Source organism: Coregonus lavaretus (assembly GCF_964263955.1).
Source record: "Coregonus lavaretus genome assembly, chromosome: 3".
Taxonomy (NCBI): domain Eukaryota; kingdom Metazoa; phylum Chordata; class Actinopteri; order Salmoniformes; family Salmonidae; genus Coregonus; species Coregonus lavaretus.
In genome coordinates this window covers 47,449,603-47,593,081 of record NC_139990.1, presented here as the reverse complement: position 1 = coordinate 47,593,081, position 143,479 = coordinate 47,449,603, and the positions used below count along the sequence as shown (strand labels likewise).

The following is a 143,479-nucleotide window of genomic DNA, read 5'->3' as shown; positions in this document are numbered from 1 at the left end:
TGCAATGTCCTGAATTACATCCTGCTATGCTGCTCTGAGACTGAGAGCTCCATAGGCTTCTGACATGATTAACCAAAGCACATGGCCCTAACTATGACACATGTTGCAGTTGGGTTGGCATCATGGTGAGATGTGTTACATCTGGTGGTGCGTCTTCTCAGCTCTCTTCACAGGTTCCCAGTGGCAGCTGGCAAGACATTCAAGACCTAACTTCCACTTTCTTCCTTCCTGCCGGAAAACATATTTTACACCCTCTTCTGTTGGCTCTCTGCAATGAGTCATGTTCAAGCTTGGCTGTGTCTGATAGTCGGTCAGATTATTTGTCTTCCTGGAATGAAATGATGGTCTGCAGATTGAGAGAAGGCGTTCCTTGACCTCTTGTTAATGTCAGCGTAGGTGTCGGCTTACTGTTGTTCTGACCTAGCCAGTGATCCCAGGATGAAGTAACTTCTGGGTCACTACCACATCAGTGGGCAGGGCTGAGAGGTCATCCAGGAGACAGTGGACGGGATGGGATCATTCATGACCAAGCTGTGGTTTGATGTACTACATGGACAACACTGTCTAAGACTGCTGTTTGAGGAGATTTCCAACACTGTCTAAGACAGCTGCTTGTGGTGATTTCCAACACTAAGACAGCTGCTTGTGGAGATTTTCAACACTGTCTAAGACTGCTGCTTGTGGAGTCTTTTTCCAACACTGTCTAAGACTGCTGCTTGTGGAGATTTCCAACACTGTTGAAGTCAGCTGGTTGCGGAGATGTTGGTAGAACACTGATAAATGTGTCGTTCAACGTCACCCTCCATATACTGTGTTTCATTAGATATCATGCCATCACCTTTCCCATGTTCTCATGCATAGAGTACATTATGATACGATAAATGGTTTGCAGTTTAGTGACCTTGTCCTTGGTGGTAGAGATTGATGTAGAGCAGGGTCTGGACCCAAAGTGGGCCCTGGGCATGTGGGTCGCGAGTTATCAGAATGCGTCTATAATCCCACACTATTTCTTCTTAATTTGGATCGTTGGAGGACGATTTGGGTCACGGGAGAACGGTCCATTTCTTAACTAAAAGTTTAAGAACCCCTGACGTAGAGGACCAGAGAATGGCACAGAAGGGCTCACATCTGTTAGTGTGACATGGAGCCTCTAGAATAGATGACTCCTTCTAGCCCGAGGCAGGCTGGCAGGGGCACCGTTCACGGGCACATTGGTTACGTAACAAACAAACCGTCGGCTTCACCATGCCTTTGCACTTCTACACATTTAGCATATTATATCACAGAAGGTAATTGAGCAGAACGATAAATACGATGGCGAATTAAAAATAACTGAGAATATGGATTCAGTATATAAAAATGTGACTATGTGACTCAGTGCTTTAGTTTTTTAGCTTTTTGTTTTATGCAACTGTTCTGTCTCCCTCATAATATCACATTGCAGCGGAGGGCATTCAGAATTCAGAGAAAGTCCTCCATTCAATCTCACAGGACAGGGGTTATCACCATGAGGCATGAACATGACAGCAATCATCGAGCCGTTCCTGCAGGGAATAACTTAGCATGTAGCGTGTCCAGATTCTCTTATGGTCTCTGTTAGTTGGATCACATTGGTATGATCCTGGAATAGTGGGGAGGGAAGCCCCATTACGGTACACACACATGCACACGCACACACCATGCAGAGAGAGGGGGGAGGGGGGAGGGAGGGTTGGAGGGAGGGAGGGAGGGGAAGATAAAAGCAAAAGGGATACAGTATGGAACTAAATGGGGAGAGAAACTAGGCAGAGGAACATAACAGTGAAATGAAGAGGGGAGAAGGGACAGGGGACAGGGGACAGGGGAGGAAATAAAGAGAGAAGATAAAATAAAGAGAAAGAAAGACAGGGGAGAACAAAGCACCAATGGAATGGAGGGAGGGAGGAAAAGAGAGTGAAAAGAGAGTGAGTTAGAGGATTGATGATGGATGGATGGATGAATAGGGATGGATGAATAGGGAGGGAGGGAGGGAGGATAATAGGGGACATGCAGTCAGATGAGAACCAATCTGGCTTCAAAGAGGTTGGGAGGTTTCCTAAATCTGACAGAGGTATGGGGGCTGGAGACTGAGAGGAGTGGAGAAGGTGTGTGTGTGCGTGTGTGTGTGTGTGTGTGTGTGTGTGTGTGTGTGCGCGTGTGTATATACAGTATATATAATGATGTGTATGTAATGATGTGAGTGTGTGTGTGTAATGATCTGTATGTGTATACAGATATAAAATCAATAATATGGTAATAAATACTAACTTGCAAGCTGGTAACCATAAGTCTATGAAATAGGTTATACAAGTACTGGTGAACAGGAGTCCACTATTGGCATGGAAACCCCTCCAGCAGGCCTTGCATAGCAATAGGCCAGGCAAGACCTGCTCCACGTAAAGAACACCGGCATCACCCCTCTCTATCCATGTACAGTAAAGGTCTGAGACCTGAGAATCTCTGATCCAGTGGCCACACCACCACAGATCCACCTGGAAACAGTAAGTCAGTCCCCAATTTGCAACCAGGGCTTATTTTTACTGATTTGATTTCTAATTCAATTTAATTTGTTGAGCCTTTAAAACTTTCTATACGCATCAGTACCGTCCGTTTATTGCTCTTCTCCAAGTGAAAGACCTTGTATTGCAGGCAAATGAGTCGCAGGGACATTGCTAAATCGATGTGTGGTGGCAGGCGAGGTTAGGGAGAGTTTGAGAGGCGAGAGGCATGGGTGCTGCCAACCCCATCTATCCACAGCCCAGAAGGAAATATTACCAAGCTGTTTGTCCTCACCTCTGTAATTCTTCCCAAAAGGTACAGGAGCAATTATTGGGCTAGGGGGTATACACAACTCACATATGCAAGGGCAGCAATGTCAACTGGTCGTCATTTAATTAGTGTGCTTGCTTCAGCAATGTCAGCTGGTCGTCATTTAATTAGTGTGCTTGCTTCAGCAATGTCAGCTGGTTGTCATTTAATTAGTGTGCTTGCTTCAGCAATATCAGCTGGTCGTCAATTAATTAGTGTGCTTGCTTCAGCAATGTCAGCTGGTCGTCATTTAATTAGTGTGCTTGCTTCAGCAATGTCAGCTGGTTGTCATTTAATTAGTGTGCTTGCTTCAGCAAGAACTCTCCTGTTATTGGCTGCTACTTATTTACACATTAAAGAAGGACTCAAAAAGCCTGCTGGTAGGTGCTGGTAATGAATTAGATATGTGTGCATGATACAATAATTGCTCGGTACTGATTGCATGTCAATCCATAGTTGTTGAGTAATCAGCTGCGACTTTGTAATTAGCATAGAACGCACACAATAAAACATCTAAAAAAGATCAGCATTGTTAGTAATTACTGTGTTTACAAACACTGAATACACAAGTTTTGGATGGGGAACATTTACAGTGTCGACAGCAAAGCTAACCGAAGGAGCAATCATTCCTTTTCCAGAATGCTGCACACACTAAGTGAAGGGATGGGGAGAACTAAATAAATAAATAAAAGGGGGAAACTATTTCTGCCTATCTTGGCTGCCTGTCACTTTTGTTTATGAAACAGGCAGAAGAACACGTCGCTTATCATTCTGAGTTAATCATTTTAACATTGGAATTAAACGATAAGGAGGGGATTCTTAATAAAGAGGAAGAAGAGGAGGCCATTTGTCTTGGGCTGACATGAAACAGCTGTCTCCCTGAGGCAGCTCTCTCTGTTGTAGCCTTGAAGTCTGCTCTTTTTAAAGTCCAGTTTCTTCTTGTTCAGAGCAATCTACTGTATGTGATTAAACAGTGGTGTAGAGGTCAGATTGATGGACTTGTTGACCAGAATAAGTCAATAAGGTCACGTAGCACACTGTATGAATGTGCATGACTCATGTACACTCTTAGAAAAAAAGGCGCTATCTACAACCAAAAAGGGTTCTTCTGCTGTTTCCATAGGAGAACCCTTTGAAGAATCCCTTTTGGTTCCAGTTAGAACCCTTTCCACAGAGGGTTCTACATGGAACCCAAAAGAGTTCTACCTGGAACCAAGAAGGGTTAAAGTACCTACTCTACTGTGCTCAACAAAACATGTCATACAAAAAAGAACATCAATTTAAAAATATTTTCTTGCTATATGTATAGCTATCGGCTTGAGTGCCAAGAAGGGTAGCAAAAACCAGAGGTCATGAGTGACTGGTTTCAGCAAGTGCAGGAGGAATTCTGGCTGGACATAATACATTCATTCAGAACCCCACACGCACGAGTCATCATTGCATGTGATAGACAGTAGCCTGATTGACACTGGCCTCATGTGAAGAGGAAAGGAAAGCTATCAATCATCTCTCAGTGTGGATGTGGCTGTCTGATGGACAGTCCAGGTAACAGAATCAATCCCCCAGGGCACACATGTCGAACTCATTCCACGGAGGGCCGAGTGTAAGGAACTCCCCTCACCTGGTTGTCTAGGTCTTAATGGAAAGGAAAAAACAAAAAAACAAAAACCCGCAGCCCTCCATGGAATGGGTTTGACACCCCTGCCCCAGGGAAACAGACATCAGACATTCAGAAACTCCTCTTACTCTGTAGCTCAGCTGGTAGAGCACGGCGCTTGTAACGCCAAGGTAGTGGGTTCGATCCCCGGGACCACCCATACACAAAAATGTATGCACGCATGACTGTAAGTCGCTTTGGATAAAAGCGTCTGCTAAATGGCATATTAAATTAAATTAATATTAATCCATGAGCAGAGTGATAACATTGATCATCATAGCAGATGACGATTTGATATGTATTTTTAGTGCAGAGGGGCTGGTGACGCCTGACGTCTTCAGTAAGGGAAAGGACATGGCTTCAACACCAACCCACAATCTGCAGTCATATGATCTGAGAAAAATGTCCTGTCATAGTGCAGTCTGTCACTCCAAAGTGGGAGTGTGCTTGTGCGGGTGTGAGAAAGATAGGGAATGAATGTATGTGTGTACTGTATGTGAATGCACTGCTTTAAATGCATCCTTGGCACATACAGTGGGGGAAAATGTATTTAGTCAGCCACCAATTGTGCAAGTTCTCCCACTTAAAAAGATGAGAGAGGCCTGTAATTTTCATCATAGGTACACGTCAACTATGGCAGACAAATTGAGAAAAAAAATCCGGAAAATCACATTGTAGGATTTTTTATGAATTTATTTGCAAATTATGGTGGAAAATAAGTATTTGGTCACCTACAAACTAGCAAGATTTCTGGCTCTCACAGACCTGTAACTTCCTCTGTCCTCCACTCGTTACCTGTATTAATGGCACCTGTTTGAACTTGTTATCAGTATAAAAGACACCTGTCCACAACCTCAAACAGTCACACTCCAAACTCCACTATGGCCAAGACCAAAGAGCTGTCAAAGGACACGAGAAACAAAATTGTAGAACTGCACCAGGCTGGGAAGGCTGAATCTGCAATAGGTAAGCAGCTTGGTTTGATGAAATCAACTGTGGGAGCAATTATTAGGAAATGGAAGAGCAATCTCCCTCGATCTGGGGCTCCACGCAAGATCTCACCCCGTGGGGTCAAAATGATCACAAGAACGGTGAGCAAAAATCCCAGAACCACACAGGGGGACCTAGTGAATGACCTGCAGAGAGCTGGGACCAAAGTAACAAAGCCTACCATCAGTAACACACTACGCCGCCAGGGACTCAAATCATGCAGTGCCAGACGTGTCCCCCTGCTTAAGCCAGTACATGTCCAGGCCCGTCTGAAGTTTGCTAGAGTGCATTTGGATGATCCAGAAGAGGATTGGGATAATGTCATATGGTCAGATGAAACCAAAATAGAACTTTTTGGTAAAAACTCAACTCGTCGTGTTTGGAGGACAAAGAATGCTGAGTTGCATCCAAAGAACACCATACCTACTGCGAAGCATGGGGGTGGAAACATCATGCTTTGGGGCTGTTTTTCTGCAAAGGGACCAGGACGACTGATCTGTGTAAAGGAAAGAATGAATGGGGCCATGTATCGTGAGATTTTGAGTGTAAACCTCCTTCCATCAGCAAGGGCATTGAAGATGAAACGTGGCTGGGTCTTTCAGCATGACAATGATCCCAAACACACCGCCCGGGCAACGAAGGAGTGGCTTCGTAAGAACCATTTCAAGGTCCTGGAGTGGCCTAGCCAGTCTCCAGATCTCAACCCCATAGAAAATCTTTGGAGGGAGTTCAAAGTCCGTGTTGCCCAGCGACAGACCCAAAACATCACTGCTCTAGAGGAGATCTGCATGGAGGAATGGGCCAAAATAACAGCAACAGTGTGTGAAAACGTTTGTTATTGACAAAATACTTATTTTCCACCATAATTTGCAAATAAATTCATAAAAAATCCTACAATGTGATTTTCTGGATTTTTTTTCTCATTTTGTCTGTCATAGTTGACGTGTACCTATGATGAAAATTACAGGCCTCTCTCATCTTTTTAAGTGGGAGAACTTGCACAATTGGTGGCTGACTAAATACATTTTTTCACCACTGTATACACTACCAACACCAAAAAAGTGTTAAACAAATCAAAATATATTTTTTTATTTTTTATTTTTGTTTAACACGTTTTTGGTTACTACATGATTCCATATGTGTTCTTTCATAGTTTTGATGTCTTCACTATTATTCTACAATGTAGAAAATAGTAAAAATAAAGAAAAACCCTTGAATGAGTAGGTGTGTCCAAACTTTTGACTGGTACTGTATATCTATATCTCCCAAACATAGCTTGAATACAGCTAACTGACAATCAGTTGGACTGCTGTATAGTGGAGTCGGTAATGAGTGTGGAATTCTGGGTGAACAGAATAGAAATACCACAGCACCTGGTAAGCTGGAGCCATATTCTACAATAGGCAGAACAAAGCCAATTCAGGCAGTGACTCAGAAGATCAAACTGCATAAGAATACCTGCTGCACAAACACACACACACACACACACACAGGAAGGAACTGTAACAAGCAGATGCTCTATGAGTGGTCTATTAACTATACAGATTTCCTATCTAAAATAGAGCCCCTTGGCTAGCACTCTTCATACATTTGGCTATAAAATAGTTATCCTATTGTAATGATTCTCCCAAAAAGATTCAGGGATTTCATTTCAGATGTTTAGTGGATTTCATCTGGACTACCAAAACCATTTAGAGAACTCTCCCTCCCTCCCTGGTAGTAGCTAACTTGCTCATGTGTGCTGTGAGTGAGGTGAGCTGTCCTGCTCTGTGCATGGCGGTGGTTTTGAGTGCCAGTGCTGTGCCAGTGTGTGGTGGGTCAGGGGGTCAGTGGGCACCGCTGGGCTGTGGTAACAAGTTAAAAGCCTTGCCCTGTGAGTGGGTATAATAACCCGTGGCATGACGTCTCTTGCCTCTGGGTGCCAGCTCTAATTGGTGCTGCATTCTCTGAAAAGGGCATGTCTCCCTCTCTCCCTTTCTTAATTCGCTCTCTCCCTCCATTTCTTTCTTTCTTTACTCCCTCTCTCTCACTCCCTCCCTCTCTTTACTCTCTGGGTGGATGGATGGTTGTCCCTCTCTCGCCATTTCTTTGAAACCTAAAAGATGTGATGCGATGATGCGTGGGAAGGAGGGTATGTGTGTGTGTGTGTGTGTGTGTGTGTGTGGGAGAGAGACAGAGAAAGAAAGTGAGGACTTTTTCCAATTCAAATCTGCTATCTGCAACAATTGGATTCCGGCCCATGATTAAAGATGGCCTACTGTCACGCTCTCCTTAATGACTGAGACCCTATGGAGGCAGCACACTGCATGATATGCCAAAGGAGCCTCAGATTCTACTGTCTGGCACAGGGCTGTGGCTTGATACTTGCCCAGGAGCCAAGCGAACCTCCTGTGGCATCTGTGTGCTCAAAGAGACATGGGACATTGGGCCCGGCTCGCTGGACTGTGCCAGCAGGCATCATGCGTCAATGTTGGCTAGGCAAGACCCAGTTTCATCGTGTATGCCCTTTGTAGTGAGACCATTGTGTGCTTGCAGTGCCCATTTAGGTTTAGGCTTAGGCTTATAGGTATATGTGTATTTGTAGATATAGTAGATTAACTCCTGGTGCTGTTTTGATTTGGGCGGACAGTATTTGAGCAGTGAGCCAGGAGTTTGTTATGTCAAGGTCAGGAGGTAAGCATGACTGGCACACAGACACACACACACACACACTCTCTCCTCCCTCCTCTATCCCTCCTGTGAAATATATTCTCACTGCTACATGTATGTATAGACTTGTGTGGGAAAAGCAGTCCATCAAAGCCTATTGGATTTACTAGACATACACTGATGTTGTAACTCTACAGTATATGTTTCAGACAGCGGATTAATATACTCATACTGGATTCAATTAAACTCAGTCCAGAGTGCCAACTCTCTTCATGTTGTCTCCAGTCCCTCCAGATAATGCCTTGGGTTCTGCAATGTATTTTATAAGTCTGTCATGTCTACGTCAATGTTTTTAAATTGTAAAGTATTTTAGTCTGTAATGTCTTTTTCCGTTATGTGTCAGACCCCAGGAAGACTAGCAGTCGCCATTGGCGTCAGCTAATGGGGATCCTAATAAAATCAAAAATGTGTTTGATTAGTACAGAGCCAGCTGCTCAGAGCAAACATTCTCTCCCCCATACATGGGGATATGATGAGGGAGAGAGTGAGGAGAGAAGAGAGAGGGGAAGAGAAGAAAGGTGCTCTCAGGCATCTGTATACCCAGGCTAATGCTACCACCAAGAGGATGATCACAGAACTGCTGTTTTGATTGAGCACCAAAGGTAGAGGAACCAGCCCCTACACTCCTAGTCATTGGTCTCGACCCCCAACACACTTATGATTGGAGAGGTGTAAGCAATATGGAAGATTTTACCCATTTCTAATAGACGGCAAGGTGGGCACTGGGCAGTTCATATGTGAAGAGCAGCACAGGACAACAGCAGGAGGCATACTCACAGTTTCTCCCCATCCCTTGCTCTGGTGTCGTGTACGAGGTAAACAGTGCCAAAACTCCCTCTGCCCAATCTCTGTAGGATGCTGTATCTCTTGGCAATCAGGTTGCTGGGGTCAGGAGTTATCGGAGTGGAGGGGGAGTGGACATGGCAGGATGAATGGGCCTCCAGCTCCTCAAACTTGGGCATCTTGTTGCGGGATTACAGGAGTATTGACTGCAAAATTCAGCAAAACACAAACATGTTGTTTTTACTTATTTTACATTTGTTATGCATGTTTGCCCAATACAGATAAAACGTAAATAGATATTTTACAGGGGAGACTGTAAAAAAGAGTCAGATAGCAGCATGTCGCACTTGTTGTTACAGTGCAGGATAATTGAAAGCAGAGTCCTGACTAGCTTATGCTATTTCACTATTGCCACTTTGTCTAACAAACTCACCTGTTTGCAGTTAGGTGTTGGCTATTTCCACCAGTTTAAAACATCCATAGCCTACTGTATTAACTTCCGTGTTTACGCTTGTTCCTATGGTAATAGGAAACCTCTTGTCTCCCTTTTCTTATACCGCTTTATTCCACCAGGTGTCAGTGAAGAATCGTCTGTTGTGAAGGCCTGTTTGGGATTGGGAGTTTTATTCTCAATTCTCATGACAATGCATTTGCCCAGAAGACTACATGTATCCTCTATCCTCTTCCAACGTGGAACAGTTGTATGAGATATTTGTAGGCTGGCTACCTAACCATATTCTAAAGTAATATTTTTCAAGAATATAGTCAATGAGTTTTTTCACATTTTGTTATGTTACAGCCTTATTCTAAAATGGATTAAATTGTTTTTTCCCCCTCAAATCTACACACAATACCCCATAATGACAAAGCAAAAACGGGTTTAGAGTTGTAGCAATTACTATTATTATTATTATTTATTTTAAACTTAAATATCACATTTACATAAGTATTCAGACCCTTTACCTCAGTACTTTGTCGAAGCACCTTTGGCAGCGATTACAGCCTTGAGTCTTCTTGGGTATGACGCTACAAGCTTGGCACACCTGTATTTGGGGAGTTTCTCCCATTCTTCTCTGCAGAGCCTCTCAAGCTCTGTCAGGTTGGATGGGGAGCATCAAGGCACAGCTATTTTCAGGTCTCTCCAGAGATGTTCGATCGGGTTCAAGTCTGGTCTCTGGCTGGGCCACTCAAGGATATTCAGAGATTTGCCCCGAAGCACTCCTGTGTTTTCTTGGCTGTGTGCTTAGGATTGTTGTCCTGTTGAAAGGTGAACCTTTGCCCCAGTCTGAGGTCCTGAGTGCTCTGGAGCAGGTTTTCATCAAGAATCTCTCTGTACTTTGCTACGTTCATCTTTCCCTCGATCCTGACTAGTCTCCCAGTCCCTGCCGCTGCAAAACATCCCCACAGCATGATGCTGCCACCACCATGCTTCACCGTAGGGATGGTGCCAGGTTTCCTCCAGACGTGACACTTGGCATTCAGGCCAAAGAGTTCAATCTTGGTTTCATCAGACCAGAGAATCTTGTTTATCATGGTCTGAGAGTCCTTTAGGTGCCTTTTGGAAAACTCCAAGCGGGCTGTCATGTGTCTTTTGCTGAGGCTTCTGTCTGGCCACTCTGCCATAAAGGCCTGATTGGTGGAGTGCTGCAGAGATGGTTGTCCTTCTGGAAGGTTCTCCCATCTCCACAGAGGAACTCTGGAGCTCTGTCAGAGTGACCATCGGGTTCTTGGTCACCTCCCTGACAAAGGCCCTTCTCCCCCGATTACTCAGTCTTGGTTGTTCCAAACTTCTTCCATTTAAGAATGATGGAGGCCACTGTGTTCTTGGGGACCTTCAATGCTGAAGAAATGTTTTGGTACCCTTCCCTAGATCTGTGCCTCGACACAATCCTGTCTCGGAGCTCTACGGACAATTCCTTCGACCTCATGGCTTGGTTTTGCTCTGACATGCACTGTCAACTGTGGGACCTTATATAGACAGGTGTGTGCCTTTCCAAATCATGTCCAATCAATTGAATTTACCACAGGTGGACTCCAATCAAGTTGTAGAAACATCTCAAGGATGATCAATGGAAACAGGATGCACCTGAGCTCAATTTCAAGTCTCATAGCAAAGGGTCTGAATACTTAAGTAAATAAGGTATATATATATTTTTATATACATTTGCAAAACATTCTAAAAACCAATTTTTTTTCGCTTTGTCATTGTGGGGTATTGTGTGTAGATTGATGAGGGGTAAAATTAATTGAATCCATTCTAGAATAAGGCTGTAACATAACAAAATGTGGAAAAAGTCAAGGGGTCTGAATACTTTCCAAATGCACTGTAGATAGACCTACTATTTTTGAAACGAGCCTTGCATAGCAGCCTGGTCTCATAGACTAGACGTAACATAGTAAAAGTAAAATCGGGACGATCAGATTAGTATGATATGTTACGTTTGGTATGGTTACATAAGACATGGTTATTTAAAGTATGGTGGCTGGTCGAGCTGGATGGATGGGTGTGTGTATAACGTGAACGTCTAGCAACCCAAAGGTTGCGAGTTTGAATCTCATCACGGACAACTTTAGCATTTTAGGTAATTAGCTAATTGTAAACTACTAGCAACTACACTATATATACAAAGGTATGTGGACACCCCTTCAAATTAGTGGATTCGGCTATTTCAGCCACACCCGTTGCTGACAGGTGTATAAAATCGAGCACACATCAATGCAATCTCCATAGACAAACATTTGCAGTAGAATGGCCTTACTGAAGAGCTCAGTGACTTTCAACGTGGCACTGTCAAAGGATGCCACCTTTCCAACAAGTCAGTTCGTCAAATTTCTGCCACGCTAGAGCTTCCCCGGTCAACTGTAAGTGCTGTTATTGTGAAGCGGAAACGTCTAGGAGCAACAATGGCTCATCCACAAAGTGGTAGGCCACACAAACTCACAGAACAGGACTGCCGAGTGCTGAAGCGCGTAGAGTTTAAAAATCGTCTGTCCTTGGTTGCAACACTCACTACTGAGTTCCAAACTGCCTCTGGAAGCAACGTCAGCACAAGAACTGTTCGTCAGGTGCTTCATGAAATGGGTTTCCATGGCTGAGCAGCCGCACACAAGCCTAAAATCACCATGCGCAATGCCAAGCGTTGGCTGGAGTGGTGTAAAGCTCAGCGCCATTGGACTCTGGAGCAGTGGAAACGCGTTCTCTGGAGTGATGAATCACGTTTCACCATCTGGCAGTCCGACAGACAAATCTGGGTTTGGCTGATGCCAGGAGAACGCTACCTTCCCAATGCATAGTGACAACTGTAAAGTTTGGTGGAGGAGGAATAATGGTCTGGGGCTGTTTCTCATGGTTCGGGCTAGACCCCTTAGTTCCAGTGAAGGGAAATCTTAACGCTACATTATACAATGGCATTCTAGATGATTCTGTGCTTCCAACTTTGTGGCAACAGTTTGGGGAAGGCCCTTTTCTATTTGAGCATGACAATGCCCCCAATACAAAGGGAGGTCCATACAGAAATGGTTTGTCGAGATCGGTGTGGAAGAACTTGACCATCGAACACCTTTGGGATGAATTGGAACGCCGATTGCGAGCCAGGCCTAATTGCCCAACATCAGTGCCCGACCTCACTAAGTCCCCGCAGCAATGTTCGAACATCTAGCGGAAAGCCTTCCCAGAAGAGTGGAGGCTGTTATAGCAGCAAAGGGGGGGCCGACTCCATATTAATGTCCAGGATTTGGAATGAGATGTTCGACAAACAGGTGTCAACATAATTTTGGTCATGTAGTGTACTTAGCATGTTAGCTAACCCTTCCCCTTCCCCTAACCTTAACCTTTTTATCTAACTCTTATCCTAACCCTAACCTTAACCCGTTATCTAACTCCTAAACTTAACCCTAACCCCTAACTCCTAGCCTAGCTAACGTTAGCCAGCTAGAATTTATAACATATCATACGTCTTGCTAATTCGTAACATTTAGTTCATTTTGCGAATTCGTAAGATATAATATGAATTGTAATTCGTAACATATCATACGAAATGGGTGATGGACATCCACCAATTAATACATACCATACGAAACATAACATATCATACCAAATGGAGTGTCTCTGATTTATTTACAGAATAATACGAAATGCTCTGAATGCTCTGAGACCAGGTTGCAGCATAGCAGAAAATATCCCAGATTGTGCAATGTAATGCCTGTTGATTTTCTTCCACTTGTGGCGCTATAGTTCTGCCACCGTAAAAGCCTGAGAAGGAGGAGTATTGCCTACTGCAGAACATAGGAGACGTTTTACTTTACCACATCTCGACTCGTGAGCTGACCGTTTTACAGATATCATGTTCGTTTGAGGGAGAAAACGGATTCCACACTGCTTTTACGGTAAAGACAAATTGGTTGGTATTGGTTGTTAAATTGTGGTACGGCTCTAGTTGTAAGTGTATTCCTATGCTAATTTCCGAGTGACTGTATTCAGTGAACGGTTTTGGTGTTGGGAACTCGCGACAGTGTTTGTCATTAGTAAAATGTTAAATGCAGATGTTACTTACATTGTTGCCTTACAGATGTTTCCGCCGAGACGGTGGCGTACAGGCAGACAAAGATAATGCCTCAATACAAAATATTGCGAATGTTCATTTGAGAATTAGGCTACATTCAATGTCCCTACTCTTTAAAAATCACACTAATCAAAATTGGATATTGGACACATTAATACACATTGAATGAACACCTCTTTTCAGGAAATTCAATTGGATAGTCACTCAATATTATTTAACATGGCTGTTGCCCTGTTGTATAGAGGCTACAACAGAACACTGTAAATCAATGGCCGGTGTTGTTCTCAGGCCAGGCATCTTTAAGTAGACCTACAGTTAAAAAACTGGAGATACACATATGCTACACATATTCACCCCTCACACTCTCTCTCACACACACACACACTCTTTACCTTGACCTCCTGGTTCAAAGTCGAGTTCAGTTTGTATAGTGATACAGTATACCCAGTCCTCTTTCTTTGACCTCTACATTTTTTTTGGTTTTACAAAGATTCAAGGGGGTAGGTACTCGTTTGGGAAAGAATGTGCTTGTCTGGTTATTTACCAGTATTTTATAAGACTGTGAACTAATATGACTACAGGTATATCAAAGATCAAAGCATAGTTGAGATCTTACTAAACCTAGTTCAATTCAGTGCTAAAACTGATGACTTTAATCAAAACAAAAGTTTAATTATTAATCAATCTCCTATTGAAACCACTTGATTTTACAGAGTATTAGGCCTATGTTGTACAGGGCTCTTAGGTCTTGCATGTCACAGTCCTAAATGTCTATCTTTCAATCCTGAATCAAATCCATTTGTAAGACCGACTGGTCAATGAAGCTTACATCACATAATGATTTGGTCCCAGTTTAATAGAGTTTACTGTGACGGATGGAGAAGAGAAGCCCTGTAGTATATCTGCAGCCCTTTTCTGAGGGACAGTTGACCCGGGTCCTGATCTTTCAGTGGGTGTTTCCATTATGACAGGAAGTCCCTTGTCTTGCATGAGTGTCACAGACAGGAAGAGTGATAAGCACATGTGTGGGGGACCCACATTGACTGACAGCAAATAGGCCTGTGGAGATGTAGGCCTATTTGGCATGGGGATGCTGAAATGTAGAAATGAACATGCCCACAGTACCGTATCTGGATTGATTGATGTGCTATTCCAGCAGGTGGAGATTGTTTCACTTCCTGTACCTTGTCAGCCTTCAACTAATGGAATCTGGTTTTGACTCGACAGGCCCTACAGTACCTGAGGCAGTGGAAATCTGGGGAGACGAGCATCCACAGGAGATGAAGAGGTGACATTCTAAACGTTCAGAGAAAGTAATAGAACCGGACTTGGCACTGAGCCTTGGGGGACACCCATCCTTTTTGTTGGTACTGAACTAGTTGCTGCAACGCCCTCACCATTGCCCCCCAAGCGGCGTTCTTGTTCTCCACTACATTCTCCGCTGCCTGCAGGGCATCCAGAGAGAACCAGGGCCTCCGGACCCGTTCCGAGCTCAGCAGCAGCACAGCAGGGATGAGCGAGTTCTGGCACAAGATTGGCTGCTGCGTGGTGGCCAAACCTCCACCGGTGAGTTTGTCCCCTCTGAGAAATCATTGGAACACACAGTAACTTTTTAGCTGCCCTGCTTTTACAGCTCCAAGGTCAGTGGGTGGAGATTAAGGGCTTGCCTGGTTTAAGATGTTTACCTCCAAGAGTTTGGATATTAGATTGACCACACCACCATATCTACACCTTCACTAGTCAGAAGAGAGCCCTCTGCTAGCGTCAGTGGTGTGAGAAATAGGTCAGGTAGATGGTGAGGGAGTGGAAGGAGGAATGACTGGCCTTTTCTGTTGTTTTGAAGTGGGTGACCCACATAGTCCCGAAGGTCTGCCTGTCTGGAGGGCTACACCTCAGCCCAGACACGAGACATGCACAGACAACGACTGCTCTGTCATTAGACATGACCTCTTATTAAAGAGATGGTGAATCAGGATTAAGAAGACGTAGATAAGGCTGGGTTAGGATGGGTTCAACCTTAGTCTAGCTCATAGAAATATGGAACTTCATATAAAAAGAAAAGCGAAACAAGAAACACTCAGCTATTACCAGATTAGAAAAATATCAAGGCTAATGGCCCAAGCACCCATACACTTTCACCTTGTGTTTAACCTTAAGGGTACTGTAAAATGTAGTAGAAGAATAATAATAATAATAATTATTGGTATTATGTCAAATATGGAGATTGTCTCCCTCCACAGCATGTCTCTATGGTAACTCCAGAACCCTCCTCTAACAACTAATGGGGTCTCTGAGGGGAAGTGGGCTTCTGGCATGTGCTGCTATTGAGCTCATTCTTTTTCCTCCTTCCTCCTCCCGCTCCTTTATTTTTAGGTCCTTGTTTATTCTATTGTTGGTACGAGAGAAGGCCAGACTAGAATGGGTGTATAGTGTGTGGTGGCATACTAACAAGTGTTACTTCCCAGAAAGGCTTGCTTTGTAAATTGTGTTTATTTCTGATAACAGTGCAATGACTACATGTCGTTGGGCCTGTGCATAATGTAATTAACTTTTTTTTGTTTTTATAAATCCCTAATTATTCAAATTAATACTAGCCTATTTAATAATTGCTATGTGGCAATTGCACTATACAGTCAGAATATTGATACAGTCAGTGTGGTCTTGTTCCATAATGTGAAATGGCTCATTAATTCCTGTCAGTTCTGGGTTGTCTCTGTCTGCACCCAGTGTAGCCTGTTGTAATAAGTGGGGCTTATTCACACCACTGCTGGCAAGTGATGACACGCCTACACACTCACAGAACTGAACATGCTCTAATAAAGCAAGTATTAGAGAAGGTCAACATTCCCATTACATTTATATAATTTAGCAGACTCTCTTATCCAGAGCAACTTACAGAAGCAATTAGGGTTAAGTGCCTTGCTCAAGGGCACATCGGCAGATTTTTCACCTAGTCGGCTTGGGGGATTCGAACCAGCGAGCTTTCAGTTACTGGCCCAAATCTCTTAACCGCAAGGCTACCTGCTGCCATTGATTTTTAAATAACAAATAGATGATGGACAGAACAACTCTTATCAAAGATCATCCAATTCAGGTCACAAAATGCATACTGGACTCTCTCTCTCTATATATATATATATATATATATATATATATATATATACAGTGAGGAGAACAAGTATTTGATACACTGCCGATTTTGCAGGTTTTCCTACTTACAAAGCATGTAGAGGTCTGTAATTTTTATCATAGGTACTCTTCAACTGTGAGATACGGAATCTAAAACAAAAATCCAGAAAATCACATTGTATGATTTTTAAGTAATTAATTTTCATTTTATTGCATGACATAAGTATTTGATACATCAGAAAAGCAGAACTTAATATTTGGTACAGAAACCTTTGTTTGCAATTACAGAGATCATACGTTTCCTGTAGGTCTTGACCAGGTTTGCACACAATGCAGCAGGGATTTTGGCCCACTCCTCCATACAGACCTTCTCCAGATCCTTCAGGTTTCGGGGCTGTCGCTGGGCAATACAGACTTTCAGCTCCCTCCAAAGATTTTCTATTGGGTTCAGGTCTGGAGACTGGCAAGGCCACTCCAGGACCTTGAGATGCTTCTTACGGAGCCACTCCTTAGTTGCCCTAGCTGTGTGTTTTGGGTCGTTGTCATGCTGGAAGACCCAGCCACGACCCATCTTCAATGCTCTTACTGAGGGAAGGAGGTTGTTGGCCAAGATCTCGCGATACATGGCCCCATCCATCCTCCCCTCAATACGGTGCAGTCGTCCTGTCCCCTTTGCAGAAAAGCATCCCCAAAGAATGATGTTTCCACCTCCATGCTTCACGGTTGGGATGGTGTTCTTGGGGTTGTACTCATCCTTCTTCTTCCTCCAAACACGGCGAGTGGAGTTTAGACCAAAAAGCTCTATTTTTGTCTCATCAGACCACATGACCTTCTCCCATTCCTCCTCTGGATCATCCAGATGGTCATTGGCAAACTTCAGACGGGCCTGGACATGCGCTGGCTTGAGCAGGGGGACCTTGCGTGCGCTGCAGGATTTTAATCCATGACGGCGTAGTGTGTTACTAATGGTTTTCTTTGAGACTGTGGTCCCAGCTTTCTTCAGGTCATTGACCAGGTCCTGCCATGTAGTTCTGGGCTGATCCCTCACCTTCCTCATGATCATTGATGCCCCACGAGGTGAGATCTTGCATGGAGCCCCAGACCGAGGGTGATTGACCGTCATCTTGAACTTCTTCCATTTCTAAACAGTTGTTGCCTTCTCACCAAGCTGCTTGCCTATTGTCCTGTAGCCCATCCCAGCCTTGTGCAGGTCTACAATTTTATCCCTGATGTCCTTACACAGCTCTCTGGTCTTGGCCATTGTGGAGAGGTTGGAGTCTGTTTGATTGAGTGTGTGGACAGGTGTCTTTTATACAGGTAACGAGTTCAAACAGGTGCAGTTAATACCGGTAATGAGTGAAGAACAGGAGGGCTTCTTAAGGAAAAACTAACAGGTCTGTGAGAGCCGGAATTATTACTGGTTGGTAGGTGATCAAATACTTATGTCATGCAATAAAATGCAAATTAATTACTTAAAAATCATACAATGTGATTTTCTGGATTTTTGTCTCTCACAGTTGAAGTGTACCTATGATAAAAATTACAGACCTCTACATGCTTTGTAAGTAGGAAAACCTGCAAAATCGGCAGTGTATCAAATACTTGTTCTCCCCACTGTGTATGTATATGTATATATATATATATGCTCTCTGCACACTGTAAAGTTTGTAAGGCTTTTCTTCCACCGGGATTGATTGCGTAAAATTGCATAAGTCCCCCTTTTCTATTTCCAGAGAAAGAGGCGGAGGAAAATCGACCGCAGCATGATCGGCGAGCCCACAAACTTTGTCCACCTGACACACATTGGCTCTGGGGAGATGGCAGCGGGCCGGGCCCCGGTAAGAGAGATACATAGACTGACTGGGGGTGGCGTGTCTTAAAATGTGTTGAGATATTGTCTAGATATATTGTGTAGTGAAGATGGTGTAGTGTGTGTGTTGCAAGTGCACCTTATGTTACTCCTCAGTACATGGGCTGGGCTTTGCAGCTTCCAACCTGCCGCTAGGAATGTTGGCCTGGTTTCCCACGGAATACAGTCACGTTGGACAGGGAATGAGAGGAGGAATTGTAGAAACGCTGGGAAATGTTTCTCAATTCATTCACCTATTGGTAGGATATGGATGGTAACTGTAGTTTGAAACCTGTTACGCTATGACGGATAGAGCTGCATACTATCAGAATACTAGCCAATCACTAATCTGGTCACTGTTTATGAAGGATAGAGCAGAAATACTATCAGAATACTAGCCAATCACTAATCTGGTTACTGTTTATGATGGATAGAGCTGCATACTATCAGAATACTAGCCAATCACTAATCTGGTTACTGTTTATATAGTATGGAAAGTGGTAGGTTGAATTGAGTGATGGTCCATTTCTCAATTTACTACATGATGTTGACGCTATCAGTACGCAAATGGTGTACTACTGTATGTCACTCTGCTAAATGACTAAAATGTAAATGTAAAATGTCTATCACTGGTAAACGACTGAATGTTCCGTTGCTGTTTATTATCTATGCATAGTCAGTTTAACTCTACCCACATGTACATATTACCTAAATTACCTTGACTAACCGGTGCCCCCGCACATTGACTCTGTACCGGTACCCCCTGTATATAGCCTCCCAACTGTTCTTTTATTTTACTGCTGCTCTTTAATTATTTTTTATTTATCTATTTTTTACTTAACACTTATTTTTCTTAACTGCATTGTTGGTTAAGGGCTTGTAAGTAAGCATTTCACTGTAAGGTCTACACCTGTTGTATTCAGCACGTGGCAAATAAAATGTGATTTGATTTGATCATGACCTCCATTGCGAAAGTCAACTGATTTTAAATGACACATTTACACATTCTGTCATGATGCGGGCTGAGAACAGTCAGGTGGAGGAGTAGGTTGCTGAAACATAATGTTACTGCCCTCCGTGTTACATCATTCCATTTCCTCAACTGCTGTTGCGTAACCCTCTAATGTCCATTGTTCTGTTATGACCCATACCATAGCTGTCAGACTGTAGTTCTTCTAGTGTTCATCAAGCACATTCCATTTCTGCAACGCTTGACGTCAGAATGATTGATCCACACCTGTGCGTTCATCCAATTCTGACAAACAGAGAGACACACTCTTTGCTTGAACTGCGTCGTTAAAAAGTCAAGGAAAAAAACCACAGGCTAAAGCAAATCCCATTCCTCCTCACTCCATCCCCATCATATGGTCATAATCATGCTTATGTAAAGACATAGGTTATGAGTAATGCTGCTGGCCATATGGATCAAATGTAGATGGTAAATGTTGTCAGCAGTCCAAATGGGATCATGTTTCATATGAACCCCACATAAACAGATGGTTAAATATGTTACATAAAATGATACAGTATAGAAACAACACATTAAATCATAGTCCTAATTCTGGCTTCGGATCCTGCCTCTCCATCCGTATCTTATCATGAAGAGGTTATGCCTTTTGATAGGAAAATGACTAAGTGTCTGTAGAAACTCTAACAGTCGTTATCTTCCTGTCCTGCAGTCAGGGCCGGTTCAGGAACAGATGAGGTCAAAGGGACCCAGTGCCAACGGCTGCAAGAGCATGTTATAGCTGCTGCCTACCAAGTAAGTACCCAGTCAATGAAGCTATCGCCATATCTGCAATGCAATATCTTGTCTGGAACTAACCTTCTTTATTTCTCTGGAACTAAACTTCTTTATTTCTCCGGAACTAACTTTCTTCACTTCTCCGGAACTAACCTTCTTCACTTCTCTGGAACTAACCTTCTTCACTTCTCTGGAACTAACCACCTTCACTTCTCTGGAACTAACCTTCTTCACTTCTCTGGACTTGTAGAACTAACCACCTTCACTTCTCTCTGTAGGCATGGAGGACCATTTCCATCACCCTCTATGCGCCCCCTCTCATCCCATCCCAAATCAAAAGCAGCCACTGCAGCGCAACCTGTTTCCAATGAAGCACTTGGCAAACCTGAGACCGTTCCCTAATATAGAGCAGAGAGGCTCTTCGTGACGTCTGCAGGATCCATTTAGCCAAACAGGACCATGCCCTTTCTGTGGTTACCACAATAATCACCCTGCTCAGAGGAGGATAGACAGACATGTTTTTTATGCTTTTTTAAAAGAAAAGTATTTGTCTTTGATGGACTTTGGACTTCCACTGTATTTCAGCCAACAACGTTTCTGTGTCCATGCCAGCAAGCGTGTGTGAGAGTGCCGGTGAGAGTGCTTAGCAAAATGTGTTGACTAACATGGCTGATTCCATTTCAGGAAGTGAAGATTATGTTCTCAACGGATCACCTGAATGTTGCAAACTATTGACCTACTGCCAAACAATTAGTATACAAAATATTTTGCGTATCTGTCTACTGAATGAGGATGCACCTTTATTTTTCTACAGTGCATAGTTAAAGATGTGTGTGTGTGCAAAATGCTATGTGATTTTATTGCTGTTTAGATGCCAGTACTGAGTAGTGTTATTCTGATTGTGCCATTTGCCATAGAACCCCATTTGGACTGCTATCCAGTTGCAAGCATACAGGTAACTGCCAAAATAAAGGAAACCCCAACATAAAGCATCTTAATAGGGCGTTGGGCCACCACGAGCCAGAACAGCATCAATGCACCTTGGCATAGATTCTACAAGTGTCTGGAACTCTATTGGAGGGATGCGACACCATTCTTCCACAAGAAATTCCATCATTTGGTGTTTTGTTGATAGTGGTGGAAAACGCTGTCTCAGGCTCCGCTCCAGATCTCCCATAAGTGTTCAATTGGGTTGAGATCTGGTGACTGAGACGGCCATGGCATGTGGTTTACATGGTTTTCATGCTCATCAAACCATTGTGTATTGTCATCCTGGAAGAGACCACTCCCATCAGGATATAAATGCTTCACCCTAGGTTGAAGGTGATCACTCAGAATGTCTGTGTACTTATTGGCGTTTACCTTGCCCTCTAAGGGGTTGAGTGGACCTAAACCATGCCAGGAAAATGCACCCCACACCATAACAGAGCCGCCAGAACCCTCATTTACTCAAGTGTTTCCTTTATTATAGCAGTTACCTGTAGCTGGTCACTGTGATACACAATTTACTGGCACCTACTCTGAAAAACCCAAACTATTAGTCAGCGGGGAGAGTCTGTTAGTAACAGGGGTTGTTGTTGAAATTAGAAACACCCTGACAGTTACGGGGCTTTCCAGTGATCTATCCTGGAATTACTCGGGAATGCCACTCATTAAATCAACTGCATCGAAGGAACATTCCATAAGGTTGTTTTTTCTCTTGTCTGGGGCAGGGGAGATGTCCACCCCCTTGATCAGAATGGAAAATTCCAACCATTTCACTGTGCATTCCCCTTGTAATTTCTATATGGCCTCCCACTTGAGCTTGTTGTAGGCGATGTGCACTCCAAGCTGGCTTGTGTCCCACATGACATACATACGATAGTGACATACATTCTGAAACCAGGCGGGGTTTAAAAAAAATCTGATTTAAATCATACAGTAGAATTGCAAGTTTGTTTCCTGTACACAACTGTATTTCTGACCTGCTTAGTATACGCAATCTATTGTGAATAACTCATCACTCTGTAGTTTGTTGCTAATATTGGATATTAAGTGTGTCCACAGGGGGGAAAACTGTCACTGTTTGAATTGTAATGTTTTTAATATTGTATCTTATGTGATTTTGCTACGCCATTATCTTATGCCAGAGCATATGGATAGTGCCGTACATGTACAGTATGTTGTCCCTTTCACTAATACCTTATCTATTTTATACACTGGGCCTAATGTTTACTTAATGCTGAAGATAGCTGAAGGGGTGACTTTGCATATTGCTTTGTGACTTTCCTATCTTTGTTAGAGCATGTAATACTGAGTAAATTCTCAGCCCAACAGAATGACTGCTGCCTTGAAGTTTCTTGTACAATGTACATTGGTAACGTCAGTAATTTGAGTCTGTCTGTTGGCATTTTAAGTTTCTTTCCTATCTTTATCATGATTGTTATTAGACCAAAGCTTAAGTTCAAAAGAAATTATTTGTGCAACCTCTCGGTTTTTTACTGAAAATACAGTTCACATTCTGAATATAATTCTGTGTGAGTAATCTCATCTGTTGCTGACGGTGAATCTGAATGTTATCACCAAATGTGTTACTCAATTTTCACTGCCTGGTACAGAAATAATATCATTAAAACCAACTGGTTTCAGTGGCCCCTATGGGCTCTGCTGTGAACATTTCTGGGAGATGATTGTATCATTTTCATTTAAGTTAAATCTATAGTTGCTACATCCATTTTGGGATGTATAAATACATGATATATACCCATTGATTCTTGAATATCTTATAAATGCCTCACAAGCTTAGTTCAACTATATTTTTTATATCATGGATGGTTAGCCCTTGCATCCATAGCTCTGTCTATGAATTTGAGAGTGGTTAAATTTTTCCAGGCCCATCCCTCAACTTTCTACCAAAACACAGGCATGGCGGCCGCTTTGTTATTGTTTCAATTAAGGATTCAAGCTTTAATCTCAAACTACTTCAACAAACTCATATCTCACTGACATCCATCTGGTATAGCACAAATATTGCAGTCTAAACGAATGCACTAAAATAAATGGAACGTATGCTATAGTCTGTGTAAATCTCGCTTTTAAAAAACATACATTATAACAAAGATGTTAACATAAATGATGCAACTAACAATGCAAATAGTTGGTATGGAAATCTTGTTCTAAGAGCAGCCCAGGGTTGAGTGAGTAGACAGGTGCAAGGGCCATGTTCCAGCAGCAAAGCCCACTGGAACAGAAGATTACAACATAAACGGGAGTAGACTCCATGAACTATCTAACAATGTGAAATACATTCCTAAGTAGAGGATGTGTGAAGGCTACAGTATGTTAGTGGAGGATGTGTGAAGGCTACAGTATGTCTAGTAGAGGATGTGTGAAGGCTACAGTATGTCTAGTAGAGGATGTGTGAAGGCTACAGTATATTAGTAGAGGATGTGTGAAGGCTACATTATGTTAGTAGAGGATGTGTGAAGGCTACAGTATGTCTAGTAGAGGATGTGTGAAGGCTACAGTATGTTAGTGGAGGATGTGTGAAGGCTACAGTATGTCTAGTAGAGGATGTGTGAAGGCTACAGTATGTCTAGTAGAGGATGTGTGAAGGCTACAGTATATTAGTAGAGGATGTGTGAAGGCTACATTATGTTAGTAGAGGATGTGTGAAGGCTACAGTATGTTAGTAGAGGATGTGTGAAGGCTACAGTATGTTAGTAGAGGATGTGTGAAGGCTACATTATGTTAGTAGAGGATGTGTGAAGGCTACAGTATGTTAGTGGAGGATGTGTGAAGGCTACAGTATGTCTAGTAGAGGATGTGTGAAGGCTACAGTATATTAGTAGAGGATGTGTGAAGGCTACATTATGTTAGTAGAGGATGTGTGAAGGCTACAGTATGTTAGTAGAGGATGTGTGAAGGCTACAGTATGTTAGTAGAGGATGTGTGAAGGCTACAGTATGTTAGTAGAGGATGTGTGAAGGCTACAGTATGTCTAGTAGAGGATGTGTGAAGTCTACAGTATGTTAGTAGAGGATGTGTGAAGGCTACAGTATGTCTAGTAGAGGATGTGTGAAGTCTACAGTATGTTAGTAGAGGATGTGTGAAGGCTACAGTATATTAGTAGAGGATGTGTGAAGGCTACATTATGTTAGTAGAGGATGTGTGAAGGCTACAGTATGTTAGTAGAGGATGTGTGAAGGCTACAGTATGTCTAGTAGAGGATGTGTGAAGTCTACAGTATGTTAGTAGAGGATGTGTGAAGGCTACAGTATGTTAGTGGAGGATGTGTGAAGGCTACAGTATGTCTAGTAGAGGATGTGTGAAGTCTACAGTATGTTAGTAGAGGATGTGTGAAGGCTACAGTATGTTAGTGGAGGATGTGTGAAGGCTACAGTATGTCTAGTAGAGGATGTGTGAAGGCTACAGTATGTTAGTAGAGGATGTGTGAAGGCTACATTATGTTAGTAGAGGATGTGTGAAGGCTACAGTATGTTAGTGGAGGATGTGTGAAGGCTACAGTATGTCTAGTAGAGGATGTGTGAAGGCTACATTATGTTAGTAGAGGATGTGTGAAGGCTACAGTATATTAGTAGAGGATGTGTGAAGACCACAGTATGTCTAGTAGAGGATGTGTGAAGGCTACAGTATGTCTAGTAGAGGATGTGTGAAGTCTACAGTATGTTAGTGGAGGATGTGTGAAGGCTACAGTATGTCTAGTAGAGGATGTGTGAAGGCTACATTATGTTAGTAGAGGATGTGTGAAGGCTACATTATGTTAGTAGAGGATGTGTGAAGGCTACAGTATGTTAGTGGAGGATATGTGAAGGCTACAGTATGTCTAGTAGAGGATGTGTGAAGGCTACATTATGTTAGTAGAGGATGTGTGAAGGCTACAGTATGTTAGTAGAGGATGTGTGAAGGCTACAGTATGTCTAGTATAGGATGTGTGAAGGCTACATTATGTTAGTAGAGGATGTGTGAAGGCTACATTGTGTTAGTAGAGGATGTGTGAAGGCTACAGTGTGTTAGTAGAGGATGTGTGAAGGCTACAGTATGTCTAGTAGAGGATGTGTGAAGGATACAGTATGTTAGTAGAGGATGTGTGAAGGCTACAGTATGTTAGTAGAGGATGTGTGAAGGCTACATTATGTTAGTAGATGATGTGTGAAGGCTACAGTATGTTAGATGTGTGAAGGCTACAGTATGTTAGTAGAGGATGTGTGAAGGCTACAGTATGTCTAGTAGAGGATGTGTGAAGTCTACAGTATGTTAGTAGAGGATGTGTGAAGGCTACAGTATGTCTAGTAGAGGATGTGTGAAGTCTACAGTATGTTAGTAGAGGATGTGTGAAGGCTACAGTATATTAGTAGAGGATGTGTGAAGGCTACATTATGTTAGTAGAGGATGTGTGAAGGCTACAGTATGTTAGTAGAGGATGTGTGAAGGCTACAGTATGTCTAGTAGAGGATGTGTGAAGTCTACAGTATGTTAGTAGAGGATGTGTGAAGGCTACAGTATATTAGTAGAGGATGTGTGAAGGCTACATTATGTTAGTAGAGGATGTGTGAAGGCTACAGTATGTTAGTAGAGGATGTGTGAAGGCTACAGTATGTCTAGTAGAGGATGTGTGAAGTCTACAGTATGTTAGTAGAGGATGTGTGAAGGCTACAGTATGTTAGTGGAGGATGTGTGAAGGCTACAGTATGTCTAGTAGAGGATGTGTGAAGTCTACAGTATGTTAGTAGAGGATGTGTGAAGGCTACAGTATGTTAGTGGAGGATGTGTGAAGGCTACAGTATGTCTAGTAGAGGATGTGTGAAGGCTACAGTATGTTAGTAGAGGATGTGTGAAGGCTACATTATGTTAGTAGAGGATGTGTGAAGGCTACAGTATGTTAGTGGAGGATGTGTGAAGGCTACAGTATGTCTAGTAGAGGATGTGTGAAGGCTACATTATGTTAGTAGAGGATGTGTGAAGGCTACAGTATATTAGTAGAGGATGTGTGAAGACCACAGTATGTCTAGTAGAGGATGTGTGAAGGCTACAGTATGTCTAGTAGAGGATGTGTGAAGTCTACAGTATGTTAGTGGAGGATGTGTGAAGGCTACAGTATGTCTAGTAGAGGATGTGTGAAGGCTACATTATGTTAGTAGAGGATGTGTGAAGGCTACATTATGTTAGTAGAGGATGTGTGAAGGCTACAGTATGTTAGTGGAGGATATGTGAAGGCTACAGTATGTCTAGTAGAGGATGTGTGAAGGCTACATTATGTTAGTAGAGGATGTGTGAAGGCTACAGTATGTTAGTAGAGGATGTGTGAAGGCTACAGTATGTCTAGTATAGGATGTGTGAAGGCTACATTATGTTAGTAGAGGATGTGTGAAGGCTACATTGTGTTAGTAGAGGATGTGTGAAGGCTACAGTGTGTTAGTAGAGGATGTGTGAAGGCTACAGTATGTCTAGTAGAGGATGTGTGAAGGATACAGTATGTTAGTAGAGGATGTGTGAAGGCTACAGTATGTTAGTAGAGGATGTGTGAAGGCTACATTATGTTAGTAGATGATGTGTGAAGGCTACAGTATGTTAGATGTGTGAAGGCTACAGTATGTTAGTAGAGGATGTGTGAAGGCTACAGTATGTCTAGTAGAGGATGTGTGAAGTCTACAGTATGTTAGTAGAGGATGTGTGAAGGCTACAGTATGTCTAGTAGAGGATGTGTGAAGTCTACAGTATGTTAGTAGAGGATGTGTGAAGGCTACAGTATATTAGTAGAGGATGTGTGAAGGCTACATTATGTTAGTAGAGGATGTGTGAAGGCTACAGTATGTTAGTAGAGGATGTGTGAAGGCTACAGTATGTCTAGTAGAGGATGTGTGAAGTCTACAGTATGTTAGTAGAGGATGTGTGAAGGCTACAGTATGTTAGTGGAGGATGTGTGAAGGCTACAGTATGTCTAGTAGAGGATGTGTGAAGTCTACAGTATGTTAGTAGAGGATGTGTGAAGGCTACAGTATGTTAGTGGAGGATGTGTGAAGGCTACAGTATGTCTAGTAGAGGATGTGTGAAGGCTACAGTATGTTAGTAGAGGATGTGTGAAGGCTACATTATGTTAGTAGAGGATGTGTGAAGGCTACAGTATGTTAGTGGAGGATGTGTGAAGGCTACAGTATGTCTAGTAGAGGATGTGTGAAGGCTACATTATGTTAGTAGAGGATGTGTGAAGGCTACAGTATATTAGTAGAGGATGTGTGAAGACCACAGTATGTCTAGTAGAGGATGTGTGAAGGCTACAGTATGTCTAGTAGAGGATGTGTGAAGTCTACAGTATGTTAGTGGAGGATGTGTGAAGGCTACAGTATGTCTAGTAGAGGATGTGTGAAGGCTACATTATGTTAGTAGAGGATGTGTGAAGGCTACATTATGTTAGTAGAGGATGTGTGAAGGCTACAGTATGTTAGTGGAGGATATGTGAAGGCTACAGTATGTCTAGTAGAGGATGTGTGAAGGCTACATTATGTTAGTAGAGGATGTGTGAAGGCTACAGTATGTTAGTAGAGGATGTGTGAAGGCTACAGTATGTCTAGTATAGGATGTGTGAAGGCTACATTATGTTAGTAGAGGATGTGTGAAGGCTACATTGTGTTAGTAGAGGATGTGTGAAGGCTACAGTGTGTTAGTAGAGGATGTGTGAAGGCTACAGTATGTCTAGTAGAGGATGTGTGAAGGATACAGTATGTTAGTAGAGGATGTGTGAAGGCTACAGTATGTTAGTAGAGGATGTGTGAAGGCTACATTATGTTAGTAGATGATGTGTGAAGGCTACAGTATGTTAGATGTGTGAAGGCTACAGTATGTTAGTAGAGGATGTGTGAAGGCTACAGTATGTTAGTAGAGGATGTGTGAAGGCTACAGTATGTCTAGTAGAGGATGTGTGAAGGCTACAGTATGTTAGTAGAGGATGTGTGAAGGCTACAGTATGTCTAGTAGAGGATGTATGAAGGCTACAATATGTTAGTGGAGGATGTGTGAAGGCTACAGTATGTTAGTAGAGGATGTGTGAAGCCTACAATATGTCTAGTAGAGGATGTGTGAAGGCTACAGTATGTCTAGTAGAGGATGTGTGAAGGCTACATTATGTTAGTAGAGGATGTGTGAAGGCTACAGTATGTTAGTAGAGGATGTGTGAAGGCTACAGTTTATTAGTAGAGGATGTGTGAAGTCTACAGTATGTCTAGTAGAGGATTTGTGAAGACTACAGTATGTCTAGTAGAGGATGTGTGAAGGCTACAGTATGTCTAGTAGAGGATGTGTGAAGTCTACAGTATGTTAGTGGAGGATGTGTGAAGGCTACAGTATGTCTAGTAGAGGATATGTGAAGGCTACATTATGTTAGTAGAGGATGTGTGAAGGCTACATTATGTTAGTAGAGGATGTGTGAAGGCTACAGTATGTTAGTGGAGGATGTGTGAAGACTACAGTATGTCTAGTAGAGGATGTGTGAAGGCTACATTATGTTAGTAGAGGATGTGTGAAGGCTACAGTATGTCTAGTAGAGGATGTGTGAAGGCTACAGTATGTTAGTAGAGGATGTGTGAAGGCTACATTATGTTAGTAGAGGATGTGTGAAGGCTACAGTATGTTAGTAGATGATGTGTGAAGGCTACAGTATGTCTAGTAGAGGATGTGTGAAGGCTACAGTGTGTCTAGTAGAGGATGTGTGAAGGCTACAGTATGTCTAGTAGAGGATGTGTGAAGGCTACAGTATGTCTAGTAGAGGATGTGTGAAGGCTACATTATGTCTAGTAGTGGATGTGTGAAGGCTACAGTATGTTAGTAGAGGACGTGTGAAGGCTACAGTATGTGTAGTTAACTCAGTTCCTAGGTCTTATCTTAGAATAACCATCAGTCTTTATTTGACACCTGAAAACCTGAAGATGAATGATTCCATCTTCACTTATTTACTTAATTTCCTTCAACAACAACAAAAACACGATAGCCCAAAGACGAATCCCGTGATAACAACTTTATTTACATGAACAACTGATGACCAGACAGACCACCGGGACAAAGATGTGAATACAGAGGGGTACAAAAGAATCCCTGAAAAACAAGCAGCCAGACTCTAGTCATGTGTTAACAAATGACCCCATATCCATCTCTGGTGACCAGAGGCCATTCGGTTTCCTCTCCTCCACAATGCAACACAATTCTGCCAAAACAGGCTCACGTGGAGCACTATAAGGAGTATTAATTTCAGAACACCCAGCTGACATGAGCGATACCAACCACCATATAATCTGACTGAATACTAATCTGATTTAATACTGAATGCATCATCGTCTCATGTATTTAAGATCTGTTGTTGTGTCCATAAATGTTAACTACCAGCAGTTTTTAAATGAGTCTTTTGAAGATTTAAAAACATCCCCAATATGGTGTTGTTATAATTCAGTAGCAGTAACATTGAAAATGTTTTTTTGCAGTGGTAGCATAAAGGACTGTAACATAAAACTATAAAAACAATACATTCAATAGCTCCCTTTTTCAGAAACATTTTCTTCATTTTCAGAATAATATTTTTCATCATCCCTTATTAATGGATATGTCACTGTTCCTGTGTATGAGTTACAGTAAACGCAGGCAGCAGTATTCTTCTTCCATAGCTACCTCACTTCCTGTGGCTGTCAAAGCCCATTTCCTGAATGCCTGCAGCATTGCCATGGTGACACCCCTTCCTTTAAAATTGTGTAAAAGCCCTTACCCATGTGGTAAGCAGTGCTCTAAAACAAATCTCTTAGAAAGTGAGAAGATCATTCAGCTATAGAAAGTATGGTTAGAAAATTACAATTAGAAAAGTACAGGTTGTTCAAGAGTTCTCTTACATAAATATTTGCTCTGAGGGTAGGCTATAAAAAGGCTTAGGTTTACAACCAAGGTCAGAATAATACAGTAAAATATGTCAGAATTTATGTAATGATGTAAATTCAGATTTTTAAAATTAAATGCACTTTATATAAGTGTCTCCATCTTAACCTCTGGTATTTGTTGCGCATCAATCACATTCTAGTAAACATTAAAAGGTGACATCCCATCTACCTGACAGTCAAAAGTGTTGTACTTGGCACTAGAGTGCAGTAAGCCCTTACAAATAATGTAGCAGTAAATGTTGTGTTCAAACGGACTGTAGGTTGCCCCTTGATGACAGGTCTCACAAATCACTCTGGCATCAATACATATGACAGGGTTGCATTCAAGTACCACAAAATAGGGGTAGTTATGAAACTGTTGCAAAGCCATTGGCTTGGGGTAGTGAACTTCTTTAGTGACATTACATTCAACGATGAATAAATAAAAGGTGTGTCTGTACAAACTGAAAGTTTTTCATTTTCTGTACAACAAAAGTGCTGCACGTCCAAGCATACCTGCAGGGTGACATTTAGACTAGTTAACCTTTGAACTTCCATGGTTCCTGATCGTCCGCTGTCGTCCCCTCCTTCGCCTTTCCACTCAAAATGTCCGCTCTTTGGCTTCCCACGATATGTGCCTCACCTCATCCGTTCATCCTCGCATCATACCTAGAGAAAACAAAGCACTTTTAATATGGGAATAGTGTATCCTACAACATAAAAGTAAAATTGTAATAACTTCTAGGCTATATAGCTCTCGAGAACCCAGTCACTCACTCTCGGATGCTGTCGGGAATCTGCAGGCGTTCCATGGGGATGTACTCGGACAGCTCCTGCAGGCTGTGAATGAAGCGGATCTTCCGGCTGAACTTCTCACTGTGGAGGGCACAGAGGTCAGAGGTTAGAGTGAACATCAGCACGGTCAAGGAACAGGCATATGCTGTAGCTAGATCTTCACAACAGATGGAGTGGGACTCGTTGAATCAGTGGGACTCGTTGAATCAGTGTGACTCGTTGAATCAGTGGGACTCGTTGAATCAGTGGGACTCGTTGAATCATCTTCTGAGGACTGACGTGCTTAAAATGAAATATGACTTGAATGGTTCTGCTCACCTGATGAAAGGCTTGACGACAGTGATGAGTGCTTTGATGTACCAGGCAGGGTGGACTACAAAGAGTCCCTTCAGATCCTTCCTCAACCTGCGAGGAGAACCATCACCATGACTCCACAGACATTACATTTACATGACTCATTTAGTCCGCATTTTTCAGAGTGAGTTACAACACGTGTCAAATCCGTAGGCTGAAACAACCACATGATATGAGTAACACCGTTGCTGAGGCAGATTCTCTGGATGGGACACGGTGAACGTCTGTGATTTCGTAAACAAACCCCTAGGGATGGGCAGAAACCTGACGTCAAGGTCTGTTTCTCTGAGTCACATGAACAAAATCATTCACTTAGACTCCTCAGTAAACACCAACCTTATTTGAGTTCAATACAAGAAGAATGTTCATCCTATCTGTAGTTCTCCTCTTAATGCCTTGGGAAGAGTGCCATGATATACAGCTTTGAGACCTGACTCTTATGATATGATTCAAAAGCTCACGGTCGCATAGCAACAGCATTTTCCTTCCTCCAAATTGAGCATGTGAGGTAACGTCTGAGGGCTGGTTTTCTCAAAGACACCAGTGTCTGGAAATAGGTCTGGTTTCGTCCAAGTTCTTAAAGAAGACATGCTACAGATGGAGGATCTAAATTGGATCACCCTGTTGCAGTATAACATTCCAGCAATGCAGGACATTTTTAACGTAGTGTATTTGAGGTATAAAAAGGCTTTTAAAGTTTGGAATTTCCACTTTAAAATACCGACTTGATTTTCCCTTACGAAAAATGTATCAACCCCTACACAAATGTCCATTAATTCTAATCCACATAATAATTCACATTTCCTGTTGCTTCAAGATAATTTTCCAATGTAGCAAACTGGCTCAAATTAAGATCCTACATCTGTACCTTTGGCACTATAATTCCCTAAAGCAGGGTTTCCCAAACTCGGTCCTGGAACCCCCCCCCCCCGGGTGCAACTTTTGTTTTTTGACCTAGCACTACACAGCTGATTCAAATAATCAAAGCTTGATGATGAGTTGGTTATTTGAATCAGCTGTGTAGTGCTAGGGCAAAAAACAAAACGTGCACCCAAGTTTGGGAAACCCCGCCCTAACATATACCAAGAGCAAGATGATGGTCAACCTGAAGTTTTTCATGAATATTGTCTTCCATTGGGAGGCCACTGTGGTGCTTTATGTATGGGAATGTTATGTTGTGGAGTGTGGCCACTGGCCAGGCATGCAGAGACTGAACACTGAGCTGCCTTTATATGGACTATGGAAACATCTCAGTGATAAGGAGGACTACATCACAGTAGAACCAACAGAACAGATACAGTATGTGACAACTGGCAGAAACACCGACACTCTCTGATATACTTTTGTAAACGCACACACGTATTTGTATTATTGATATTGATTATTGTACTGCAATGTTGAGGGAGCCAGCAAACAAGCATTTCACTGCACCTTTTATACCTGCTGGAAACTGTACGTGAAGAATACTATTTGATTTTGATTTGGCACATGCACAACCTGCAGGGGTCAGAGGTTATCTGAGGAATGTCCAGAGGGGGCACTTCCCTGTGGTAGAGCTCCTCACAGCCCTGAATCATTACACTACCCTGTTGGAGAGATCCTCATAGCCCTGAATCATTACACTACCCTGTTGGAGAGATCCTCACAGCCCTGAATCATTACACTATCCTGTTGGAGAGATCCTCATAGCCCTGAATCATTACACTACCCTGTTGGAGAGATCCTCACAGCCTTGAGTCACTACAGCATTCCTGTGATATTTCATACGAGGGGCGGAGAAGCAGAGCTAGGACAGGAATAAGAGCCCTCCCATTACGTCCTCCCATTCTGTCCAATACCTGGAACACAGCAGTGCTATACAGAGAACCATAGGGACACTTGGCCCCTCCTCTGGACTCTTTCAGTACAACAAGAGAGGGAACCTTGTGAGAGAAAGAGCAAGAGGAACGTACTGTACCTTCTGTCAATGGAGGTGTAACACTGTCGCAGCCATTTGATGGCGGGCATCTTATTCCTGGGTGCCATGCTGCACAGGTACACCATGACATAGCCTTCTGACACCATCAGGTCCAGCGTCCCCACTATGTACCTGCACCGTACACACACACAAACCCAAATAATAAACAATAAAGTACTTTGATTGTCATCTTGAATTGAGTCCTCAACACCATTTGGTGTTTGTCCGTCTACACTGACCTGAAGAGATTGTCCATGACGTACTCATAGTTCTCCACCGTGTTCTCTGGTAGGTAACAGGAGGAGAACATGATGATGGCATTCATAGCCTGCCCGTAGTAACCTAGGAAACCCATAGGCATACCTAATGAGATACAGCATATAGAATTACATAGTGAAGAATGACAAGTTCCAACTGTGGAAGTATAGACAGAGTACATGTTGAATGTCCTCTACTAGTATAGTGTTAAGTACTGCTTAAGCAGTAGCTAATGGGGATCCTAATAAAATAAGGCAAATGGATTTCTGTTTGAACTCTCTGTTGTTGTTTGACATCATGATGAGGTAACTTGATTGGGCCCAGTAAAGCTATTCATAAAAGAGATACAATCTCATAGTCAAAGGAAGCCATCCTCCTCAACCTAACATACAATTATTTTAGGGGTATATACAGTAATATATAGATGGATTCACACTGAGTATACCAAACATTAGGAACACCTTCCTAATATTGAGTTGCACCCCCACCCCATTTTACCCTCAGAACAGCCTCAATTTGTCGGGGCATGGACTCTACAAGGTGTCGAACGCGTTCCAGAGGGATGCTGGCCCATGTTGACTCCAATGCTTCCTACAGTTGTGTCAAGTTGGCTGGATGTCCTTTGTGTGGTGGACCATTTTTGATACACACAGGAAACTGTTGAGCATGAAAAACCCAACAGCATTGCAATTGTTGACACAAACCGGTGCGCCTGGCACCTACTACCATACCCTGTTCAAAGGCACTTAAATATTTTGTCTTGCCCATTCACACTCTGAATGGCACAAATACACAATCTATGTCTCAATTGTTCCAAGACTTCTTAAACCTGTCTCCTCCCCTTCATCTTCACTGATTGAAGGTGATTTAACAAGTGACATCAATAAGGGATCATAGCTTTTACCTGGATTCACCTGGTCAGTCTATGTCATGGAAAGAACAGTTCTTAATGTTTTGTATATCAGATAGAATTACATAGTGCAACTGAAAATCATTCCCTTTCACTGAGGCCTGTCATTTTCAGCAAATGCATATAGTGGGAGCTACACAACAGATGCTGTGCCATATGGACTCAGCTGGATTTAGTTATGGAAGCGTTGATTTTACAGGCTGATCAAAGTAGCTACTTGACAGTCAGCTTCAGCTGTCTCACCTCCGTGGGACAGCACCTGGAGGTATGGCTCCAGGACACTCATGTTGACGTGGTACTCCTGTCCTGCCACGCAGAACCTTCTCCAGCGGCGCCCCCTGTTGTCCACCTGGTCTAGCTCCATGGAGCCCATCTCTGCCTGCTCCATCACCGTGGTGCCTGAGACACCATCCTCCCCCCGGCCCAGCCGCGGCAGGTCATCTGGGGGGGTCATCAGAGGTCAGATGAAGGTCAAGAATAGCGGGATTAGATTGTGCAAGCATCATACCATTCCATTTCAGAACGGAATTCAGAATTATAAAATGGAATGGAAGAATACTATGTTCCAAATTGGAATTTCTCTCTCTTGCTCTCTTGCTCTCTCGCTCTCTCACACTCACTCTTTTTCTCTCTCTTTCTCTCTCTCTGTTTTCTGACCTCCCACTCCAGTTCATGCTACCCCCACACCGCTTCTGTCTCTCTCCCCACCCCCATACCACCCCCTCTCGCTTTCACCCTCCCACTCCAGTTCGTGCATGCAGTCTCTCTCCCACACCCCTCTCCCCACTGTCCCCATCCCCTCTTCTCTCACCCTCCCACTCCAGTTCGTGTCCCCTCTCTCACCCTCCCACTCCAGTTCGTGCATGCTGTCAGGGAAGTTGCAGGACTCGCTGTCTGAGGGCGTCTCCAGGGCCTCCAGGTTGATGTCCAGGTCCGTGTCGTCTTCGTCGGGTGAGAGAGCGGCGGCGGAGTACCCGGTGTCCCCCGACTTCACACTGCGGTCTGCTGAGTCGGTGCGGGACAGGGTCAGGCTGAGGGTGGGCGCCACCAGACGCTTCTTCCTTATGGGGTTTCCTGAAAGGGCCAGGCTGGTGGGTGGAGCTGGGGGAGTGGCACACACAGGTATTGTGGGATATGGTACAGTACTTTAGGAATAAGGCCTTTGCAGACATATGGGTATTAGGGATTTACCTGGTCTCTCTGCATTTTCTCCTGGGGTCTCAGGACTATGGGCATCTTCAGGAAGCGGTCTAGGGGGAAAATACAAAATACCTGAAAAAGCATAGAACTGCTTTCTTACCTGGTCATAACCAAAAATCATTCTTTGCAGGGACCTAAAATATTGTTTAAGATTTTCATGGTGAACAGGCTGGGGTTTACAGGTCATGTGGTCAGGGGGGTAAGGTTAAAGGTCAGGGTTAGGTTTGTCTCTGACCTGGGGAACTCCTCATCCTGCCATTCCTCCCTCAGCTCCATGTCCTGGATGTAGGGAGCAGCCTTCGCCCCCTCTGGACTCCTAAACAACAGACAGCATATCACAGTACATTCAATAGTCTTCAAATGCTTTGCTGTACATGCTGTAATAATCAAAAGGTTCAACAACAGTCTATAGTCCTAAAGAGCTCAAATAAGACAAAGTCTGACACTGATGAAGGCCACTGCCCAAACGCGTGTACCATGTTTTTAACGTGATGATGCCAAATTAATAAAGTCTTATTTGTAAAGTGTCTGTCAAACATTACGCACGAATCGCAAGGTCGAATCATTGAAATATGTTCATTGGTCACCAGGGGAGAACGACTGCCCCCTCTCATTGAAGCCACAGAAGTTCAAGGAGGATTGTGGTACTGCAGGCATTGTTAGCAGAAAACAGGATTATAGGAATGGGCATTTGACATTTTTTGACTGTTCTAGTACTCGCACAATTTATTTTCAAGTACTTCAATGGAGAAATATATTATTTTTTTTTAGAGCACAAGGCTCTCAGTGGAAAAAAAGATGTGTGCATTTATCTATATGCCAACAGTGCGCAACAATACCTAATTTATCAAAACCATTAGTGCTATTTAAGATTCATTTATTGAAACCGTAATATCAACTGGTTATATAATATTGTGGAACACAATCTTCAAATAGGCAGTAACCTCAGCAGTGCATAGAATGGCATAGCCTTGTTTAGTTAATTTAGCAGACAAGACACTCTTACTTCCCAAGCCCTTATCATGGTCAAGACACACCTATTTTATAGTTTTTTTTTAAAACATGATGTAATATAATAAATAGAATAGAATATTTTTCCAAATGAAAAAAGCTGCCAATGCGAAGTGATGCGCATCTCGCGTCAAGGGCAGTTATTCTCAAAGAGTGATCATTTGAAACGGGGCTCAATTTGGCAAGTTGAACGACTATTTTTTTCAGGGTTACAAACTAAAATCAGTCTTCTTTTCGATATACAGATGTTCATTTTAGTTTATTCTGACTGTTCTTTGTAATTTTCCAAATGGATTAACAATTCCACATTGAACACTAAATGGTGATGATATTTTTGGTGAGTAGGCCTATGTTTAATGATTCTGATGAAAATACGCTCTTTGTCTTTATCAAACTAATGTTTTTGTATATTTTCAGTGTGGAACCTGTCTATGTTTAGGGGGGTTATGGCCTAGGCTAACCAATTCTAAATGGCACTAGCAGTTCACAAAGTAGCCTAAGCCGAAAATAGACGGAAGGCAATCATTCAAAAACTGCAGCTCATTGTTGGAACACATATTTTCGTACCTCAATCAACCAGTCCATTTTGAATTTGTGATAAAACTGTCGTCATTTGGCAAGGAATGTAGATTGTGTTAGATACGTTTTTATATACATTTCTGTAGGTTTAACTGGAGCTTGTGTGGGCACTCAGCACGTGTGTGTGGAGGGAATGTTCGGAATGCAATTGAGTAAATGAAACACAGAGGGGAAAGGGAATTTAGGGAGAAGAACTGTGTGATGCTTGGCTTGGTTTCTTTTTTGTCAAAGCAAATTTTTCACTTGCCATTTCAGGCTGGCACAAAGCACATTCCATAATTTTTTTTACATCTCTGGTTAAGATCGAGTTTTGACATCCATTCGAGTACTTGAGTACTCGATTACTCATGCCCAAGCCCTACCCTATTATAGTCAATAGAAAAATTGCAATCTTCGTGGTCAATCTTTGTGTAAAAAATTATAATAATTGCTTCTAATAGGCTACACCAGATGTATGTCCTTAAACAGATTATTTTAAAATCACACACAGAAGAAGTTATCAGGATGATGTAGTTGTTAATGGCAGCATGCAGTACCCCGGTCGGCCTTCAACTTGAGTGACTCAATGAGAGGTGGCAGCACAGACATCAATGAGCTATCAAGTCTTCACATAGGAATGAATGGTGTCACGTAATTGATGGCTTTGTCCATTCATATATACTGAAACTAAAGCCAATAGACAGACCCAGGGGATTTCTGCTGCGTGTGCAAACATGACCAAAATCTATTTGACACTAGACCCCATGCTCATACAGCTACATTGGTCCTCTAAGAGAAACAAGGGAGACATGCCAAGTTGACACAAAGACAAATCCCTATACTGTTCAGCTTCAAAGAGCAGCTTCTTCAGCTGTTGGGACAGTGCACCTGTTGCATTGCTCTATGTCAGAGCCGCTTCCGCATACACTCCTGCAAGCTAGCACCCCCCCCCCCCACACACACACACACACACACACGCACACACTGAGAAGGGTCCTCCAGTTCTCCCTCACCTCACTCCAGTGCTCAGAGAGTACACGGACAGACTCACACAACCAACCCAGTCTGACACAATCACGTCCAAGTGCAGCAGAGAGAGAGAGAGAAAAACTCACAATGCAGAAGCTTGCAACTTGTCTTACTCCAAATGTGTCCTCTGGCTGTCATTGGTCTAGAGACTGCCTCTGCCAGTGGACACACTTGACAAGGTTTCAGGACCACTACAAGAGTCAAACAGCACCCTCTGTGACTGTGCTTCCAGTACTCCATGGAAGAGTGGTTCACAAAGTGGCCAAACCCTTAGACCCACCAGCTGCCTGCATAGTGCATGTCCCCTATGCACATAAGTATGTCTGCTGACCACTTCCCTATATTACTTTTACGTTTCATTAGTGCTCACCTGTCATATGAATTATACTTTACAGACAGTAAAGGAACTTGGGCTTTAAAGTAATGATGTTCATATAGAATCACACTGTAAAGACATACAGATAAAGAATAGAGACTCATTTGCAAACTGTCATAAAGGGGGATAGTCTTTGTTTAGAAGACCACCAGCTGTCACTTTAAAATTAAAACAGAGTGATAAGCAAATGCTACATGCACCTCATAAGTTGACAAAGATAAAATATTATAATATTTCCAATTGTAGGCCCAACATAGAAAGAAATTAAGAATCGTGAAACTACAGTAAGTTTATCCATATATCTTAAGCACTTTTAGTGTCATTACACAGTATTAACATGTAGTAAACTAACTTTGTGCACCTGTATTCAAGCCGTTAACTGGATTATACAGTGCTTTCACATCAGCTTTCCGTCTCCAACAACCTAGTTCTACTGTAGTTACACAATGCCTTTGTAAATAAAGATAAAGACACAGAGATACACAAAGCAACGGAGCATAGCCTACCTTTCGCACTTTCCTTTGTATAAACGCGCACTCATCCAGACATCATTATTAAAAGATGAGCTAAAAAAAACGTTCAATGATCAAGACGATAAGTAATTTAAAAGTCGTCAATTGTAAACACTCCGACGTTCGCACAAGTGCGGTGTTCTGACGACCTACCCACACAGCAAACAATATATTAGCTTAGCCAATCAGAGGGCTTTGTACGTGCTCGGCTGGTGACACGGTCACCACACCTGAGTGAGTGAGGACTTCCTGATCTATAACTCAATGCAACTTGTAAACATATCAAAATGAGCAGATCCATATGAGATAAATATTACACGTAAATGGATTATCTCAATACAGCAAAGTGTCTCAAACTCTTACCACACTGAAAGGAAACACATTTGGGCAGCAATAACAGTTCCTGTTACTCAACTATCATAAAAAATGGTATTGCCTTCTCCTGATTTTTTTTTTTTAAGAGAATGACACATCAATAGATCTCTCAAGAGCCTGTATGTCTATGGCTTGATGAGTCAACCCAGCTGAACTCATGACAGTAAGGTTTAGCTGCGTTGGATGGTGAGATGTGCTCTGAGTATAAACTCATTATCTATTTAATCCTTTAAAATTTGGGCGTCTCATTATGACGTGCTCATTGTGGCACTGAATACCCTGAAAATCTTGTTTGGGTTCTAATCTTCAAGGAGTATGTTGGCTACTGTCCTATATATTGAGCATGTGTGATGCATTTATAATCTATTGTAATACTTTCAAAGAAAATGTACTTTAATGCATAATGATTCAAATGTATGATAAGAGGGGCTCGAATTAGACCACAGAGTTGAGTGATACATTTAATCACTTTGAAAATCCCAGACTTGGTTACACCCTGCATCCAATTCGACATCATGTTGTAATACTCAAAACCTTGGCCTATACCACAAGCATTACCATGTCAAGATCACATGCGGGCTATCTGAAAACGCAACAATAACATAACATTGACTTAACATATTACTTAGCATTTAAGCTTCTTTACCTTCTTTATGAGTTTGTCATCATAGACATTGACTGATGTGATTGGAGCATAGGGGGTTTAAAGGGTGTGTGTCTGTGTTGTAACCAACCAGTGAACAGATCTCAACCCATTTGAACACGAGGGAGACTGTGAGCGGCGCCTGAGACAGCGTTTTCCACCACCATCTCACCAAATGATGGAATTTCTCGTGGAAGAATGGTGTCGCATCACTCCAATAGCGTTCCAGACACTTGTACAACTATGCCAAGGCGCGTTGAAGCTGTTCTGGCTGCTCGTGGTGGCCCAACGCACTATTAAGACACTTTTGGTGTTTCCTTTATTTTTGGCAGTTACCTGTAGATGCGTGTAACAAAGCTGAAAAGGGTGGGAAGGGAAGACACAACCTCTGTGTTTTTGCATTGTTCTTGTTGAAGCATGCCTAGGGTGTATACTCTATCTTCCATTGTCCTCTATGTTAAGGAAACCTGATCTTGTAATGGCCACGGCCTGTTGAGGCAGTTGTTGTTGCCTCTGCCTATTGTCACGATCGTCTGAAGGAGCGGACCAATGCGCAGCGTTGCGAGTGAACATGACTTTTATTAAATAAAGTACTCACACGAGAAAACAAAACAACAGACGATACGTGAAGTCCTCTGTGACACCGACAGAACTAAGAACACTGGAACAGGAACAATAACCCACAATGCCCACAGGAAAACATGCAGTATAAATATGGCTCCCAATCAGAGATAACGAGCCGACAGCTGACACTCGTTACCTCCGATTGGGAGTCATTGACTACAACACACCACCTAGAAATATAACCCATAGACCTGCAAACATAGAAACACACCCAACAGAACTACCAACATAGAAAAACACCCAAATCCCCAACAAAACAACATACACTCTAGCTCACATACAAAAGTCCTAGAGCCAGAGTGTCACAGTACCCCCCCCTAAAGGTGCGAACTCCGGGCGCACCAGCCCACAGTCTAGGGGAGGGTCTGGGTGGGCGTCTGTCCACGGTGGCGGTTCTGCCCCTGGTCGTGGTCCCCACCCCACCTTAGTCACCAGCTTCCCTAGCCTCCTCCACATTACCCCCCCCCAACTAAACCCCACTGGGTTAAGGGGCGGCCCCGGACTAAGGGGCAGCACCGGACTAATGGGCAGTACCGGACTAAGGAGCAGTACCGGACTAAGGGGCAGTACCAGGCTAAGGGGCAGCACCGGACTAAGGGGCAGCACCAGGATAAGGGACAGCACCAGGATAAGGGACAGCACCAGGCTACGGGGCAGTACCGGACTAAGGGGCAGTACCGGACTAAGGGGCAGTACCAGGCTAAATGGCGGATCCTGGCTGGCTGGCTCTGGCGGATCCTGGCTGGACGGCTCTGGCGGATCCTGGCTGGACGGCTCTGGCGGACCCTGGCTGGACGGCTCATGGCTGGCTGACGGATCTGGCTGCTCATGGCTGGCTGACGGATCTGGCTGCTCATGGCTGGCTGACGGATCTGGCCACTCATGGCTGGCGGAAGGCTCTGGCTGATCCCGTCTGGCGGAAGACTCTGGCTGCTCCTGTCTGGCGGAAGGCTCTGGCTGATCCGGTCTGACGGAAGGCTCTGGCTGCTCCTGTCTGGCGGAAGGCACTGGCTGATCCTGTCTGGCGGAAGGCTCTGGCTGATCCTGTCTGGCGGAAGGCTCTGGCTGATCCTGTCTGGCGGAAGGCTCTGGCTGATCCTGTCTGGCGGAAGGCTCTGGCTGATCCTGTCTGGCGGAAGGCTCTGGCTGATCCTGTCTGGCGGAGAGCTCTAGCGGCTCCGGTCTGGCGGACGGCTCTGAAGGCTCATGGCAGACGGGCGGCTTTGCAGGCTCAGTACAGACGGGCAGTTCAGACGGCGTTGGGCAGACGGGCAGTTCAGACGGCGTTGGGCAGACGGGCAGTTCAGACGGCGTTGGGCAGACGGGCAGTTCAGGCGCCGTTGGGCAGACGGGCAGTTCAGACGGCGTTGGGCAGACGGGCAGTTCAGACGGCGTTGGGCAGACGGGCAGTTCAGGCGCCGTTGGGCAGACGGGCAGTTCAGACGGCGTTGGGCAGACGGGCAGTTCAGACGGCGTTGGGCAGACGGACAGTTCAGGCCCCGTTGGGCAGACGGCAGACTCTGGCCGTCTGAGGCGCACCGTAGGCCTGGTGCGTGGTGCCGGAACTGGAGGTACCGGGCTGAGGACCCGCATCTCAGGGCTAGTGCGGGGAGAAGCAACAGGGCATGCTTGACCCTGGGGACGCACCGTAGGCCTGATGCGTGGTGCCGGAACTGGAGGTACCGGGCTGAGGACACGCATCTCAGGGCTAGTGCGGGAAGCAGCAACAGGGCATGCTTGGCCCTGGGGACGCACCGTAGGCCTGATGCGTGGTGCCGGAACTGGAGGTACCGGGCTGAGGACACGCATCTCAGGGCTAGTGCGGGGAGTCGGAACAGGGCATGCTGGACCCTGGGGACTCCCATAACGCCTAGTGCGGGGAGCCGGAACAGGGCATGCTGGACCCTGGGGACTCACCTCACGCCTAGTGCGGAGAGCAGGAACAGGCCGGGCTGGGCTGGCGACGCGCACCGTATCCCTGGTGCGAGTGGCCGGAACAGGCCGGGCCGGGCTGGCGAAGCGCACCGTCTCCCTGGTGCGTGGAGTAGGAACAGGCCGGGCTGGGCTGGCGACGCGCACCGTATCCCTGGTGCGAGTGGCCGGAACAGGCCGGGCCGGGCTGGCGAAGCGCACCGTATCCCTGGTGCGAGTGACCGGAACAGGCCGGGTCGGGCTGGCGTAGCACACCGTGGACCTGGTGCTTGGAGTAGGAACAGGCCGGTCCGTACCGGGAACACACACCACTGGCCTCAACCGAGGATCAGGAACGGGCCGGACCGGACTGGCAACACACATCAGTCCTTCACGCCGTGCCACACACACTTCCCTCCTTCTACTCGCCAATGGCTCCCGTACTCCGTTAGCCTTCTCTCCTTTTCTCCCTGTGGCAGCCTCCTGCTGCCCAGTCGCCCAAACCATGTGCCCCCCCCCAAAAATTTCTTGGGGTTGCCTCTCGTCCACAGGCCTCCAGCCTCGCCTTCTTGCTGCCTCCTCATACCACCTCCTCTCGGCTTTGGCTGCCTCCAGCTCTTCACGAGGGCGGTGATATTCCTCCGGTTGTGCCCAAGGACCCTTTCCAGCCCGAATCTCCTCCCATGTCCAAAAATCCTTAGGAGGCGTCCATAACTCCTGTGTAGGTAGGTCCTGTTGCCGCTTGTTACGCTGCTTGGTCCTTTTATGGTGGGTTATTCTGTCACGATCGTCTGAAGGAGCGGACCAATGCGCAGCGTTGCGAGTGAACATGACTTTTATTAAATAAAGTACTCACACGAGAAAACAAAACAACAGACGATACGTGAAGTCCTCTGTGACACCGACAGAACTAAGAACACTGGAACAGGAACAATAACCCACAATGCCCACAGGAAAACATGCAGTATAAATATGGCTCCCAATCAGAGATAACGAGCCGACAGCTGACACTCGTTACCTCCGATTGGGAGTCATTGACTACAACACACCACCTAGAAATATAACCCATAGACCTGCAAACATAGAAACACACCCAACAGAACTACCAACATAGAAAAACACCCAAATCCCCAACAAAACAACATACACTCTAGCTCACATACAAAAGTCCTAGAGCCAGAGTGTCACACCTATAGTAAGACAAGAGTAGATAGTAGGGATTAAACTAACGCCAAGAAAGCTATTATTCAAACTCCCATTCACCAGCTCTGCCAGCATTATAGTGTCAAAATATGTTCCTTGATCAGCAAATATAGAGTTTCGCTGAGCAACTATCTTTATTTACTCCCGTTACAGCCGGTATGTAGCCTACTTCCAAAAAAGGTATATAATTTTTTTTACAAGCAACAGAAGAAAATGCCTCTTCACCTCCGGCGGATAGACTGATGACAATATTCAGAAGGGATTCGGAAGGTGACATGTTGGAGGCGACTAATGATGACATCAGAGATACAGTGCCTGTCTTTCAGTACTGCGCAGTACAAGTGTAAGACAGAGACTAAGATCAATATGTTTCATTCAAATTACCGGTATATTAATTATAGGCCTAAACCAAGGACTATCTAGTGGCATTATTACATCACCCCAGACACTGCTCGTGAATCTTGTCAACAGCTCACAAAATCCAGTGGTAGAGGTTTCCCTTTAGTCCATGTAAACCTTAGCTATAAGACAAACATTGGCAATTACTAAGCCCATGCATGAATCAAGCTTTGTCAGCTTTGCAACGCCAGCGATTCAGCACTGAGGAAGTCCCACTACTGGCCTGGTTAGTTAGAGTGGCTTGTGATTTCACATTTCTCCTTTTGGTAACCCCTGTCCATTGTCCAGAGAACAGGTCATATGACATGGAGTTTAGAGGGGGGTAAAGGAGATAGATACAACACTCACACTTCAATACTCCATCTTTCCCTCTAGCAATTGAAATTCAATACTAAATCTTTCCACTTCCACTTCCTTTTTGTTTAAGGAAACCCACACCGCTATGAGCGCCACATCACATTTGATACAAACACTGGTTGTGAAACCATGGGTTTCCACAGAATAAACTAGCATAGTGGTAGAGAAATACAGTTAAATTACTTTGTTTAATCACTTACCCATTTAGCATATACTGGTCCCCCTGGTCTGTATAGGTCCCCATATCGTCCACTCTGTGAGTGAGATCAGATGACTATCAGCACTGAATGGGCACCTCCAGGAACTAGTGTTTCTTGCAAAACAAGACAGCTGCCTCATCTGCCTCTCATGAGGAAGTCTGTTAATGTGGGTGGGTGTGTTTGTGTGCGTGTGTCTAGATATGTCAGTGAATTCACCCTCTTCATGTCCCTACAGGTTTTTCTGCATTTCACCAGGACCTGTTGTGGTTGCTTCCCTATTGCCTAAGGCTAAGCTCACCTGGGCAGCTATGGGACTTAGTCAGCAGATTGAAACATGTTTAGCTAGAGCCTCGCAGATAGAAATGCACTGCATAGAATAAACAGATACATTTATACTCTGCATAATGGAGGCTTGTCCATTCTATACATTACATTTATATCTGCAGTGTTCTCAACATTGCATCCCATTGAATGTGCCTCACTTCTCCCACAAACAGGGAGGAGTTAAGGATAAGAGGCGGTGTTCACCCTAGCAATCTTATTAGGATAAAGACCTCCTCCATTCCTGCCATTATTGAAAGAGATCGTGATACCTCACATCTCAAAATAGGGTTACTTAATGTTAGATCCCTCACTTCAAAGGCAGTCATAGTCAATGAACTAATCACTGATCATAATCTTGATGTGATTGGCCTGACTGAAACATGGCTTAAGCCTGATGAATTTGCTGTGTTAAATGAGGCCTCACCTCCTGGTTACACTAGTGACCATATTCCCCGTGCATCCCGCAAAGGCGGAGGTGTTGCTAACATTTACGATAGCAAATTTCAATTTACAAAAAAAAAAATGGCGTTTTCATCTTTTGAGCTTCTAGTCATGAAATCTATGCAGCCTACTCAATCACTTTTTATAGCTACTGTTTACAGGCCTCCTGGGCCATATACAGCGTTCCTCTCTGAGTTTCCTGAATTCCTATCAGACCTTGTAGTCATAGCAGATCATATTCTAATTTTTGGTGATTTTAATATTCACATGGAGAAGTCCACAGACCCACTCCAAAAGTCTTTCGGAGCCATTATCGACTCAGTGGGTTTTGTCCAACATGTCTCTGGACCTACTCACTGCCACAGTCATACTCTGGACCTAGTTTTGTCCCATGGAATAAATGTTGTAGATCTTAATGTTTTTCCACAAAATCCTGGACTATCGGACCACCATTTTATTACGTTTGCAATCGCAACAAATAATCTGCTCAGACCCCAACCAAGGAGCATCAAAAGTCGTGCTATAAATTCTCAGACAACACAAAAATTCATTGATGCCCTTCCAGACTCCTTCTGCCTACCCAAGGACGTCAGAGGACAAAAATCAGTTAACCACTTAACTGAGGAACTCAATTTAACCTTGCGCAATACCCTAGATGCAGTTGCACCCCTAAAAACAAAAAACATTTGTCATAAGAAACTAGCTCCCTGGTATACAGAAAATACCCGAGCTTTGAAGCAAGCTTCCAGGAAATTGGAACGGAAATGGCGCCACACCAAACTGGAAGTCTTCCGACTAGCTTGGAAAGACAGTACCGTGCAGTACCGAAGAGCCCTCACTGCTGCTCGATCATCCTACTTTTCCAACTTAATCGAGGAAAATAAGAACAATCCAAAATTTCTTTTTGATACTGTTGCAAAGCTAACTAAAAAGCAGCATTCCCCAAGAGAGGATGGCTTTCACTTCAGCAGTGATAAATTCATGAACTTCTTTGAGGAAAAGATCATGACCATTAGAAAGCAAATTACGGACTCCTCTTTGAATCTGCGTATTCCTCCAGGGCTTAGCTGTCCTGGATCTGCACAGCTCTGCGAGGGCCTGGGATCGGGAGAGACACTTAAGTGTTTTAGTACTATATCTCTTGACACAATGATGAAAATAATCATGGCCTCTAAACCTTCAAGCTGCATACTGGATCCTATTCCTACTAAACTGCTGAAGGAGCTGCTTCCTGTGCTTGGCCCTCCTATGTTGAACATAATAAACAGCTCTCTATCCACCGGATGTGTACCAAACTCACTAAAAGTGGCAGTGATAAAGCCTCTCTTGAAAAAGCCAAACCTTGACCCGGAAAATATAAAAAACTATCGGCCTATATCGAATCTTCCATTCCTCTCAAAAATTTTAGAAAAAGCTGTTGCGCAGCAACTCACTGCCTTTCTGAAGACAAACAATGTATACGAAATGCTTCAGTCTGGTTTTAGACCCCATCATAGCACTGAGACTGCACTTGTGAAGGTGGTAAATGACCTTTTAATGGCGTCAGACCGAGGCTCTGCATCTGTCCTCGTGCTACTAGACCTTAGTGCTGCCTTTGACACCATCGATCACCACATTCTTTTGGAGAGACTGGAAACCCAAATTGGTCTACACGGACAAGTTCTGGCCTGGTTTAGATCCTACCTGTCGGAAAGATATCAGTTTGTCTCTGTGAATGGTCTGTCCTCCGACAAATCAACTGTACATTTCGGTGTTCCTCAAGGTTCCGTTTTAGGACCACTATTGTTTTCACTATATATTTTACCTCTTGGGGATGTTATTCGAAAACATAATGTTAACTTTCACTGCTATGCGGATGACACACAGCTGTACATTTCAATGAAGCATGGTGAAGCCCCAAAATTGCCCTCGCTAGAAGCCTGTGTTTCAGACATAAGGAAGTGGATGGCTGAAAACTTTTTACTTTTAAACTCGGACAAAACAGAGATGCTTGTTCTAGGTCCCAAGAAACAAAGAGATCTTCTGTTAAATCTGACAATTAATCTTGATGGTTGTAAAGTCGTCTCAAATAAAACTGTGAAGGACCTAGGCGTTACTCTTGACCCTGATCTCTCTTTTGACGAACATATCAAGACTGTTTCAAGGACAGCTTTTTTCCATCTACGTAACATTGCAAAAATCAGAAATTTTCTGTCCAAAAATGATGCAGAAAAATTAATCCATGCATTTGTTACTTCTAGGTTAGACTACTGCAATGCTCTATTTTCCGGCTACCCGGATAAAGCACTAAATAAACTTCAGTTAGTGCTAAATACGGCTGCTAGAATCCTGACTAGAACCAAGAAATTTGATCATATTACTCCAGTGCTAGCTTCCCTACACTGGCTTCCTGTTAAGGCAAGGGCTGATTTCAAGGTTTTACTGTTAACCTATAAAGCGTTACATGGGCTTGCTCCTACCTATCTTTCCGAGTTGGTCCTGCCGTACATACCAATACGTACGCTACGGTCACAAGACGCAGGCCTCCTAATTGTCCCTAGAATTTCTAAGCAAACAGCGGGAGGCAGGGCTTTCTCCTATAGATCTCCATTTTTATGGAACAGTCTGCCTACCCATGTGAGAGACGCAGACTCGGTCTCAACCTTTAAGTCTTTACTGAAGACTTATCTCTTCAGTAGGTCATATGATTGAGTGTAGTCTGGCCCAGGAGTGTGAAGGTGAACGGAAAGGCTGGAGCAACGAACAGCCCTTGCTGTCTCTGCCAGGCCGGTTCCCCTCTCCACTGGGGTTCTCTGCCTCTAACCCTGTTGCAGGGGCTGAGTCACTGGCTTGCTGGTGCTCTTTCATGCCGTCCCTGGGAGGGGTGCGTCACTTGAGTGGGTTGAGTTACTGACGTGATCTTCCTGTCTGGGTTGGCGCCCCCCCCTTGGTTTGTGCTGTGGTGGAGACCTCTGTGGGCTATACTCGGCCTTGTCTCAGGATTGTAAGTTGGTGGTTGGGGATATCCCTCTAGTGGTGCGGGGGCTGTGCTTTGGCGGAGTGGGTGGGGTTATATCCTTCCTGTTTGGCCCTGTCCGGGGGTTTCTTCGGATGGGGCCACAGTGTCTCCGGACCGCTCCTGTCTCAGCCTCCAGTATTTATGCTGCAGTAGTTTATGTGTCGGGGGGCTGGGGTTAGTTGGTTATACCTGGAGTACTTCTCCTGTCTTATCCAGTGTCCTGTGTGAATTTAAGTATGCTCTCTCTAATTCTCTCGTTCTCTCTTTCTCTCTGAGAACCTGAGCCCTAGGACCATACGTCAGGACTACCGGGCATGATGACACCTTGCTGTCCCCAGTCCGCCTGGCCTTGCTGCTATTCCAGTTTCAACTGTTCTGCCTGCGGCTACGAAACCCCTACCTGTCCCAGACCTGCTGTTTTCAACTCTTAATGATCGGCTATGAAAAGCCAACTGAGAGACCTGAGCCCTAGGACCATACGCCGGGACTACCGGCCGTGGTGACTCCTTGCTGTCCCCAGTCCGCCTGGCCTTGCTGCTATTCCAGTTTCAACTGTTCTGCCTGCGGTTATGGAACCCCTACCTGTCCCAGACCTGCTGTTTTCAACTCTTAATGATCGGCTATGAAAAGCCAACTGAGATTTATTCCTGATTATTATTTGACCATGCTTGTCACTTATGAACATTTTTGAACATCTTGGCATGGTTCTGTTATAATCTCCACCCGGCACAGCCAGAAGAGGACTGGCCACCCCTCATAGCCTGGTTCCTCTCTAGGTTTCTTCCTAGGTTTTGCCTTTCTAGGGAGTTTTTCCTAGCCACCGTGCTTCTACACCTGCATTACTAGCTGTTTGGGGTTTTAGGCTGGGTTTCTGTACAGCACTTCGAGATATTAGCTGATGTAAGAAGGGCTATATAAAATAAAATTGATTGATTGATTGAAGAGGGAGGTAGGCTTGGGCGATATACCGTTTATACCGGGGTATTTCAAAAAATACCAACGGTATGAATTTCAATACCATTTTTTGGGTTGGGGGCACCCCTGCCTCGCAGGGGCTGCAGGGGTGCAACTATAAGTTAAGTATAACTATAAGAAATAAATTATATCCAGCTCAGGGCTCAATGCATTTGGTTTGCTAACTTGCTAGCCAAGTGGCTAGATGTCAAGATCAAGCTTATTGGTTACAGTAGAGACATTCAAAGTCCTCCTGGATCAAGATCCCTGTTGCCTAATTTGTTTTGTGCACTTCCGGTAATACGTATACCCCAGTATGATACAGAAACAGTATGAACATCTGGATACGGCCTAACCCTAGAGCAGTCCTTCTCAAATAGTGGGGCGCGCCTCCCTGGGGGGGCTCGGAGCGATGCCAGGGGGGGGCGCATGTGACCCCGGGGAACATGCTTTTTTTTGCCGCAGGGAGTAGTTTTTTTTTGCACCGAACAAGAGCACACAGCACAGAGCAGGAGATATGAAGTGCAGATAACAAACCCTTAAGAGACACCATGGAAACATATTCAACTGGGATGAAAAGAATGGCGGAGAGAGACGGAGATAATGAGACAAAGTCTCCCGAAAGCTAAGACGAGGAAATATGACGAAGCGTATGTAGCGCTTGGCTTCACTGTGACTACGGTGGGAGACGAGGAAAGACCGGTATGTTTACTGTGTCTAAAAATGTTGGCAGCGGACAGCATGAAGCCAAATAAATTAAGGCGTCACTTAAAGACATTACACCCCAATCACGCTGATAAGCCTCTTGAGTTTTTTCAGCGAAAACGTGCCGAATATTGCCAACAATCGTCCCGCTTTGTGAATGCTACTTCAGTAAACCAGCGAGCACTGTTAGCATCATATAAGGTGGCGTACCAAATTGCTCAGTGCAGAAAACCCCACTCCATAGCAGAGGAGCTGACTGCCTGCAGCATTAGACATGGTCTCTGTCATGCTGGATGACGCAAGTGCTGCAAAAATAAAAACTATCCCTCTGTCCAATGACACTGTCGCCAGACGTATAGATGACATTGATAACGATCTTAAAGAACAGCTGGTAAACTGTAGCTCAATTGGTAGAGCACGGCGCTTGTAACGCCAGGGTAGTGGGTTCGATCCCCGGGACCACCCATACACAAAAATTTATGCACGCATGACTGTAAATCGCTTTGGATAAAAGCGTCTGCTAAATGGCATTTTTTTTTATTTTTATTTTTTTAACTCAAAGACAAACGTTTTGCCTTACAGTTCGAATGTTGCAACTGACAGCAACAAATACTGTTTATCGTTTATGTACATTTTGACATGACAAACTCCCTGTGTGAGGATCTACTTTTTTGTAAATATGTCAGAGACAGAGCCACAGCTGAAGAGCTATTCAAAATGCTGGACTGCTTCCTGACTGAGAATGGGCTAAAGTGGGAGAACTGCATTGGTGTTTGCAGTGATGGTGCACAGACCATGGCAGGGATGAGAAAAGGACTTTGGGCACTCATCAAGAAGGTCTCACCTAATGCTGAGTGGACACACTGTGTTATACACAGAGAAGCACTGGCATCAAGGCACCTTTCCTCTGAATTAAGTGAGGTTATGACTGACATTGTAGGTGTAGTCAATTTCATAAAGACCAGACCACTAAAAACAAGAGTCTTCTCTGCTATCTGTGAGGAGATGGGAGCTGAACATCAAGCTGTGCTGTTTCACAGTGAAGCAAGGTGGCTGTCACGAGGAAAAGTATTGTCCCGAGTTTTTGAGCTCAGAGAGCAGATAAGAATGTTTTCGGAGCAGGAGCACAAGTATGACCTCGCAGAAAAATGTATTGATGAGAACTTCCTGGCAAAACTGGCCTACCTGAGTGACATATTTGGAAAGCTAAATGAACTAAATCTACAGCTTCAAGATCAGCTCTTTCACTCGAAAGCTTGCAATGTGGGGCAGGCGACTTGATGAAGGAAATACTGATTCATTCGAGAACCTGCATGAATTTGTTGACACTATTGACTATGATGCCACCTCAGTGATTCCATATATTAAGGAGCATATTTCATCACTGATGGGATTCTTTAAAAAGTACTTCCCTGAAAACAGTTCCCAATATGACTGGGTGAGAGATCATTTCAATGCACCAGCTCCAACTGGTTTCAGCTCTGCAGAGGAGGACCAGTTCATTGATATCACATCTGACTCCACATTGAGACTGAGGTTCACATCACAGACACTGAGTGAATTCTGGCTGAGTGTAGAGAGGCAGTATCCACTCTTAGGGCAGAGGGCTAAGAGTGGAGACTGCCTCTCTTTGTGAGACTGGCTTCTCTGCTGTTGCTGCACTGAAGACCAAGTACAGGTCCCAGCTAAACATTGAGCAGGAGCTGAGAGTTGTAGTATCATGCTTCAAACCCTGCTTCGAAAAGCTGTGCACTGCAAAACGTGCTCATTGTAGCCATTAATCCTGACTTCCTCATTTTGATAAAAATAAAAATAAAAATCAGCACAAATTGTTTTATTCATTTTTGTTTTATAGGTCAAAGTGTTTCATATATTGTGCTCCTGAGTTAATGTTGCTGATCAATTTGAATGTATTATTATTTATTGATTATATTTAATTTTATTTTTCAGTATCAAATGGTCAAAAAATGTTTACAGTTTAAATAAGGGTTGCATTTTTTTTAAATTTCAGGCAAATTGATGCACTTTAAGTATTTTCTGTTACAATGTTAATAAAGTTATTATTTGTTGTAAGTTGATCTATATTTCTTTCTTTTTTATTTTCTTTAATGTTAATAAGGATACAATGTTATGCAGAGGTGTACATATAACAATTTTATAGACAAATTATACTATTTACAGTCGCGGCGGAGAGTTGGGGGGCGCGAAATGTTTACTTCTTCCTAGGGGGGGCGTAACAGAAAATAATTGAGAAGCACTGCCCTAGAGGAAGGTAGACAGTAGATACCACACTGGGAGGAGCCTCCATGGTCCTAATATCCTCCACATCACAAATACGGAGTTGAAAATAACAGGGACAAAACAGGATAATAAGAAACTGTAGTCACAAGAAAATGTAAAAGTGTCTTCCAAAATACTTTAATACTATTTAACCCTTTTCAAAATTTCAGGTGAAATCATTACATTTCTAACTGTAAAACTTTTGTCAGTTGGTTTCCAAATTATTAAAAATGTCAAACTGTGGTTTCCAAATGATTTCAAAGGTAAAACTGTGAAATGTTTCACTTGATTGTCCTTCATAACATAACAGCTGCTAATGGTCTAAACTTGACTGAAATCTTTTCTACCTTTTGGTGTAGATTATAGCTGTATCTCAAAGAACACTCTTCTCATCAGTTTGGAGCATTTTATGAAATATACAGTAATTTAATTAGACTACATCAGGCCTGGAAGTACCGTGAGTGGTTCTAGGGAGTCCTAGTTTCAGATAAAAGAGATCAAAGTATTATATTCAAATGAACATGGCATCAGCAAATATCATTGGTACCAAGTGCTTTAACACAATCAAATGGAAGTTCCTGTATCTTCTTGCAATACAATTGCATATAAATCAGATAATATTCTCAGATTTTATCTATTTTTTAAAAATGTTTACATAAATTTGCAGAATATGCATCTTTCATTTGGAGAAGATACAGTATTATAATGGTGTTTCGAATCAGAAGAACATTCAAAACTGATTTCTTATCAATAAAACAGTCAGTCAATGAATTATGTCTAGCTATCTCTAGCAATAACTAATTCAACACAAACACTTCAACGTCAAACTGCTTATCAATTATGTAAAATCAACACTGCATATCATACAGGGTAACACTTAATTTGGACAGTCCATCTTTACATGCTCTACAGACTCAGTTACATTTGAACTAACTATCTACTAACGCTAACCTTAACCCTTATCCTAACCCTAAACTTAACTCTTACCCTAACCCAAACTCTAACTATTAACCCTTACCCTAAGCTTAGTAAGCAGTTGCTTATCAACAGAGTCAGTTAATAGTATGACTATCTGTAGACTATCCAAATAAAGTGTGACCATATTTTTTTAGGCATCTATCACAAAACTGTTCCTATACACATTAGTATAGGGCACAGTGGCTAGATGTCAATATCAAGCTTCTTGGTTCCAGTAGACATTCAACGCCCTCTTGGATGAAGATCCCTGTTGCCTTAGTAAGCAGACCACATATTGTTTAGGCATCTATCACAAAAACATTCCTATACACACTCTTTGGGAGAAGAGAGAGAGTGGATCTATTTTCTCAAATCTACTGCAAAATGGCTTTCCCGGAAACATACCAACCGGGAGTATTCTTCCCTTAACAGAGTTCCCACTTAAATATCTTATTCCCATTCGAGGATGAAAGCATGGGTGTCACTCATACTTTCAATACATTTCCATTATCTCCAATAGGATTGTCCGTGGATTCTTTACTCCTCTGGATTGGGGACAGTGTGCCTCCCAGTCCTCCCAGCTGATCAATGTTGTGCGTACCTTATCACCCTGCACATTCACAAACAATCTGTACTGACTGGTCTAAATCCTGTTGCGAGAACTCTCTGGCCATCCAGCTGTTATACAGGTTAGTGAGCTTGGGTGCTCAGGAGTGTGAGTGACATCAGTGTCCCCCTGCGTTCTCCTCTTGGCTGGCCATGTTGCTGAACTTCTCCGTCAGAGCTTCAGCGCTGATCCTGGGCAGCCCGTTGTCAAGGGGACAGCCCTCAACCAGACTGTTCATAGGGGTGGGGGGGAAGTGAGAGTCCTCCTCTATCCCAGCGTCCTCAGTGCATGCCCGTTGCCGTGGTGACTCGTAGCTCTCCTCCAGGTTCCCACAATGCACCGCGCTTCGCTCCCTGTCCCTCAGGAAGTCCTTGATGATGGGCAGCACCTTCTTCCTGGAGGCCAACGTGTTGCCTTGGAGATAAGCCTTGATGTCCGAGTAAGGGCTGCTCATTGGACTCAGGATCAGACTGGGGTTCCGGGCTTGCTCCAAGGCTTGGCTCATCTGCAGGACAAAAAATACCATTCAGTTGATCATATAAAATAGACATTGTAAAATAAACAACAACCTGGCAATCCAAAGCTTACTATCAACACTTCATAATTACTTTAACTCTAGATAGTCAACTCTATGGGATCATGTCTGATTGGGATGGTGTAGTTCCTACCTCTTCCCTGTAGAGGGTGCTGGAACTGTAGACTGCCAGCTGCCTGAAGGGCTCCTTGTTATCATTGAAGGAGATCGTCATGGCCACCACCAGGTTGTAGCTGTGTTTGTGGCAGAACTCACAGAGCTCTTGCTGTAAGCTTTGTCTCTGTAGAAAAGCCTGAGGGACAACATTTATAGATATTACAGTTTGTTTGTGAATCTCAGTATAAACTCAAGTGCACCTGTTAAGTCCCTTTATTAAGTTCACATGATCAGACAGACACAAACCCTGCGCCTTTTTACTTGTGGGTGGTTCCACCTGATTGGACATGTGGTATGAGTGATCTTCATGAACTAGGTGCAACATATCACCTTCACGTTTTGAGTGTCTGAAGTATCTGGGAACACAGGGAAGAGTCTGATGGGTGTGTCTGGCAGTAACAAAGGGAAGTGTCTGAAGGGTGTGTCTGGCAGTAACACAGGGAAGCGTCTGAAGGGTGTGTCTGGCAGTAACACAGGGAAGAGTCTGAAGGGTGTGTCTGGCAGTAACACAGGGAAAGGCTCTGATAACTTGAGGCCTGTGTTCAGTTTAGATCAGAAGTGAGATTCTGCAAAGAATTCATAGGTGAAATATGTGCATTGTGAGATGGCATACTGCAGCAGAACTGGGGTTTGTACAAGATAACAAGTATTTGAACCATGTTATTATCCACCAGTAGTAGATATAACCTTCTGTTGTATCACATATTCAATAGTTAAGATGCACACCCACCTCCAGTGTCATATATATCACACTGACTGCCAGTTTCAAATCTCTCTCCGATGCCACCTTCATGTCTTTCAGTAGCATCTGTTCTGTGGTGAGACCTGGGGACAAGGGAATACGAGCATTGCATTGATATCATGGGATGATTATCATTCCAATCTGATAGGCAAAAATCACATCTACAAGGCTGAGCTTTAGGTATTAATCCTGGGGGCGTTTACCTGACACGTCAAATTTAGCATTCTGCAAGGACTGGAAGAGGACGCCCCTTGGTGGCAGGTTGGGGAAGCGCGTCTCCAGGAGGACTGCGTACTGGCTGTCTTTAGGGGTGACTTTCCCTGCCTCTGGGGCCATGTTCACACAGTCTAACACTATGGTGCCTGCGATCATCACAAAGAACAGGATGTCTCAGTCTCTTCACACAGTACAATACTAACAGACATGATTTCCCACATACATCAGTTATAATTCTGGTTACCATATAAGAGCTGGGCCACCTGTTGGTCGAGGACTTCAGGGGCTTTCTGGATGATCCGTTCTGTCACCAGGGTGGTGCAGGAGCCCACCGTCTCCACGGTAACGGAACAGGAAGGAGAGGGCTTCCTCTCCAGGAGGTGATGGTCGATCACCTCCACCACCGCCTCCTCTAGATCACGGTCAGAGCTGCAACAGAGAGGCACACAGTCAGTCAGGGACTTTAGTCAACCTATTTCAATGAGTCTCTAGGTCAGTGTAGCTTTTGTAGAGATACAGGTGATGATCACATGGGGAAGTGTTTACGTCCTGGATGACTGTCAGTGGACAGGGGTTAAGGTGTCATGGTTGACACTGACCTGGGCAGCACGTTGTGGTCCACCAGTGTGAGGTCCAGCCGGCCGGCCCGGTGTAGACTCCCCAGGTCCACCTCGTCCCGGAACACCAGGTCATCCTGGGAGAGGCCACTCTCTCTCAGCAGGAAGGCATTGTCCGTGCGCAACGGGAACTCTTGCCGGGGAATGTTCAGAACGGGAAGAGGAATTTTCCCAGAATCAAGTGTCTGGGAGGGGAGAGAGGTGTAATAACACCTGATGCTTGCTCTGTTGAACCATTTTCAACACATGGGTCGGGGCCCAAATGATGGGGTGGGTTACTCTCACCTTGGGCAGGAAGTATGCGTAGGCCAGAGCCGACACCATGGAGTCCAGGTCGCAGGCCTCGTTCCCCAGGACCACATGGAACTCTGGGCTGCCCTCTGCATTCCCCTGAGGAGTGTAGAGTGGGATGGATACAGTCAGAAGAATATCCAACTCCTATGAGGGGATTTACTATGAGAAAATACAGGGCAGTCTATCCATTACTCTTGTATTGGGCCTTCAAAGGCAATCAGATGTGTCTTACTGAGTGGACAGTGCTATGTGGACAGGGATCCTGGCTGTGTGTGTGTTGTAATGTCAATGCACGTCACAATGATGCTGATCACTGGAGATGAGGTACTCCTGGTTCTGCACAATGTCCCCCATCCTAGAGTAAAACCCTGGACCCTGTTTGAATAGCCTTCTTCTGAAGGGTCAATGGCAGATCCCTGCGTAGCCTAAAGTGGATGAGCTAAGGGCTGACTTCATTTCCCTGCCTGAAGGCTCTGGCTAGCTCCTTGTCAAATAGCCTTAGGCTAATTCCGTCAATGACCTCAGTAGAGCAGACTGTGATGTAATGGCTAAGCTACATGACAGCCTGCTAACTCCACTACATGTTTTTGTTGAATGCTTTACAAATGTGGAGTTGAAACAAGTAGGGTGTTTCATTTTCCCAGAGCATGGCCGTCTGTGACCATCTGTGACAGCGGCACAAGTCATGGGCTAACAGAGACAGCTTGTTGCCATAACAAAAGCCGGTCATGTGACAATTAGCCGGTCTACAGCCTGGAGCCTAGCAGCAGATAGCCTAGCGGTTAAGACCGTTGGGCCAGTAACCGAAAGGTCGCTGGTTCAAATCCCTGTGCCGACTAGGTGATAAATCTGTCGATGTGCCCTTGAGCAAGGCACTGAACCCTAATTGTTCCTATAAATCGCTCTGGTCAGTGAGGGGATTATTAACATGCTGCTTCCTGTCCCCTCCGAGCACACAGTATGAAGGGATAGCGAAGGGACGTCAGCCAACTGTTGCAGATCAAGAGTAAACAGAGCACTGCATAGAAGTAACTAGACAGGTGAAAGAACATTCTCAGGGAGCATCCATGACATAACCCAGTCTCATCTATCCATATAACCCAGTCTCATCTATCCACGATATAACCCCAGTCTCATCTATCCACGATATAACCCAGTCTCATCTATCCATGATGTTTTCAGATTGATGCAGAAGGAGAGGAAGCCACTGTTAACTATTGAGATGCACCGTACCCGTCTTTCCCATCCCATCAGTCTTATCTCTCAACCCACCCTACCCCATCCCCATGTAGACACACTGGATGGTACATCTGCACTAAAAGCCCTCTGTGTGTGCTGGTGCTGACAGCATGTTTGTGTATTTCCACTCCAGACTTCTCTTCCCCCTCACTGAACACTAAGTAAATAAGGTGTGATGCTCTGAGGCGCTATAAACACCACCTGATCTCACTAATCTTGATAGCACTGTTTGGGTTCAAAACAAGCCCTATTTTCCTTAAGGTTAAGAGCATGGTATCAAGACCCTGAACATTTTAGAAAATTGAGCCATCATGTAATGTAAGTGTGTCAGACCTGTAGGACACGTAAAGCAAAAAATGCACGTGGGCATATTGACACCTGACATGCACCTGACCCTACAGCCGCTACAACAAACGTACTTTCATGGTCCATTGCAATTGAACAATTATATTTGTTTGAATATCACCGAAATATATTAATGCAATTTAATTTATAATCATGCAACAAAATGAAGCAGTGGATGAGTTACATTTCAGCCAATTATGTGATTACGTGACAATGCTAATCATCTTGGCTAGCCAACTAGCTAGCTGTAATGACAGTTTATGTTCTGTACAGTTCAAATGTAGCTAGTGTACGGTGACAACTGTCTCAGTTTGAACTAATTTGAAACCAACAGCTAGTTACGCAGTACTAGCTAGCTATATCACTGACTGATCGTCACAATAACTGGCTGAGAATAACTTTTATGCTCATGCACGAGCCCACAACCAACACCGTGACCGTGCTGCTGTCACATTGCCCTAGTCTAGTCGGAATGTAATGTCTTGCTGGCTTTCTCTGAAAACCCCACTAATTGAATTTGTCCATCAAATGTACACGTCGAAGGTGTTTAGAAGACGACTACATAACTAGCTAGCCGTTAAGACAAACAAAAAAATGAAAATGGATGAAGCGACCACCAGAAACAGTCGATGTTCCTACCTTCAGCACATTGCGACAGCTTTTTAAAAACATTTCCATGGTTATCGGATGCACTACGTAAACGACAGTCTGAAATGACAGTTTGCTAGTTGTTTTTGTTGCATATAGCTAGCTGTATCTGCACGTCGCACTGTAAATTTGAAATGGTAATGTCCAAGTGTCATGCGTGACTCGTCTTGGGCTGACGTGAATTTCAAAGACGTGACGTGGTATATGGGTAGTGTAGTATCAAATATGGTTGTAAAGAGAACGGTAGTAGCAAAGATTTTTATAACTAAACCAAGATAGCCCACAGGCTGTCGTTTCCAATGAGAACAAATGAGCCATAGTGGGCAGAACAAGCAAGAAGGGGGGCAGAGCCAAGCACAAGCTAGCGAGATCCTATTGGCGCGTTCTAGTATCATCTGCATATTTCCGTTAGGGAACGCCTACTCTGTGAAGTGCGCGTGTGCAATAACTTAATTTGCCTTTGCACTCCTTCTGAACAACGCGATTTTTGAAAACTTTTGCAAGCAAAGGGTAAAGTCTACAAACCTTAGTCCACTCTGTTCATAACAGATTCTAGTTTTGGGAACAGAAAACTGTATTGAGATCAAATGTTTCATCGATGAGAAAATATGCAGAATGTCGGCCAAAATCCATCTCGTTCCATCTTCTCCCACTGCCCTCCAGTGGGCTTCCTCTCACTACCATATTTGATACTATTTGGTAGTGAGTGGAAACGCCAAGCTGATGCTTCACATTTAAACATCCAGTGAAATATCTGTCTCGTTGTTATATCTATGGTAGTAGGGTTAGTTATAAAAATCTATGGTAATAGGGTCAAAAGTTTTGACTAGATGGAATGCCGCTAATGTCAGAAGTGACTTTTAGTACCAGGTTAGGATAATTTACGCAGCAGGTTAGTAGAGTTAACGTAGCAGTTTAGGATAATTAGGTTAAGGTTATGAAAAAGGTTAGGGTTAGCTATAATTCTCCTGATGCAACTCAATATACACATTTTGACATCACTTTGACATCAGTGGCATCCCTTCTAGACATGACCAGTGTCCATAGACTGTAAAAAGAGTGTCAGGAAAAACAACCCCCCAATATATGATGGTTTACATTCTTTTAAAATCTTTATTTCTTGTTCATTATGACTTTACACCTCTACTGTTAACAAACAATCAACTGTCTTTTTTTGTATTTATTTTTTGACAACCCTAGTCTATCTCTGGGTAATACCATGTACTGTAATAATAATAATATAATAATATAATATGCCATTTAGCAGACGCTTTTATCCAAAGCGACTTACAGTCATGTGTGCATAAATTTTTACGTATGGGTGGTCCCGGGGATCGAACCCACTACCCTGGCGTTACAAGCGCCATGCTCTACCAATTGAGCTACAGAGGACCACTGTAGCCTATTATAAAAAATGGGAAATGGTAGGCTCTGTTGAAGTCTGATATGGTTCTCATCATCTTAGGTAGATATTTCACAATTCTATATCAGTGAAGATCGGTAAGGCTGGGTTTACACAGGCAGCCCAATTCGGATTATTTTTCCATTAATTGGTCTTTTGACCAATCAGATCAGCTCTTTTGCAAATAATTGGGCAAAAGATCAGAATTGGGCTGACTGTGTAAACCCAGCCTTACAAATTTTCACTGACATAGGATTGAGAAATATCTACCTAAGACATTGAGAACCACATAAAATACACCAATAATATATATTTTACAATATATATCTTGTCTATAATCTTTTGGCCAATTACCCATTCTATCCCAACTCCACCTGAACTGAGATTATTATGGCCATTTGGTCCTATATATTAAACAAATGTGAAAGAGCAAATAAAACTAAGATTTATTTCAACACTCAAGAGGTAAATGTCTATAAAAAGATGCCGGATAAAACAATTTGTTCAGCCTTAAAAAAAGATTTCCCCTTCTAAAACAATAGATAAAATCCATTGATAAAAGTTAGTAGTATTTGCACTTGAAACCATCTTTGGCAAAAATCATCACGTTCCCTTGTCTCTGACTCCAAAGAGAGATGGTATGGAGAAATGCTTTGATTATGGTTTTTTGTTTTGTCTCTGTAGTAATGCACTTGGTATGGCTGTAATTCAACTGTTGCCACCTGACACCTCGCTCTCCTTGGACATGTTCCTCATAGCTCCAGCCTAGATCTTCTTTACATAATTCCCAGGAAACATGCCTTCTCTCCCACGAAGACGACCGAACCACCAGCCTGATGGATCTGGAGGGAGGACAGGTGAGAAAAACGGTCAATCTAGATTATACAGCCCTTTTCTATCCTCAGAGGGAATTACAGGTGAAGCACAGGAAGACGGATTTCAACTGAAGTAGAGCATGTGGTTATAGTATGCCTTTAATAATACTATAATACTAGCAGTATACAGTGGGGGAAAAAAGTATTTAGTCAGCCACCAATTGTGCAAGTTCTCCCACATTTTCATCATAGGTACACGTCAACTATGACAGACAAATTGAGAAATTGTTTTGCAGAAAATCACATTGTAGGATTTTTAATGAATTTATTTACAAATTATGGTGGAAAATAAGTATTTGGTCAGCTACAAACAAGCAAGATTTCTGGCTCTCACAGACCTGTAACTTCTTCATTAAGAGGCTCCTCTGTCCTCCACTCGTTACCTGTATTAATGGCACCTGTTTGAACTTGTTATCAGTATAAAAGACACCTGTCCACAACCTCAAACAGTCACACTCCAAACTCCACTATGGCCAAGACCAAAGAGCTGTCAAAGGACACCAGAAACAAAATTGTAGACCTGCACCAGGCTGGGAAGACAATCTGCAATAGGTAAGCAGCTTGGTTTGAAGAAATCAACTGTGGGAGCAATTATTAGGAAATGGAAGACATACAAGACCACTAATAATCTCCCTCGATCTGGGGCTCCACGCAAGATCTCACCCCGTGGGGTCAAAATGATCACAAGAACGGTGAGCAAAAATCCCAGAACCACACGGGGGGACCTAGTGAATGACCTGCAGAGAGCTGGGACCAAAGTAACAAAGCCTACCATCAGTAACACACTACGCCGCCAGGGACTCAAATCCTGCAGTGCCAGACGTGTCCCCCTGCTTAAGCCAGTACATGTCCAGGCCCGTCTGAAGTTTGCTAGAGTGCATTTGGATGATCCAGAAGAGGATTGGGAGAATGTCATATGGTCAGATGAAACCAAAATATAACTTTTTGGTAAAAACTCAACTCGTCGTGTTTGGAGGACAAAGAATGCTGAGTTGCATCCAAAGAACACCATACCTACTGTGGAGCATGGGGGTGGAAACATCATGCTTTGGGGCTGTTTTTCTGCAAAGCGACCAGGACGACTGATCTATGTAAAGGAAAGAATGAATGGGGCCATGTATCGTGAGATTTTGAGTGAAAACCTCCTTCCATCAGCAAGGGCATTGAAGATGAAACGTGGCTGGGTCTTTCAGCATGACAATGATCCCAAACACACCGCCCAGGCAACGAAGGAGTGGCTTCGTAAGAAGCATTTCAAGGTCCTGGAGTGGCCTAGCCAGTCTCCAGATCTCAACCCCATAGAAAATCTTTGGAGGGAGTTGAAAGTCCGTGTTGCCCAGCGACAGCCCCAAAACATCACTGCTCTAGAAGAGATCTGCATGGAGGAATGGGCCAAAATACCAGCAACAGTGTGTGAAAACCTTGTGAAGACTTACAGAAAACGTTTGACCTGTGTCATTGCCAACAAAGGGTATATAACAAAGTATTGAGAAACTTTTGTTATTGACCAAATACTTATTTTCCACCATAATTTGCAAATAAATTCATTAAAAATCCTACAATGTGATTTTCTTGATTTTTTTTTCTCATTTTGTCTGTCATAGTTGACGTGTACCTATGATGAAAATTACAGGCCTCTCTCATCTTTTTAAGTGGGAGAACTTGCACAATTGGTGGCTGACTAAATACTTTTTTTCCCCACTGTATAATACTAGCAGTATATCATACATAGCAGTACTTATAGTGTATGACTAATAGCAGTTTTATACTACTGTAATGAATATACTCAGTTTATTTAAATATTATATAAATTCAGAGATTATCTACTGTAAGGGTTTAGTACCTTCAGTGAGGATTTCAATGACATCCTCCGCGTTGAAGCTCAGCTCATCAGTGTCCTGGGCATCGTAAGCATACAGCGCTCGGCATTCTGGGGAGCGAGGCTTGGGCTTGGGGGCAGGCTTGGGGCGGCCCGCTCCTGGGGAAGGCTTGACCTCCTTCGAGAGTCTACGATGAAGACTGAGCAAAATTGGGATGAGAGACAGAGAGTAGAAGAGATCTAGTAAAAGTGCCATTCTTGATTTACAGTATCTAATACCATTTGAGTATTTGAAAAAAACACCAGCAACATGAGGAAGAATATACATTTTAACAACCTAACAAGTATTCAAACAGGGCCTGAGAACTCACCCAGCCACTCCCTGGTCAGGCACGTTCATGAAGGCGGTGTCTGCCTGGCTCTGGTTGTTGGAGCGGTTGTTGGTCTGCCGGGACCCCTGTTGTCGGGGTAGTGTGGGCTGCTCCATACTGGACTGCCGGCGGAGCAGAGAGACTCTGGACGCCCTGGACGAGGGCGGCCCACCCCGCTGACCACCACCTCCACCTCGGCCTCTGCCCCTGGGGGCGCCTGAGACACATGGACATGAAGGAGATGTTGAGTGAGGTCAAAAGTCAAATGAGTGCAATCATTGGGGAGGTTCAGCTATCTAGTTCTCTCACCTTGTGACTGCTGTCGCGAGCCTGGAGGCTGGTTGCCCATGTAGCGACTTTTCCTGTTGTCCCTGCGGGTCGGTCCTGGGGAACACATGAGAAAAAGGTGTGATGTGTCTGAAATGCTATGGGACGGTTGCACAGACCCAGATTAAGCCTACTAATAGAAGTCTCCATTCAAAGTGCATGGACTTACTGGAGTTCTTAGGGAGCCCGGGTCCGATGGTGACTATGAGGACCTTGCTGCTGGGCTTCACAACCACCTCGTCTCCTTGGCCCGGCTGGAACTGGATCTGCCTGGAGCCAGCCGCTGAGAACGGCCCCCAACCTCCCTTCTTCACCTTAAACTCCAGTCTAAACGTGGAACGGAGAGGGAGGGAGAGAGAGAGAAGAGCATTGGGTTAAGATATGGCTTAAAAGACTCAAACTGGATTACTTTTTTGCATTATGTATCTTTGAGATTATTAATGATCGTTTTCGTAAAGCATGACACTGGTATGTTTTAAGGGGCAATCTGCAGTTGCTACATCCATTTTTTGACTTATAAATTAATGATATATACCCATTGATTCTTGAAGAATATAACAATTTAGAAAAGCCTCATGAGTTTAGTTAAACTTTCACACCCAGTCCAGTGTTTCCCCTAGGATTTTTTCAGAAGCGGTGGCAAAGTTAGCGTGGGGGGGAGGGGTTCTCCCACCGAAAATTTGAAAGGCCTTCCTCTTGGCCGCAGGTTTTGCTGTTTTAAAGCCAATTTCCTGCCATTCTACACATTTCAACATGGGGCGGGGAGAAATCTATAGTTTAAAGCTAATTTCCTAAAATTCTACACATTTTGCCAGGGCTTATGCCGTGTTCTTATGCTTCCCAGTGACTCAAACATTAGAACTAAATCAATGGGGCCCCCATGCCATGACAGTTTTGGAATTTTAGATTCTCCCTGACTGTCTAGTTTTTATTTTGGTGGTTAGTTCTCAAAGATGATCTTATAAATATATACCTCCATTATGTTTTCTACATACTTTATATGTGGTTTTAGACATTTAAGTTGCTGCTAAATGAATACACCGCAGTCAGAACCCAAAATATACGCTTGTTTTACTCCAATGTTTGTATACAAAGTAAATGTAAACAAATACTGTATAGCTTCAAAACATGGTTACAACTATCGTTCTGATATCATGGATGGTCAGTCCTTGCATCCATAGCTCTGTCTATGAATTTGAGAGTGGTTTTATTTCTCCAGGCCCATCCCTCAGCTTTTTATAGAAACCACTATGTTATGGTTTCAACTGCGGATTGGCCCTTTTAGTTTAACAGTAAAACCCCACTGATTGGTCTAAGACTAAGCTCAGCGTAAAGACTTTGACTGACAGGTTGTTGAACTTGAGCGGTAGCTTCCTCTGGGTCTTCTCATCATAACGTTTGTAGAGCAGACTGAGGAACTCCGTCTTGAAGATGCACTGAAGGACACTGTCGTAATGCTCCTCATGGATGATGAAGAAGTCATCCTGCAGGGTGCTGAGGGAGGAGAGGATACACATCCTGTCAACTAAAATCTCATTTCTACTACTGTGCATCATGATCATCAACTGTTAGAACATTTCCAGAATATCTTAACCTGCACCTGAGAGAGACTGACTGAATCTTCTCCACTTCTATCTGTCTCTTCAGAACCTCGTGGATCTGCCCCTTATCTGGTCCCTGCGTCACCTTCTCCCGACCAATCAGATACAGGAACTTAGGGGTCAGGATGAGGTCACGCTTCACAGTCTGCAACATGGAGAGAGGAATATTATATAACCTGTTGCTATTATAGGCTTACTGACCAGTAACCATCAGATATATGGGGTTCAATGAGCAGACAAGCATTGGCAAGGGATGCCTTTAGCAGTATCCACCAAACCATTGATGGAGTAGAAACACTGTCTCTTCTATCTAACATGAATAACAATGTCAATGTTGGTTTGTTCCTGTGGTCATACTTGACTCTTACCCTAAACCTGCGGTCATATTTGGCAACCACATCTGCAAAATCGATCTTCTCCCGGCGGCCCACGAACTGCCGGATCTCGGGGTGGTTGTCGGTGCCGATGTAGTCGCCCACAAAGTTCCTGTTGAGGCTGTTTCTCCTCCTCTCCTTCTTATTCAGTAAGATGTCTGAGGCTACAGGACACACCACACTGTGATGCAGTACTGAACTGACAGGACACACCACACTGTGATGCAGTACTGAACTGACAGGACACACCACACTGTGATGCAGTACTGAACTGACAGGACACAACACACTGTGATGCAGTACTGAACTGACAGGACACACCACACTGTGATGCAGTACTGAACTGACAGGACACAACACACTGTGATGCAGTACTGAACTGACAGGACACACCACACTGTGATGCAGTACTGAACTGACAGGACACACCACACTGTGATGCAGTACTGAACTGACAGGACACACCACACTGTGATGCAGTACTGAACTAACAGGACACACCACACTGTGATGCAGTACTGAACTGACAGGACACACCACACTGTGATGCAGTACTGAACTGACAGGACACACCACACTGTGATGCAGTACTGAACTGACAGGACACACCACACTGTGATGCAGTACTGAACTGACAGGACACAACACACTGTGATGCAGTAATGAACTAACATGACACACCACACTGTGATGCAGTACTGAACTGACAGGACACACCACACTGTGATGCAGTACTGAACTGACAGGACACACCACACTGTGATGCAGTACTGAACTGACAGGACACACCACACTGTGATGCAGTACTTAACATATACAGTAAATAGAACACTCTATTATGCAGTACTGAACGTACATGGCAAAAAGCTAATTCCCACAGAGAGAAACCAATGACTTACCTTCTTCTCTCATCTTGACGTACTTGCGGACGGCGATGTGTTTGCGCCAGGCCTTCTGGATGGCCCGAGCATATCCATTATACTTCCTTTCCCTCATCTCCTCCAGCAAGAACAACTACAGAAACACATTTTAAAATAGTTATTTCAGTTATTGCCTTTATAGTAAGAAGAACCAGACAGTTCTGTGTCAGTATAGAGGTTTTCTAGGTAACAAGAGAAAGACGTACTGATTCTGGGGCCCTGATGAAGATCTTGGTCTTTCCCAGCTGGTACTGGTCCTGGTCCATGTTGACAGAGTGGAGGAGGTGGAGAACCCCCTTCCTCTCCTCCCCTGTCCACTGGGGCCACGTCTCCCTGGTCAGGATGGCGTACCTGGAGGACCACACACACAACCATTTTCCTGGACTGGGAGAATGTCCTGAAGTCCCGATAAATGTTTTTATAAATAGAAACAAAATATTGGTTGGAATTTATATCGATCAAGCCCAATGCTGATTAAAAAAATAGGAACAAATACATTTGTACTGATGTTTGAAATCTGTGAAGCCCGCATGGAAATCCATCTCTTGACTCCTGACCACCGTATGACCCCTGACCCGTATGACCTTAGGGCTCACCTCTGCAGGAACTTGGCAAAGGCTCGGCGGAAGGCGTACCCGGCGCGGCGCACACGAATGTTCTCCCGCAGGCCCAGGTACTCCACCTGGTGTTTGGCCCGAGAGTCCTCCCAGTCCCGAGGCTTCTTGGTCTCGTTGGGCTTAATGCAGCGGATGTAGTGGGGGGTGCACTTCATCAGAGTCTGGACCAGGTTGTTGGCTTGTTTCTGAAGGACATGGAGGTTCAATCATCCAGCTTTGTAGAACAGACCAGGTGCTCAGAGCAATAAAAACAGACTGATAGAAGAAAATGTATCCCTGTACAATAACACATTCAGTGACCTGTGGATGTTATGGAAGACAGCGGGGTGGAGGAGTCACTCATCTGAGTTTGGACTGGCATGTCTGTTTCCATAGCAACAATAATCTCTCGTGGACAGATCTGCGTAAACATAACTGGTACAGTAGAATCTGTCGGGTAGGAATGGGGTGCATGGGATAAGGAGCAGCAGTAGTTACGGTGTTTGGGTTTTTAGTCACTGTTATTTGGACAAATCACGATTTCGCAGGCGTTAGCATCTTTCGAATTTCAGGAGGGGAGGGGACATTCGGCCCGTAGAGAGAGGGTGGAGCTCCTCGTTCTGGTTCCACTCCTCGTTCTAGCATCTCGTCATCTCTTAACACGTATGGACCCAGAACTTAATCAAGCAGCTGACCAATTACGTGAGACTTTGTCCTGGGTTTACCGAGATTATAGTAGCACACAACCGTGTCAGATCCTTACCTTGATCTTGCTACTGGCGGTGGTAGGACGGCCCTTTTTCTCTGCCTCTAGGTTTTCTGGGAAAATGGTTTTTATGAAGGCACTGCCCAAACACACACACACACACAGACAGAGAGACAGAGAGAGAGAGACTGGTCAGTGGCGTTCTATGGAATTATCATATAGTATACCTATTATAACATGTCTAACTACACTTACAATTCACTGCTCTGCATCAGCTCAATGATGTCATTGAAGAGCACATCTCGGTTCCTCTCACAGAAGCCACTGACGTCATAGGACACCTGAGAGAGAGAGGACAAGCTATCAGTCTTTAATTTCAGCTTTTTCCCCTAACACATTCTGATATTTAGGAGATGTGGTCTCCATGTACTCCAAACCCCCACCAGGGGGCAATGTACCAAATTAAATCAAAGAGCTGTAATCTTTGGAATGTTGGACTGTTGGTCAATGTTGGTTCAGTGTGTAATGAGGATGTATTCTAAATGGATTCTAAAAGGCCCATAGTGTTTGTGCTGTATGGTGTCCTTGCCTTGCCAGCGTAGTGGTGCACTATGAAGCCTTTATTCCAGCTGTTGAAGTGCTCATGGGAGCTGATTCCCCCTTGTAACTTCTGGATCAGAGTCTGGTCTGCGCCCTCGCCCTTAGCATGCATGGTGGCACACACATCGTCCAAGATACTCATGATGCCTGGGGGGTTCTGGGTATTAAGAACAAGGCATATCAAGAACTGTACCACACACAACATCTACTGGTACTGTTGTTCACCTGAATTACACACAAAATGGCCGCCCAACTTCAGCACTACAGGAAATGCCCGAATATGATCACTCACCAGTTTGGACTCAATGAGGTCACACACGATTTTGTTGTTAAAGTACTCGATTGGCGTCCACTTGATCCCTTCCTGCACATACTCCTCCTACAAGAAACAACGTAAGTATCTGGGAAAACAGGCCAAAGTAATGTAGATGTATCACAAGACGAAAGAGTGAAACAAGTAATGTAGAGTTATCACTTACCTGCTCAGCTTTTAACGTGAGCTCAATGAAAATCTGCTGCAGTTTCTCATTCACAAAGTTGATGCAGAACTGCTCAAAGCCATTTTTCTATTAGTGTTAAATAGAGATGTGAAGGAAAATGTTATGTTTGTGCTTTTCTAATAACCAATTCGACTGGATTCATGCAAGTGACTGATTGATCATGCCTGGGAGGAATCCTCACTATCAGTATAAGCAATTTGGCTGTATGCCCAGAACCTTGTTTAGAAAACGGAAAGGGATATCTCAGTTTCAAGAGAGAAGAAGCCTCGTGAGGTATTGGTCGGTCACATGAATGAACCAAAAGTTAATGATGAATGAATTATGAATAATGAACAAGCTAAATCATGCAAATATAACTTGTCCGGCGAAGCTCCTGACAGACGTGTACTACTTGGTGCATTAAGTTTGTTGGAACCTCTCCAGCTTGCTGATAATAAAGAATGACTCATTTAAGATTGACTTCAGGTGTCCCTGGTGGTAATTTCCACAACAGAGAGAATACATAGTATTAATGATTTTGTATGAATAAAAAGCAATAAACTTTCAACACATATACTTAACAGTAGGTAACTGGAGGTGGCAATTAGGTGTGCAGGCCATATGTGTGCAATCTTAAACAAAATGACATGTGGTCTAACAGTAGGCCTATATGGTGATGTATGCAGTTCTAAAATAAATTAGGGCTAGTCCAACAGTAGAAGTGGGACAACTCCTGTATGAGGCAGCACAGAAATATCCACCTGGAAGATTTCAAAGCCATAGATGTCCAGCACCCCAATGTTGAATTCCTCATGGTCTTTCTGTATGGCTTTGTTGATAGACTGGGGGAGAGGAGAGAGGAAAGAAAGACAGACAGAGAGACAGGAATGAAGAAGTTTAATTGCTAAAGAGCAATGATACAGTACTATGATACAGTACTACAATAAAATGAAGTGTCATGGTTGTAGCAACAGTACTGCAGTAAACCTCTTGTAAGACAACAGGACAGAACATGTGTCAGCTGCACTGCCTCCCTACTGCTCCCATCTCTAGACACGTTCCATCTTGTGTGGCTCCCACACCAGCAGTCAAAAGACAAACAACTGTACAAGGATCCGGACAGCAAGTCCAATACATGTTCCGATAAGAGGTATGACTCTGTAGTAAGTGTGAACATGTTTGGCCATCCTTTGCTGTTAAATGTTCCTTCTACTAGTTAACTGGTCAACATATACAGTGAGGGAAAAAAGTATTTGATCCCCTGCTGATTTTGTACGTTTGCCCACTGACAAAGAAATGATCAGTCTATAATTTTAATGGTAGGTTTATTTGAACAGTGAGAGACAGAATAACAAAAAAAAAAAATCCAGAAAAACGCATGTCAAAAATGTTATAAATTGATTTGCATTTTAATGAGGGAAATAAGTATTTGACCCCTCTGCAAAACATGACTTAGTACTTGGTGGCAAAACCCTTGTTGGCAATCACAGAGGTCAGACGTTTCTTGTAGTTGGCCACCAGGTTTGCACACATCTCAGGAGGGATTTTGTCCCACTCCTCTTTGCAGATCTTCTCCAAGTCATTATGGTTTCGAGGCTGACGTTTGGCAACTCGAACCTTCAGCTCCCTCCACAGATTTTCTATGGGATTAAGGTCTGGAGACTGGCTAGGCCACTCCAGGACCTTAATGTGCTTCTTCTTGAGCCAGTCCTTTGTTGCCTTGGCCGTGTGTTTTGGGTCATTGTCATGCTGGAATACCCATCCACGACCCATTTTCAATGCCCTGGCTGAGGGAAGGAGGTTCTCACCCAAGATTTGACGGTACATGGCCCCGTCCATCGTCCCTCTGATGCAGTGAAGTTGTCCTGTCCCCTTAGCAGAAAACCCCCCCCCGTGCTATGTCATGACTGGACCACCTATTAAGATGTGCCTTTTGTTAAGTAAATCAGCTGTTAAAGGAGGTGAAAAGGTGACTGGAATGGGACTTTAAATGTTAAAGTTCTCTGTTATCCCTCCGCCAGGTGAAGAAACAGAGCCAGATGCCTCTGCTGGACTACTTCCTGCAGGAACACGGTACCCACACCACTGAGGCCTTCCTCACGGCCCAGCGCAACTTTGTTCAGAGCTGTGCAGGCTACTGTCTCATCTGCTACCTGCTGCAGGTCAAAGACAGGTCAGACACTCCCACTACTCCCTCTCATTCACTCCTTCATCCTCTTTCATCGCTTACATCCTGATCACTCTCATCTCGTTCCCCTCTTTCTTTTTGTTGTTGTTATTCTGTCTCTCACTGTTCAAATAAACCTACCATTAAAATGATAGACTGATCATGTCTTTGTCAGTGGGCAAACGTACAAAATCAGCAATACTTTTTTCCCCTCACTGTAGGTGAGCAAATTGATGTGGATAAAAAGAACCTCACTGACAGGTTCCTTCTGAAATTAAATGGAAACTTACATCCACGAGAAAGTCAAACAGGCGTGAGTAGAGAGCTTTGGAGAGGGCGTCCCGTGTGAAGGAGGCCTGCTCTGTGTTCAGGGTGACAGCGATGCTCTCTGTCTTACCCCCCCACTTGCTGTCCATGATCCGGCTGGTCAGCTTGTTCTTCAGACCCTCCTGGGAGATTCCCAACAGGTAGGCCGGGAACGCCAGGACTACCGGAACATGGATGACGGGAAGTGAGATAGGACAGAGAGGGGGATCACAAGTGCAAAGAGGGTATATGATAGGGGTTGATTTGGGATTGTGTGTGTGTGTGTGCGTGCGTGTGTGTGTAAGTGTAACTCACAGTCCTCACTCTCCACCACAGCGTAGTTTCCCTCCTCTCTGAAGGCGATGTTGCCCAGATGCAGGATGCCTGCTACGATCTGCAGCACCATGTCCTGCTCGTCTACAGACAGGCCCACCACTGACATGGCCTCCTAAAACACATAGACACAATGAAGACAAACTGCCTCTCTAGACATGTGGAAAAAAAAGAGAGAGAGAGAGAGCTCACCATGGTGTCAGAGAATTCCTTCTTATCGTTGATATCCTCCACGGTGTAGGTGCCAGACTGGTTCAGGTAGAGGTAGTAGTCAGGTGTGGTGACACCAAGGTTCTCCCTCATCTCTTTAGTGGCACCCATCAGGAGCTAAGGGTCAAGGGTCAGAGGTTGTTTGGTCAAAGGTTAAATAAGTGATGAAATTCTCTCCATAATGAGTTATTCTGTCCCACCTGGTAGTAGATGTGGAAGTTCCTCTCTCCCTGGTTCTGTGACACCACCCTGGACTTCTCCAACAGGAAGTTGGAGATCTTCCCTCCGTCTGGCTCTCCTCCACGGCTGAACTGGATCTCAAAGTACTTCCCCTGTGGTAACACAGAATACAGGGATTAAGGTTCCTTGTCCAGATAAGGCCTAAACCAGGAATGCAACAATAAAAGCTCCACCTAGATTTCTCCCTATTGCTTTCACCTTTCTGGTCCCATCAGATCTGTCAATGGGAGTGAAGGGCAGAAGGCCAAAACTTTTTTGGAATGAAATGCACCCCTAATTCCTTATCCATTTTATCGGTATTCCCAGATTCCCGGTTCTACTCACAAAGCGACTGGAGTTATTGTTGCGCACGGTCTTGGCATTCCCAAAGGCCTCCAGGAGAGGGTTGGATTGGAGGATGATGTCTTTTACGTGCTGTGAAGAAGAAGAATAAAGGAGAACAGATGAACGCACTAATACGTGTCTGAGACGATGAAATGAGAGAATGGAAGGGAGAATTAGAAAAATGGATCCCCTATACCTGGACTTTGGAACCTCCGCCCGACACCTTGGAGATGTAGCCCATTATGTATTTTGCTGCTACGGTCTTTCCTGCTCCACTCTCTCCACTGCAAAAACAACGGAAAAGCTTTGTGAAACAGGGCAACACCCTAACTCATTGTGATGATATCCCATTGACAGAATGCATGGTTTATGTGAAAGTTCAGGTTACTACAAAGTATAAAGCTTGATCTCTGGGAGTGAGATGATTGGTCAGACCTGATGATGACACACTGGTTCTCACAGTCGATCATCATGTTGCGGTACATGTTGTCAGCCAGGGCGTAGATGTGAGGGGGGTTCTCATACTGGGCCTGACAAAGGAGGAGCAAGCATTATTCCATTGTCCACAGCAGGTAGCCTAGCAGTTAAGAGCGTTGGGCCAGTAACTGAAAGGTCGCTGGTTTGAATCAGTCAAGTCGACTAGGTGAAAAATCTGTCGATGTGCCCTTCCTGGATAAGAGCGTCTGCTAAATGACTAAAATGTACAAACACATACATACATACATACATACATACATTCAGTTGAAGTCGGAAGTTTACATACACTTAGGTTGGAGTCATTAAAACTTGTTTTTCAACCACTCCACAAATTTCTTGTTAACAAACTATAGTTTTGGCAAGTCGGTTAGGACATCTACTTTGTGCATGACACAAGTAATTTTTCCAACAATTGTTTACAGACAGATTATTTCACTTATAATTCACTGTATCACAATTCCAGTGGGTCAGAAGTTTACATACACTAAGTTGACTGTGCCTTTAAACAGATTGGAAAATTCCAGAAAAGGATGTCATGGCTTTAGAAGCTTCTGATAGGCTAATTGACATCATTTGAGTCAATTGGAGGTGTACCTGTGGATGTATTTCAAGGCCTACCTTCAAACTCATTGCCTCTCTGCTTGACATAATGGGAAAATCAAAAGAAATCAGCCAAGACCTCAGAAAAAAATTTGAGATGATGAGCCACAAGTCTGGTTCATCCTTGGGAGCAATTTCCAAACGCCTGAAGGTACCACGTTCATCTGTACAAACAATAGTACGCAAGTATAAACACTGTGGGACCACACAGCCATCATACCGCTCAGGAAGGAGATGTGCTCTGTCTCCTAGAGATGAACGTACTTTGGTGCGAAAAGTGCAAATCAATCCCAGAACAATAGCAAAGTACCTTGTGAAGATGCTGGAGGAAACAGGTACAAAAGTATCTATATCCACAGTAAAACAAGTCCTATATCGACATAACCTGAAAAGGCTGCTCAGCAAGGAAGAAGCCACTGCTCCAAAACCGCTATAAACAAGCCAGACTACGGTTTGCAACTGCACATGGGGACAAAGATCGTAGTTTTTGGAGAAATGTCCTCTGGTCTGATGAAACAAAAATAGAACTGTTTGGCCATAATGACCATCGTTATGTTTGGAGGAAAAAGGGGGTAGCTTGCAAGCCGAAGAACACCATCCCATCCGTGAAGCACGGGGGTGGCAGCATCATGCTGTGGGGGTGCTTTGCTGCAGGAGGGACTGGTGCACTTCACAAAATAGATGGCATTGAAAATTATGTGGATATATTGAAGCAACATCTCAAGACATCAGTCAGGAAGTTAAAGCTTGGTCACAAATGGGTCTTCCAAATGGACAATGACCCCAAGCATGCTTCCAAAGTTGTGGCAAAATGGCTTAAGGACAACAATTGTGGTCCTCTGTAGCTCAATTGGTAGCGCACGGCGCTTATAACGCCAGGGTAGTGGGTTCGATCCCCGGGACCACCCATACGTAAAAATGTATGCACACATGACTAAGTCGCTTTGGATAAAAGCGTCTGCTAAATGGCATATTATATTATAAACAAAGTCAAGGTATTGGAGTGGCCATCACAAAGCCCTGACCTCAATCCTATAGAAAATGTTTGGGCAGAACTGAAAAAGTATGTGCGAGCAAGGAGGCCTACAAACCTGACTCAGTTACACCAGCTCTGTCAGGAGGAATGGGCCAAAATTCCCCCAACTTATTGTGGGAAGCTTGTGGAAGGCAACCCGAAACGTTTGACCCAAGTTAAACAATTTAAAGGCATTGCTACCAAATTCTCATTGAGTGTATGTAAACTTCTGACCCACTGGGAATGTGATGAAAGAAATAAAAGCTGAAATAAATAAATCATTCTATTCTATTATTCTGACATTTCACATTCTTAAAATAAAGTGGTGATCCTAACTGACCTAAGACATGGAATTTTTACTAGGATTAAATGTCAGGAATTGTGAAAAACTGAGTTTAAATGTATTTGGCTGTGTATGTAAACTTCTGACTTCAACTGTACATACAGTACCAGTCAAAAGTTTGGACACACCTACTCATTCAAGGGTTTTTCTTAATTTGTACTAATTTTCTACATTGTAGAATAATAGTGAAGACATCAAAACTATGAAATAACACATATGGAATCATGTATTAACCAAAAAAGTGTTAAACAAATCAAAATATATTTTATATTTGAGATTCTTCAAAGTAGCCACCCTTTGCCTTGATGACAGCTTTGCACACTCTAGGTGTTCTCTCAACCAGCTTCATGAGGAATGCTTTTCTAACAGTCTTGAAGGAGTTCCCACATATGCTGAGCACTTATTGGCTGCTTATCCTTCACTCTGCGGTCAAACTCATCCCAATTGGGTTGAGGTCGGGTGATCTGTGGTATACACAGGTGGCGAATCGCATCTCTGCATGTCTGGCAGACATATCAGTGTGGATGACGGATCACCACCTCAAGCTGAACCTCGGCAAGACGAAGCTGCTCTTCCTCCCGGGGAAGGACTGCCCGCTCCATGATCTCGCCATCACGGTTGACAACTCCGTTGTGTCCTCCTCCCAGAGTGCAAAGAACCTTGGCATGACCCTGGACAACACCCTGTCGTTCTCCGCTAACATCAAAGCGGTGACCCGATCCTGTAGGTTCATGCTCTACAACATTCGCAGAGTACGACCCTGCCTTACACAGGAAGCGGCACAGGTCCTAATCCAGGCACTTGTCATCTCCCATCTGGATTACTGCAACTCGCTGTTGGCTGGGCTCCCTGCCTGTGCCATTAAACCCCTACAACTCATCCAGAACACTGCAGCCCGTCTGGTGTTCAACCTTCCCAAGTTCTCTCACGTCACCCCGCTCCTCCGCACACTCCACTGGCTTCCAGTTGAAGCCTGCATCTGCTACAAGACCATGGTGCTTGCCTACGGAGCTGTGAGGGGAATGGCACTTCCGTACCGTCAGGCCCTGATCAGTCCCTACACACAAACGAGGGCATTGCGTTCATCCACCTCTGGCCTGCTGGCCCCCCTACCTCTGCGGAAGCACAGTTCCCGCTCAGCCCAGTCAAAACTGTTCGTTGCTCTGGCACCCCAATGGTGGAACAAGCTCCCTCACGACGCCAGGACAGCGGTGTCAATCACCACCTTCCGGAGACACTTGAAACCCCACCTCTTTAAGGAATACCTGGGATAGGATAAAAGTAATCCTTCTACTCTCCCCCTACCCCACCCCCAAAAAAATTAAAATATATATATTTTAAAGTGGTTGTCCCACTGGATATCATAAGGTGAATGCACCAATTTGTAAGTCGCTCTGGATAAGAGCGTCTGCTAAATGACGAAAATGTAAATGTAAATGTAATTGTGGAGGCCAGGTCATCTGATGCAGCACTCCATCACTCTCCTTGGTCAAATAGCTCTTACACAGCCTGGAGGTGTGTTTTGGGTCATTGTCCTGTTGAAAAACAAATGATAGTCCCACTAAGTGCAAACCAGATGGGATGGCGTATCGCTTCAGAATGCTGTGGTAGCCATGCTGGTTAAGTGTGCCTTGAATTCTAAATAAATCACTGACAGTGTCACCAGCAAAGCACTCCCACACCATAACACCTCCTCCATGCTTTATGGTGGGATCTACACATGCGGAGATCATCCGTTCACCCACACCGCGTCTCATAAAGACACAGCGGTTGGAACCAAAAATCTCAAATTTGGACTCCAGACCAAAGGACGCATTTCCACCGGTCTAATGTCCATTGCTCATGTTTCTTGGCCCAAGCAGGACTCTTCTTCTTATTGGTGTCCTTTAGTATTGGTTTCTTTGCAGCAATTTGACCATGAAGGCCTGATTCACACAGTCTCCTCTGAACAGTTGATGTTGAGATGTGTCTGTTACTTGAACTCTGTGAAGCATTTATTTGGGCTGCAATCTGAGGTGCAGTTAAGTCTAATGAACTTATCCTCTGCAGCAGAGGTAACTCTGGGTGTTCCTTTCCTGTGGCGGTCCTCATGAGAGAAAGAATCTCAAATATAAAATATGTTTTGATTTGTTTAACACTTTTTTGGTTACTACATGTGTTATTTCATAGTTTTGATTTCTTCAATATTATTCTACAATGTAGAAAATAGTAAAAATAAAGAAAAACCCTGGAATGAGTAGGTGTGTCCAAACGTTTGACTGGTACTGTATATATAGATATATATATATATATATAAACTCAGCAAAAAAAGAAACATCCTCTCACTGTCAACTGCGTTTATTTTCAGCAAACTTAACGTGTAAATATTTGTATGAACATAACAAGATTCAACAACTGAGACAAACTGAACAAGTTCCACAGACATGTGACAAACAGAAATTGAATAATGTGTCCCTGAACAAAGGGGGGGGGGGGGTCAAAATCAAAAAGTAACAGTCAGTATCTGGTGTAGCCACCAGCTGCATTAAGTACTGCAGTGCATCTCCTCCTCATGGACTGCACCAGATTTGCCAGTTCTTGCTATGTTACCCCACTCTTCCGTCAAGGCACCTGCAAGTTCCCAGACATTTCTGGGGGGAATGGCCCTAGCCCTCACCCTCCGATCCAACAGGTCCCAGACGTGCTCAATGGGAATGAGATCCGGGCTCTTCGCTGGCCATGGCAGAACACTGACATTCTGTCTTGCAGGAAATCACGCACAGAACGAGCAGTATGGCTGGTGGCATTGTCATGCTGGAGGGTCATGTCAAGATGAGCCTGCAGGAAGGGTACCACATGAGGGAGGAGGATGTCTTCCCTGTAACGCACAGTGTTGAGATTGCGATGACAACAAGCTCAGTCCGATGATGCTGTGACACACCGCCCCAGACCATGACGGACCCTCCACCTCCAAATCGATCCCGCTCCAGAGTACAGGCCTCTGTCTTTCGACGATAAACGCGAATCCGACCATCACCCCTGGTGAGACAAAACCGCGACTCGTCAGTGAAGAGCACTTTTTGCCAGCCCTGTCTGGTCCAGCGATGGTGGGTTTGTGCCCATAGGCAACGTTGTTGCCGGTGATGTCTGGTGAGGACCTGCCTTGTAACAGGCCTACAAGCCCTCAGTCCAGCCTCTCTCAGCCTATTGCGGACAGTCTGAGCACTGATGGAGGGATGGTGCATTCCTGGTGTAACTCGGGCAGTTGTTGTTGCCATCCTGTACCTGTCCCGCAGGTGTTATGTTCGGATGTACAGATCCTGTGCAGGTGTTGTTACACGTGGTCTGCCACTGCGAGGACGATCAGCTGTCCGTCCATCTCCCTGTAGCGCTGTCTTAGGCGTCTCACAGTATGGACATTGCAATTTATTACCCTGGCCACATCTGCAGTCCTCAATGCCCTGGCCACATCTGCAGTCCTCATGCCTCCTTGCAGCATGCCTAAGGCACGTTCACGCAGATGAGCAGGGACCCTGGGCATCTTTCTTTTGGTGTTTTTCAGAGTCAGTAGAAAGGCCTCTTTAGTGTCCTAAGTTTTCATAACTGTGACCTTAATTGCCTACCGTCTGTAAGCTGTTAGTGTCTTAACAACCGTTCCACAGGTGCATGTTCATTAATTGTTTATTGTTCATTGAACAAGCATGGGAAACAGTGTTTAAACCCTTTACAATTAAGATATGTGAAGTTATTTGGATTTTTACGAATTATCTTTGAAAGACAGGGTCCTGAAAAAGGGACGTTTCTTTTTTTGCTGAGTTTATAAATGTTTTCTACAAGCCCTAGGTGGCTTGCTATCAAACATCCAGCACTTTATTTTCAACATATACTGTCTTTTTATTAGATGTGTTTTTGTCCAGCTCGGTAAACAGCATTCACAATAGATGAAGCTTCTTACTTACAGCACTTTAGATAAATAGTGATACAAAAAAATAATTTACAAAATCTTCAGCAGCAGCATACATTATCACATATTTGTAATAGAACTGGTTAATCAAGTGTCTACTGGTCCCTCAGACCAGAGTGAAACTAAGGACATTAACTGAGAGACAGGAAGCGTTGGGGTTATTCATTAACTCTGTCATTATGAGGTGAGGTAAACAATGGACAACTTAATGGCAGTGAACATATCATTTACATGATAGTGGGAATGTGGAAGGGCCTACTTCGCATCACATATTGATAAGCAGGACTATACAATCAGCATTTTATACACTACAGTTTCTCCGTCTAGATCGAGTGATGCAAACAAATCCTGAAACTGGTAGGTAGGTGCAGCCAGCCAGCCAGACAGCAGAAAGCCCAGTGGGTTTAGTAGTGTATATTACTCACAGCTCCCTGGTAGAGCTCCACCTCTCTGTCAGTGAAGTAGGGCAGCTGTTTAAAGGGGTTGACAGAGATCAGCACCGACCCTATGTAGGTCTGAGGAAGACCCGTTAAGGAAAACTCGAATAACCATCTAGAATACAGCACCGGCAGGGGCCACAACGACGTTGATGTGTGTAGTTGTAGCTGTGATCGCAGTGCTAGTCCCTAACGCTACATGTGGTGTACTGTAAATATGGTGGTTGAGACACAAACATATTATCCTTCCATGTTGTTCTACACTTTTTTAAAGTATGTTATTAAGGCTAATCTCATAACAAGCTAATGTGGCTGAAGTGATCACAGGGTGTGTGTATGACAGAGAGACTACGGTGTATGTACATCTACAAAGCATAGCAAAGCCTCAGTGTATTTACCACATATAGCAGTGTGTGCCCTGGTTCTACTACAAGCTGAAGGATACAAAGATGTAGTCGTCCATGTATCTCTTCTTGAGGTTGTCAGTGATGGCATCCTCGTTGATCTTGGAGAGCAGGACCATGTCGTCCACCCCGCTGATCTTAACATTCTGGGTCTGCCAGTGGTAGCGCTCCTTACTCCCCTGAGACAGAGAAACAGAGACAGAGACAGAGAGAGACAGAGACAGAGAGAAAGAGGGAGACAGAGAAAGAGGGAGGCAGAGAGAGAGAAAGAGGGAGATAAATAATCTTATTACAACCAGTCTGTGCAAATTCAAATTCTCTCTTTCTGTTTCAACTCCTCTCCTCGTCCATTAATGAACACTCATACACTGCTCAAAAAAATTAAGGGAACACTTAAACAACACAATGTAACTCCAAGTCAATCACACTTCTGTGAAATCAAACTGTCCACTTAGGAAGCAACACTGATTGACAATACATTTCACATGCTGTTGTGCAAATGGAATAGACAACAGGTGGAAATTATAGGCAATTAGCAAGACACCCCCAATAAAGAAGTGGTTCTGCAGGTGGTGACCACAGACCACTTCTCAGCTCCTATGCTTCCTGGCTGATGTTTTGGTCACTTTTGAATGCTGGCGGTGCTTTCACTCTAGTGGTAGCATGAGACGGAGTCTACAACCCACACAAGTGGCTCAGGTAGTGCAGCTCATCCAGGATGGCACATCAATGCGAGCTGTGGCAAGAAGGTTTGCTGTGTCTGTCAGCGTAGTGTCCAGAGCATGGAGGCGCTACCAGGAGACAGGCCAGTACATCAGGAGACGTGGAGGAGGCCGTAGGAGGGCAACAACCCAGCAGCAGGACCGCTACCTCCGCCTTTGTGTAAGGAGGAGCAGGAGGAGCACTGCCAGAGCCCTGCAAAATGACCTCCAGCAGGCCACAAATGTGCATGTGTCTGCTCAAACGGTCAGAAACAGACTCCATGAGGGTGGTATGAGGGCCCGACGTCCACAGGTGGGGGATGTGCTTACAGCCCAACACCATGCAGGACGTTTGGCATTTGCCAGAGAACACCAAGATTGGCAAATTCGCCACTGGCGCCCTGTGCTCTTCACAGATGAAAGCAGGTTCACACTGAGCACGTGACAGACGTGACAGAGTCTGGAGACGCTGTGGAGAACGTTCTGCTGCCTGCAACATCCTCCAGCATGACCAGTTTGGCGGTGGGTCAGTCATGGTGTGGGGTGGCATTTCTTTGGGGGGCTGCACAGCCCTCCATGTGCTCGCCAGAGGTAGCCTGACTGCCATTAGGTACCGAGATGAGATCCTCAGACCCCTTGTGAGACCATATGCTGGTGCGGTTGGCCCTGGGTTCCTCCTAATGCAAGACAATGCTAGACCTCATGTGGCTGGAGTGTGTCAGCAGTTTCTGCAAGAGGAAGGCATTGATGCTATGGACTGGCCCGCCCGTTCCCCAGACCTGAATCCAATTGAGCACATCTGGGACATCATGTCTCGCTCCATCCACCAACGCCACGTTGCACCACAGACTGTCCAGGAGTTGGCGGATGCTTTAGTCAAGGTCTGGGAGGAGATACCTCAGGAGACCATCCACCACCTCATCAGGAGCATGCCCAGGCGTTGTAGGGAGGTCATACAGGCACGTGGAGGCCACACACACTACTGAGCCTCATTTTGACTTGTTTTAAGGACATTACATCAAAGATGGATCAGCCTGTAGTGTGGTTTTCCACTTTAATTTTGAGGGTGACTCCAAATCCAGACCTCCATGGGTTGATAAATTTGATTTCCATTGATAATTTTTGTGTGATTTTGTTGTCAGCACATTCAACTATGTAAAGAAAAAAGTATTTAATAAGATTATTTCATTCATTCAGATCTAGGATGTGTTGTTTAAGTGTTCCCTTAATTTTTTTGAGCAGTGTATGTACTCATTAACTCAGAACACTGACTGAGGAGTGGGAGTTGGAAAGATCAGTGATGTGCTGGTAGCAGGGAAACTGAATATGCCGGAATCTGACATACCAACTACTTTACACAAAAGGCTGTGAGCTCTTCAAAATCGCATTGTGGAATTCTGTAATGTACAACGGTTTGTGTGGTGCAAATTGTAATGGCCGCACAGTGTACACCGGTGGTCACCAACCTTGTACACAATACATGATATCAAAGTAGCAATACAACAGAAAAAATATATACAGTGTGTGCAAATGTAGCAAGTTATGGAGGTAAGGCAATAAATAGGCCATAGTGCAAAATAATTACAATTTAGTATCAACACTGGAATGATAGATGTGCAAGAGATGATGTGCAAATAGAGATATTGGGGTGCAAATGAGCAAAATAAATAACAATATGGGGATGAGGTAGTTGGGTGGGCTAATTTCAGATGGGCTGTGTACAGGTGCAGTGATCGGTAAGGTGCTCTAACAACTGATGCTTAAAGTTAGTGAGGGAGATAAGAGTCTCCAGCTTTAGAGATTTTTGCAGTTTGTTCCAGTCATTGACAGCAGAGAACTGGAAGGAATGGTGGCTAAAAGAGGTGTTGGCTTTGGGGATGACCAGTGAGATATACCTGCTGGAACGCATACTACGGGTGGGTGTTGCTATGGTGACCAATGAGCTAAGATAAGGCGGGGATTTGCCTAGCAGTGATTTATAGATGGCCTGGAGCCAGTGGGTTTGGCGACGAATATGTAGTGAGGACCAGCCAACAAGAGTGTACAGGTCACAGTGGTGGGTAGTATATGGGGCTTTGGTGACAAAACGGATGGCACTGTGATAGACTACATCCAATTTGCTGAGTAGAGTGTTGGAGGCTATTTTGTAAATGACATCGCCGAAGTCAAGGATCGGTAGGATAGTCAGTTTTACGAGGGCATGTTTGGCAGCATGAGTGAAGGAGGCTTTGTTGCGAAATAGGAAGCCGATTCTAGATTTAACTTTGTATTGGAGATGCTTAATGTGAGTCTGGAAGGATAGTTTACAGTCTAACCAGACACCTAGGTATTTGTAGTTGTCCACATACTCTAGGTCAGACCTGCCGGGAGTAGTGATTCTAGTCGGGTGGGCGGGTGCCAGCAGCGTTCGATTGAAGAGCATGCATTTAGTTTTACTAGTGTTTAAGAGCAGTTGGAGGCTATGGAAGGAGTGTTGTATGGCATTGAAGCTCATTTTGGAGGTTTGTTAACACAGTGTCCAATGAAGGGCCAGATGTATACAAAATGGTGTCGTCTGCGTAGAGGTGGATCTGAAAGTCACCAGCAGCAAGAGCGACATCATTGATATACACAGAGAAAAGAGTCGGCCCGAGAATTGAACCCTGTGGCACCCCCATAGAGACTGCCATAGGTCCAGACAACAGGCTCTCCGATTTGACACATTGAACTCTATCTGAGAAGTAGTTGATGAACCAGGCAAGGCAGTCATTTGAGAAACCAAGGCTATTTAGTCTGCCAATAAGAATACGTTGGTTGACAGAGTCGAAAGCCTTGGCCAGGTCGATGAAGACGGCTGCACAGTACTGTCTATTATCGATCGCGGTTATAATATCGTTTAGGACCTTGAGCGTGGCTGAAGTGCACCCATGACCAGCTCGGAAACCGGATTGCATAGCGGAGAAGGTACGGTGGGATTCGAAATGGTCGGTGATCTGTTTGTTAGCTTGGCTTTCAAAAACTTTCGAAAAAGGCAGGGCAGGATGGATATAGGTCTGTAACAGTTTGGATCTAGAGTGTCACCCCCTTTGAAGAGGGGGATGACCGCGGCAGCTTTCCAATCTCTGGGGATCTCAGACGTTATGAAAGAGAGGTTGAACAGGCTAGTAATAGGGGTTGCGACAATTTCGGCTGCTAATTTTAGAAAGAAAGGGTCCAGTTTGTCTAGCCCAGATGATTTGTAGGGGTCCAGATTTTGCAGCTCTTTCAGAACATCAGCTGTCTGAATTTGTGTGAAGGAGAAGTGGGGGGGGGGGGGGGCATGGGCAAGTTGCAGCGGATGGTGCAGAGCTGGTGGCCGGGGTAGTGGTAGCCAGGTGGAAAGCATGGCCAGCCGTAGCAAAATGCTTGTTGAAATTCTCGATTATTGTAGATTTATCGGTGGTGATAGTGTTTCCTAGCCTCAGTGCAGTGGGCAGCTGCGAGGAGGTGCTCTTATTCTCCATGGACTCTACAGTGTCCCAAAACTTTTTGGAGTTAGTGCTACAGGATGCAAATTTCTGTTTGAAAAAGCTAGCCTTTGCTTTCCTAACTGCTTGTATATATTGGTTCCTAAATTCCCTGAAAAGTTGCATATCGCGGGGGCAATTCGATGCTAATGCAGTACGCCACAGGATGTTTTTGTGCTGGTCAAGGGCAGTCAAGTCTGAGGAGAACCAGGGGCTATATCTGTTCTTAGTTCTGAATTTTTTGAATGGGGCATGCTTATTTAAGATTGAGAGGAAAGCACTTTTAAAGAACAACCAGGCATCCTCTACTGACGGAATGAGATCGATATCCATCCAGGATACCTGGGCCAGGTCAATTAGGAAGGCCTGCTCGCTAAAGTGTTTTAGGGAGCATTTGACAGTGATGAGGGGTGGTCGTTTGACCGCGGACCCGTTACGGACGCAGGCAATAAGGCAGTGATCACTGAGATCCTGGTTGAAGACAGCGAAGGTGTATTTAGAGGGTAAGTTAGTCAGGATGATATCTATGAGGGTGCCCATGTTACGGATTTTGGGTTGTACCTGGTAGGTTCCTTGATAATTTGTGTGAGATTGAGGGTATCTAGTTTGGATTGTAGGATGGCCGGGGTGTTAAGCATATCGCAGTTTAGGTCACCAAGCAGTATGAACTCTGAGGATAGATGGGGGGCAATCAATTCACATATGGTGTCCAGGGCACAGCTGGGGGCTGAGGGGGTCTGTAGCAAGCGGCAACAGTGAGATACTTATTTCTGGAAAGGTGGATTTTTAGAAGTAGGAGCTCAAACTGTTTGGGCACAGACCTGGATAGTATGATAGAGCTCTGCAGGCTATCTCTACAGTAGATTGCAACTCCACCCCCTTTGGCAGTTCTATCTAGACGGAAAATGTTGTAGTTGGGGATGGACATTTCTGAATTTTTGGTGGCCTTCCTAAGCCAGGATTCAGACACTGCTAGAACATCAGGGTTGGCGGAGTGTGCTAATGCAGTGAATAACTCAAACTTAGGAAGTAGACTTCTGATGTTAACATGCAAAAAGCCAAGGCTTTTACGGTTACAGAAGTCAACAAATGATAGCGCCTGGGGAGTAGGAGTGATACTGGGGGCTGCAGGGCCTGGGTTGACCTCTACATCACCAGAGGAACAGAGGAGGACTAGAATAAGGATACGGCTAAAGGCTTTAAGAACTGGTCTTCTAGTGCGTTTGGTACAGAGAATAAAGGGGGCACCACACAACCATAAAGATTTTCCCACCACATGTATTACACAATCACAGCAGCCTCTATTTCAGAAGAGGATGAGAGCTATGGTCATACTCTAACAGCTAAAGAAGAAATGTCTCAACTGTTGACGTGAATCTACACACTCTTACCAAAATAACCTTGAGTATTGCCATATTGACCACAAGTTAGCGCTGTAGTAACTGTCATAATATAGCGGTGTGCCTGCCAGGATGAAACAGAACAGTATCATTTTATTTATTTAACTAGGCAAGTCAATTTAGAACAAATTCTTAATGACAATGACGGCCTACCATGAGGCAATAAATGTTTATGATTGAAATACCCTGGACAATTCAGTGATGTAAAGTAATTGTCAAACACACATCACATTATACAAGGTGCTGAATGAGAAACTCTGCATATGAAAGAAACAGAAAGGTTAAGGAGCAATATAGTGTGCAGGCTGTGTAGTTTCTTGATACATTCAGTGATGGTCAGATGGGCATGCAGAGGCAATGCCACGAGGTAAAGACCTTGTGATTTATCAGTCATGAATCACCATGACAGACTGACGGTTTGGGTATTGCAACAGACAGTCGAGTTCTCGTGGAACAGTCATGCGTCTGTGGAATTTATAACAAGGAACCAAAAAGGTCACAGGGTGAATACCAACAGTGGTTTGTTCTCCTTGTCTCCTTAACTTGATCAGTACTGATCGAAATTAGGAGATCGGGAAAGTAAGAATATTCTGTCACGTTGTCCTCCTAAATGTGTCCAACCAATACACAGACTCCCGATGTTGAGTCCCAAAGCTATGCCCAGTTATAATTGTGTATGCATGACGTCACAGAGAGGGGTCTGTCCCCCGTGGACCTCAAATCTTCCTATCCTGAATTGTCTACATTCCATTTTCCTCCTAGGGCCTGTTCAGTTGGGATAACCCTGCCCAGACACGTTGTTCCAGGTTGATTCATTTGAATCAGCTTCACATGCTGTTTGACAGGGAAGACAGCAAAACAAACCATTTTGCTAGCTGAGTGCAGTAACGTTTAGAGGCAAAACATTTACTATAGTAGTATAGCCACGGGAAGTAGTTTGGGATTTTTTTATTGGCAGCAGAGCAAAAAATATTTTTCATGCTCTTATTGGGTCCACTAATACAGGACTATTAAAAGCCCAGTGCACTACTTTTGTGAGGAAAATAAACAAATAAACAATTAATATATATTTTTATTCCGATTTTTCAGGGGGTGCTGCAGCACCCCAACTCTCCGTAGCTAAGTGTAGTAGACTACAGGTATGCATAGGCTGTGATTTAGGTGTGCATGCAATTGGACCACTGGAAAAAGTGTATGCCCAGGCTACTAGTGAGTTTCCATCTGTGGTTAGGCCTAAGCTATGTGCCTATTCCAATGTTATTAGATACCACAGCTCCCTTTCCTATAGCCTAGCACCACTGATCATGACTTCACAGGTGGAAGCAACACTAAGGTGAAAACCTGTCCATACTTTTCAGTTATTGGAAAGCAGATCAAAAAGTACTGGGACATTTGAGGCAATGGCCTACTGATTGAATCAAATGTTCACAACAAGGAAGTCTGTGCAAAAGAAACCTGCGCAGACTTACTGATATTGCATCGTGTGGTTCCAACAGTGCCAGTTGTTTAAAGTCAGTGATTTTTGGAATCAAAGAATGGACAGCGCCTTTTCGAGCTCCGATCATGCAGCCAAGGATATTTGTCTACAATCCTTGTCAGCCACCAGGTTTTTATATCACAAGCACTAGGCAATCTGACTTGTGCTGGCTCAAGGAATATTCACCAGTCGGGAGAAAAGCACAAACTTCTCATGAGTAGGCTACACCTTCGAGTTATGATGTTTAAATGAATTTCGGTGTGTAGTTGTGAATGATAAAGAACGCAGAGAAATTAAAGTATAGGTTACTTACCATTTTAACGTGATATTACTTCCTGATTCAGTTCCCAGCCGTAAAGTTTGAGAAATCCACTTTACACGGAAAGCTTGAGGCGCTAAGCAAGGAATGTCCCGAGCTCAGGTGAAACTCAAACGTAATATCATACTTATAAATCTAAAGATGGTTCATTTAATTTTCGGTATGATATGCTGTTTTCTATAATTGTAAAAACTTTCACCCGGTGCTTCAAAGTTGATGGAGTAGCCTAGCCTGACTTCTTCTAAGGAGGTGTGGTCAGGTTGTAAGTAATTTAAACATTTGGTTAATAGCGGCAAGTGTGGACAGGTAAGGGAATACCTCTGCAGATGGCTCCCCATGATGGGTGAAGCAGTATTTTATTTAACTCCAGAATGTTTAAATAAATAAAAAATTGAAAGCCTATCACCCAAGTACTGAGGTGGCAAGTAGTAGTTGTAGTAGATAGTAACGTATTGAATATTCGGGCAGGTAAAAATGTCATTTTCAACAGCCTGACTGAGACAAATTACATTTATTACAAAGAAACATTTACAAGTTAAGGGAGGTCACATGATCATAACAGCTGGTCCATTAAATAACAGGTCATAAAGAAATAAAAGGATTGACAAAAACACTAAGGTAGTAGAAAAACGGTTGGGAGAAATAAAGTTAATTAGGATTCTAGCTTGTAATTAGTTTGCCCTTTCATATTCAGACTTCTGGAACAGGGGTGAAAATCCAGCTTCTATTGAGATGAATGTGGAGTGGTGGATGGAAATAAAACTGTCATGATGAAACAGAGAACAGGATAAGGTTTTGTATCTCTATCCCGCCCTCAAACACAGAAAATCAGCCATACAGTTCATAGTCCATAGACCCTATCCTTATCAACCTCGATCCCAAAAGTATTCTGAATAAGAAATGTTGAACACTTTTAAGCCAACCATTCGTGAATTGACTATTTTCCTTAATGTTCAAAGCCTTTGCTGCTTTTGTGAAATACTGGGTTCTTTTGAGCTACTTCAGCCACACTGGTGTCCTTGGTAAACTGCTCTCCTTTTGTGTATTCAGACCATTCCGACAAGTACCAATCACTCAACACATAGACAGCAGTAGGCTCTTCTTCTTCTTCATCCAAAATGATACCAGGCATAAATACACGTCTTCACAGTTGAATGTGTCATGTCCCTTCATACAAAGTGATGAACAAAAGCTTACAGAAGAAATTAGGTTGATAGGAGATACATCGGTAGCGTGGAGCTACCTCATTCCAACCCACTATTGTAGGGTCATATTTAGAGGGAACTATGTGCATCTAGCAAACAATGTCACTCCTCAACAACCAAGAACAGTCGTGAGTATGGCGTTCCAATGACAGGGGAACAGAGCTGGTTCCTAAGCATTTCGGTAAGAGTGTTCATTCCATGACTGCGAAAGTGTAGAGAAAGCCACTATAATAGAGAGTTGGGAATGAGATGGTAAATATGGAGACTGAACACACTCACACACTGGGGTGAGACAGATTGAGTTAAAGGGCTGGTGAGTGTCATGAATATCTGGAGGCACAGGTCATTACTGTACCATTAGATACTGAAGAGAGGGGGAGAAACAGAACAGATTCCTCTTTGAGAAAACAAAGCAAACTGAAAGATATAAAATAAAAAAAGGGGATAAAACAGACAGACAACACAAACAAAAAGGAAAAGTTGCCAAACAGAGCAAGAGACAAGAATAAGGGTGGAGGAAAATATCAAAAGAGGAAAACCTTCACAGCTGAAACCTCTCCTGTCTCCTGTCTTCAGTCTAAATCCTGTGAGCAAAGACATTAGTCCAAGGTTGAGGTTGTGTTAGAAAGAGAACTATAACCAAACGTATTCTGTCCATAGAGGTATGGGGGCAAGTATGGGGGAGTGGTCTTTGCCAGTGGTGTGGCCTCTCCAGTCCAGTCCATGTATGTCCACTGCACATTTAGAAACATACACACTCATGTATCCTTTCCACACACACACGTCCTGTACACACACGTTCACATGATGCCGTTGGTGAGGTACTGGAAGCCATCGTAGAGCTTGGTGGTGATGGAGCGCATGGATCCGTCTACCATCTGCTCCACCAGGACCTGCAGCTGCTCCTCCGTCAGGCTCATGTGGAAACGCTCCTTCAGGGTCCGGATGGTGCTGGAGCCGTGGAAGCAGGGCAGCTGGGAGCCTGGGAGGGAGAAGAGAGGGGCACTGACGATGTACAGTGTAGTACGGTTTGGTACTTACAATGACCAACTGTACTTATCGATAAAGCACATTCCTCAAAGTTAAAGCTGCTTTTCAGGACTAACTAAAGCTAACATGACTAATATACAGATTAGGACAAGAGAGAAATGTCATGACTGACACACAGTTGTGTGTTAGGACAAGGTAAGAATTAAGAGTAATTACCTTGCTGCATGATCTCCACTATCTGGATGACTTTGTCCATGTGTTTACGTGCTGCTATCAGGCCCTGCAGCATGAGCATCTTATAGTAATTAAACATGTCTCCATCCAGACCTCCCATCACCTAGAGAGACAGAGCATCTTATAGTAATTAAACATGTCTCCATCCAGACCTCCCATCACCTAGAGAGAGACAGAGCATCTTATAGTAATTAAACATGTCTCCATCCAGACCTCCCATCACCTAGAGAGACAGAGCATCTTATAGTAATTAAACATGTCTCCATCCAGACCTCCCATCACCTAGAGAGACAGAGCATCTTATAGTAATTAAACATGTCTCCATCCAGACCTTCCATCACCTAGAGAGACAGAGCATCTTATAGTAATTAAACATGTCTCCATCCAGACCTCCCATCACCTAGAGAGAGACAGAGCATCTTCTAGTAATTAAACATGTCTCCAACCAGACCTCCCATCACCTAGAGAGACAGAGCATCTTATAGTAATTAAACATGTCTCCATCCAGACCTCCCATCACCTAGAGAGACAGAGCATCTTATAGTAATTAAACATGTCTCCATCCAGACCTCCCATCACCTAGAGAGAGACAGTCACAAGAACCACTGTTGTAATAATCCATTTGCTTTGTTCAAGATGACAAAGTGTTTCAAACCTCTGCTTTACTCCTGGTTCAACAGAGTGCAAATCTGAATCAGAATGTCCAAGTAGTGTTCCTGTCATTTAACTCACATCTACAAACTCGCTGGTGAGCTTGAAAGCAGAGGTCTCGAAGCCCAGGTTGCGGGGCGAGCTGGACAGAATGAAGCCAAAGTCTATGTGGATGATGTGGCCCTCGGCGTCCAACAGGATGTTGCCATTGTGTCTGGAGAGAAATGACAGGAGGAGAGAGATGAGAGAACAGAAATGGTCAGAAAGAAAGAGGGGAACGAGATGAGAGTGATCAGGATGTAAGCGATGAAAGAGGATGAAGGAGTGAATGAGAGGGAGTAGTGGGAGTGTCTGACCTGTCTTTGACCTGCAGCAGGTAGCAGATGAGACAGTAGCCTGCACAGCTCTGAACAAAGTTGCGCTGGGCCGTGAGGAAGGCCTCAGTGGTGTGGGTACCGTGTTCCTGCAGGAAGTAGTCCAGCAGAGGCATCTGGCTCTGTTTCTTCACCTGGCGGAGGGATAACAGAGAACTTTAACATTTAAAGTCCCATTCCAGTCACCTTTTCACCTCCTTTAACAGCTGATTTACTTAACAAAAGGCACATCTTAATAGGTGGTCCAGTCATGACACCTTAATAGGTGGTCCAGTCATCCCCTGCTGATTTTGTACGTTTGCCCACTGAGAAAGACATGATCAGTCTATAATTTTAATGGTATGTTTATTTGAACAGTGAGAGCCAGAATAACAAAACAAATCCAGAAAAACGCATGTCAAAAATGTTATAAATTCATTTGCATTTTAATGAGGGAAATAAGACCCCTCTGCAAAACATGACTTAGTACTTGGTGGCAAAACCTGTTGGCAATCACAGAGGTCAGACGTTTCTTGTAGTTGGCCACCAGGTTTGCACACATCTCAGGAGGGATTTTGTCCCACTCCTCTTTGCAGATCTTCTCCAAGTCATTAAGGTTTCGAGGCTGACGTTTGGCAACTCGAACCTTCAGCTCCCTCCACAGATTTTCTATGGGATTAAGGTCTGGAGACTGGCTAGGCCACTCCAGGACCTTAATGTGCTTCTTCTTGAGCCACTCCTTTGTTGCCTTGGCCGTGTGTTTTGGGTCATTGTCATGCTGGAATACTCATCCACAACCCATTTTCAATGCCCTGGCTGAGGGAAGGAGGTTCTCACCCAAGATTTGACGGTACATGGCCCCGTCCATCGTCCCTTTGATGCGGTGAAGTTGTCCTGTCCCCTTAGCAGAAAAACACCCCCAAAGCATCATGTTTCCACCTCCATGTTTGACGGCGGGGATGGTGTTCTTGGGGTCATAGGCAGCATTCCTCCTCCAAACACGGCGAGTTGAGTTGATGCCAAAGAGCTCCATTTTGGTCTCATCTGACCACTACACTTTCACCCAATTCTCCTCTGAATCATTCAGATGTTCATTGGCAAAGTTCAGACGGCCCTGTATATGTGCTTTCTTGAGCAGGGGGACCTTGTGGGCGCTGCAGGATTTCAGTCGTTCACGGCGTAGTGTGTTACCAATTGTTTTCTTGGTGACTATGGTCCCAGCTGCCTTGAGATCATTGACAAGATCCTCCCGTGTAGTTCTGGGCTGATTCCTCAACGTTCTCATGATCATTGCAACTCCACGAGGTGAGAACTTGCATGGAGCCCCAGGCCGAGGGAGATTGACAGTTATTTTGTGTATCTTCCATTTGCGAATAATCGCACCAACTGTTGTCACCTTCTCACCAAGCTGCTTGGCGATGGTCTTGTAGCCCATTCCATCCTTGTTTAGGTCTACAATCTTGTCCCTGACATCCTTGGAGAGCTCTTTGGTCTTGGCCATGGTGGAGAGTTTGGAATCTGATTGATTGATTGCTTCTATAATATGCCATTTAGCAGACGCTTTTATCCAAAGCGACTTACAGTCATGTGTGCATACATTTTTACGTATGGGTGGTCCCGGGGATCGAACCCACTACCCTGGCGTTACAAGCGCCATGCTCTACCAATTGAGCTACAGAGGACCTTCTGTGGACAGGTGTCTTTTATACAGGTAACAAGCTGAGATTAGGAGCACTCCCTTTAAGAGTGTGCTCCTAATCTCAGCTCGTTACCTGTATAAAAGACACCTGGGAGCCAGAAATCTTTCTGATTGAGAGGGGGTCAAATACTTATTTCCCTCATTAAAATGCAAATCAATTTATAACATTTTTGACATGCGTTTTTTCTGGATTTTTTTGTTGTTATTCTGTCTCTCACTGTTCAAATAAACCTACCATTAAAATTATAGACTGATAATTTCTTTGTCAGTGGGCAAACGTACAAAATCAGCAGGGGATCAAATACTTTTTTCCCTCACTGTATATATATATATTTTTTGCATATCCCAACTCCCCCTGAGACACTCTCGGAGAGTGGGGTCACGGCCAGGGCATTATCAACAGTGATCCTGGAGAAATTAGGGTCAAGTGCCTTGCTCAAGGGCGCATCAACATATTTTTCACCTTGTCGGCTTGGGGATTCTAACTAGCGACATTTCGGTTACTGGGCCAATGCTCTAACGCCCTAACCGCTAGGCTACCTGCCGCTAGAAGCCTAATATCTGGAAGAAAAGGTATTGATCTAGCTGGCTGAGGAGGGAAAGGTTTTGCGAGAGTAATGTTCTCAAATAGTAATGTTAAATACTACTAATAGCAAAGTTTGTTTTTGTGTGTGATTTTGTTGGAGCCTTTCTGAGCCCGCTCACCTGGTGGATGGACACTGCATTGACTATGGGTTCAATCATGCCGCTGTCAGAGGAGATCACCAGGATCTTGTAGGGTTTGATCCAGATAGGCACACGTTCCTGTTCCCAGATGATCTGGGAGAGGGAGAGAGGTACATGATTAGTACAGATAAAGTATATACTGTAGTCTAAATACTGAGTGTGGATATGTGGAAAGAGAAGCTCATCTTTGCTGTGTATGTGGAGTTGGAGCTAGAGTGTCCATAATTACCTGGAGCTGCTGCAGCACTTGAGAGGCCAGGAGCTCTTGCCGAAGGTCGTCGCCACACTTGACGATGACTGACAATAACCGCCAGGTAGGGATGTGACCATAGGGGGAACCCTCCCTTATCCGCCTGTTCAAAAGAACACAAAAAGTACAGGCACATACAATTAGCAAAGCTCAAACCTTTCCTCTAGCCTTGAGGTTACAATCGAGGCATGCAACACCTCTATGGTCCACTGCAGGGATTGAGTACGCACTGAACCTTCTCCTGCCACGGCTCCTTGAGGGCCACTGCTGAAGGGTCCTCTGGGTCCCGCTTGAATGTGGTCGGTGTGTGAGCTAGCTGCTCTGAGAGCCGGCGCCTATGTAGTGGGGGGAAGAAACACACTCTCACTGTTATACAAGAGGAACACTACTGAAGAAGCATCATATACATAACAGTTTGAAAGACTACAATATACCACCCAAAGCTATTCCTCTGTACCTGATGTCTCCAGCAGCGATGAAGATGGGCTCCTTGCTGTCTAGGCTGGTGATGCTGTCCACTGAGAACTGGGAGATGTTGTCACAGCTGTTGGTGTGGAACTCTGCGAGCTGGGAAAACAGAGGAGAGGGAAAGAACAGGGGAGAGAGTGAGTCTACAGCCCACATGAGGTGTGAAAACACAAGGGTTTACAACACTCCTTCACTATCTGATATGGGTGGGTACCACTTAAAATGTTTGGCTCCTGACCCCTACCTCCACCTGCAGATCCCCGATGTCGTCCACAGACCAGGCTTCGTTATCCTCATCGTAGTTGTGAACTGTTGAGAAGCCCCCGGCGCGCTGATCCGCTGTGATGCCGCAGTCCGGAAGGTTCTCCACTGAGCGCGTACTGCGGATCCTCGTCTCGGAGATCCGCAACGGAACGTTGGAGGTCTCAAAGTCCTCACACTCCAGAACCTCTACATAGATGAGGTATGGCGCCTGATGAGGTAGAGGTGATTGTTTACATGTTTGAATTGGTGCGTCGTCTCATTCTACACTGTGTGTGTGTGTGTCTCCCCCCACCTTGTCTTTGGAGTTGAGCACCACAGCCTGTGTGTGAGGGACGCGCACTACGTGGTGGTCGAAGGCGGCGGTGGGCAGCCAGACGCGGGCGGGCAGCTTGTGGTTGAGCAGCGACAGCTCCGAGATGAGCCGGGACGTCTTCTGCTCCTTGGTGGGAAGCGTGGCCAGCCGCTTCCCAATGCCCATCAGGGACTTGATGAACTCTCTCTGGGGTGCCAGACGTACTGGCTACAGAGGAGGAGGAAGCACGGCAAGAGTAAATAAGATGTATGAACATAATGACCTTTTGGAGGAATAGTGTTTTGTAAGAATAGTTCAGTGTTGTGTTGGAACCAAATACTCTCAACACAACACACCTTCTCATGTTGACCCCCAGAGAGTTGGGAAATCAGAGCACCACTCCCTTGTGAAATTACAACAGCAACTTAGATATACAGCCATGAGCCGCTGGTCCATTTGTGTCAAGTTTGTTTGAAATGATTCAGGAGTCAGGGCCCATTATTGCAGCTGATTCAAGTGAGCAAATGTGTATAATCGCCTGTAGTCTCAAAATAGCCTTTTAAAAGCTGACACACTTCAGCAACCAACTTGACACAAATGTCAGAAGATAAGACTAGTTGAAACAAGAAAGACCAGAACTTGAAACCATTAGCAAATCATTCATTTGAGGCTAAATTATTTCAGCAGTGGTTTAGCGAAGTCAAAGTCTACACAAGCCCCAAAACGTCATACACACATATTTTATCCTAAAACAGGAAAAATAGAAAATTAAACCATTAGAGTGGAGGTTTATAAGCATGTATCACAATCTGCACCCGTAACAATCATAGATACACAACTGACCAAAAAAGCGATGACGAACGGATCCCACTGCTGCCACCAATGACCCCTGAGGGCTTTTTAGCTCTGGAGCCCAAAGTTGCATATTGAGATACATGCTTACTTACGACTCCTCACTTCACATACAGAGAATAGTCTACACCCCGGCTGCCAATGGAGACAGGCAGCCATCATCCCAGAATGCACCACATAAGTATGTGGTGATGGAGGCCGTTAACTTACTGTACCAGTCTTAGTCTAACAATCAAGACTTTCTGAGTTGGAGCTAAGATCCTGGGAAAGGTGACAGGTTAAAGTACAAAGTAAGGAAAGGAAAGGCGGGTGGAGGGCAAGATAAGAACATTAACAATGTTTTTTTTGTTTGTTTTTTTAAATCAGCAACGACAATCATAATTAGGTACTATCCTTGATTAGTGTGGGCCAGTGAATGGGAAGAGGCTGCATTGTGCCTGTGCATTCCAGGGTCTTGTCGTGAGGAGTGACAACACATAACTGCAGATCTACCATGATCACTGTTGTCTGGGTGAACTACTACTAACACCGTCACATGACACTAAAGGTCACAGAGCAGGGGAACAGAAAATAGGAAAGCGAGAGAGAGATGAAAGCTCTCTCTATAGAGCTTGGGGAATCAAGGACAAGGAAGACATTAAGAGAAAGAAAAGAGCAGAGAAAATAAAAAAAAGGTATAAAGAGAAAAGCTTCCTTTATGAAAGTCTAGTGACGTCCGGTGTTTCTGAATGGTTGTCTCACTACACATTAACCAGGGGGAGGAGGAGTGATGTTGGGAAGAGTCCAAACTCTTCTAGATACAGTGCCTGCAGAAAGTATTCACACCCCTTGACTTTATCCACATTTTGTTGTGTTACAGCCTGAATTTAAAAAGGATTCAATTGAGATTTTGGGTCACTAGCTTACACACAATACCCCATAATGTCCAAGTGGAATTATGTTTTTAGAAATGTGTACAAATGAATAAAAAATGAAGAGCTGAAATGACTTGAGTCAATAGGCCTAAGTCTTCAATCCCTTTGTTATGGCAAGCCTAAATCAATTCAGGAGTCAAAATGTGCTTAACAAGTCACATAATAAATTGCATGGACTCACTCTGTGTGTAATAATAGTGTTTAACATGATTTTTGAATGACTACCTCATCTCTGTACCCCACACATATAATTATCTGTAAGGTCACTCCGTCGAGCAGTGCATTTCAAACACAGATTCAACCACAAAGACCAGGGAGGTTTTCCAATGCCTCGAAATGAAAGATACCTATTGGTAGATAAAAAAGAAATTAAAGCAGACATTGAATATTCCTTTGAGCATGGTGAAGTTATTAATTACACTTTGGATCAATACACCCAGTCACTACAAAGTTACAGGCGTCTTTCCTAACTCAGTTTCCGGATAGGAAGGAAACCGCTCAGGGATTTCACCATGAGGCCAATGGTGACTTTAAAACAGTTACAGAGTTTGATGGCTATGATAGGAGAAAACTGAGAATGGATCAATAACATTATAGTTATTCCACAATACTAACCTAAATAACAGAGTGAAAAGAAGGACGCCTGTACAGAATAAAACATATTCCAAAACATGCATCCTGTTTGCAATAAGGCACTAAAGTAAAACTACAAAAAAATGTGGCTAAGAAATTAACTTTAAGTCATGAATACAAAGCATTATGTTTGGGGCAAATCCAACACAACACATCACTGAGTACCACTCTATATATTTTCAAGCATGGTGGTGGCTGCACCATGTTATGGGTATGTTTGTCATTGGCAAGGACTTAGGGAGTTTTTTAGGAAAAAAAGAAACGGCTTAAAGCTAACACAGGCAAAATCGTAGAGGAAATCCTGGTTCAGTATGCTATCCAACAGACACTGGGAGACAAATTCACCTTTCAGCAGGACAATAAGCTAAAACACAAGGCCAAATATACACTGGAGTTGCTTACCAAGATGACATTGAATGTTCCTGAGTGGCCTAGCTACAGTTTTGACTTAAATCAGCTGGAAAATCTATGGCAAGACTTGAAAATGGCTGTCTAGCAATGATCAACAACCAACTTGACAGAACTTGAAGAATTTAAAAAGAATAAATGTGCAAATGTTGTACAATCCAGGTGTGCAAAGCTCTTAGAGACTTACCCAGAAAGATTCAAAGGTGATTCTAACATGTATTGACTCAGGTGGTTGAATACTTATGTAATCAAGATATATTAGTGTTGTATTTTTCAGAATTTGTTTTACAAACTGGGGGAAAAGTCAAGGGGTGTGAATATTTTCTGAAGGCACTGTAAATAGATTCCACACAATCACTAGACACCTTGAACTTTACACCCAGCTTAACAACAGTGATGGCGCGATAGCAGTCTTCGTTCACACTTTGTGTTTACCACCCTTTGCAGAAGGTCACATGTGAGATTGAGAAAGCATTTTCTGCTGCCCGATGACATGAAGTTGGCCCATCACATAACAGAATATTTCAATTCCCTTCCTGAATTGGCCTGGAATTGATTCTGACCTGGCGCCATCGTATTATCCACTCCATGATGGGCCAACTGTAGCTTGGCCCATCATGGCCCAACTGTCCCCTGTAGCTCAGTTGGTAGAGCATGACGCTTGCAACGCCAGGGTTGTGGGTTCATTTCCCACGGGGGGCCAGTATGAAAATGTATGCACTCACTAACTGTAAGTCGCTCTGGATAAGAGCGTCTGCTAAATGACTAAAATGTAAATGTAATGATGGGGCAGTATGTCTCTATAGTAGTCTTAAGAGAGTAGGAAGATTGTGTTTTGGTACCTCTATAAGAACAGGAAGGAAGTTGTGTCAATGACTCATTGATGACTAAAGGAACCGAACTGGTGTATCAGTGACTCATGAAGTGATTTGTACCAATGTTCAATTGTGTATCCAACAACTAACTAAACAACAACTTAAAGTGTTCAAATGTTATATAACAGACCCTTCTCATGCATGAGAAGACTGCATAGTCCTAGGTAATATCCCATATCAGAGCATATCTGGCTGAGGTCAGGAGAGGGTACATCCTTTTACATAATGACAGCTCTGCAGTTTCAGGGACAGTCCTTGAGTGCCCAATACCCTGTAGTGGTGATGACTGAATCACTGAGTACGTTTATATGCACACTAATAATTAGATACTAAACTGATTATGGCAGTAGGCTGAGTAAGGCATTAGTCATATAAACACCTTACTCTGCTTATTTTAATCGACATAAGGTCATAATCGAAGTAAGCATACGCCGATTAAAAGACCTGGTTTTCTGAGCAATCTTTCAAATGATTTGTTATAGCAGTGTATTTGATCTGTGCATGTGCTAGCACGAGCAGCGCAAGCTTCCTTCTTTTGCGATTTTCGGCTTTATCAAAGTCCCATCAGGTAGCCTGATTTCAGATGTGTCCATGGAAACAGGATTATTAGGGAAATCATTATTTTTGCAAAGCATGTAAACGTTTTTAATCTATTATATTAATCTGATTATTCACAATAACCGTTAGCTACCCATCTTCCTTAAACGACGATGACAAGAAATACCGGTCTTATCATCATAGCTAAATTAACCATTATGACAAATTCTTTACTCTGGTGTTTTTGTATCCAATAGCTACCAGGTTAATAGCCGAGTACTGATGATGTCACCACATGGTCAGTCACCATAGTGAACTAGTATCATCAAGATAATACCAGACCTCAATAGAGAGCTTTGGGCATGGTGTTTATAGAGGCACTGTGACCCTACAGTAACAGTGTCTCCATGTTTGTATAACATTGTAAGGGTGTCATGATGCCAACGTAAACCGAAGAGGGAGCTAAGAGAGAAAGGAGGACGTGACCACAGGGAAATCACTGAGCTTGAAACTGAACTGCTGATTAAGTTTGGTGTGGTAGTCACGTCCACGCATGCATGCACGGACACAGACACATATAGATAGAGCTTAATTGGTCAAAGGTCCTCTCTTCAACATTTTAGTCATTTAGCAGACGCTCTTATCCAGAGCAACTTACAGTAGTGAGCGCATATATTTTCATACTTTTTTCATACTGGTCCCCCATGGGAATCGAACCCACCACCCTGGCCATGCTCTACCAACTGAGCTACACGGGACCACGTGTGAGTCTCTGTGGATATGTAGCCATGACACTTTCTATACAGAGACAGATTAGGAAGTATTATTCTGTGCTCTGTCTGGAATATGTGCATTCCATTGACCCCTCACCTCAATATCATGTCATCTTTGGGCCTATTTTTTTTTTAAACTGGTGATAACCGCTACAGCGTAAGGGTGCTGGACTGTGTCCCCCGCCCCGTTGGACCCCAAGCAGTTGCTTCCAAAGTTAGCTATCCCACTTTGTGAGATACCGGCCAAGATACAGAGAAACAAACTGACTTGGAGGAAAACAAAAACATGTATATACTCCCAGTACACACCTCGTCCTGGTTGCTCTCCACCTTGGGGTTGCTCGCGGTCCTCTTCAGGTTGCTGCTCAGGCTGATGCTGACCGTGGCATCCGACTTGGAGCGCTGATGCGTGCGCTTGGTAGGCGACAGACCGTGCTCCCCGCCCAAGCCGTGCCCATGCAGGGATGGCGCAGCGGTCGGAAGTGGGCAGAAGGGGGTCAACGTCAGTGGCTGGCGGGCACGGACCGCGGCTGGTTTGAGTTCGTCGGAGAAGATGAGTTTGCGTAGCTTGGTGCCGCGTGAGTGTCGCTGTGTGGAGATGTGCATGTCGGAGGAGTAGGCGCCCAGCAGCCAGGCGCACTGCAGCGAGAAGGAGATACTCTGACGGCAGCGGTGCACCTGTGGGGAAAATAAATCATTTGATGTGAAAGGGGCTTTAGAAAGGATACATTTCTAACTCTTATGACTAGCTAGCCACAGAGATGATTCAGGACAGTAACATACGCACCACGTAGGGCTTGATGGCGTCTCCCACGTCCTCGTCCATGTGGATGTACATGTTAAGCAGCTGCGGCAGGTAGAAGTCCACCTCCTCGTGGCGGAAGCTGAACAGGCGGTTGCCAATGTAGGCCTGCACACCCGGCTCCTTGGAGTTGTGTAGGTAGGAGATGGCCATTGACACGTCGAAGAGTTTGGACTCAAACAGCCGCAGCAACCACGACTGCTTGGAGGGGTTGTGGCGCTGGCGCCGCCGCGCGCTTTTCACCGAGCCTGGGGGCAGTGCCTCAGAGTCCTCCTCCCCGGGGATTTTGGGGGGCTTGATAGGCTCTGTATATACAGTCCCGTTGACCAGTGTGTGGTCCGTGCTATTGCCACCGTCAGACCCAGATCCTGACCCCTTACTTTTGCCTTTGAGGAACTTCACCTTCTGCAGCACCTCCTGGCAGGCCATCTTGGCCACCTCGGGGTCGATGACCAGGGTCAGCTCGCCCACGCCCTCTGAGATGACGTCCAGGGGTGGGCTGGAGGTGGCTGGACCATCGCTGTGAGTGGGGCTGGGACTGGGGGTCTGCTGGTGGTGGTAGTGTCCAGAGGAAGGGGAGGAGGGCAGAGAGCGGGAAGGAGAGGAGGAGATGGACAGAGAGGAGGCGGCTGTGGAGGAGCTCTGCGGTTCTAGTTCCTCTGGCTGTGCAGCAGACAGCCCCAGCTCCGTGTCACCCATCACGGCCGCTCACCGCACTCCCACTGTGGCCACAGAGAGAGAGACGTGGGGAGGGATTATGAAGGGGGGGGGGGGGGGGGGGTTGAGTGAGTGAGGGAGAAGTGGGGAGGAGAGGATTATGAAGGGGGGGGGGGGGGGGGGTAGAGTGAGTGAAAGAAGTGGGGAGGAGAGGATTATGAAGGGGGGGTAGAGTGAGTGAAAGAGAAGTGGGGAGGAGAGGATTATGAAGGGGGGGTAGAGTGAGTGAAAGAGAAGTGGGGAGGAGAGGATTATGAAGGGGGTAGAGTGAGTGAGAGAGAAGTGGGGAGGAGATGATTATGAAGGGGGGAGGGGGTAGAGTGAGAGAGAGAGGTGGGGAGGAGAGGATTATGAAGGGGGGTAGAGTGAGAGAGAGGGGGGGAGGAGAGGATTATGAAGGGGGGGTAGAGTGAGAGAGAGAGGTGGGAGGAGAGGATTATGAAGGGGGGGTAGAGTGAGAGAGTGAATAGGAAACAGAGTGGTTTCATTATTATTAATATTTTTGCACTCAACGTGTGACAGGCCTAAGGCTGTGGCGGTCATGACATTTTGTCAGCAGGTTATCGTCATGCAAAAGACTGCCGGTCTCACGGTAATTGACCGTTAATTAACAAACACGTTTCGCATATCCAGACCTCCACACATACAAGCCGCATAAAAGCCCCTAATGCGCGCCTTTGGACGTCTACATTTTTACAAAGTCTAATAGATCTATTTAATATACACAATCAAAATAAATCCATTATATATTTTAGGCAGGTCTTAAGAAACATGATATGAAGAAAATGTATTTCAGAAGAACAGAACACTATGTTATCTGGCTATGCGCCATGCCATAGGCTGTAGGCTTGTTCATTTAGCAGAAAATATATGCTTATAAGTCCTGTGCCATTATTTTATATTATATGATTGGTTCGAGCCCTGAATGCTGATTGGCTGACAGACGTGGTATATCAGACCGTATACCACGGGTATGACAAACCATTTATTTGTACTGCTCTAATTACATTGGTAACCAGTTTATAATAGCAATAAGGCACCTCAGGGGTTTGTGGTATATGGCCAATATACCACGGCTAAGGGCTGTGTCCAGGCACACCGCGATACGTCGTGGCTAAGAACAGCCCTTAGCCGTGGTATATTGGCCATATAACACACCCCCTTGTGCCTTATTGCTTAATTATAGTATGAAGAATATAATTGAATAAAATATAAATTATATTTTTCAAATTCGAGGGTGAGTGCGCATATGAAGTGGCTATGTTGAGCGTAAAAGTGATAATTTAGAGATTTAGAGTTATTTGGCAACTTTAGCTGTGAATGGTACAAACCTGCTTAGAATGTCTTAGAAATCAAAACATATATGGGCTGCATGATGAGACTATAGGCTATTGATGATTTGAGAAAGTCGCGAAAAAAAAGCAACTTGGAGGCCGCTTTCCTGACAGTAAATTGTTCAATCATGCCAGGTAGGCTACTCCAGTTATTTCACTCCACACATCAACCACTCTTTGAGGAGCATGTAACTAATGGTAATGTGTCAGCCTATTCATTATTAAAATATGTTTTAATGCCCTGTTACTAGGCTATTTCAAAATGAAATAAAAATTCACTATAATTGTAGGCTAATAACTCTGTAAGCCTCCCTGCACAATCAACGAAACCAACAGCATCGCCTAGGCCTATACGTTCTCTCCCAGATTCATGGATAGAAATGTTGGAGCCTAGCATATCTTCAACATGGTTAATAGCACCCCATCACAAGCCATCCATCATGGAACACAGAAAGTGAACATGGATCTACCAGAAACTTCACGACTACTAAAATGAAACCAATACATTTTTCACATTGTTGCATCAACAATGTGGGCTAAGGGCCTCCATCATTGAGATGAATGGGTGCAGTGTAACACTGGTCCTGCTGTATAATACTTGTGTGGGTGGCGGAGCAAAGTACTTCCTCACTGGGCTAGTATCCATCAGTCTTTTTCTTTGTTCAATATGCTGAAAAATTATATAGGACTAGCATCAGACAATGGAGAAAAAACCCTGAAAGGGCTGGTGGGTGTAGAACAGAAGTGTCAGGTATGTTTACAGTGTTCAACAGATGGAATTTGAATGTACCATTTGCTAGCTGGCTGCAGCAAGTTGTTGTTGAATTAGCCGTTTCAAGAAGCAGGGACAAGTACCGTTATCCTAGCAGTTCCTAACAGTCCCAACAGAATCATACAGGTGTCTAGCCAGCCAACACCGCCCAAGCAAGGGGTGTGTCATGGAGGTAGGTATACAAACATTTGGCACGTGTGGTTAACGTTTTAAATATGCTGCAGATGCCAACTGTTGAAAGTAACTTTGCTAGCTACTAAGTTAGCTAGCTAGTAGCTAACTTTGGCAAAACATTTACTAGAATACTAACGTTAGATCGAGAGATGGCTAACTCGCTTCAGGTGAGTAACGTTAGCTAGCTAGTGTTTGATTTTATACCTAATTAGCTAGCTTATTTGCTAGGTTGCTAACATTAGTAAACGTTATTTTAGCTAGCTAACTAGAGCCGCCTCCCTTTCATTCTTGGTGGTCAGATGTAACTAGCTAAACTAGCAAACGTTATATACATATGTTCTTTAAACGATGATGACAAGAAATACCGGTCTTATCATCGTAGCTAAATTAACCATTATGACAAATTCTTTACTCGGGTGTTTTTGTATCTAATAGCTAGCTACCACGTTAATAACTGACTAGCTAGCTAGTCACTGGCTGCTAACGTTAGTAGAGTAACCTAAACCTGAGGGATTAGCTAGTTTGCTTGCTATCACATAAGTAGCTACACTAGCTAGCTTAGTGGCTAACTTGCGTATCAAACTCCTCGTTGCCTTCAAACCTATGCCACTCATCGAGTGCTATAAACACGCAGAGACATAACTCATACCTTAAAATTGTGTTGGCTGGTTAGCTATGAAAGTTTATTTTTATCTCCAATGTCTCTGGTCCATTTAGAATGCGTTCAGTCCGGAGTTCTCTGATCAACTTCATGGAGAAGTGACAGACGGGCTAGGGCTGCCTGTTCTTCTTCTTCTTCAATGGGGTTTATTGGCGGTTGGCATCCAACGTTATGGTGCATTACCGCCACCTTCTGAACTGGAGTGTGGGCCAGAGACAGGGAGAAACTAAATCCTACCTGCCAGCCCGTTGCTCTTAAAAAAGATAACAAAATATTTGAGACTATATCTAATGGCGTTCTACTCAATATACTATTTAAACTAATTTCCTGTACCCCCTTCTCCCTCATACTAGATCTCATCCTCTCCCTTTTCCTCTGATACTGCCCACACTGTCGCAATACATGCTCCATGGTTTCTGTTTCCTGACAATAATCACACTTTCTAGGGCTGCCTGTTTAGTGCCTGTATAAAATATATTTGTGCATTATGACAAACTACTCTACAATAACTGTTATTCATATTGTTGTAAAACATGGACAATTGCTAAATGAAGAACTTGTACAATTTTAGCTACATCCAAAATGAAGAACTTGTACAATTTTAGCTACATCCAAAAGTGAGTAATTGGTGAAAAGAGTAGGGTCCACTCTACTGTATGCTACCAGTGTATTATACATATGCCACAGGAGGTTGGTGGCACCTTAATTGGGGAGGACGGGCACGGAGTAATGGCTGGAGCAGAATAAGTGGAAAGGTCAGACACATGGTTTCCATGGTTTCCATGCGTTTGATACCATTCCATTCGCTCCATTCCATTATGAGCGTCCTCCCCTCAGCAGCCTCCACTGACATAGGCCTATCCTTTACTAGAGTATTGATAATATACCTTTCATTATTATAGACTTGTTTAATGTGTCATAGCGGATGGCTAAGTGCATCGCTGGAAGCTTCCAGAGATGTAGAAATGTGTCATAGCGGATGGCTAAGTGAATCTCTGGAAGCTTCCAGAGATGTAGAAGCACTGTTGCCCCAGATACAGAAATGCCTTTTATGGGTCAATAGTATGCTTCTTCAGTATGTTGTATGAGGGGTTTCCCACTTTGTCACAGTGCTTTGACTTGGATCACACAGTCGTGCTCTGCCTGGCTGCAGCGGTTGCAGGAGAAGAAGGAGGATGTCGAAGGGAAACGGATGTAGCGGTGCATCATTACTGCTCTCCTGAGACCTAGAAGTACTGTTGCCCCAGACCCAGTAGTACTGTTGCCCCAGACCTAGAAGTACTGTTGCCTCAGACCATGGTGCTTCTTGGGTGTGTTCGTGTGGAGTGGAGGGTTGAGAGTTTGTCCACTCTGGAGTTTCCACCGTCACACACATGTATGACCAAGCCTGGCATGAAAATAGGATTGCCGTGCTGATAGCAATTATCTTTTTGCATTATCTGACAATATTATTTTCTTACTTCTGATGTTGATTAACCATGTCATTGGATCTGAAAGAAGTCTGGATTTATTCTGTTTAGGATGTAGGAATGTAGCTGCCCAAATCATGCCTGGAGGAACATTGAGAAACGTTTATAGGTCACCTGCGCCTGATCTGTGCAGTAGCAGGCGCTGTTGAGCAGGTATAAATTATAAGGCTCACTAACCACTAACTCCTGCCAGCCAAAATACACTGCTCAAAAAAATAAAGGGAACACTAAAATAACACATCCTAGATCTGAATGAATGAAATAATCTTATTAAATACTTTTTTCGTTACATAGTTGAATGTGCTGACAACAAAATCACACAAAAATTATCAATGGAAATCAAATGTATCAACCCATTGAGGTCTGGATTTGGAGTCACCCTCAAAATTAAAGTGGAAAACCACACTACAGGCTGATCCAACTTTGATGTAATGTCCTTAAAACAAGTCAAAATGAGGCTCAGTAGTGTGTGTGGCCTCCACGTGCCTGTATGACCTCCCTACAACGCCTGGGCATGCTCCTGATGAGGTGGCGGATGGTCTCCTGAGGGATCTCCTCCCAGACCTGGACTAAAGCATCCGCCAACTCCTGGACAGTCTGTGGTGCAACGTGGCGTTGGTGGATGGAGCGAGACATGATGTCCCAGATGTGCTCAATTGGATTCAGGTCTGGGGAACGGGCGGGCCAGTCCATAGCATCAATGCCTTCCTCTTGCAGGAACTGCTGACACACTCCAGCCACATGAGGTCTAGCATTGTCTTGCATTAGGAGGAACCCAGGGCCAACCGCACCAGCATATGGTCTCACAAGGGGTCTGAGGATCTCATCTCGGTACCTAATGGCAGTCAGGCTACCTCTGGCGAGCACATGGAGGTGCCACCCCACACCATGACTGACCCACCGCCAAACCGGTCATGCTGGAGGATGTTGCAGGCAGCAGAACGTTCTCCACGGTGTCTCCAGACTCTGTCACGTCTGTCACATGTGCTCAGTGTGAACCTGCTTTCATCTGTGAAGAGCACATGGCGCCAGTGGCGAATTTGCCAATCTTGGTGTTTTCTGGCAAATGCCAAACGTCCTGCACGGTGTTGGGCTGTAAGCACAACCCCCACCTGTGGATGTCGGGCCCTCATACCACCCTCATGGAGTCTGTTTATGACCGTTTGAGCAGACACATGCACATTTGTGGCCTGCTGGAGGTCATTTTGCAGGGCTCTGGCAGTGCTCCTCCTGCTCCTCCTTGCACAAAGGCGGAGGTAGCGGTCCTGCTGCTGGGTTGTTGCCCTCCTACACGTCTCCTGATGTACTGGCCTGTCTCCTGGTAGCGCCTTCATGCTCTGGACACTACGCTGACAGACACAGCAAACCTTCTTGCCACAGCTTGCATTGATGTGCCATCCTGGATGAGCTGCACTACCTGAGCCACTTGTGTGGGTTGTAGACTCCGTCTCATGCTACCACTAGAGTGAAAGCACCGCCAGCATTCAAAAGTGACCAAAACATCAGCCAGGAAGCATAGGAACTGAGAAGTGGTCTGTGGTCACCACCTGCAGAACCACTCCTTTATTGGGGGTGTCTTGCTAATTGCCTATAATTTCCACCTGTTGTCTATTCCATTTGCACAACAGCATGTGAAATTTATTGTCAATCAGTGTTGCTTCCTAAGTGGACAGTTTAATTTCACAGAAGTGTGATTGACTTGGAGTTACATTGTGTTGTTTAAGTGTTCCCTTTATTTTTTTGAGCAGTGTATTTTTGCTCCAGTTCACACAACTTGGCCACCATCAAAAGTTCATCAGAGTTATTTTCCAATGCAAACCAGTAATGCCAAAATGTTAAGTCCTTCAAAAATTCAAGGGTTTTTCTTTATTTTTTACTATTTTCTACATTGTAGAATAATAGTGAAGACATCAAAACTATGAAATAACACATATGGAATCATGTAGTAACCAAAAAAGTGTTAAACAAATCAAAATATATTTTATATTTGAGATTCTTCAAAGTAGCCACCCTTTGCCTTGATGACAGCTTTGCACACTCTTGCCATTCTCTGAAACAGCTTCACCTGGAATGCTTTTCCAACAGTCTTGAAGGAGTTCCCACATATGCTGAGCACTTGTTGGCTGCTTTTCCTTCACTCTGGGGTCCGACTCATCCTAAACCATCTCAATTTGGTTGAGGTCGGGGGATTGTGGAGGCCAGGTCATCTGATGCAACACTCCATCACTCTCCTTCTTGGTAAAATAGCCCTTACACAGCCTGGAGGTGTGTTGGGTCATTGTCCTGCTGAAAAACAAATGATAGTCCTACTAAGCCCAAACCAGATGGATGGCGTATCGCTGCAGAATGCTGTGGTAGCCATGCTGGTTACGTGTGCCTTGAATTCTAAATAAATCACAGACAGTGTCACCAGCTAAGCACCCCCACACCAAAACACCTCCTCCTCCTCCATGCTTTATGGTGGGAAATACACATGCGGAGATCATCTATTCACCCACACCGCGTCTCACAAAGACACAGCAGTTGGAACCAAAAATCTCCCAATTTGGACTCCAGACCAAAGGACACATTTCCACTGGTCTAATGTCCATTGCTTGTGTTTCTTGGCCCAAGCAAGTCTCTTCTTCTTATTGGTGTCATTTAGTAGTGGTTTCTTTGCAGCAATTCAACCATGAAGGCCTGATTTACAGTCTCCTCTGAACTGTTGATGTTGAGATGTGTCTGTTACTTGAACTCTGTGAAGCATTTATTTGGGCTGCAATTTTTGAGGCTGGTAACTCTAATGAACTTATCCTCTGCAGCAGAGGTAGCTCTGGGTCTTCCATTCCTGTGGCAGTCCTCATGAGAGATAGTTTCATCATTGCACTTGATGGTTTTTGCGACTACACTTAAAGAAACTTTAAAAGTTCTTGAAATTTTCCGTATTGACTGACCTTCATGTCTTAAAGTAATGATGGACTGTAATTTCTCTTTGCTTATTTGAGCTGTTCTTGCCATAATATGGACTCTGTCTTTACCAAATAGGGCTATCTTCTGTCACAACACAATAGGGCTACCCTACCTTGTCACAACACAACTGATTGGCTCAAACGCATTAAGAAGGAAATCAATTCCACAAATTAACATTTAACAAGGCACACCTGTTAATTGAAATGCATTCCAGGTGACTACCTCATGAAGCTGGTTGAGAGAATGCCAAGAGTGTGCAAAGCTGTCATCAAGGCAAAGTGTAGCTATTTGAAGAATCTGAAATATAAAAAATATTTTGATTTGTTTAACACCTTTTTGGTTACTACATGATTCCATATGTGTTATTTCATAGTTTTGATGTCTTCACTATTATTCTACAATGTAGAAAATAGTAAAAGTAAAGAAAAACCCTTGAATGAGTAGGTGTTCTAAAATTATTGACCGGTACTGTAGCTATGAGACTCAATGGTCAATTATTATCATTCAATGGCTATAAATCAGTATGAATATGCAGTATATTTATTAAACGCTGACATGTATTATTTAAAACCATCCATATCTTGGAAATGAACATCAATGTAGTGCAATTTTCAATTAAATGAACTACATAATAATTATGCAAAGCATTATTAATGTAGCAAAATTGGTAGCCTAGTGGTTAGAGGTAGTTAGCCTAGCGGTTAGAGCGTTGGGCTGGTAACTGAAAGGTTGCTGGTTCCAATACCTGAGCTGACAAGGTGAAAAATCTGTTGATGCGCATTTGAGCATGTCACTTAACCCTAATTTACTACAGGGACACTGTACTACTATGGCTAACCCTGTAAAACAACATGTTTCACTACACCTATCTGGTGTATGTGACAATAAAACATCTATTTTACTATTACATTAAGAGTAAAACAATAGTCCAGAAATAGTATATCAAAAAAGGTTTGGTATACCTCGACTCATTCAACCCTGCTGAACACACACACACACACTCGGGCCATTAAGGAATGTTGACAAATTTGAATGTCTTCATATTCTTAAAAAAGTAGGCTATAAATCGCCATCAGATGTTAGTCTATGAATTCCATATGTTAACTTTTTTTAAACCTCAGTTTCACCATTGGCATTGGAAGTAACAGAGAATAATAGATGACGTTTGGTCCATAGATGAGATAATGACAAAAGGCACAATAATGCATTTAATGCAAAGCAGCATGGAATGAATAGGCAGCATTATCGGCCATGAGGCTCGAGAGTTTGCCTCCTTTCCCACCTGTTCCCAGCTAATATGAGTTGCATGAAGTTTATGTAAAGTATGTTGGGAATGAGAAGGGGAGAACTGTGGCCTCCTGCGTAACCCTTTCCCAAAGTCGACCAGGAAGTTCTCGTTCACCCTGAGGCCACCATCGGCTGTGTCCACGTCAATCTGCATCATCACAGAACCCTCCCTAGGGCAAATTAGAAACAGAGTCAAGTATTCCATATGATCATGTTTCTAGCTATGGGTGTTCAAAAGTCAATCAAAATATCTTATTGAAGCAGCCCATGATATTGAGTGAAAGCGTACAAATAACAGTTTTGATAGCTTGCAACTGAAACCTGTTACTGACATTTTGTGTGTGCATTGACCACAAGTACGTGCGATAAAAAAAATCTCAGACAGATAAACAGGTCCTCACTTGATCATTTCTGGGTAGAACTGCTTGTCCCAGCCACTGTAGAGAGAGGTGGTGACGCTCAGTCTCTTTCCATCCAGACTGAGCTGCAACATCTGGGGGCTCCCTGGGATCCTCTTCCCCTGGTGTGGATCATATGTACACACAAGTCGGTGTCTGCACCTTACAAACGCAACCTAAACACCTACTTTTGTCCTTATGCAGACATTCTGCCAGTGTGTGTGTGAAGCGTGAGTTTGGGTATAGATTATTACACACCTTGATTGTGCGTGGGTGTGGTTGGCTCTGATTCTCTGGGTCCTCCAGTACTTTGACAGGGCCATCGTTTGGGATGCTCCCTCCCAAAAAGAGCTGAATACACAGAGAGACATAAACACAGTCAGTGCACAACTTCAATCATTTCAGGAGACTGTTTTCCCTAGCTACCTTAAGTGGAATTAACTGCATGTAAGTCGCTCTGGATAAGAGCGTCTGCTAGATCAGTGGTTCCCAAACTGTGGGGCACACCCCCTAGAGGGGCGCAAGGGATCGGTAGGGGGGGAGCGGGGTATAATGCACAAGGTGCAATTTCGAAATTGGGTAATGCATCAGTTTTCCTCTTGTCATGTTAGTCATTGCATACCTTAGAGAGCTATTTATACCATGTCAGAAATGTCCAGATCAACTAGCCCATGTCAGCTAGCGGTTTTTTATTTAGGTTTTTTAGCCCCTAGATAGTTGTAATTTTTTGTCACTCAAATACACATTAGACATGGCAAAATGTTGGGGTGCCAAAATTGTCTTTGCACCCCATGACAAAATGTGTAGACTTGCAGGAAATACGCTTTAAACCTGCTAAATTCTCTCCACCAACAAGAGAGTTGTGAGAGTGAACAGTTTGTGTCATGAACCGTGCTTGTGCCCATAGAAATAGACGTGGTGCATGCACGCGTGGTGCGGGATGTTCCCGAATGCTGGAAGGGGGGCCCCGAGTGAAAACGTTTGGGAAGCCCTGGGCTAGATGACCAAAATGTAAATGTTAGAGGCCACTTGCTTGACTCTAACACAGGTATGCATCACATTGGCAGACTGATGAAGATGATTCATTTAAGTAAGTACCTACATGAAAAATGTTTTGTGGGTTTAAAATAATAAAATCAGCCATGTTGTAAACTTGTGATCTCACCTGGCCAGCCAGACGTGGGTTCCTCCTGTCTGATGTCATACTGTCGTATGTCTCCGTGCAGCCAGTTACTGAAGTATAGGAAGCGGTCATCCAGGGAGATCAGAATATCTGTGATCAAACCTGAAATGAACAGATCACACAGCATCCGTCAAATTCAGGTATACATTTTACTATGGAATGGGTAGCTACACCCAAATATGCACTGGAAGTGTTAAATGTATCTCTAATCTGCGGTATTCTCCCATCAACATTTTCCACACCCACTCACTTGGCATCACTGGCAAAGCCCATCCCTCCACTTTCTTACTGGGGACCTGAATAACCTTCTCAGCAGCCCAGTCTCCTTTCTGCACAGAGAAAAATAACGTGTCAATGTTGAGACAGTAACTTTTTATAAGACACACTGCCAAACACAACAGCGAGGAAGCAAGAGAGTTCATAAATGTTATTCTATTCGCTCTACTTTTTCCTCACCGGTGTCCTGTAGAAACGGAAGACGGTTCCTTGGAGTGCACAGCCGACGTAGCCCTCCGTGGCGGCAGGATCATGGAGGAAGCGGATCTCCAGAGGAATGGCGCCCTCCTCCCCCAGGTCCAGGGACTGCAGCCGCTTGTGAGTGGTCCAGTCCCACACGTGGATCTTCGATCCATAGTGACCTGCAGACACAACAGCAGCATTGAAACCTTGTTCTGTCTACTCAACAAGTGTAACACAAACACACACACACACGCATGCACACAAACACATGCACACACACGTATCACCTCTATTTACACACCTTCTTTGACATGTTCCAGGTTGAAGCCGTCGGCGAGGGCTTTGGGCACTCCCCATTCGGTGCTCATCATGACGTTGTGTTGGGGCTGGTACCAGAAGTCATAACCAAAGGGTGCCGCCTCACCAGGCAGCTCCCAGTTACCAACCACCTCAAACGTTGCACCATCCAGTAAGATAAAGCCACCTGAGAGAAACATATCCTGCATCAGTCATCTAATCCAAATCAATATTAACTTGTCTAAATGACACACTCCCTTGCCCCGCCCAGTATTCTTTATCATGGTGGATTGTAGAGCCTTCTTAGTCCCTTATTATAAACTGGGTGGTTCCAGCCCTGAATGCTGAAAGCCGTGGTATATCAGACCGTATACCACGGGTATAACAAAATATTTATTTGTACTGTTCTAATTACGTTTGTAAGCCGTTTATAATAGCAATTTGGCACCTTGGGGGTTTGTGGTATATGGCCAATATACCACGGCTAAGGGATGTATCCAGGCACCACACCCCCTCTGGCATTATTGCTTGAATATAGGAGTGTGTTATTAATCCCTATCTGTATGATACAAAGTAAAGTGTTTCTAGGTCGCCTACATTGTATGAGGCTGAGGACAAGGAAAGAAGCATCAGGTGTTGTCTGCTTTCTTTTTCCCAGAACACACTGTCTGTCCCCCTGCTGCAGCATGTTGTCTCCTCCTACCCTTGCCATTGCCAGATGGATCTCCCATGCTGCTGATCATAATCTGTCCGTATTGGCCATATACACCACACCCCCTTGTGTCTTATTGCTTAAATATAAGATAGTGAAATATAAAAAATAAATTGCATAACCTTAGCTGTGCAACATGGTCACCAAGTACTGTAGTAGCACTGTAACCCATCACCCGCTGTAGAAGGGTGACCCTTTACCTTGTGCATCTGTGGAGCACGGGGGTCTGTTCCAGTGTCCACTACATAGACCCGGGAGGAGATGAGCGAGGGCAGGATAAGTCGGTTGCGCTTCTTGGATGAGTCACCAAAACAGCTGCTGCAGGCGTTCCAACCAGAGTGGTGTAGCTCGTCATTCATGTTGGGCATGGGCAGCCTGTGGATGACCTGTAGGCACAGACATTACCAGGTCACTCTTTAATCCACAACCTATGGTCAAAGGTCATCATGGATAATACTCTTCAGTGTTTCAACTACCGACCACTCTGACTAACCTAAGACAGGTGTGAAAATCAAAAGCAAGGCAGTAGTTGATTGATATAAATCAGAAGTACCTGACAATAAGTGGGAGACTTGGGGTCCACATCGACAGTGGCAAGGTAGTCTGGTTTCTGGATGTCAGTGTTGCGATAAATGCAGGGCACAATCTCCTCACGTGGACCTTCAAAAACAAGATCCCCGTTTCAGGAGGCACTACTGTCATTCACTCCTCCCTGACCACAAGGGCAAGAACCATGACATCCGCAAACCCCAAAGTGGGATTGATATTAAGGTGTTACGGATACAGGTATCCTGTGTGTGTTTTTGTGTTTTTCCTCTCCTTCTGCCCTAATCACAGGTGTCCTTTATGTTCCTGATTGGTGGTCGTTGGGGTGTCCCACCTGTCCGACATCCATTTGGCTGCTGATTGCTGAGGTGGACCAATTAGTGGACATTCCTCTGTATTGCACCACCTGTTTCTGTTTTTTCACTTACACCTCCCATTGTTTTAAAAGCCAGTCAGTTGTGTTTGTTGGAAGAGACTATTTCCGTATGTGAGTATGGATACTGTGGTGTCCTGTGTACTCACTCATTTGCTGGTTACTTTGTTGTGTTATTCTGGGAAAATGGGGATTTAAGCAAGTTGCCCATGGGCATACATTACCCGTAGGAAGAAAATTGTCTAAAAACACTAGTTAGACCTGAGCGGACCACCCACTGTAATTTTTGTATGATTAGCAGTAGATTAGCGGTTCTTGAAGCAGGCAAGATCAGTTTAGTTTTTTTTTTACATTATTGTTTCATTTCTTGGGTCCTGCTCAGCCCTTTTTCCCAAACCTTTACTGTGTGTTCAAAATAAACATATTGTGTTTGACGGTAGTTTATGATTGTCGGTGTAGTTTGTTCTCACTGTTTCCATGTCATGATTCTAATTTGCATGAATGATGTTACGGGTCTCTGTTCCATCCACCCTAGACTTTTAAAGCCACGGGGTTCGTAACATAAGGGTTGCACTATTTTCCCAGTCAACTGACCTGTCGGGTAAGTTGAGCCTGCTCTGTGGTTTCCCCATTGGGGAGGTGATTTAAAAAAAAACTGAATACAACCAAAGCGCAATGAATCAAACTACAAATAATTCTAGTAGCCTAAAACCGATATGTCTGGTTCCTCCCAATGTTTAAGTAAAAGACAGACAATTTATGGCATTTGTGCGTGTAAACAAAATTTTCATGCAACTGACAAACTCTCAGGCAACCCAAAAATACTCCCGACTTGTGCGATGGGCAAGTGCCATTTAGATCTTAATGTCAATCCCTCCTAAAACACATGGGGTGAGCTGAGCTTGTGTTTTCCAGAAAATGACACTCACCCTTCATGGCATCCAGAGGGCTTTTGTAGCCAGGTCCACAGCCTGTGCATTTAGTTGCTGGAAAAACACAAACAGCAAGTGCCCTTTTCATAGAGCACTCAAAATAACTTTACTGCCACACACAGCAATCTCTGTGTTTACTATTACTGCTGGACATCTATGGCAGGTAATAACCACAGAAACTTTTCACACCTATAAGTCATACATGCATTCGTCATACAGATGTTAGGAATATGTTTAAAATGACCTAGAAGTTTCACCACAGGTAAGTCTTGTAGAGAGCCATTTTTCATACTTTTTTTAGTTGTAAAACTGTTGCAGAATGAGTGTGTGAAAGAGGTCATTCACTCGTTCACTTTGTCTTCCTTTTCCAAGGTTGCCGTTACTGGCAGCCATCAGAATCATAGGTAAATGCACACAACCCAAAACACTTTTACTGTACTAATCTGTGATGTTATGTATCTGTAATGTTATATACAGTTCATTCAGAAAGTTCTCAGACCCCTTGACTTTTTCCACATTTTGTTACATTACAGCCTTATTCTAAAATGGATCATCAATATCCCATAATGACAAAGTGAAAAGAGGATGAGAACTTTTGCAAATTAATTCAAATCAAAAAACAGAAATACCTTATTTACATAAGTATTCAGACCCTTTGCTATGAGACTCGAAATTGAGCTCAGGTGCATCCTGTTTCCATTGATCATCCTTGAGATGTTTCTACTACTTGGAGTCCACCTGTGGTAAATTAAATTGATTGGACATGATTTGGAAAGGCACACACCGGTCTATATAAAGGTCCCACAGTTGACAGTGCATGTCAGAGCAAAAACCAAGCCATGAGGTCGAAGGAATTGTCCGTAGAGCTCCGAGACAGGATTGTGTCGAGGCACAGATCTGGGGAAGGGTACCAAAACAATTCTGCAGTATTGAAGGTCCCCAAGAACACAGTGGCCTCCATCATTCTTAAAATGGAAGAAGTTTAGAACCACCAAGACTCTTTCTAGAGCTGGCCGCCCAGCCAAACTGAGCAATCGGGGGAGAAGGACCTTGGTCAGGGAGGTGACCAAGAACCCGATGGTCACACTCACTGAGCTCCAGAGTTCCTCTGTGGAGATGGGAGAACCTTCCAGAAGGACAACCATCTCTGCAGCACTCCACCAATCAGGCCTTTATGGTAGAGTGACCAGACGGAAGCCACTCCTCAGTAAAAGGCACATGACAGCCCGCTTGGAGTTTGCCAAAAGGCACCTAAAGAGACTCAGACCATGAGAAACAAGATTCTCTGGTCTGATTAAACCAAGATTGAACTCTTTGGCCTGAATGCCAAGTGTCACGTCTGGAGGAAACCTGGCACCATCCCTACGGTGAAGCATGGTGGTGGCAGCATCTTGCTGTGGGGATGTTTTTCAGCAGCAGGGACTGGTAGACTAGTCAGGATCGAGGCAATGATGAACATAGCAAAGTACAGAGTATCAGTACCACTGATTTAGACCACCAAACCAATGCAATTGTGTGACCAGGTGTGAAGGTCCATGCAGAACACTGTTTTTACTCAGGGTTATTCATTAATTCAAAATGGTGTGTGAAAGGCGAAGTATCCAATGGTAAAAACATAGCAAGCAGCTTAATCAGGGAAACATTACATGATTAAATCGAATTGAGATGTCGCTGTTACTTCTATTTCATCCATTCCTTCTGCATTTTGAACCAATGCACGAGTGCCAATATAGCCTACACTAGCACAAATATACATGTGTATACGTAATTGTTGGCAAAAATGTTTGTTTGACAGATTTCCTAAAAGTTATGAAAATGAGTGAAAAAGCAAGAAGATTGCACAAACCCATCTTGCAGACTTTATTCGTCCAAGGTGTCCACAGGGATCTGAGCTTTCTATAGGTTACTTCAGCTGGTATGATAGTGAAGGAATGCCTGGGAAGGTTTTGTAGGATAAATGGCCCGAGGGAGGAAAGGGGAGTGTTTTTGGCAACATAGCGTTGCACGTAGAAATAACTATTGAGTGCGGTTTTGCATGACCCGGTGCCCAGGCGGAGGAGATTTCATTTTGCGACCAATGGTTTAATCTAAAATATGTAAACCCCGCCCAACCGGGGTACAGGGCGATGCAAAACGACATTTTCCATTAATATATGAACGAAGAGATACCCCAGTGCGATAGTCCTGCCCTCTGTCATGGTTTGATAATACTTTCTACAACCGGTTTCAAGTGCGTGAAGTAAAATGTTGCCTTCAAATATTATCCGACACGTTTCTGGCGCAAAGCAAGGTAACATGTTCTGCATTCAATACAATATAAAAGAAAAACATTTAAACGTAAAGGAATATGCATTTTTGTTTAATTTATTTGACAGTTTATTTACTTTGGTCCATACTGATTAGATATACGGTCTATTAAAGTCGTGCTATTGATCCTACTTAAACTGTGGCAAGGGGTCATCTCTTGCGCAACTCAATATGGGGGAACGTGAGTTTAGATTAATGCCACAATCTGGAGTTTTAACAATATTGTGTTTCAGTCCGCACGAAAAACAACCTATTTCAAATGAGACGCAGCTATGGATTTAAGGACTTAATCCATAAAATTGATTTAGCTTTTTTAATCATATTTTGAAGATATACATTAAAGACTCAAATGACAAAACATAAACAATAGAGTATTACAACCATATATTGTGAATTAGGCCTATGATATGACAGTAGATAATTGTACTAAGCCCATAAGACATCTTTAAGTTATATTTTTCAAGAATTGAAAGGGTAGGCTATATCGATAATCAAAATGACCTTTGAGCGGCAGGAAATATCCCAGATTGTGCCTCTAACGCCTACACATTTAATTAGGAAATGTTTTTCTTCCAAGAGATTCAAAAACTTCAGGAATGAAGTTGTCACCATTTCAATATCCCCCATGTGTCTTTGGAAGTTTTGAGAAGACCAAACACAAATCAGAAAAGGAAAGGATGAAATGAATGTAATATTTGTGTGTCTGTGACAAATTAGGTACAGTTCAGATAATTGTTAAAGAACATATTGGACATCTGCAAAATGCATTAGATATTATGTAACTCCCTAAGGAACTCAACATTTCCGCCATTTCTCAAGCTTACCAATCCTTCCTCAGTACTACAATCTATTGACTGAGACACAGATAAGAGAACGTGGTATTTGTCTTAAAAGTCCTTATTAAGAGAAATAGAATACTCTGTATAGCTGTGGGCCTAGTCATCACTAGCCTTCTAGCAATATGGCGGAGTCTCTCTCGCCCATAGATTAGGCTACTTTCAAGGTAAGCAAAGAACATATTTAAAGTCATTTGAGTGCAATAAGGAAGCAAAAGTTGGGGGGAAATGTGTAAACCAACACCAATCTGTCAAAGGCATTGCATTTTTAGAAAATACTAAACATGGCATAGTAAATATCATCAAACTGAATGAAAGAACAGTATAGCACCTTAAAATGTTTTGTGTTCAGTTGATGATCAGTTTAGGCCTTGATTTCTACCACTACAACAACTTCCACCGCAAGAACATGCCTTATGGTTCATGGAGTTTGGATCCAGTCTGTTGTGTGTCTTATAGTGTTCATTAAAGCAAAACATAGAACCTGTCAAGTCCAACAAGGGATCCCCACTCAGTTTCCCCACACTGATTACATAAAAAAGGTTAAAAAGGTTGACCGATTGTACTGTAACAGTATGCACTGTAATCTTCTGTGGCCATTTGCAGGGAAGACCCACAGGCGGTGTGGCCTAAGGCAACACGGCAGATGTTCTTGTGTAGGACCGAAGAGCAGTATTCTACTCAGAGTTTGTGAAAGGGAAGGACTAAGAGGGGGAGACCTCCTCATGGGACCCTCCAGTCTCCTGGCTCTCTGGCAGCGGCTCCATCTCTTCCTCTCCCTTTTCCAAGATGTTATCCTTTGTTGTGTCCATTTCTATAGCTGCCTTGTGATTCTCATCTACCTTTTCATCTCCACTTTCCTGCTCCTCATCTACCCTCTCTTCTCCAACCTCTTGCTCCTCATCTACCTTCCCTTCTTTAACCTCTTGCTCCTCATCTACCCTCTCTTCTCCAGCCTCTTGCTCCTCATCTACCTTCCCTTCTTTAACCTCTTGCTCCTCATCTACCCTCTCTTCTCCAGCATCTTGCTCCTCATCTACCCTCTCTTCTCCAGCCTCCATGTCCTCTGTGCCCCTGCTGTCTTCCTGCTCGAGCTCTGCTGGTGACTCCGGCTCCAGAACCTCAGGACCTAGCAGGGCCTCTCTGAGAGTACTCATTAGCTCTGACTGGGTCTCTGCCAGAGTCTTGGTCATTTCCTGGTCCCGCTGCCCAGGGACCAAGTCAGTAAGGTGGAAGGACTGTCGCAGCAGATCAGGCTGTTCCTCTAAGTAGGACAAGGCCTCCACTAGCCAGGCAACTAGCAGTTGCACCAGGTCTTTGTGTCTGGCCCCTGCTGCCCCGCCCTCTGCAGCCAGCCGGGCCCAGCGGGCCAGCAGGAAACTCTGCAGAACGGGCCGCAGGCACATCTCCAGGGGCTGGAGGCGACAGGTGCAGCCGGCGGGGACCACAGCCGGAAGGGTGCCAGTGGCACCAAGGGTGGTCAGGAAGTCCTTAGACAGGTGTCCGCGGTGACCGTCCAGGATCAGCATGCCTTTGGTACTCCTGCTCTGGTCCAGCATGTGTTGACGCCACACCAGAGACTCCCACAGTGCCAACTCCTCGTCCCTGGTGAATCCCTCCACCTTGGCCTCCAGCAGGACAGAGTTGGGCAGGCCTGTGCCCTGCATCTCGGGGAGCTGCCCCTTGATTAGGACCAGGGTGCGTAGCATGGTGCCATCGGCCAGCGCTGACAGATAGATGGTGACCAGAGGTTCCCTGGTTCCCACCAGCTGGAGAGCCCCTTCTTTGTCCACTTTGGCTGGATCCGCAAGTGCCTCAATGTCTACAAAGACAGACAGCTCGTCCATGGCAGCTATGCCTGTGTGGGGCAGATCGTGGGCCTGGATGTGCTTGCGGGTGAACTTGGTGAAGGAGTTAGCGTTGTCCTCCATGGAGCGTGGCAAGCGCCGGCTGACCGTGGCGGTCCGCCCAACAGCCTGCCAGCCAAGGCTATGCTGCAGCATGAAGCTCACAGCCCAGTCGTAAGAGATGCGGAAGGCGCTGCTGTGGCCGTCCTGGCTGTGGATCTCAGAAGCCCTCTGAAAAAGGTTCTTCTCATTGAGCGGCAGCTGCTGCTCTCGCTGGGCCATGACCCACTCCACCATGCGCTCCACCGCCTCTCCCTTGCCGGGTCCCCGGCCATCACGCTCCAGCTGCTTCTTCTTATCCTTCAGCCAGGCCCGGATGAGATTGGACTGGGTGGATAGCTGCTTGGCAGCTTGGCGTTCCCCGCAGCAGAGGGCAAACAGCACTATCCTCAGTAGACGCACAGAGAGGGTGTCCTCTCGTTCTTTTACCACCGGACGTACTGTCGGAGGGGTGACGGGAGGATCAGATGCGGCAGGCTGCTGTTTAGACTCCCCTTCATGAAAAACTTCATCAACGTCCTTATCAAGACCTTCAACCTCCATTTCTTCATCGTCTGTGTCTGAGCCCATGTCCTCTACTGGGGCCATTGCCTCGTCCAGGTCACTCTCCGGCCCTAAGGGACCCCACTCGCTGCTGTCGTCAAAGCGGTCTGCTCCCGTGGTGTTTCTGCAGAAAGACAAAGCAGGAAAGAAAGATGAGTGGTATTTGAGGCATGACAGATAAAACATCTAAATTAAATCACAATATATTTTGTGGGAGTAAATCGTGTGAAACCAGGGTGAAACGGCTGGAGTGCGTCTCGTAAAGTACCTCATGTCCTCCATGATGAATCCAACATTAGGGGAGCCTGTAAAAAAAGAGGATAAGAGTTTAGATTTGAAGAGAAAGAGCATGCAGCTAAATGTGTTACAACATAAACATTTCTGTTTCAGGTTGAACTATGTTGACTTTGTTTTCCCTACCGTAATGTATTAGTAATATCATCCATCACCTTTACACTTTCACTGTCAAGCAGTCACAGACAATGTTTTTGACCCTTGTATACTCATGGAGATTAAGCTAGTCTTGGGATTGATTATATATGTGTTTTGGTATCATATTCTTGTGTGTGCATCTACAAAGCATCAAATAAATGATTGACCTAAGTGGTGGGGTGAGAAGCCATGATACTCCCAGAAGCAGCTGGGCTGCTTGCACAGGTTGGCTTTGCAAACGATGCATCCAAACACGCTCTCATGGCGCAGGTTCTTCAGATTGCAGTTCTTGCATCTCTTGGTCTTGGCGGTGAGTTTAACCAATCTGTGCCTTAGTTTATTTGGATTGCCTTGCAGTGCAACCTCTCGCACGCCCGCTGGTCCCTCCTTAGTCTCAGAGTGGATGCGTGCTTGTCTTTCTGCGCACTTGGCCAGCTGGTGCCCTAAGCGCTTGCGAAAGTTTGCCTGGGTAAAGAGCCCGCCCTGCACCCACGATGGAGGGTTCTCTTTGCGGCTCTCCCGCAGCACTATGAAGGCATTGACTATGCTCAGGTTGACCAGGAACCAGAAGAGACTGCGCCAGTGCTTGTCTAGTGGCAGCCCTCCTAGCGGGTTGCAGGCCAGCAGCTGTTTGCAGATGTCAACGCCTCGCATGTTCTCCTGCAGAAGTCGGAAGGCTAAGGGACGCTCGATGGGGCTGAGTTCGCCCACTTTAGTTTGAGACTTCCTCCACACTGTGTCTGGCTGCCCCGGCTCAGCGTTGGTGGACAGGCAGCCCATCTCCTTGGTGTCTTTCCAGCGGGTGGCCAGAAGGGGGCCCAACTGCCTCTGCAGGAAGTCCCCAGGCTTCTCCAGCTGACCCTGCTCCCACAGCTCCCTGGGGAGGATGGGGCTTGGTGGAGGAAAGGAGCTGGAGGCGTAAATGCCCTGGTCCAAGAGCTTCTGCATGAGGGGGGCAGAGGCCAGTGAGCTACCCAGGAAGAGCTGGTGGTGTTTCTCCTGGAGTCCCTCCACTAAGGGGAGCACTACACTGAACCCCAGCTCCTTCTCCTTCTCCCTCCCCATGTGGATGAGCAGTCGGTGGCAGTAGCCCGACTTTGAGTCACACAGCAGCCACACCCCTGGTTGGGCCTTGGGGTTCCCTTTGGCTTGGCCGGCCTCCGTTTCCAGGCTGGGCAGCAGGGCCCGGTCGATGGCCAGGCACCGGTTGGGTTTGTAGGCTTCCCACATGGAGTCGCCAAGGATGTTCAGCATAGGTCTGAAGAGACGCAGCCTGTCGCTGCCACTGCCCTCTCCCTCCTCCTCCATGGAGGTGAGTAGACTACCCATCCGGATGTTGGTGGAGATCTGCTGGAAGCGCTTGATGGACATGGCCCTGAAGAAGGTGTGGCAGTTGTCGTAGTGCTGCCAGGACCAGTAGTTGGCAGGCTCTGGGAGGCTCTGAAGGCCCATGAGTATACTGAGACCAATGAAGCCCTTGATCTCGTGAGCGGTGACAGGGACCCAGTCCGGGTCGCTCTGCCCAAGAAACTGGCAGGTCTTGGCCTTGGCGTTGGTCTCGCTGGCGATGAGCTCCATGAGCGAGTACGGGAAGAGCAGGTTGAAGTAGTCGACAGCGTCGCTGTTTTTGTTTAAGGACTGGCGAGGACCGCAGCTCTCTGTGAAGTCGAGGATGGTTGCGATGGGGCAGTCGGTGCCTCTCAGCAGAGGTTCTCTCCAGTTCTCCATTAATGCCCATTCAGACCTCACCACATCTACATCCTCTCCTGATTTGTCCTCCTCTTGGCAGAACTCAATGTCAGACTCCAGAGACTCTGTGAGGGAGGGAGGGGAATCACAGGAACAACAGTTAGTTTTCTGCTCCACAGAGCCAAGTTGACACAACTTTTCTTTTATAACACCATGGGCCATTTCTTATGTCAGCGCTAGTCCACTTTTACGACACCATGTGGATAGAAAGAGAACAGGGGAAAATATAACCCCTTCAATTGGCCAGTAGTCTGAAGACAACATAAATGGCAGAAGAAAACAGATTGGTATGCAGACTGTCTCCTTGGTAAGACATTCCTCCTCTGCACTTGGGTCATTTTTGGACTCCACACATTTTCCTATTTACTTTGGCACAAAACATGCTTTGGAGTGTGTCTTGATGTACAAAAATCTGTTTGCCAGTTCCTGTAGCGCAGGGTTCCCCAACTGGCGGCCCGCAGGCCGAATTTGGCCTGTATTCCCACGCATTATAAAGAGATATGTGATCGTATACAAATGCAAGCAAGGTTTGAAATGATTATGTTTTAGTCAAATATTATATCCGTTTGGGCTTCTTGAGGTCAATTTGCAGTCTACAAATTATTTGTAATTATGTTTCGGACCCCTGACCATCCCCTCAAGAAAAAATAAAATAAAATCGTCACGTGGTTGAATCTAGTTGATGATCCCTGCTATGTGTGAACTAGCAACATGGGATGCGGCGGCCATGTAGCGTTGTTTTACCTCATTAATGAAGAGAAGGGGTATTGTGTGGGTAATCTTTTGCCACATTACTTTCTGTAGACAAACACACACAGGCCTATACTCCCTCACAATTTCAATTGTATTAGTGTTACAAGTTTGTAAAAATAGTTTTACATTAGGTAGGGCCAATAGTTTTTGTGCGACCACATGACCAGAACATAAGGATTTGACCTAACCAATATAGATGTACAAATATTTATGAGAGAAGGGCCCCTCTGGTGTCCTATATGAGGGGATTTTATGGGCACTGTACAAGATCTGGTGTGCACCATGTATCTCACTGTACAAGATCTGGTGTGAACCATGTCTCTCACTGTACAAGATCTGGTGTGAACCATGTCTCTCACTGTACAAGATCTGGTGTGAACCATGTCTCTCACTGTACAAGATCTGGTGTGCACCATGTCTCTCACTGTACAAGATCTGGTGTGAACCATGTCTCTCACTGTACAAGATCTGGTGTGCACCATGTCTCTCACTGTACAAGATCTGGTGTGAACCATGTCTCTCACTGTACAAGATCTGGTGTGAAACATGTCTCTCACTGTACAAGATCCGGTGTGAAACATGTCTCTCACTGTACAAGATCTGGTGTGAACCATGTCTCTCACTGTACAAGATCTGGTGTGCACCATGTCTCTCACTGTACAAGATCTGGTGTGCACCATGTCTCTCACTGTACAAGATCTGGTGTGAACCATGTCTCTCACTGTACAAGATCTGGTGTGCACCATGTCTCTCACTGTACAAGATCTGGTGTGCACCATGTCTCTCACTGTACAAGATCTGGTGTGCACCATGTCTCTCACTGTACAAGATCTGGTGTGCACCATGTCTCTCAGTGTTCACAAGTGGAGATAAGCTCAACCTGTGCAACAAAACAGTTGGCATCAGGCCAAGTTAAACAACGAAGCAAACAGAAAAAGATAAGGACACCAACCCACCACTAGATATCTTTTTAAAGATAAGGACACCAACCCACCACAACTAGATATATTTTTAAAGATAAGGACACCAACCCACCACAACTAGGTATCTTTTTAAAGATAAGGACACCAGCCCACCACAACTAGATATATTTTTAAAGATAAGGACACCAACCCACCACAACTAGATATATTTTTAAAGATAAGGACACCAACCCACCACAACTAGATATATTTTTTAAGATAAGGACACCAACCCACCACAACTAGATATCTTTTTCAAATCATGGTACTCTTTTTTATTAGTGTTGCCATCCTGGTTACACGTTATAGTATGTTTAATGAATAAGATTAATGCTATAGCAGTTTCAAAACCTTTTCTAGACTGCAAATATAAAGCATCTAATAATAATAATAATAATAATAATAAGCCATTTAGCAGATGCTTTTATCCAAAGTGACTTACAGTCATGTGCGCATACATTTTTACGTATGGGTGGTCATGGGGATCGAACCCACTACCCTGGCATTACAAGCGGAATGCTCTACCAATTGAACTACAGAGGACCACATCTCTCCCCTTCCATGGTAAAACTGACATATACATGCAAAGGCTATCTGTTTGGAGTTCTGTGGGGAGCTTGACGACACCCACCGTTTGGTGTACAGGTGCTGGAGCCGTGACTTGGGTACTGGGCCAGGTGCTTGGCCATAAGGTCACCCGTCTGAGAGCTGAAGTCACAGACCTCACACAGCAGCTTCAAATAGCTGTGTGGGACAGAGGGAGAGAAGGTTGGCAAGTGTCCCTAGTAACTGGCAAGCAAAAAATATCAAAAACACAACACAGCGGGAAACAGTGTCCATTACCAAGGGGGTGGCCGCTTGTGCAGGGGTACGTGGTTGGTTTTCATACGTGGTGCATGATTTCTGCAACAAGAGAAATGAACCGCTATCAAACCTTCCAAGTCATCTATGATCAATGAATGAAATATTGTTTCTTTGGCTAATAAAACATGATCTATATCGATAATGAAACTTGACTCACGTGATCATGTGGTCTGCGTAGGAGCGCGAGCAGCAGGTGCTGTAGGGACACACGGCACAGTGGACGAAGGTGGGGTAGTGGTCGGGGAAGCTGGGTACGTCTGAGCTGCACTCCATGCACCGCTGCTTGACTAGCGACACACTGTAGAGGAGGTCAAACAGAGGTCAGACACTTCAGCCACAATATATGCGTTTATATGATCACCCTGGCAGTGACCCCACTCTCCGAGGGTGTTTCAGAGAGTTGGGATATGCAAAAAAAAGTATTTCCAATTCACACACACGCGTATTAGTACACACTTGTACATGTGTGAAAAAGAACAAATATAAAACACCCACCAAATGATGATTATGTTTATACATGCTATCAGAGGGCAAGGTAGCCCTACTATCATATAGCTCAATCAAAAACTAAGTCTGAGATTAAAGATAGAAGACTGAATGTCCTCCTGGGATTTGTAGTAGCTCCATGGAGAAGAAATGCACAACAATATGAATATTATTCACCTCCGTTTCTGAAACTTGGTGAGCAGGTCCAACTGCTTGATGGATTTCCTCATGGTGGTTTTGGTTGTTTGTGGAGGTGGTTTGGACTGATGAGGTTTGTGTTGTATGTTGCTGTTAGTGTAGGTCTGGCCCGCCTGAGGAGTGGGGCCTGTCGTCTTATAGTCCACAGGTACATTCTTGGGCAACTGTCCCTTGTGGTGGGCATATGCCCTGATGGTCACCTAAGTACACAGACAAGAATACAACACTGTGTTTAACCCCATTCTACCAATGAATATTATACCTACACTAATATAACTCCTTCTTGATCTAGGACATGCATTGCTTTTTGGTTAACTGTTGTTCTGTCCAACAAGTGAATTGCCTGAATCTCTACACTCTTAGAAAAAAGGGGTCCAAAAGGGTTCTTCGGCTGTCCCCATAGGAAAACACTTTTGGGTTCCATGTAGAACCCTTCTTTTGGGTTCCATGTAGAACCCTCTGTAAGGGTTCTACATGGAACCCAAAAGGGTTCTACCCCAGAACCAAAAAGGGTTCTTCAAAGGGTTCTCCTATGGGAACAGCAGAATAACCCTTTTAGGTTCTAGATAGCACCTTTTCTACTAAGAGTGTGGCACAACTAGGAGAAGGACTAATCAGTGAAATGAAGCTGTTCATCAACTCACTTTAGTCCCAGGTTGGAGCCCCTCCAGCTGCTTGGGCTTGCGGAAGGTCCTGTGGCTGTGGGTTTTGTGCTCCATCCTGTCCGTGGCGGAGAGGAACTGCAAACGGCACTTGTTGCAGTGACTCGCTCTACTGGCCTGAAAAATCAAGAGTTGGGTTCAGTGTTTCAGCGTTATACATAAATTGCAGAAGAAACTGCTGATCTCTTTTTTCCTTTGTACAAGAGTTTACAAAACAATTTTTCTTGCAACGCCTACTTTGCAGTACCACTGCCTTTATAAAACATACGGGATCGTTTCCCAGACCCAGATTTAACCTAGTCCTGGACTAAAAACACACTTACAATGAAGATTCTCTATTGAGATTGGTGTTTAATCCAAGACTAGGTTTAATATGAGCGCGGGAAACCAGGCCATAAATACTTTTTTGCTCTGGATAAGAGCGTCTGCTAAATGACGTAAATGTAAAATGTAATGCTCCTGGGTTGTTTCTCTACCTGGTGTCGTATGTAGTGCTGCTGGAAGGAGTTGGGGCTCTTGAACACCTTCAGGCAGTAAACACACAGCTGGTTGCATGTCTTTGCATGACTGGTACAGAAGTGGTTGTACACATCCGAAAAGAAAGAAGATCGGTACTGACACACCTTGAAAAGAAGGGATGGGATTTCAGGAAGGTGTGGTTCTGAGAGTAAATGGGAAGGTGGGCAGCATTTATTCTATCATGTTCAACTGGAGGTGAAAGGTCACCAACCTGGCAAATATAGGGCATCTCTCCTGGTTTGTGGGTGTTCTTCATGTGATGCAGGAACACAGGCTCACTCTCAAACGCCCACTCACAGATCTTGCAACAAGCTGCACGGTCAATAGAGAAAACATGATTTTCAAAAATGGCACAGGATGCATATTTAACAACAGATTAATATGTAAGTATTGTCATATGTGAGGGCGTACTGGAAGACTGAGTGGGCCCGTGGGCATTCTCCACATGGTGCTGGAGCTGGGCGCTGGTAGAGAACTGGCGGAAGCAGTGCTGGCAGGAGGTCAGTTGGTCCACCCATTTAGTCATCTCTGGGTGCTGCTTCATGTGGTCCATCAGCCTGCCGAGCACGTACACACACACACACGCAAACACAGTTAACATCCTTCCATCAATTGAGATTTGCATTTGCATAGTTCTAACACTTGAATAAGTGGTCCAGATACCTTTGTGGCAATGTATCACATGCAAACATCTGGTTGATACCTCTGCCCCTAAATGTTGTCATTTCAAATCAATTTATGGTCAGCCTGTATGTGTACATACTGTGTGTGTGTGTGTGTGTGTGTGTGTGTGGAGCAGCTGACCTCATTCTCACCTAATGTTGCTATTGGACCTCTTGGGGCAGATGACACATTTGAAGGAGTAGTTCAGCTTGGTGGGCTGGCTGTCGACCAGGGACTGTTGGCCCGCGAAGCGGCCATAGTAGAAATCATCCACTAGCATAACCACCTTAGGCGGAGGGTCTGGATTGGAGCTGGGGGCCCGCTCTGGCAGGGGGTTCTGAGTGCCACTGCTGCTGGAAGGCCCTGCAGTATTGACCAGTTCTGGACAGCAGAACTGTGAGGGAGGAATTCAATGCAGTTTAAATTGCCATCATGCTCATCATACCTGTGGTTCATGGTTTAATATTTGGGATGTTCTAAGGTGCATATGATAAAGCTTCTTACACACATATGTCCTTGAAGTGCTTCTTGCATTTTGAATTGGGCTCCACATCGGGGGCATATTTTCAGCGCCTGATCAACTGTAAAACAAACAGAACAGGGAAACATTTTTACACTTAGAACCAGCGAGTGCATATGATAATGAGCAATAGTTCTGATATGGGTGTATTTACTGTACCTTTGGTGTTGCCCTGTGTCAGGGGCGTGGCCACGGGTACATTGGCCTGGCTGTTGCTCTTGACGATCTGCAGTAGCTGCGATTGGAGAGCGACTGGGACTTGGTTCCATTTCACTATAGCACAAAGAAAAGCAGAGGAACACAACTCATGAGTTGGTCATGATAAGTTCAACAGATTTCACAATAGATACAAAAGCTGTACTTTATTGAATTTAGACTATTGAGATCCACCCATAAAATAAGAACTTACAAATCTGAGGCTGTGAGGAAGGGTTGAGTAGGGTGGGCCGGTTGCCCATGGTGCTAGCTGTGGTTGTGAGGGGGGCATGACTGGCCCCGCGGATGGTGAGGGTGGCAGGGATTTGCATAGTGGCAAAGGTGCCGGGCGCTGCCTGCCGTAAAACACCACTAGGGCCAGCAGTGGGCCTAATCTGTGCAGGCTGGCTCACAACCTGAGGCATCCCCATAGACGGAGCAAAGAACTGCCCTCCAGGTCCTACCATAGGAGAGAGGGGGCTGTTAACAAAATGGTGTTACTATACACTATGTTGTCCAAAATGGCTGCTGTCAATAACTTGCTTCCTGGAGACTTTTCAAAAATGAGTGTTTGGGACCCCAGTATGTTGCGGGACCTGTCTGTTGTAGAGCTGTGAAAACAGCATTGGATAAAGAAGTAAGAGATACAATTACCAGAGAGTAGAGTGATGGGTCGAATCATCTGCCCTTGTTGTAAATTCAGAACTATCCCCATAGGGTTCTGCCCAGGCCTCACATTTCGGACCGGGAAACCCTGTGAGATGTAATAATGAGTTGAAGTTAAATACATTCTTAAATGCATTCCCCCTTGCTGAACTGAACCGAAGCAGGCCAGAGAAGATCCGTGAGCACTGATGCAGTCCGTACCTGGGTGAAGTAGATCTGCTGGGCATTGGCAGGGCCGGCACCAGGGTTAACAGCTGTGGGCAGTAGCATGGTGCTCAGACCTGTAGGGGTTTGGATCTGGATCAGCTGTTGTCCCTGGACCATGCCCGATGGCACCAGAGAGGGCATACCAGGGACCCCCGTGGGGACCATAAATTGAGATAACACTGATGACGACACAGGAGCTGAGGGACACAGAGGAAGGGGGACAACCTAGTGGTTAGTGTCACGGGTGGGATCTGAACCCTGTGTCTACCAAGGGAGAAACCAATGTCTTGACCGTTAGACCAAGAGGACATTCCCCCTTTGGTGAGGGTGACACTGATTTTGAAGTCGCAGGCAGGGGCTACCTCATCACGAGACCATGAGCCAGACTCATGTCTTCTACAACTGCTTCGCCCCGCGGTTCTAAGTGTAGGCCTACTGCATATTATAATCAGTGTTGCATTCTCTTTGGTTTCTGACTCCGAGGTGTATAACGCATTTATAAATACTCCTGTACAATCAAATAATCAAAATCCATTACTGAGCATTTCCTGTGTTTCTGAAAGTAACGACGGCTGTTTTAGCCTTTCGGCAGTGTGTGTTTGAGACACCAGCCTTCCCCCAAAACATCAACTCATGTGCTATAGTGGTGCGTTGCAAGACAGAGGAGGAGGACTGGCCTGTGTTGGAAACCGTTGCCGGGACACGCTGTGCAGCTGAGTGAGTGAGGGAGGGTATGCTGGGAACCGGAGTCTCTCGGGATGTCGTGGAGGAAAAGGAGGTTTCACAGACTGCAGGAAACACACAACGGCATAAACAGCAAGGTACAGTTGAACTACATGAGAATTAGCGTACATTCTCCTGTGTTTTTATTTTATCTGACCTTTTTTTCCATTTCTATTCTGGATTTTTTACTTCTTTACCTTTGATATTGAATATTCCATTGTTGAGGAAGAGCTTGCAAGTAAGCTTTTCACTGTACTATTTAGGCCTGTTGTATCCTGTGCACAGAACAAATAAACTTTGATTGTATTTCACAGCATAGTCTTATGCCAGGGGTGTCAAACTCATTCCATGCAGGGCCTAGTGTCTGCTTGTTTTTGGTTTTTCCTTTCAGTGAAGATCTAGACAACCGGATGAGGGGTGTTCCTTACTAATTACTGACCTTAATTCATCAATCAAGTACAAGGGAGGAGAGAAAACCTGCAGACACTCGGCCCTCCATGGAACGAGTTTGACACGTCTTATGCTAACAGCCTATATGACTGGGTCATTGACCATTCATACATGTTCAGACCATGACAAGGGCCGCAGTGGTCAGTCAGTCACCAAGATGACAGTCAAGAGGATGTGCCAGTCTGTCTCCGTGGCAATAGTTGGCCAATGGGCATGCTCACCGTTGTCAATGTCGCCCTCTATGAATTCCAATTCCTCCTCCACGTCGTCATACATCTGTTGCCATGGCTCCAGCTCCTCCTCCTCACACTCCATGAATAAATCGCCGTCCATTTTGCTGAACGGATCAAATATGTCTAATGAACAACTAAGACACACTGAATAATTAAAATGTCTAGTAAGTGTACACTCATAAGTGTAGGTCTATCGCTTGAGCACTATGAACAGTGTCAGAACACCATACAGTACATTAAAAAAGGCCATTGTCGCTTGAGTAAATATCAATGTTTTATAACTGTCACGTGTTTGTGTAACTTGTATGAAACTATAAAGTTAATTTATTTCACACATTTATTATATTGTAATCTACAGTATTTTAAAAATAGCCTATTGATTGAATGATGACAATGTGACTCAGAGACTTGGGTTCAGCATTGTAGAAAATCTGTCCAGGCTTTAAATAATCTTATGAAATTGAATTTCTAAACATATAAACAAAATATTAAAGTAAAGTATTGAATGAAAACATTGCTTCTCTGATAACTTATTTAGGCAAAATAAATAAATATATATATATATATATACATAATTGAGTTCATCTATTATTCTTCTCTGGTTCATTGTGATAGAAATTCTCGCAAAATGTCCCTGGCAACCACTAGGAAATTTACGAAAGGGGCGGGGGAAAATAGTTATCTGCATGCATGGCAGATTTGAGGTGCATGTCTGCAATAAACAGCCGTTCGTTCCTTGAGTCATACAAGTTATACACATATATTGCAGAAGACATGATCCCCCACACACACATACACACACACACACACACACACTTTGGGGGAAAGACATGTTACTACTGAGACTCACAACCGTAGGCTACGCTATTGATGCCGTTCCACTGCGACGTTTAGTGTGCATATTAGATATATTTACGGCAAAAAAAATTGATTATTTGTGACACACTTAAACTAAAAGTAGACCATAAACTATTACAGGTAAATACTTACCCTTTCCAATACGAAGACAGAACGCTAATAAACAAGAACACACAAAAATTATTCGCGGGCTACATGTTCCCCATTGGAGGCATATTAATCCGCATGAAGGAGACAGACGTTTACCTCTTTCAGCAAATTACATTGGTCGAAACAAAGTTTTGCGTCATTTCCGCTTTAAAATCTGCACTGTGATTGGCTTCCATCAATGTAAAGAAGAGAGGCGGAGCTAAGCGTTTCAGGAAATAGATTTGTCCTAAAACTGCGTTGTTTTCAGAAATTACATTAAAAACTTCAATAACTAAATTCAATTACCTTCTAACACGGTGATTAATACTCAAATAGATCAAATAGTATTAATTTCAACCAAATGTGTGTCAATACTAATATCCATACACTCAATAAAGGCAAATTAATTGGAGCTGCAAGCAGCCATTTTGTTCTATCATGATGCTATTGATTATCCCTTATTCATGATTCCAATTACATTGAGCCATTAGACATCCTCTTTAGCCTTGTGAGAAAAATGCCCAGACGCTCCGAAGCTGCCAAAATGCTCTGTCTAAACGCAAATACACCTCGCAAGCGATACAGTTTTGGAAACATTTGGAACTTAACTTTCATATTAGCAAGAAATAATTGCTCATACAAAATATAAATTTACTGTAAGCAGTTTAGGAAAGCACGCTGCCTCAAACCGAGACTACACTTCCTCCCCTCCAATTTCCAATAGAGCATGACTGGGGAGGAAGTTTCGTACCTCGGCTGGGGGCTGTGTTTTTTTATTTATTCTGCAGGGTGCAACAAGGATGCAACTTTGCTAAACTGCATACAGTAAGTGTATATTTTGTATTTGAAAGATTCTTTCACCCTGATGTGAAATTTAAGTTACAAAGGTTTCCAAAACCGTAGGCCTATCGCAAGTGAGGATTATTAACGTTTCTAAACTTTAAAACAGAGTGATAGCATTGTAGTTCATTGATCCAGCTGTGGTCCATACGTTCAATTGAAAACTGAAGGTCTGGGTTCTCGAGAACTAACTATTGATATGCTGATTAATGTTACATTCTCACACTGCAATTTTATGTTCTCACATTACAATTTTACAGAGTGAACTGTGTGTGTGTCACGCCCTGGCTCTGGGGACTCTTTTATGTTGAGCCAGGGTGGTAGTTTCTATGTGTTTATTCTAGATCGTTTAGATCTATGTTGGCCAGGGTGGTTCTCGATCAGAGGCAGCTGTTGCTCGTTGTCTCTGATTGGGAACCATACTTAGGCAGCCTGTTTTGCACAGTTAGGTGTGGGATCTTGTTCTGGAAGGTTTGTGTATTTAACCTAGGACTTCACGTATCGTTTATTGTTTTGGTTTGTTCGTGTGTACAAGTAATAAAGATGTACGCTTCTCACGCTGCGCCTTGGTCCGCTGTTTATGACGATCGTGACAGAAGATCCCACCAAGACTGGATCAAGCAGCGTGACGAGGAGAGAGGATGGACTTGGGAGGAGATGAGTGCGAGTCTGGCAAGAGGGATGGAGGCCTTGAGCACGGGGTAGAGACAAGCCCAATACATTTTTAGGGGGGGGGGGGCTCACACCGTGGACGGCGAGGCAGCGGGAGGCCGCGATAGAGCGGTTCGGCAGGTTAGCAGAGGAGGCCGCCAGGTTACGGGGGCCACTGGTCACGAGGGAGAAGTGTAGTGTAGAGGCACGGCGAGAGGTACTGGGGTGTGTTACCAGTCCGGTCCGGCCCGTTCCTGATTCCCGCACAAGGCCAGTGGTGTGTGTTCCCAGTACGGTCCGGCCTGTTCCTGCTCCCCGCACCAAGCCAGTGGTGCGCGTCATCAGCCCGGTCCGACCCGTTCCTGCTCCCCGCACCAAGTCAGTGGTGCGCGTCGCCAGCCCGGTCCGGCCTGTTCCTGCTCCCCGCACCAAGCCAGTGGTGCGCGTCGTCAGCCCGGTCCGGCCTGTTCCTGCTCCCCGCACCAAGCCTGTGGTGTGCGTCGCCAGCCCGGCCCGGCCCGTTCCTGCTCCCCGCACCAAGCCAGTGGTGCGCGTCGCCAGCCCGGTTCGGCCTGTTCCTGCTCCCCGCACCAAGCCAGTGGTGCGCGTCGTCAGTCTGGCACGGTCCGTTCCTGCTCCCCGCACCAAGCCAGTGGTGCGCGTCGTCAGCCCGGTCCGGCCCGTTCCCGCTCCCCGCTCCCCGCTCCCCGCACCAAGCCAGTGGTGCGCGTCGTCAGTCTGGCACGGTCCGTGCCTGTTCCACCTGTGCCTGGTCCGGCACCGGTCAGCTGCTCCACGCCGGAGCCAGAGCAATCCGCTCCACCGGTGTTCAGTCCAGCTCCGGCCAGCAGGGCTAGACCACGAGGGCGAGAGAGAGAGTGGTGGTCACGCCCGGAGCCGGATACGCCTCCGAGGCGGAATGCCCACCCGGCCCCTCCCCTGTTGGGTTTAGTTGGCGCGGTCGCAGTCCGCGCCTTTGGGGGGGGGGTACTGTCACGCCCTGGCTCTGGGGACTCTTTTATGTTGAGCCAGGGTGGTAGTTTCTATGTGTTTATTCTAGATCGTTTAGATCTATGTTGGCCAGGGTGGTTCCCGATCAGAGGCAGCTGTTGCTCGTTGTCTCTGATTGGGAACCATACTTAGGCAGCCTGTTTTGCACAGTTAGGTGTGGGATCTTGTTCCGGAAGGTTTGTGTATTTAACCTAGGACTTCACGTATCGTTTATTGTTTTGGTTTGTTCGTGTGTACAAGTAATAAAGATGTACGCTTCTCACGCTGCGCCTTGGTCCGCTGTTTATGACGATCGTGACAGTGTGTGTGTGTGTGTGTGTGTGTGTGTGTGTGTGTGAAAGAGAGAGGATAATCATCCAGGGTAATTTATTTGCTTTTGGATTCATGTACATGACATAGGCCTACATGTAGCCCACTTAACAAAACAATGTTACACAAAGACTATAGGCCTAGACTGTCTTGGACAGGGTTGAGTAACAAATTACTCAGATTACAAAAAAACTAATGTCCAGGGTACTTCAATGTGTAGCCTAGTCAAATAACTGTTAACAGGCAAGTTCAGACTCTTCTTCATCAAAGATTTTGTTTACAGACCATCATGTCTTCTCTTGGACATTATTTACAACTGGGAAATGAAATATATGAGTAGCGTAGACTGGAAATTAACACAAAAAAACACATATAACAGAGACAAAAAGTGAATAACTTTCTGTTTGATTGCCTGCTTAGTGTGTGGCCCATAGCCTACTCAAATGTATACTTTTGTGCTTATTAATACAAATGTACTTTAAAATATAGGTTACAACAAAATAAATCTATTCAACATAATCTTATGCCTATATTTTTCGAAATGTGTATAAAAAAAATACATATTTAATTCTCTTAGGTTATAGGTTTAGGCTATTGTAATGCTGACCAGTAATATTAATGTGGGGTAGCATCAGTGTAGCACAGTAGGCATGCCATCTCCCTCTGGTCCCTATACATTTGATAAAGGATATGTGTTATGCAATAGGTCTTACCTCTAATAGCCTAACCAAACAACTATCACAGCAGCCTATAAACATAAGGATATTAGCCTGTCATTGTGATGTCAAAGTTTATCATTGTAGGCAGCAGATTAGCCTAAATGGCATGACATGGATATAGCCTTAATGTCAGATCATGATCTAGGAATTGTATTCTAATAAAATGCACTGTTATACAATTCTATTCATTTGCATTGGTATGTAAACATTTGTTTGCAGCGTTTTCATTCGCTGGACGGGGCTCACTCAGTTCACACCTAGAGATGTAACATAACACTTTGTATTTCGACACCACTGCTGCTCTCGTATTGCCAATGATACAATAGAGAATACGAGTGTAATCGCTTCGTAATCTGAAAACAGACGCTAAATCCCTCTATTTAAATTGCTTTAAAACTATTAATAGCCTCGCTTTCAGATGAGAGCATCATAGCCGACAAACATCGTAATATTCCTGGATTAGAACGAAGTGAATCCCAAGGAGGACGGTATTCGGTCCGTCCACCTATGGTCTGGCAGGTCTTTGCCTAGGCTACGGATAAAATGTGGGATGAAGTTGATCGGTCTGCGCCGGTTAAGTATGGCGCTGTCATAGCGGTGACAGTGATCTGTAAGTCTTGGCCTTTGTTGTTCTTTGTACTATTTGAAGCGTGTTTGTTTCAATGAAATAACCAAGTCAAAAATATAGAATAGACTTTGAATTAAATGTGAAGGCAGGGCAAGGAAATTACTCAGAATATCAAATCGATTTAACAGTTTTTAAAAAAGGCTCTAAAGATAATTTTCATTCTCTATTATAATTCAACTTGGTTTGTCTTTTTGTCTTTCTTCTTATTGTTTTATTAGAGAGATAGATAACTTTGCTGTTATTTTGAATATTAAACAGACAATAACAAAATTGGTGGTGTTAATTCTAATTTGTGAAGAACACTTTACTAAATTTGCCAGCATATATTTATGCTCTCTCTGCAGACATCTGTTATTAAGATGTTATCTTTATGTTATATATGTTTTTGAACAGTTCTTTACCACAAAAATATCCCAGCTCTTAATATCAAATGCACAGTTCACTCCTGCTCATACATTCCAGGAGCATCTTAAAATACTCAGTTTCTGTCAGAAAACACAGAAACATTTGATTTTAAGAGTCCTACATTGCCTCCACCAAAACATCATCAGCTCAGACACCAGAGCTTCACAGTCAGAGTTCTAGTCCATATTCCTGGTCACCATAATATTTTGCACTCAAATCTACTCACTACACTCTTAGAAAAAAAGGTTCCAAAAGGGTTCTTCGGCTGTCCCCATAGGATAACTATTTTGGTTCCATGTAGAACCCTTTTAGGTTTCAGGTAGAACACTTTTGGGTTCCATGTAGAACCCTCTGTGGAAAGGGTTCTAAATGGAACCAAAAGGGTTCTACCCGGAAGAAAAACCGAAGAACCCTTTTAGGTTCTAGATAGCATCTTTTTTTCTAAGAGAGTACAGCTTTCAAGTGATAATGTGGGAAGGAATTCATTGTTTTCATGTTGTTTGTTGCACCGCCAGGCATTGTTCTGTTGAGAAAATGGATTGCTGGGGGTGTGTGTCGATCTTCAGTCCAATTACGTGGCAAGACGGTGTTGGTCACCGGTGCCAACACCGGCATTGGCAAGGAAACGTGCCGTGACATGGCACGTAGAGGTATGGCACAGTTATGTACACAATGTCACAAAGTGTGTGTGTATGTGGTGTGTGTGTATCAGATATGGCCACATTTTGACCTACTTTAAGGCTGGGTGTTATACTGCTGCCTTCGACCATTCCATCCCAGGAAATGGTTGGAATACTGGGAGCAGGGTACCCTCCTCTTTGGACAGAATGTACTCTGTGGGGGATGGCGTGTGTTGTGTGTTTGTGCCTTCTCTAACTGACTTCGGGGAGCTGCAGGGGCGCGGGTGGTGATGGCGTGCCGGGACCTGACACGGGCTGCGAGGGCGGCGGACGAGATTCGTCAGGCCACGGGGAACAACAACATCGTAGTGCGTCACCTGGACCTGGCCTCTATGTACTCTGTCAGAGAGTTGGCCAAAGAGTTCATTGCCAGTGAGGATCGCCTAGATATACTCATCAACAATGCCGGTGAGCATCAGCAACCACTGGGACAGCCATGTCTGGATGGGAAGCTGGCTCTATGGCATCAGCAACCACTGGAACAGCCATGTCTGGGCACAGATTCACAAAATGTCTCAGAGGGAAAAGTGCTGATCTAGGATAGTTTTTTTTCTCCTTTTAGATCATAACGAATAAGATTACATGGACCGGGGGGACCTGATCCTAGATCAGCACTCCTACACTGAGATGCTTTGTTAATACGGGCCCTGAATGGGAAGCTGGCTCTATGGCATTATGACTGATAAGGATGGTTGATTCCAGTTATATAGCGCTTCATCATGATGATTGTCTCCATCAGGTGTGATGATGTGCCCTAACTGGCTAACAGAGGACGGCTTCGAGACACAACTGGCTGTCAATCACCTCGGACACTTCCTGCTGACCAATCTCCTTCTGGGGAAGCTCAAGAGCTCCGCCCCTAGCCGTGTGGTCAATGTGTCTAGCATTGCACACAAAGGGGGTAAACCGGACTATTGGACTTTTTTCTTCCTTTCCATAATATAGGTGCCATGCAATGTAAAAAAAAACTATATATATTTTCCTACATCTAGGTAAGATCCAGTTTGATGATCTTTTCTTTGCCAAGAGGCCATACAACTCTCTGGTCAGTTACAGACAGAGCAAGCTGGCCAACGTGCTATTCTCCAGAGAGCTGGCCAGAAGGTTGAAAGGTAAACGGAAATACCCTCGGTGGTCTTTGGCTTTGTGCACATTTATTACGACCATTACAACAACGATATTGTCACCAATAACAGTTTTAATTCACTGGCAGATAGGACTTTTCCCAGACACAGTGTAGAGGTGTAACACACTGGGATCTGATCCCCTGGTAGGTACGGGGGTGACGTCCTACAGCCTGCATCCCGGGGTGATCAGGACAGAGCTGACCCGCCACGTGGAGACCTGGTTCCCCATGCTGAGGGCCATCCTGTCAGCCCCCTCCGTGCTCCTCATGAAGACCTCCACCCAGGGCGCCCAGACCTCCATCTACTGTGCTGTCACCCCAGGATTGGAGCACAAGTCTGGCTGCTACTTCAGGTAAGCTCTGTTGTGAAAGTAGTGGTGGATAGGACATGGACAGTAAGTCAAAGTTACTGTATTCTATTGTTTTTGAATTGTTGTCAAGCTTGTTTAGCTCTGGTTTGTAAAGTGTTATTGTATGTGTGTCTCAGTGACTGTGTCGTGATGGAGACCGCCCCAGAGGGGAGGGATGATGCGGTGGCCAAGAGGCTTTGGAAGGAGAGTGCCCGTCTGGTGGGTTACATAGAGAAAGACTGAACAACCCCCTCCATCTGAAAACCATAGAGAAAGACTGAACAACCCCCTCCACCTTCAAACCATAGAGAAAGACTGAACAACCCCCTCCACCTTCAAACCATAGAGAAAGATTGAACAACCCCCTCCACCTTCAAACCATAGAGAAAGACTGAACAACCCCCTCCATCTGAAAACCGGGAACTCATGAACTTAGAACAGCCCCAACCCTCTCTGACAATCAGCATCAACAGATTGGACGACTCGTACCAAGCAATCCTCAAGCCTTCTCTGGCCTCTCAATATAAAAAAAAACCTGTAAGGAGTCTTCAAAAAGACATGCATGGGTGATGTATAGTTACCAGGCTGGGGCGTCCATGCTTACCTTGGAGATTGCAGACTGAAAGACTAACAGACCTGTAGGAACTCAACTCAGGACATAAAGTCCTTTCACCTCACTATGCTGGAGATCAGATATCCGAGAAATCATTTGGAGCATCCACCGCTAGTCATTCTTGTAGAATTCTGGCCCCTGTTAACAGGGGCGTCTTGTACCCCAAAAATCTGAGGGGGCACAAAGTACGTGAGGATGTCTGGGGAGTTGGTGAATTTAGCATTTTTCAAACACCTGGAACAGCTTTTTCCTGCAATCTAGAGCCATGATTATTATGGCTAATTCTATGTGAAAAATATGTATATTTGTCTTTATATCTAAGCATACTTTTTGAGCTGTCTGTATCCTCCTGACTGGTGGTTCTTTTTTTAAAGAAACAAAATATTATTCTCTGCATCTCTGCTAAAATATGGGTAAAAGATTGAAAGGAATGTGAGTCTTATTCAGTACATTTAGTAATTGTTTGCTTTTCTAAAGTATACCAACCTTGCCAGCAGGCATGCCAGCTAAGATAGTTAGACAAGCTAGCTACTCTAACTTGTTTGATAGCCGGAAATGGCTTCTTTATAGCTAGTTATGAGGTTGGGAGATTGGGAACCTATCTGGGCTAGCTAAAGCCAACTTCATAATACATTATGTAAATAAAATTGTTAGGAGGCTTTTTATTTTTTATTTTTTATTTTTTTTAAACAGGACAAATCTGCCCTATGGGCATGATGCCTCTGCCTGATAATATGAATGTCAGTTGAGAGTGTTGTACTTGATAGCTTAGTACATTGGGATGAATATTACACTGGTGATCATGCATTTACTGCAGTTGAACACTTTAGAGTGTCGTGTTTATGAAATAAGCAGGTAAATAGTATATTTGTACTAAAATGACAATTTGATCATTAGAGATTGCAGGTAATTATTGCCAAGTATTCACCTGGTTATTTCTTGAGGGCACTGTAAAAGCATGTTTATCCTAAATGTTTTGGTGATACACTATAAAGAGTAGTTGTCTTTTGGAATTCACTCCTGAAATGGGAAACTACTGATGGTCATTCTATTTTTCAAGGACGGATCCTCTTCAAGGTAATTTTGCAACATAGCAACAAGGACTATCTCAAATGAAATTGTAGCTTTGTTTCTGTTGTTTACATTCATTTGAATAAAAAAAAACGTGTTTTGCATCAAACTGTATCAATTTGATTATCTTATTCCATCTGTGAAGATTTTCTAACATGCAGTGAGCAGGAGTAACCAGCAGAGGGAAATGTGTCCATTATCATTGAGCCACTAGAGAGCAGCGTAGTCCACTTACAACGCAGTAAGCACCCTGCAGCCTCTTTCCAGGATTGCTGGTACTGAGTCGAAACTGAATTGTTTTAAACATACTACTCAGGTGTCCTTTCATGTTCCCAATGAATCATATTTTTTATATTTAGTCTTATTTCTGTCGACTTGCAGCAAGTGCTCTGAAATAAAGAAGCTGAGACAAACACAATACCACCATAAGTATAGTAACCTTCATAGGGCATAATAGACTACACTACAAGGGTTTAGAATAATGTTAGGAGTCAGTAGACATGCTGTCCTTATAGGCCTAATGGTTCAGTAGACATGCTGTCCTTATAGGCCTAATGGTTCAGTAGACATGCTGTCCTTATAGGCCTAATGGTTCAGTAGACATGCTGTGGTTGTAGGCCTAATGGTTCAGTAGACATGCTGTCCTTAAAGGCCTAATGGTTCAGTAGACATGCTGTCCTTATAGGCCTAATGGTTCAGTAGACATGCTGTGGTTGTAGGCCTAATGGTTCAGTAGACATGCTGTGGTTGTAGGCCTAATGGTTCAGTAGACTTGATGACTCTTAGCTGGTTGTCCCTGCGCGCATGACCCACGTGGAGTTCCAGGTCTCCGGCAGCCTCTGGAACTGCCGTTCTGCGGCCAACAAGGCAGAGTTAATCTCAGCCTATGCTACCCTCCAGTCCCTCGACTTCTTGGCGCTGACGGAAACATGGATTACTGCTACTCCTACTGCTCTTTCCTCGTCTGATCATGTGTTCTCGCATACCCCGAGAGCATCTGGTCAGCGCGGCGGTGGCACAGGAATCCTCATCTCTCCCAAGTGGACATTCTCTCTTTTCCCCCTGACCCATCTGTCTATCTCCTCATTTGAATTCCATGCTGTCACAGTCACTAGCCCATTCAAGCTTAACATCCTTATCATTTATCGCCCTCCAGGTTCCCTTGGAGAGTTCATCAATGAGCTTGATGCCTTGATAAGTTCCTTTCCTGAGGATGGCTCACCCCTCACAGTTCTGGGTGACTTTAACCTCCCTACATCTGCCTTTGACTAATTTCTCTCTGCCTCCTTCTTTCCACTCCTTTCCTCTTTTGACCTCACCCTCTCACCGTCCCCCCCTACTCACAAGGCAGGCAATATGCTTGACCTCATCTTTACTAGATGCTGTTCTTCTACTAATCTCACTGTAACTCCCCTCCAAGTCTCCGACCACTACTTTTTATCCTTTTCTCTCTCGCTCTCCTCCAACCCTACTCACTCTGCCCCTACTCAGATGGTAATGTGCCGTCGCAATCTTCGCTCTCTCTCTCCCAGTACTCTCTCCTCTTCCATCCTATCATCTCTTCCCTCTGCTAAATCCTTCTCCCTCCGATCTCCTGATTCTGCCTCCTCAACCCTCCTCTCCTCCCTTTCTGCATCTTTTGACTCTCTATGTCCCCTATCCTCCCGGCCGGCTCGGTTCTCTCCTCCTGCTCCGTGGCTTGACGACTCATTGCGAGCTCACAGAACAGGGCTCCGGCAGCCGAGCGGAAATGGAGGAAAACTAGACTCCCTGTGGACCTGTCATCTTTTCACTCCCTCCTCTCTACATTTTCTTCCTCTGTTTCTGCTGCCAAAGCCACTTTCTACCACTCTAAATTTCAAGCCTCTGCCTCTAACCCTAGGAAGCTCTTTGCCACCTTCTCCTCCCTGCTGAATCCTCCTCCCCCCCCCCCTCCTCCTCCCTCTCTGTGGATGACTTTGTCAACCATTTTGAAAAGAAGGTTGACAACATCCGATCCTCATTTATTAAGTCAAATGACACCGCTGGTCCTGCTCACACTGCCCTACCCCATGCTTTGACTTCTTTCTCCCCTCTCTCTCCAGATGAAATCTTGCGACTTGTGACGGCCGGCCGCCCAACAACCTGCCCGCTTGACCCTATCCCCTCTTCTCTTCTCCAGACCATTTCCGGAGACCTTCTCCCTTACCTCACCTCGCTCATCAACTCATCCTTGACCGCTGGCTATGTCCCTTCCGTCTTCAAGAGAGCGAGAGTTGCACCCCTCCTCAAAAAACCTACACTCGATCCCTCCGATGTCAACAACTACAGACCAGTATCCCTTCTTTATTTTCTCTCCAAAACTCTTGAGTGTGCCGTCTCTAGCCAACTCTCCTGCTATCTCTCTCAGAATGACCTTCTTGATCCAAACCAGTCAGGTTTCAAGACTGGTCATTCAACTGAGACTGCTCTTCTCTGTGTCACGGAGGCTCTCCGCACTGCTAAAGCTAACTCTCTCTCCTCTGCTCTTATCCTTCTAGACCTATCTGCTGCCTTTGATACTGTGAACCATCAGATCCTCCTCTCCACCCTCTCAGAGTTGGGCATCTCCGGCGCTGCTCACTCTTGGATTGCATCCTACCTGACAGGTCGCTCCTACCAGGTGATGTGGCGAGAATCTGTCTCCGCACCACGTGCTCTCACCACTGGTGTCCCCCAGGGCTCAGTTCTAGGCCCTCTCCTATTCTCTCTATACACCAAGTCACTTGGCTCTGGGGCGGCAGGTAGCTTAGTGGGTAAGAGCGTTGTTCCAGTAACCGAAAGGTCGCTGGTTCTAATCCCTGAGCCGACTAGGTGAAAAATCTGTCGATGTGCCCTTAAGCAAGGCACTTAACCCTAATTGCTCGTGTAAGTCGCTCTGGATAAGAGCGTCTGCTAAATGACTAAAATGTAAATGTAAAAATATCCTCACATGGTCTCTCCTATCATTGCTACGCAGATGACAAACAATTAATTTTCTCCTTTCCCCCTTCTGATAACCAGGTGGCGAATCGCATCTCTGCATGTCTGGCAGACATATCAGTGTGGATGTCGGATCACCACCTCAAGCTGAAATTCGGCAAGATGGAGCTGCTCTTCCTCCCGGGGAAGGACTGCCCGCTCCATGATCTCGCCATCACGGTTGACAACTCCATTGTGTCCTCCTCCCAGAGTGCAAAGAAACTTGGCGTGACCCTGGACAACACCCTGTCATTCTCCGCTAACATCAAAGCGGTGACCCGATCCTGTAGGTTCATGCTCTACAACATTCGCAGAGTACGACCCTACCTTACACAGAAAGCGGCACAGGTCCTAATCCAGGCACTTGTCATCTCCCGTCTGGATTACTGCAACTCGCTGTTGGCTGGGCTCCCTGCCTGTGCCATTAAACCCCTACAACTTATCCAGAACGCTGCAGCCCGTCTGGTGTTCAACCTTCCCAAGTTCTCTCATGTCACCCCGCTCCTCCGCACACTCCATTGGCTTCCAGTTGAAGCTCGCATCTACTACAAAACCATGGTGCTTGCCTACGGAGCTGTGAGGGGAACGGCACCTCCTTACCTTCAGGCTCTGATCCTACACCCAAACGAGGGCACTACGTTCATCCACCTCTGGCCTGCTAGCCCCCCAACCTCTACGGAAGCACAGTTCCCACTCAGCCCAGTCAAAGCTATTCGCTGCTCTGGCACCCCAATGGTGGAACAAGCTCCCCACGATGCCAGGACAGCGGAGTCACTGACCACCTTCCGGAGACACTTGAAACCCTACCTCTTTAAGGAATACCTGGAATAGTATAACAGTAATCCTTCTACACCCCCCTCCTCCCCCAGTGGAGGTTGTCCCACTGGCTATCCTAAGTTGAATGCACCAATTTGTAAGTCGCT

General features: G+C 44.6%; 7 protein-coding genes and 1 pseudogene across 14 annotated transcripts in view; 2 read left to right on the top strand and 6 right to left on the bottom strand.

The window, feature by feature from the left end:
- The window catches only part of LOC311107576 (serine/threonine-protein kinase Nek11-like), a gene marked incomplete at both ends in the record, with an annotated part of 69,293 nt that extends 60,149 nt beyond the window's left edge, over positions 1-9,144 (bottom strand). Inside the window, one exon of the mRNA XM_084150083.1 lies at positions 8,960-9,144. Coding sequence (XP_084006209.1) covers positions 8,960-9,144 — 185 coding nt within the window. The remainder of the gene's footprint in view (positions 1-8,959) is intronic.
- A 4,061-nt stretch (positions 9,145-13,205) lies between these two features.
- LOC311118805 (CDC42 small effector protein 1-like) lies at positions 13,206-20,774 on the top strand. Its single transcript, XM_084157673.1, has 5 exons — positions 13,206-13,351; positions 14,755-15,093; positions 18,390-18,494; positions 20,185-20,267; positions 20,528-20,774. Exons 2-4 carry the CDS (start codon positions 15,040-15,042, stop codon positions 20,251-20,253), a joined length of 228 nt encoding a protein of 75 aa, XP_084013799.1. The 5' UTR covers positions 13,206-13,351; positions 14,755-15,039; the 3' UTR covers positions 20,254-20,267; positions 20,528-20,774.
- Positions 20,775-29,239: 8,465 nt separating this feature from the next.
- On the bottom strand, positions 29,240-45,019 carry LOC311118758 (bcl-2/adenovirus E1B 19 kDa-interacting protein 2-like protein). Of its 7 annotated transcripts, none has more exons than XM_084157666.1 (10): positions 44,815-44,986; positions 35,852-35,932; positions 35,608-35,666; positions 35,260-35,517; positions 34,660-34,857; positions 33,488-33,611; positions 33,249-33,380; positions 31,256-31,342; positions 30,920-31,018; positions 29,240-30,811 (listed from the first exon to the last, which is right to left on the bottom strand). In XM_084157666.1, exons 1-10 carry the CDS (start codon positions 44,856-44,858, stop codon positions 30,787-30,789), a joined length of 1,107 nt encoding a protein of 368 aa, XP_084013792.1. In that variant the 5' UTR covers positions 44,859-44,986; the 3' UTR covers positions 29,240-30,786. The 7 variants fall into 7 exon arrangements, with proteins under 7 accessions (XP_084013792.1, XP_084013794.1, XP_084013798.1 ...); XM_084157668.1 differs by having other exon boundaries at positions 29,241-30,811; positions 33,488-33,590; positions 44,815-45,019; XM_084157672.1 differs by having other exon boundaries at positions 29,241-30,811; positions 33,488-33,590; positions 35,608-35,688; positions 44,815-44,876.
- A 7,613-nt stretch (positions 45,020-52,632) lies between these two features.
- On the bottom strand, positions 52,633-59,014 carry LOC311115725 (exopolyphosphatase PRUNE1-like). The gene is made up of 8 exons (XM_084157334.1): positions 58,864-59,014; positions 56,632-56,736; positions 56,329-56,531; positions 55,974-56,158; positions 55,717-55,875; positions 55,502-55,596; positions 54,749-54,907; positions 52,633-54,585 (listed from the first exon to the last, which is right to left on the bottom strand). The coding sequence occupies exons 1-8, from the start codon at positions 58,900-58,902 to the stop codon at positions 54,199-54,201; spliced, it is 1,332 nt and encodes a 443-aa protein (XP_084013460.1). The 5' UTR covers positions 58,903-59,014; the 3' UTR covers positions 52,633-54,198.
- Positions 59,015-59,958: 944 nt separating this feature from the next.
- Positions 59,959-87,391, bottom strand: LOC311124480 (unconventional myosin-Ie-like). The gene is made up of 27 exons (XM_084158303.1): positions 87,118-87,391; positions 79,783-79,920; positions 79,326-79,415; positions 72,958-73,052; positions 72,719-72,806; positions 72,523-72,612; positions 72,159-72,290; positions 71,941-72,075; positions 71,731-71,863; positions 71,400-71,596; positions 69,704-69,784; positions 68,943-69,029; positions 68,756-68,842; positions 68,453-68,620; positions 68,119-68,204; positions 67,921-68,002; positions 67,158-67,363; positions 66,768-66,912; positions 66,541-66,655; positions 65,636-65,805; positions 65,267-65,412; positions 65,014-65,160; positions 63,836-63,993; positions 63,649-63,723; positions 63,340-63,556; positions 62,993-63,168; positions 59,959-61,116 (listed from the first exon to the last, which is right to left on the bottom strand). Exons 1-27 carry the CDS (start codon positions 87,118-87,120, stop codon positions 61,040-61,042), a joined length of 3,324 nt encoding a protein of 1,107 aa, XP_084014429.1. The 5' UTR covers positions 87,121-87,391; the 3' UTR covers positions 59,959-61,039.
- A 228-nt stretch (positions 87,392-87,619) lies between these two features.
- On the bottom strand, positions 87,620-103,821 carry LOC311126924 (phosphatidylinositol 4-kinase beta-like). The gene is made up of 13 exons (XM_084158631.1): positions 103,696-103,821; positions 100,035-100,771; positions 99,557-99,925; positions 94,256-94,483; positions 93,944-94,171; positions 93,689-93,798; positions 93,462-93,566; positions 93,211-93,334; positions 92,961-93,074; positions 90,560-90,711; positions 90,285-90,417; positions 89,535-89,655; positions 87,620-89,310 (listed from the first exon to the last, which is right to left on the bottom strand). The coding sequence occupies exons 2-13, from the start codon at positions 100,746-100,748 to the stop codon at positions 89,129-89,131; spliced, it is 2,580 nt and encodes an 859-aa protein (XP_084014757.1). The 5' UTR covers positions 100,749-100,771; positions 103,696-103,821; the 3' UTR covers positions 87,620-89,128.
- Positions 103,822-104,811: 990 nt separating this feature from the next.
- On the bottom strand, positions 104,812-118,145 carry LOC311107566 (methanethiol oxidase-like; annotated as a pseudogene). Its single transcript, XR_014615268.1, has 13 exons — positions 116,159-118,145; positions 114,310-114,366; positions 113,015-113,121; positions 112,637-112,847; positions 112,453-112,533; positions 111,754-111,936; positions 111,450-111,631; positions 111,244-111,322; positions 110,976-111,095; positions 110,069-110,161; positions 109,814-109,932; positions 109,493-109,582; positions 104,812-104,854 (listed from the first exon to the last, which is right to left on the bottom strand). The product of XR_014615268.1 is annotated as a methanethiol oxidase-like (transcript).
- Positions 118,146-136,647: 18,502 nt separating this feature from the next.
- Positions 136,648-139,683, top strand: LOC311107555 (retinol dehydrogenase 13; the record flags this gene model as incomplete). The annotated part of the gene is made up of 5 exons (XM_084150062.1): positions 136,648-136,825; positions 137,157-137,318; positions 137,410-137,529; positions 137,692-137,896; positions 138,031-139,683. 5 exons carry the CDS (start codon positions 136,648-136,650, stop codon positions 138,134-138,136), a joined length of 771 nt encoding a protein of 256 aa, XP_084006188.1. The 3' UTR covers positions 138,137-139,683.
- Between the last annotated feature and the right edge of the window lie 3,796 nt (positions 139,684-143,479).

Bases quoted from the DNA above. Each gene is read 5' to 3' on its own strand.
- LOC311118805 (XM_084157673.1), top strand. From the start codon at position 15,040: ATGAGCGAGTTCTGGCACAAGATTGGCTGCTGCGTGGTGGCCAAACCT. The intron at 15,094-18,389 runs GTGAGTTTGTCC...TTCTATTTCCAG, and splicing joins TGGTGGCCAAACCTCCACCG to AGAAAGAGGCGGAGGAAAAT. The intron at 18,495-20,184 runs GTAAGAGAGATA...CCTGTCCTGCAG, and splicing joins TGGCAGCGGGCCGGGCCCCG to TCAGGGCCGGTTCAGGAACA.
- LOC311118758 (XM_084157666.1), bottom strand. From the start codon at position 44,858: ATGGGGACCTATACAGACCAGGGGGACCAGTATATGCTAAATGG. The intron at 33,381-33,487 runs GTCAGTGTAGAC...TGTACGGTGCAG, and splicing joins GTCATGGACAATCTCTTCAG to GTACATAGTGGGGACGCTGG. The intron at 30,812-30,919 runs GTGAGTGACTGG...TGTTTTCTCTAG, and splicing joins ATTCCCGACAGCATCCGAGA to GTATGATGCGAGGATGAACG.
- LOC311115725 (XM_084157334.1), bottom strand. From the start codon at position 58,902: ATGGAAATGTTTTTAAAAAGCTGTCGCAATGTGCTGAAG. The intron at 56,737-58,863 runs GTAGGAACATCG...TACACTCCTCAG, and splicing joins GCTGTCGCAATGTGCTGAAG to GGGAATGCAGAGGGCAGCCC. The intron at 56,159-56,328 runs GTCAGTGTCAAC...TCTCTGTTGCAG, and splicing joins GACCACAACGTGCTGCCCAG to CTCTGACCGTGATCTAGAGG.
- LOC311124480 (XM_084158303.1), bottom strand. The intron at 79,416-79,782 runs GTATCCTTCAGC...GGTCTTCCTCAG, and splicing joins ACATGGACGACTACATCTTT to ACCTACATAGGGTCGGTGCT. The intron at 69,785-71,399 runs GTAAGTTTCCAT...CCTCTCCCCCAG, and splicing joins TGTTTGACTTTCTCGTGGAT to TCTATCAACAAAGCCATACA.
- LOC311126924 (XM_084158631.1), bottom strand. From the start codon at position 100,748: ATGGGTGACACGGAGCTGGGGCTGTCTGCTGCACAGCCAGAGGAACTA. The intron at 90,712-92,960 runs GTGAGCGGGCTC...TCCCTCCGCCAG, and splicing joins ATGCAGTGTCCATCCACCAG to GTGAAGAAACAGAGCCAGAT. The intron at 89,311-89,534 runs GTAATTACTCTT...TCTCCCTCCCAG, and splicing joins AGTGGAGATCATGCAGCAAG to GCTCCCAGCTGCCCTGCTTC.